The sequence below is a fragment of the Ceratotherium simum genome, chromosome 7, assembly GCF_057802395.1.
Source record: "Ceratotherium simum simum isolate JZ-2026a chromosome 7, ASM5780239v1, whole genome shotgun sequence".
Classification (NCBI taxonomy): Eukaryota; Metazoa; Chordata; class Mammalia; order Perissodactyla; family Rhinocerotidae; genus Ceratotherium; species Ceratotherium simum.
In genome coordinates this window covers 47,522,761-47,639,674 of record NC_141906.1, presented here as the reverse complement: position 1 = coordinate 47,639,674, position 116,914 = coordinate 47,522,761, and the positions used below count along the sequence as shown (strand labels likewise).

The window sequence follows — 116,914 nt, the reverse complement described above, 5'->3', positions numbered from 1 at the left end:
GTGGATGCTGAGAAATAGACAGGAGATGCTCTAATCAGGAACATTTGGAGCAGACAGGACCTTTAAACGTGAGGACTGCTTGGGACTGGACTGGGCTGCCTTCTCTTCTCTTTGTATGTGGACAGGTCCACACATGCAAGCCTCTTCTATATGTCCTCAACTCCCACATGTACCTCTCTACCCTGGCCTGTCCTCTGAGCACTCATCCAAGGGCTACAGAACTCTTCACTTGGATAGCTCACAGGACTTCAGACTCATAATGGCCAGGCCTGCAATCCTCATCTTCCTCTCAGCCTGTACTCCTCTTCCCCATCTTGCTAATGCACTACCATCCACCCATAGGCCTGTTGAGGAGGGGGAACCTCTCCCTCTTGAGAGGAGCCTCCCTTATGGCTGGACTGATAATAAAATTGACACAAGACTCGACTGACAGGAGGAAAAACAATACGTCCATTTGGGAGATCATAAAAATGATGCTCAGAGAGTGAAGGAGGCAAGCAGGTTATATGTATCTTTTTCTGCAAAGAGGAGTTGACAGGGCAAAGAAACTTAGGTTCAGGGTATGTAATTAGTCATAATTAGTGAGGAATTGAGGTCATAAACTAGTAAATCTAACATGATTTGTTTATATAGGCTTCTTGGCCCTGAATTCCCTAGCTCTGGTGATAAGGATGTCTCTACCCCCTCCTATGGGGAGGGTACCTTTCATATGGGAGATTTATTTCCTGCTTTCAGGAGCAACAGAGAGAGGAGGGTCAAAATTTTACCTTAAGTCAAAATGAGTAACCTTAATTCAAAATAATCAATATGCCATTGTGGGATGTTTTGGGGCTGCCTGCCCTGGGCCCCAGCGTGCCCAAGCCAGAAACATGGAATGTCCTATTTAACGCTCCATCTCTCAGCTGCCATAATCAATTTCTAAATTCTCTTGCTTCTCTTTCCTAAATATAGAAAATCTGACAGTGTTTCTCCACCTGGACTGCCAACACTGATTCATCGTCTGTGCTAACCACATACAGGGATGGACCCCACAGGCCCACAAGCCATTCTCCCCCATAGCTGCCAGAGGGAGCTTTTTTTTTTTTTGAGGAAGATCGGCCCTGAGCTAACATCTGCCAATCCTCCTCTTTTTTTTGCTGAGGAAGACTTGCCCTGGGCTAACATCCATGCCCATCTTCCTCCACTTTATATGGGACGCTGCCACAGCAGAGCTTGACAAGTGGTACGTTGGTGCGCACCCGGGATCTGAATTGGGGAACCCGGGGCCTCCGCAGCGGAGTGCGCGCACTTAACCGCTTGCGCCACCTTGCCGGCCCCTCAGAGGGAGCTTTTGAAAGCTGCAATCTGATCATGTCAGTCCTCTACTTCAAGTGTACATTGCTTTTAGGATAAAATTCAGATTTCTTAGCATGGCCACTGCCTGCCTCACCAGCTTCCCCTTCAGTTCTTCAAGTTAGCCAGGCCCCTTGCCTCCCCGAGGCCTTCCCTTGCGCAAAGCACTCCCACCATAGCCTCTTAGTCACCCTCCTGATCTCAGCTAGATGTCACTTCCTCAGGAAAGTCTTCTCTGATAGTACTAAACCAGAGTAGGTCCCTTTATTAAATATTCTTGTGATACTCACTACCAGTTACTAGCTGTGGGCCTTGGGAAAGTTACTTGACCCTCCTGTGCCTCAGTTTTCTCCTCTGTAAAGTGGTTATATCTCTTAGGATTGTGATAAGGATCAAATGAGTTAATATGTAAAGTGCCTAGCACTGATAAAGTGCCTGGCAACTGATAAGTACTGTGTAAATGTTATCTGGTATTGTTGTCCTCTATTTTTCCTTCTTAATGATAATCACAAATATAATTCAACCAGTATTTGTTTAACTGTTCATTTATTTAATGTTTGTCTCTCCCTTTATATGGTAAGCTTCATGAGGGCAGGTCCATATCCATGTATACCATTCCTATCTCCAACACTTAACACAAATGCCTGACACATAGTAGGTACTTTAATTAATATTTATTAAATGTCTGAAGGAATCTGAAAATGTTTCACCGTGAAAATTGTTTAAAAACAAGTAGCCCAACTTGCACTCATTTATCCATACATTCAAGGCATCTGTTACAGGCCAGTGGTGGACCAGTTCTGGGTTCAATGGATGGGGAAGCAAAGATGAAGTGGATGCATTCCACTTTCAAAGACCTCATGGCTTAGAAAGAGAAATAAGGTATGTGCACAATTAACTATAATACAAGTTAGAAGGGGTAAGTAATATTGTGAAAGGTGGGTGTGCCAAGGGAGGTGCATAGAAAGAGTGGGGCCTGGGAGGATGAGTCGGTTTGTGGCAGGCTGAGCTAGGACAGGACTTTCTAGGAATGAATGAAAGCATGGTGCTGTGCCCCTTCTCTCCATGTCAAAATCTACAACAGGCTCAAAGGTCCCCTCTTCTGGAAGCCTTCCAGGATCGCCCCCATTGTGATGAAATCACTCTGTCCCTTAGCATTTCCTTCTTCTGGTCTAGCGTTTAGCTCATTTGCCTGGTGTGATGGTTAACTGCATGTCTGCTTTCTCTTTTTTTTTTATTTTTTTTATTTTTTTTTTTTTATTTTTTGCCCCCAAAGCCCCAGTAGATAGTTGTATGTCATAGCTGCACACCCTTCTAGTTGCTGTATGTGGGACTCGGCCCCAGGATGGACAGAGAAGTGGTGCCTCGATGCGCACCCGGGATCCGAACCCGGGCCGCCAGCATCGCAGCGCGCGCACTTAACTACCAAGCCACAGGGCCGGCCCTGCTTTCTCATTAGATGTCAAGTTCCTCTGAGGATCTGGATGGAATTTCAGCAATTTCATAAATTGCCCTCAACCCTGGCAGAGTTTTCACGTTTAGCAGGAAGTCAGTCCACGTTTGTTGAATTTACAATACAGGCAAGAAAGAGAACTTGTCAGGAAATGGAAAGTAGAGACATCTGACACTGGTATGAGGAAGATGTAGGCGAGGGAGTCAAAGGTGAAAAGGTTGGGGCCAAAGAAGGTAATCTGGACTTTTTTTTCCAGAAGGCATTAGGGAGTTTTGGGGAGGAGTAATGGATTGTGCTTTAAAAAGATTAATCTTCCAGTCACATGTAGAGTGGATTGGAATGCAGAGGGAGGTGGAGAGGCCAGGTAAGAGGCTGTCGAAATTTTACACATGAGAGGTAATGAGAGCCCAAACTGGTCTGCTGTCTTTGAGGATAAAGATGAATGGAACAGAAGAGAGCGGTAGTTAAGGGAGCCATTCTTCCCGCTGCAAAAATCAGATCAAATAATCTGACATGCGTCAAGTTCTTTGGGAGGAAATAAGAAACCGAAAGCCTGGGTTCAACTCCTGGATTTGCCACTTACTTGCTGTGTGACCAAGGGTATGTGTCACTGGAAATGTCTAAGACTCAATTTCCTCATTTCCCTATAGGGATAATACTGCCTACCTCATTGGGTGTTCTGAGGATTACATGTGATAATATATGTAACAGTGCCTGCCACATCATGGGCACTTAGCATTTGATAGCTGTCATTACCAACCTCAGGAGTTTAAGGTGTCGTGCGAGAGTGTATGTAACATTGCTTTTGTAAAAAATAGACTTTAGTTTTTAGAACAGTTTTAGATTTATAGAAAAATTGAGCAGATAGTACAGAGAGTTCCCGTATACCCCCAGTCCTGCACCCAGTTTCAAAGCCCCTGGAAATGCCATCATGGTTCTTGATTTTGACAACAGCAGATTGGGATGTGGGGGCGGGGCCCACTGGATTGGAAGCCATTGGAATGCATGGGGTGAGGTGGTACAGGCAGCAAGTGTGGACAGAGCTTTAAGTTCTGCTCTCCCAGGGAACAGAGAAGCTGGGTTCAAGGGGGTTATGGAGTTAAGGACAACGGCTCTTTGTTTTCTGTTTTTAATGGTGGGTATTGCTGATGACTTCATGCAGGAGGGAAAACTGATAACTGAGGGAATGAAGTCCTTGAGAAAACAAGAAGGGATGAGGTCCAGAGCCAAGTGAGGGCCTGGCCCCGCTAGGAGCAGAGACCCTTCTTCCATTGTAACCAGAGGAAAAGATGGGTGTAAATGTGATTGATTTCCTCTAAGGAGTGAGGCTAAGAATGAGGAAGTGTGGTACACTTGAGGAAACAATGTTTGAGGAGAGTCATTACTTACAGAGATATACCGTTATTTTGTTTCATTTCCTCTAGCAAATATAACTAGAATAGTTGCTAAATATCTAAAAGATAATTCTCCTTTAACCAACTCCCTGCCCCAGGCCTAGTGATAGGTAATTTCTAGTGAAAAAAAAAAAAACATGCAAATAGCCATCTTAAAATTTGTGAAACTTTATTAAAAAGAGAAATGGTGTAATCAAACTACTTTGTGGTTTCATTTTCATTTAAAAAATAAACTAAGAGAAAAGGAATAAACTTACAACTAAATAATTTATTGTCTGAGTTATAAATAAGGCATTTATAATAATTATTAGTATGAAATTATACAGCCTACACATGTATGAAAACTGTAGAACACATACTACAAAATTACATTATCAGTGGTTAGCAGGCTGGAATTATCCTTCGCGTACCTTGTTTGATATGACATTCAAGCAAACTATGAACATAACTATTAGCATTCACATCCTGTTTTATGTAAGACTATAGCTTCTATCAAATTACCCGTTTCCCCTCACCAAGATGAAAATGAGAAGGTATGAAAGGTCCCTCCACCAGAGTATTTATTAGGTCCTACTCATTCACCTGGACATCCAAATGATCCACTGCTAAAGCGGATGTACTAATATCACTCATCTGGCATTGGCATTGCAGGGCATCTTGCTCTGAGCTAGGGCAATTTCTCAGTCTAGTAATAAACAATATTGCTTTTATCAATCTTACACCTAATGTTTAGGCACACGTAGAGAGAGTATGAATTGCCTCGTAATGGGGTTAGTTGTTCAATATTTTATTTTTGTATTTGAGCCTTGAAAACTGTAATCCATATCTTCAAAGCTGATTTAATGGTTTAAAAAGATTCCCACTGGGACTCTCTTTTTCTAGCCTTTTCTTTTTTTTCCTCTTCCTATAAAGGGCTATGTCTTTAAGAGGCACGGAATTGAGGATTTTGTGAGATCCCTTCTCCCAACCAGCCAGCTGCATTGATGAATTCTTCCTGGTGTTTCTCACATGATGAGACTGTTCTTATTTCATAGCAGATGGAGACTTGGAAAGACCCCCCTGACAATGAAAAATCAGACTCAAGATTCAAGCCTAGACTTGCCTCCTGCAAAGTGTCCCTGCAGCTTAGAAGCTCCTGCTAAACTCTCAGGGAGCCTCTGACTCACCGTGGGAGAATCTAGCCTGCTATTTCATAGATTCCAGCCCTCCACGTTCTGGAATACAAATACGAATTCTCTAGATGATTTAAGAAAATACAAACATTGCCATGGAAACATTGTAAAAACATAGAACGTGAAGTGATCTGTAAACATTCAAGTATCGCTACAGATTTGCATAAAAACAGCAGCAATTTTAAAAATTAAAAAATGCTTACACTTTGCCTTTTCTTGCAAACAGTGCACAGACTATTTATGTTAAAGGAGAAAAGGGCAGGAAAGCTGGCTAAAGCCTCCAGAAAATTCATTTGGTCAAATTCTATCAGCAGATACTGATTTAGGCATTTCCATGAACTCCTCAGAAAGCTATTTTCCCTGGAACAACTAAGGGAAGCATCTTACATAACAGTGCTGAAAAATCAGTGCCATTAGATGTCTGAGGCAGTATAAGCTCTTTCCTGAAGTTGTCCATCTAGAAACCGTATAGAGATGGTTAGTTAAGGAATCACTGTCTAATCTAAGAATTATGAAAGATGGAAAATAAAGACATCCTTCAGAGGGTCTCCCCACTTCAGCGAATTCATTCAGAGAACAGACTGAGCCTGTTTTCTCAGTCATGCCCATTCTCCTCTTTCTGTATCTTATACCTGAGGATTATTCACAGCCCATTTAAAAATAAATAAATAAAAGCAAATTGCTTTGATTGTGTTCTAGAGGATCGGAGCCTGATCCACGACATAGTATCAGCTTTCCTCCGTGACTGATGCCTTGACCACTTTCCCTGCTGAGGAAGACTAGCCCGTTCACAGAGCATCCGTGGGGAGCGCGCAGGACTGCACTTCCCGGTATGCCACCTGCTTCCTCGCAGAGCGCAGTCTGAGGGAGAGAATCAGCGTGGTGATCAGGAGGAGGAGTCCGATGATGAAAAGGATGACCAAGGCTGTTTTGGCTCCTCTAGGACCCAGATTCTTGCCAAAGAAATAAAGCTGCTCCTTGCCAGGTTCTTCTGTGAAAAGGAAAAGTGAGGTGTCAGGCCTCTGCCTTTCCCTGGGGAGTGAACACTGACCACTCACATGCAGGATTCGGGGAGGGCATCATTACCGTTGGAGGGCACCGTGGCCGGCTGTGACCCTCCTCCAGAAGGAGACTTCGTGGAGTAAGGAATCCTGTTGTCTGGACAAAGAAGACGTTGATTGTTTTATAAACAACAGAAGTTGAAGGGGATTCTTTTCATGACATGAGTTGTTTCAAGAGTTATGTCATCTCACCAATGAGGACTTCATCCCATCCATATCTGCAAGTCTGTCTTGGATTCCCACTATGCTGCTCTTCATACCAGTACACATGCTGTTCCTACGGCATCCACCTTTCAAGCTTTGGCTCACCCATTAAGATCCATCTGAAGCATTATGGCTTCTGTGGAATCTTGGCTCGTATCCCCAAACTACTAACCATTGCCTCCTACTGCTGCCACTGAACCCTGTACACTGCATTCTATTTTGACACGTATCATATTCTATCATAGTTACTATCTACATGTCTGTCTCTCTTACTTGACTCTGAGCTCCTGATGGGGGCTCTCTTGCCTCCTGTTTTGAAGGTCTACAGGAAGGCTGAGCTAGCACCTAGCATCACTGACAGACCATAGTACCTATGTTCTGAAGGACCGTATAAGTTGTCTCCATGCCAGCATGGATGTGGTCAGAGACATGGCAGTGTAACAGCCATGTCCCTGGGTGATCTGCAAACAGTTCAGTGGTTTGGAATGTCCCAGGAAAGAGATCATACACATCTTCTCGGTAAGATTTATCTATCTGCAGAAGAAAGGAAATAATAAAGATAAGAGCAGAAATCAATCAAATCAGAATAGAAACATAGTAGAGATAAATCATAGAAACCAAAAGCTGGTTCTTTGAACAGATCAATAAAATTGATAATCCTTATGGTAGCCAGCTGCCACAATGGCCCCTGATGACCCCCACCTCCTTGTATATGTTACCTTTGTAGTCCCCTCCTACATTCTATGAGGGTTGGTCTGTGAGACCAATAGCATATGGCAGAAGTGATGGTATTCTACTTCCAAGAATCTTAGACTCTCTTTCTTGCTCTCTCCTCTTGGATAACTGATGCTGGGGGAAGCCAGCTCCCATGCCATACCCACGTGTTGAGGAACTGAAGCCTCTAGTGAACAGCCCTGTGAGTGAGTTTGGAAGCAGATCCTCCAGCCCCAGTCAAACCTGATGACTGCAGCTCCAGCTGACATACTTATTGCAGGCCAATGAACGATGCTGAATCAGAACCAACTAGCTAAACTACTCCCAGACTCCTGACTCAGAAAAATTGTGAGATAATAAGTGTTTGTTGCTTTAGGCCACTAAGTTTTGGAGTAATCTGTTATGCAGCAATAGATAACTAATACAAACCTCTAGACAAACTGCTCCCAAAAAGAAAAAAGACACAAATTGTAAATATCAGGAATGAAAGAGGGGACATCATTAAGACCTTATAGACACTAAAAAGGGTAATAAAGGAATATTATGAATGACTATTTGTCAATGAATTCTACAACTTCATTGGACAAATTAGTTGAGATGAAAACTGCTGAAGGTCACTATTCAGGTTATCTATTAAAGGAACTGAAATTATATCTATTGAGGGAACTGAAATTGTGTTAAGACCTTCTACCAAATTAAACTCCAGGTCCAAATGGCTTCACTGGCAAATTCTACCAAATATTTAAAGAAGAAATAATACCAATTCTAAACAAACTCTTCCAGAAAATAGAAGAGAAAGGAACACCAACTAATTGTATGAGGCCAGCATTACCCTGATACCAAAACCAGACAAATACTTTACAAGAAAAGAAAGCCACAACCAGTATTCTTCATGAACATAGATGCAAAAACCCTTAACAAAACACTAGCAAATTGAATCCAACAATATATGAAAAGAATAATGCATCATGACAACTGTTGGTTGTTATGATGGTTCAACATTTTGGTCAAAGCTGGTTGTCAAAGCTGGTTCAACATTTGAAAATCAATCATTGTATTTGACCAGTGTACTAAAGAAAATTATCAATAGACTAAAGAAGAAAAATATGATCATCTCAATACATGTAGAAAAAGCATTTGATAGTATTTAACATCTGTTCATGGTTAAAAAAACCCTCAGCAAACTAAGAACAGAAGGAACTGCCTCAACGTGGTAATAGGTTCTACAAAAAACCTACAGCTAACTTTATATTCAATGGTGAATGACAATGCTTTCCCTCTCAGATTAATAATAAGGCAAGGATGGCCACTTTTACCACTTATATTCAACATTATACTAGAGGTCCTAGCCAGTGCAATAAGGCAAGAAAGAAAAGGTATACCCTTTGAATATAAAAAAATAAAACCATCTCTATTCACAAACGACATGATTGTTTATGTAGGAAACCATCCCCACAAAATCTACAAAAAAGCTACTAGAACTAGTTTAGCAAAGTTGTAGGATACAAGGTCAATTATACAAAAATCAATTATATTTCTATATATAGGCAATGAACAATTAGAAATTGAAATAAAAACAATATCATTTACACTATCATCAAAACCCATAATATACTTAGGTAATGATCTAACAAAATATATGCAAGATTTGTATGCTAAAAACTATGAAACACTATGAAAGAAATAAAAATCTGAAAAATAGATAGATATGCCATGATCATGGATTGGAATGCTCAGTATTGTTAAGATACCAATTCTACCCTAATCCAATGTACAGATTCAATGCAATTCCAATCACAATCCCAGCAGGAGATTTTTTAAATCGAAATCAATGAGCTGTTTCTAAAATGTATATGGGAAGGCAAAAATCTAGAATAGCTAAAACAATCACCACCTGATTTCAAGACTTACTATCACGCTAAAGTAATCAAGACAGTGTGGTATTCGAGAAAAGACAAACATATAGATCAATATAACAGAATAGAGAGCCAAGAAGTAGACCCACATGTATATTATCAACATGATTTTGACACAGTGAGAGAAAGGATAGTCTTTTCAAAGAATGCTGACAATTGGACATCTATATGCAAAAAGTAACCCTTGAACCATATAGGAAAATTAACTTAAAATGGATCAGAGGCCTAAATATAAAACCTAAAACTATAAAACTTCTAGAAGAAAATCTTTGTGACATTGAGTTAGGTAAAAAATTCTTAGATATGACACCAAAAGCATGATCCATAAAAAAAAAAGATAAGTTGGACTTCATCAAAATTAAGAATTTCTGCTCTTTGAAAAATAATGTTAAGGGAATGAAAAGATAAACCAGACCCTGGGAGCAAATATTTGCATACCACGTAGCTGGTAAAGGATTTATATCCAGAATATATAAAGTCCTCAAACTCAACAATAAGGAAATAAACAGCCCAATTAAAAAATAGGCATAAAATTTGGACACTTCACCAAAGATTTACATATGGTAAATAAACACATGAAAAGATGCTCAATATCATTAGCCGTTAGGAAAATGCAAATGAAAAATGAGATACCACTACACACTCAATAGGATGGCAAAGAAAAAATAAAATAAAAATGGAAGATACCAAGTGCCAATGTGCCTGTGGAACAAGTGGCACTCTCATACATTTCTGGTGGGAATGCAAAATGGTCTATGGAAAATAGCTTGGCAATTTCTTATAAAGTTAAACATACACTTACTACATGGCCTAGCAATCCAACTCTTAGGTATTTTCTCAAGGGAAATGAAAACTGATGTTCACACAAAAACATGTACACAAAGGTTTATAATGACCTCATTGTAATAACCAAAAACTAGAAACAACCGAAATGTCCCTCAACCAGGGAATGAATAAACAAACTGCAATGCATATATCCATACAATGGGATACTACTCAACAATCGAATGGAACAAACTCCTGATACACACAACAAGATGGATGCAATTGAAATGCCTGTACTAGATGACACAAACCAGATTCAAAATGCTACAGACTGTATGATTCCATTTATATGACATCTCAAAAAAGACAAAACTATAAAGACAGAAAACAAATCAGCGATTGTCATGGGTTAAGCATGGGGAAGTAGCTGACTCTAGAGGGTGCAACGGGGACATTTGAGGGGATGAGGGAGGTGTTCTATATTTTGATTAGTGTTGGTTACACCACTGTATGCGCTTATCAAAAAAGAACTGTATGAGGGAGTCAAGATGGCGGCGTAGGCAGACTCGGAACTCACCTCCTCCCGTGGACACAGCCAATTTACAACTACTCGTGGAAAAATTACCCCTGAGACAGAACTGAAAACTGGATAAGAGGAACTCCTGCAACAACGGACCATCCTAACTGGGGTAGAAGAGGCAGAGACTCCCTTCCGGAGAGGAAAAACGCCGCCTTCACAAGCCGCCAGTGTCACGGCCGCGGGCGGTGCACAGGTACGCACCCTCCCTGGAGGCGCGGGGCCCTGAGCCGGGGAGCGCCCCCCCTGTGGGCATTTTGTGGACCCAGCACAATCGACACCAGTGGCATAATATCTGACATTGCCTGCTACTAAAGCATTGGGTAGCACCCCCAGAAAACCCGGTTCACAAAGAAACTAAAACTGGCTCTTAAAGGGCCCGCGCACAAACTCACCCATTCCAGAAAGCATCCTAAAATCACCAGAAAGAAAGGTACACAGTGTTTCGGTGACAAGAGACTCACCTAATAGGCCCTGTGTGCATCTCGGTGAGGGGTGAGACCTCTCCAGGGACTGGGACATTGGCGGCGGCCATTGTTGTGGCCTGGTGTGAGCGTGCTGACACAGACACCATTGGAGTTCTCCCTGAGACCTGCTAGCCCAGGGTCTGCTCCACCCGCTAGAGCACCAATTTAATCCAGCTCAGCCAGGGCAGGCAGCCCACCCTAGAGACTGGCCCCACCCAACAACAAGCCCTCAGGCAACGTGTGGGCCTGCATAGATTGGTGACTGGATTCTCTGCAGCCTGGCAACTGAGCTGACTTGAGCCGGGCAGGGTGTGCACAAGGAGCGGGTGGAGAGTGTGGGGCGGTGGCGGAGTGTGTGGGGCTCCCGCCGTGGAGAGACTGGGTCCGCTTGGGGAGGTCGGGGCGCTCACACGGGGCAGGACTGTGTTGACTGTGTGTGTGGACCTGTGGGCAACAGGGCTTGTCAGCTGCAGAAGACTTGTGCTTCTCAAAGACCCACATAGGAGGTTTGCCCCACCTTCCAAAGCCTGAAACAATTGGGTGCTCCTGTGCCTGAGGCCAGCCCCACCCAGCTACAATCCTCAGAGAGCTGACAAGAGACCTAATAGGCTAGAGGTTTACAGCAATTGTAAGGCCCTGAGCCTAACAACCTGCCACACTGGGGGCCTACTCACTTAAAAGAAATACTGCAACACAAATGTGGTATTAGAACTTACAGCCAACTGTACTGGGGCTCCCCACACCTGATAAAGAGACTGAAGGGCCCACAACAACTACAAGCAGCTGAGCATTACAACAGCTGGCCAGGAGCATAACTCAGCCTCCCTGGGCGCCTATAGGGAGAGCTAATAGGCCACAATAGAAGGACACACGTAGCCCACATAGGGGCCCCCCTGGAACATTGAGAACTGAGGGAAGCACACTGGAAGCCTCCTAAGGCATCACTTACATAAGGTCACCTATCCAAGAGCAGGAGACGTAGCTGACCTACCTAATACGTAGACACAAGCACAGGGAAAGAGGCAAAAGAATACATTCCAAGTAAGGGAACAGGACAAAACCCCAGAAAAGGAACTAAGTGAAACAGAAATGAGCAACCTACCCGACAGAGAGTTCAAACTAAGAGTGTTAAGGATGCTCACTGATCTGGGGAGAAGAATAGATGAACTCAGTGAGAATGTCAACAAAGAAATGGAAGATATAAAAAAGAACCAATCAGAAATGAGGAATACAATACTGGAAATGAAAAATTCATTAGAGGGACTCAAAAGCAGAGTAGAGGATACAGAAGAACGGATCTGTGAGCTGGAAGAAAGACTAGAAGAAATTACCCAAGGTGAACAGGTAAAAGAGAAAAGAATTAAAAAGAGTGAGGACAGTCTAAGGGACCTCTGGGACAACATCAAGCGCACTAACATCCGTGTTATAGGTGTCCCGGAAGGAGAAGAGCGAGACAAGGGGGCAGAGAATCTATTTCAAGAAATAATAGATGAAAACTTCCCTAACCTAAGGAAGGAAAAAGACATCCAGGTACAGGAGGCACAGAGAGCCCCAAACAAGATAAACCCAAAGAGGCTCACACCAAGACACATCATAATCAAAATGTCCAGAATTAAAGATAAAGAGAGAATCCTAAAAGCCGCAAGAGAATGTCAAGTTACATACAAAGGAAACCCCATAAGGCTATCAGCTGACTTCTCAGCAGAAACCTTACAGGCTAGAAGAGAATGGCATGATATATTTAAAGTGCTAAAAGGAAAAAACTTACAGCCAAGAATACTCTACCCAGCAAGGTTATCGTTCAAAATGGAAGGAGAGATCAAAATTTTCCCAGATAAGCAAAAATTAAAGGAGTTTGTCACCAAGAAACCAGTGTTACAAGAAATGTTAAAGGGACTGATTTAAGGGGAAAAGACAAGACCACAAATAGGAAAAATTATCTATTTCCACGATTAGAACGTAATGGATACAAATGCACAAAAAAGAGGTTAGATATGATATAAAAAACATAAAAGGAGGGAGGAGGGGAGTTAAAGAGCACAGCTTTCAGACAGAGGTCAAACTAAAGTGACCATCAATTCTGTATAGAAGAAGTAAGGAACAGAGAAGGACTACTAAAACACTGAGGGGGAAAAAAAAAAGTTAAAAAATGGCAGTAAGTACATACTTATCAATAGCTACTTTAAACGTCAATGGACTAAATGCTCCAATTAAAAGGCATAGGGTGGCTGACTGGATAAAAAAACAAGACCCATATATATGCTGCATACAAGAGACACACTTCAGACCTAAAGACACTCACAAACTGAAAGTGAAGGGATGGAAAAAGATACTCCACGCAAATGGCAATGAAAAGAAAGCTGGGGTAGCAGTACTCATATCAGACAAAATAGACTTTAAAACAAAAACTGTAAAAAGAGACAAAGAAGGGCATTACATAATGATCAAGGGAACAATCCAACAAGAGGATATAACACTTGTAAATATCTACGCACCCAATGTAGGTGCACCTAAATATATAAAGCAATTATTAACAGACATAAAAACAGAAATAGACAGCAACACAATAATAGTAGGGGACTTTAACACTCCACTTACACCAATGGATAGATCATCCAAACAGAAGATCAATAAGGAAACATTGGCCTTAAATGACACACTAGAACAGATGGACCTAGTAGATATATACAGAGCATTCCATCCAAAAACCAAAGAATACACATTCTTTTCAAATGCACATGGAACACTCTCCAGGATTGATCACATATTAGGCCACAAAACAAGTCTACATAAATTTAAGAAGATTGAAATAATACCAAGCATCTTTTCTGACCACAACGGTATGAAACTAGAAATCAACTATAGGAAGAAAATCAGAAAAGCCACAAATACATGGAGATTAAACAAAATGCTACTGAACAATGACTGGGTTAATGAAGAAATCAAAGAAGAAATCAAAAAATACCTGGAGACAAATGAAAATGAAAATACGACATGCCAGAATTTATGGGATACAGCAAAAGCGGTTCTAAGAGGGAAGTTTATAGCAATACAGGCCTATCTCAACAAACAAGAAAAATCTCAAATAAACAATCTAACAATGCACCTAAAGGAACTGGAAAAAGAAGAACAAACAAAGCCCAAAATCAGTAGAAGAAGGGAAATAATAAAAATCAGAGCAGAAATAATGAAATGGAGACCAAAAAAACAATAGAAAAAATTAATAAAACCAAGAGCTGGTTCTTTGAAAAGATCAACAAAATAGACAAACCTTTAGCTAGACTCACCAAGAAAAAAAGAGAGAAGGCACAAATAAGTAAAATCAGAAATGAAAGAGGAGAGGTTACAACAGACACCTCAGAAATACAAAAGAGGGGCCGGCCCCGTGGCTTGGTGGTTAAGTGAGCGTGCTCCACTGCTGGCGACCCGGGTTCGGATCCCGGGCTCGCACCGACGTGCTGCTTCTCCGGCCATGCTGAGGCCGCGTCCCACATACAGCAACTAGAAGGATGTGCAGCTATGACACACAACTATCTACTGGGGCTTTGGGGGGAAAAAATAAATAAATAAAATCTTTAAAAAAAAAAAAAAGAAATACAAAAGATTATAAGAGAATACTATGAAAAACTATATGCCAACCAATTCGACAATCTGGAAGAAATGGATAAATTCTTAGAATCATACAACCTTCCAAAACTGGATCAAGAAGAAGTAGAGAATTTGAATAGACCAATCACCAGTAAGGAGATCGAAACAGTAATCAAAAACCTCCCCAAAAATAAAAGTCCAGGACCAGACGGCTTCCCTGGTGAATTCTACCAAACATTCAAAGAAGACTTAATACCTATCCTTCTCAAACTCTTCCAAAAAATTGAGGAGGGGGGGAAGCTCCCCAACTCATTCTACGAAGCTGACATTACCCTGATACCAAAACCAGGCAAGGACAACACAAAAAAAGAAAATTACAGGCCAATATCACTGATGAACATCGATGTGAAAATCCTCAACAAAATACTAGCAAATCGCATACAACAATACGTTAAAAAGATTATACACCATGATCAAGTGGGATTTATTCCAGGTATGCAGGGATGGTTTAACATTCGCAAATCAATCAACGTAATACACCACATTAATAAAATAAAGAACAAAAATCACATGATCATCTCAACAGATGCAGAGAAAGCATTTGACAAGATCCAGCATCCATTTATGATAAAAACTCTGAATAAAATGGGTATAGAAGGAAAGTACCTCAACATAATAAAGACCATATATGAGAAACCCACAGCTAATATCATCCTCAATGGTGAAAAACTGAAAGCTATCCCTCTAAGAACAGGAACCAGACAAGGATGCCCACTGTCACCACGCCTATTTAACATAGTATTGGAAGTCCTAGCCAGAGCAATCAGGCAAGAGAAAGAAATAAAAGGGATCCAAATTGGAAAGGAAGAAGTGAAACTGTCACTATTTGCAGATGACATGATTTTATATATAGAAAACCCTAAAGAATCCACCAGAAAACTTTTAGAAGTAATAAACGAATATGGTAAAGTTGCAGGATACAAAATCAACATACAAAAATCAGTTGCATTTCTGTACACTAACAACGAAGTAGCAGAAAGAGAAATTAAGAATACCATCCCATTTACAATTGCAACAAAAAGAATTAAATACCTAGGAATAAACTTAACCAAAGAGGTGAAAGATCTGCACACCGAAAACTATAAAACATTTCTGAAAGAAATTGAAGAAGACACAAAGAAATGGAAAGATATTCCGTGCTCTTGGATTGGAAGAATTAACATAGTTAAGATGTCCATACTTCCTAAAGCCATCTATAGATTCAATGCAATCCCTATCAAAGTTCCAACAACATTTTTCACAGAAATAAAACAAAGAATCCTAAAATTTATATGGAACAACAAAGACCCCGAATAGCTAAAGGAATCTGGAGAAAAAAGAACAAAGCTGGAGGTATCACACTCCCTGATTTCAAAATATACTACAAAGCTATAGTAATCAAAACAGCATGGTACTGGCACAAAAACAGACACACAGATCAAGGGAATAGAATCGAAAGCCCAGAAATAAACCCACACATCTATGGACAGCTAATCTTTGACAAAGGAGCCAAGAACATGCAATGGGGAAAAGAAAGTCTCTTCAACAAATGGTGTTGGGAAAACTGGATAGCCATATGCAAAAAAATGAAAGTAGATCCTTACCTTACACCATACACAAAAATTAACTCCAAATGGATTAAAGACTTGAATGTAAGACCTGAAACTGTGAAAGTTCTAGAAGAAAACATAGGCAGTACGCTCTTCGACATCGGTCTTAGCAACATCTTTTCAAACACCACATCTGACCGGGCAAGAGAAACAATAGAAAAAATAAACAAATGGGACTACATCAAACTAAAAAGCTTCTGCACAGCAAAGGAAACCATCAACAAAGCGAAAAAACAACCTAACAATTGGGAGAAGATATTTGCAAACCATACATCTGATAAGGGCTTAATCTCCAAAATATATAAAGAACTCATGCATCTCAACAACAAAAAAACTACCAACCCAATTAAAAAATGGGCAAAAGACCTGAACAGACATTTCTCCAAAGAAGATATACAGATGGCCAACAGACACATGAAAAGATGTTCAAAATCACTAATTATCAGGGAAATGCAAATCAAAACTACAATGAGATATCACCTCACGCCCATCAGAATGGCTATAATTAACAAGACAGGAAACAACATGTGTTGGAGAGGATGTGGAGAGAAGGGAACTCTCATACACTGCTGGTGGGAGTGCAAACTGGTGCAGCCACTATGGAAAACAGTATGGAGATTCCTCAAAAAATCAAGGATAGAACTTCCATATGATCCAGCTATTCCACTGTTGGGTATTTATCCAAAGAACTTGAAAACACCAATTTGTAAAGGTACATGCACCCCTGTGTTCATTGCAGCCTTATTCACAATAGCCAAGACTTGGAAGCAACCTAAGTGCCCATCAAGGGACGAATGGATAAAGAAGCTGTGGTATATATACACAATGGAATACTACTCAGCCATAAGAAACAATGAAATCCAGCCATTTGTGACAACATGGATGGACATTGAGGGTATAATGCAAAGTGAAATAAGTCAGAGGGAGAAGGTCAAATACCGTATGATTTCCTTCATTAAGTAGTAGATAATAACAACAATAAACAAATACATAGGGACAGAGATTGGATTGGTGGTTACCAGAGGGGAAGGGGGGAGGGAGGAGGGTGAAAGGGATAATTCGGTACATGTGTGTGGTGATGGGTTGTAATTAGTATTTTGGTGGTGAACATGATGTAGTCCATGCAGAAATAGAAGTACAATGATGTACACCTGAAATTTTTACAATGTTATAAACCAATGTTACTGCAATAAACAAAAAATTAAAAAAAAAAAAAAAAGAACTGTATGCTAAATAGGGTGAATTTTACTCAATATAAATGATACCTTATTTTTTGTTTATATATATGAAATAATTTTATATGTATATGAAATAATTTTTATAATTTTATATAAAATAATTTTTATAATTTTATAAATTTTAATATAATTTTTTAAACATAGGTTGAAAAAGCCAAGTTCTGAAAAGCAGCATAGCCATTTAATGCTATTTAATCTGTAGTCATATAATCATTGCAGGCTGATACTTGGTGTCTTAAACTATGTTGAATAAATATACAGAGGGGAAAAGATATTAGATGTTTTATTAAAGTTACTGTTTATTCCTGTATAACTAGACAAAGACCAATGCAGGTTTTCCCCACAGAGAAGAGGTGATTATTCTCTTCTATTCTACTTCCTTGCAGACTGCACTGAGCACTTGAGATAACAGACTATTTGGACTTTATGCCTGGAGATTCTGAATCAGCAGGTCTCGGGTGGGGCCTGGCAATCTGTTTCTTGAACAGCTCCCCAGGTGCCTGTCTATGCAGCCAGCACTACCCATAGGTACAGCTTGATGCTAGAAAGGCAGGAGGCCACACATGGTCCAGCCTAGTTCACTAGGGCAAAAGTCAAGATAAAGTTTTGGGCCCAAGCCGAAGCTTGAATATCTCCTTTACCGGATAGGGCTATTCTGTTGGCTAATCACATAGCAAGGAAAGGGAAAACGAAAGGGAAAGAAAAAAAAAGGAAGGGTGAAGAAAAAAGACAAAATCCTATGGGTGTTTGCATATACAATATTAACAGCATGATCCAGAGTGGTCGGAATTCAGCCCACGTAACTGAGGAGAAAACTCTCATCTGAAGCTCGGAGAGTTTTTCACAAGCACAATAAATATATGTACATATTAAGAAATATCTAACAGGAGAAGGGCATAATCACATGATTCTGTTCCATTCTGTGGGATGAACCACCACCCCTCACAAGGCTTATTGCCAAATAACTCTCTTATTTCACAGTGGAAATACATTGAATCTATTAGTTCAAAAGAGTCTTCCCCAAAGCATTTTCCTTATACTTACTTTGAAAAGAAAGCTCTCAGCATGATAATGGATGGTATGTATGTCCACTTCACTTCCTATTCCTAACAAATACCAGTTTGTCATTGTACCTTCATTCATGATGAGGCCATGAAGATTCCCAAAAATCCTTCCATTAATAGCTAAGAAGGTGAAAAGAAAATAGCTTTTGATTAGTGAGAAGACACTCATTACTTAATCTCGTTTTAGAAATGGTCCAAGAAGATCTTTAGGTCACCAATATTTTCATCGGCCGGATAAACATGTAAAAATCTCACTCACACTTACTAATGTCCCTACCATTCTAGACCCCAAATTCAGATTACTAAGAAATCCTTGTTTATTCGGCACATTTTCTTTATGAAGTGGATTACAGGCTCATTGGTAAAGTAGCCAGATTTATACCATTCTACAGATGAGTGGACTAAAGCACAAAGAATCAAGTTTATATAAATAAAAATGGAACGAATTAGAAGCTATTTCCTTAAGATTTCATTTTCTGAGAACTAGTTTGGGGCAAGTTCCTAAGCCTGGCTGAATCTCCAGAAGAAGGAAAGCTTCATGTGGGCTGAGCCCATGACTTCACAATGACCAAAGCAAGCTCAAGATGGGTTGACTTGATGGGGACTTTCACTCCTCTGCTTTCTACTAACTTTATATTCTGTGTATCGTGACACAACCAAATGAGTTACATTCCTTAAAAATGGAGAGCATACTAAGAAACTTTTGGGAGAAGGAAACAAGATTGATAAGGGTAAGAGTAGCTGAATCACAGATTAGGATACTATATTCTAATCAATGTTAGCAATTAACTAGCTTTGTGACCTTGGGCAAGGCCTATCTATCTTTTTGTATACTTTTGGTCAAAAGTAGATCTTGGTGAGAGAGTGTGGATGTGTCAGTTAGAACACACTACTCCCACTTGAAAAAAAAAACTACCTTAAATTGCATAGAATTAAATAACATAGACACATTAAAATAGAAATTTGGTGATGGTGTTTCATGTCCCAGAGACAGTTAAACCAGGCCCTTAAATTTGATCAAATAGAAGTTGTGGTGTATTCTTATAGAAATATACCAATAAGTGATGATTCATTTTTTAAGAATTATTTCACGGTCTTATAGTTTAGGGATCTCAGCATTCAGAGATAGAGGTTTCTAATCAGTTGATCTAAAGCCTCAATAACGTTGCTGGCAGCCAACCAATGGCTTGGCTGGTTCCCTCTGAGGGAAAGCTTCAAGGGATTTCCTCAGTCCAGGTGCCTCTGGAATGGGAAAAGGCTCAGAGAAGGAGGCTGGGGACCTCCTATAGTTAGAGGAGTGTCTATGAGCTTATCTTAACAAGAGTCTTCTTTCTAAAGCTCTGATATACCATGCATTTTGTTGCTCTCCTCAAAATCGTCAGTGCGCTTAAAATCTCGTGGATCTTTATTGAGATACTTCTTAATATTGTCATCCAGATACCAGGATTCATTCTCATTAAATATCAAAAACAAAAGAACAAATTCATAGTCAACGTCGCTTCTTCTTCCCTTTTCATTCAACACTCCTTCTCTGCACGTAATAAGAGGCCCCATCAAACCACTATATGTATCCTGAAAAAAAAAAACTGAATTAGAAGAGCCTTTAAATAATTAAATAATACAGATTAGGTGCTTGTAAGAAAGTCATTATAAAATGACTATTGACCACAACATAAGTAGTAAGAAGCCCTAAAGAATCAGGGTGATCTTTATGGGAATTTTGGAGTATGCCTAAAAATTTGCTACAGAGTGAGCTCCTTAAGGCTGAGACTGTGTCACTCATTCATCACTGAGTCTCCAGAGTATAGCCCAGTATCTACTGCATAGAAGGTGCTCAATAAATATTTGTTGAATAAATGAATGCTTATTTCTATTTTTCTATTTGTTTTTCAAGTGAGACTACATTTATAACTATACAGATGCTTATATTCTACTTTCTATGGGTAAAAGTGAACAGGGTGATTAATAAATGATATGGGACCATGGAAGACCTCCATGTCAAGTTGTTCAGCCCTGAACTTTCTTTGAGGGAACACTCCCACATTTCCAACTGCTTACTTAGATATTCCTCCTGGATGTGCTTCCTGCAACAATTCAATCTACTAAGCATTTCTAAAATGGATTTTATTATTTCCCTCAAACCATTTCCTTCTCCTGAAATTTCTATTTCTGTTAATAGGAATCTAATTTTCACTGTCATTTAGGTCAGAAAACTTTATTTCAGTGTTTAATTCCTCCTTCTTCCTCACTTTGTCCCATCTCATTTGCTGTCAAATGGTACATTTTTTTTTCCCTTCACAATGCCTCTCCATTCTGTGACTTCTTTTCCATTCCATCTGCCACACTTCTAGTGTAAGATCTTAACACCTCACCCTGGACTAGAAATTGGCTCCTTTCTCATCTCTGGCTCACCTTACCTCCAGCCCATCCTGTTGACCACCATCAGATTAATCTGCTCACTGCCATATCTAGAAGTCTTCAGTGATCTTCCAGTGAGAGTCCTACTGAATAAAATACAAATCTTCTACAGGTCCTTAAGCCCCTCAGGGACTCCCCCAATGGACTTTTCTAGCTTAAGCTCCCCCACTGCTTTCCTTTTGTACCCTGGAGGATACAACCCAATGGGATTCTCAACATTTCCTAAACACACTTTCTACTTTCCTATTTTCAGCTTTGCTCATCATGTCCTCTCTTTCAAGACTCTCTTTCAAATGCCTCCTATATAGCCCTGCACTCTTATAGAACTCACCAAATTCAAAGTTATATTATACTTATTGGTGTGCACATGTATTATTTTCCCCAAAGATTATAAGTTCCTCCAAGACAAGAATATTTGCGTCCCTCATAGTACTTGGTGGGGTCATATGTACATCACAAGTGCTCGATAAATATTTGTTGAGATGCACAAAGGAATAATCAAATAAATGTAGGTTTCCCATAATTCCAATATGTAAGTTAACTTTTTCAAGTGTCTTGTATGTCTCTCCTGAACTCTTGCACTGTCCAATACAACTCAAGGACATTAATGCAGCCATCTAATATTTAAGAGGAAGGTTAAGATAATCCTTCACTTTTTTTAAAATAATGGGCAATGCTTACATTTTGTGTCAGATATGATTTTAGTTTGGACTTTGATTTATGACAAAATTAAAGATTAGATGTTTTACATACACGTATCTGACCAAATTCAACATTGAATCTTTGCCTTTAATTTCCAAGTAAAGTTAACCTCTTTATCATTCAAATAGTTAGTAATTTCAGTTACTGTGTTTGAAGTATACTTTCTTTCCTGAGTCCTGGTAGCTGTGGTATTGCCTTTAAAAATGATAGATTTCTGGGGCCGGCCTGGTGGCATAGTGGTTAAGTTTGTGTGCTCTGCTTCAGTGGCCCAGGGTTCAGATCCTGGGTGCAGACCTATGAACCTCTCATCAAGCCATGCTGTGGTGGCATCCCACATACAAAATAGAGGAAGATTCGCACAGATGTTAGCTCAGGGCCAATCTTCCTTACCAAATAAATAAATAAATACAGTGATAGATTTCATGCATCAAAAAACCCTGATATAAATTATATTAAAATATATTTTTATTTTATAGTTGTGTATTTACATATCCTCTTTTGCTCCAAACTACCTTGCAGGCTCTCAATTTGGTAATTGAAACATTGGGATTTTGGTTTTTCCCCCATACTTTAGATCAAGGGTCAGCAAACTTTTTTTTGTAAAGTGCCAGATAGTAAATATTTTTTACTTTGCCCACCATATTGTTTCTGTCACAACTACTCAACTCCACCATAAACAAATGGGCATGCCATAGTCTGAGACCCCTGCTCTAAACGATTACACCCCTTCGCATATACCCACCAGAGTTGTGGGAACTTGAAAGCCATATTACTTTAAGCCTTTTGGTTGTTCTGGTCACCTTACCTTCACAAAGTTTACTGTTGAATAGTAAACCCACGGAATACAATTTGGGTCGGATGGCCCTGGACCGGACCTTTTAGGGACATTCCATCTGTAAGTTTTTATTTCTCCTGAAACAAATGAGAAGAAATAGAAAGAATTTACCAGTGTTACCTCTGTTCCAGATGATTTACCTGAAGAAATACAAACAGATCTTTATATATTTTGGTTAATGTTTATTGCTGGGGAGAATTACCCATTCATTAGAAATGTTCCCATTAAACTCACATTTTGATTTTCTGCAGTTTCAAAATGGCAGATTTTCCATGTCAGACGACAGCCTTCCCTCCAGTTTGCCCTTTCTATTATCATCTGATGTCTTTTCAGGAAATGAAGACATTTTATACCTCACTGTTTTTTCTCCTCAGATTTCATGTCTCCCTCCCAAGAGCTGTGCTTGTGCATACTCTAGTTACCATGGGTCTCAGCCTTGGCTTCTTATGAACCATCAGAGGCTTTTGTAAACTCTCACCGCTCAGGTCTTATCCCAAACCAACGAAATTAGAGAATCTGAGGTCTGGGACTAGGGCATCAGTATTTTTTTTAAAGCTTCTCAGGTGAGATCTAGTTAGAACCAGAGATGATCAGAAAGACCTAGCACTTCCTATTTATCCAACTTTGACAAGTTACATAACCTCACTGACTTTTAGTTTCCTTACTTATGAAGTGGGTTAGTCATCCCAGTTTTCAGACTTTTGTGAAGATTAAACGAAATAAAATACCTAGGCTAGTGCCTCACGTGGAAGGCAATCAATAAATGTTAATCTGTATGTATAATTATAGCAAATGTATGCACTCCCTGTGTGCAGGCACCATATCTAAGCATCCCTTGTGGCTGACCCAGACCCTTGCAGAGGAGTCATAAATAAACTCACATAAATTAGTAAGACAGTCACATCATAAAAGTCTCAAAAGCCAGATTTAAATCATTATCTCCTTTTGAACTATCTGTGTCCCTTCCCCACCTCACCAGGACAAACAACCTATGCTGAATGTGAATGACAAAGCAAAACAAAAGTAATGTTTCCATATAACTTTGCTCCATATTTGCTCATACTCCAGTGGGTTAGTGATACAACTTGAGGTCTAGTTTCCATAATGTTTCGTTATAGCCTCTATGCCTTGTTAATTGCAAGATAGACAGCTGATATTTAGCTTCCTAAGTGCAAGTGGCTACAGGGGTGGTGTTATTAAAGTGGGAACAAGCCACTGTTCACCTCAATGGGGAGCACAGCTCTAAACAAAAAGAAGATGCTCAGTAAATGTCTGCTGAGTGATTTAATAAAAAAAATAAAGGAGAAATTTGATATGGGATGCTTGCTTTTCTTATGACTCTAGTTCACTGTTGTCTCATGCATGCCCAGATTAATCTTTCATTTCCAACTTGCCTGGACATCCTGCACAAAGTTAGTTTCTTGCTCCTACCCCCAATCTCTGAGCTCTCCCAAACCTTTCAGCCTTGTCATAGACGCTTGTGGGGATTCTCTCCCTTTGAGTTCCAGTATGAAAAATTCTCCTTTGCCATTTTCTAATCATTGTTCTCCCTACTTCCATGGCGCTCATGTCAAGGACTCTTTGAAGGCCAGTCAGCATAGAGGAGCTGTGTCCCTTGCCAGTCCTTAGCATCAGCATGACAGTCTGTGAGCAGTCACCCCGGCTTGCCCACAGCCCTACCAAAGCCCCCACCAAGGCCTGATTGGCACCTTTCTTCCTCCTTCCAGAGTCACTTTCAACCATCAAAAATAAATAACTTTATTTAATGCCCTTTCTGACCCATTTTAAACTCTTTCCCTCTTCTTCAAAGCAACACAGATCCATTATAGAAAATCTAAAAAGTACAAAAATGTGAAGTAGTAGAAAAGAGTATCACCTAACTACTGCTCAAAATACCACCACGAAGATAGAACCATTATTAACATTTTGGCTTATTTCCCTTCTGGTCTTTCTTCTGTATTTTGCTTAACACGATACCACAAGTCTTTCTCATGACATTAAAACCTTCTTAAATATCATTTAATGGCTGCATAACAGTCCATTGTAAGGATATTCTAAAATTTACTTAACTATTTCCCTATAGATAGACATTTAGGAGTTCCTGAGAGGTTTCTTGAAGCAGCAAAACACAGGCTTCTGGGCTGGCCCCGTGGCTTAGCGGTTAAGTGTGCGTGCTCCGCTACTGGCGGCCCGGGGTTCGGATCCTGGGCGCGCACCAAAGCACCGCTTCTCCGACCATGCTGGGGCTGCGTCCCACATGCAGCAACTGGAGGGATGTGCAACTATAACATACAACTATCTACTGGGGCTTTGGGGGGAAAAAAAAAGGAGGAGGATTGGCAATAGATGTCAGCTCAGAGCCGGTCTTCCTCAACAAAAAGAGGAGGATTAGCACGGATGTTAGCGCAGGGCTGACCTTCCTCAGGAAAAACAAACAAACAAAAAAACACACAGGCTTCTGATACTGGGGATGGGGTGAGGTGGGGAGAGGCAGGAGAAGTTGGAATAGCGGCCAATGAAGATTTTCCTTCTCCCAACCCCATCCCCCATCCTTGTATAGGTACCTTGCTGACTTTTTCTAGTGATGCATTAGATTGTTTTCTTTTCTTTCTTTTATGCATCTTTAATTTTTTTTAAGTTTATATGACCTTTATTATAATATCTATAGTACTAAACATTATAATGTTATTATACATAAGAGGTAAAATGGAATATAACTCCTCTGTAATTATACCTATGGTTGCTATCAAGTTCATGATTGAAGGTCACAGTGGCTCTTAACATTTATTACAACTGCATTTCAACTGTTTATGTGAAGCCCCTTAAATTGTGAGATCTTCTCTCCTCTCAATGCATCTTTTAAAACCCAACTGGAGTTCTACCTCCTTTATAAAGTTTTCCCTAATTACCCCTTTCCCTAATTGCCCCTAAATAATCCATCAGTCTTCATAGATTTTTCTTCTCTAAAATTTTTATAAACACTCCCCGATATATTCCTGAAATTTCTCACCACTTAGAATTTCATCGTGTATAATCTGCAATGTAACCGAAATGATTCATCTTGGTTTTTTTTTCTTCCAAACTCATTTTAAGTATTTTAAGAGAAACGTGTGGTTAAGAGCTCAGGTTCTGAAGTCAAACAAACTGGGGTTCCACCATTACTAATGTATGACCTGGTCAAGTTCTTTACCCCTCTGTGCTTCAGTCACCTGTTAAACGGACGTAATAATACCATATTTCATCAATTATAGGATGCACATTTTTCACATTTTAACATAACTGAGTTCAGGATGCACCTTTCAATCAGTGGCATGTTAAGGTTTAATTGGCAGCATGTTTTTTTCTTTTATTAGTAACAGATAAAATAATGATGGATATTATAATCAATGGTATCAGATTCAATGAAATATATTTATGTCTACCTAGCTTGGTTATTGTAAGGATAAACGAGTTTTATGGTTTTTTAAAAAAATATAAAGCATAGCCGCTGGTACAAGATTAACATTCAATGTGTGTTAGCAATTATGATGTCTTACTACCCTTTTACATCCCTCATGGTGCCCTAGAAACTCCATAAATACTTGGTCATTGGACGAATGAGGATCTCGTGTTGGGAGTGACTAGGTGATGGCTGGAACACATTGACATTAGGATGCGCTCTCCAAGACCCTTCAGAGATCAGAAAAGATCAGAAAAGAGTTGAGTCTGGTGTCCTCATCAGGACAGTACATGTCTCTGGTGTCACTTACCTGGCTTTGTGATGGGCACGTGGAATTGCTTCCCACTATCCATGATCTCCACACCCTGGCCAAAGATGGAGAAGGGTTGCCTGGCTTTGTTCTTAAATATGATCAGGATGCTGTCGCCCACCTCAGCATGAATCATTGGGCCTAAAGGCAAAACACAGGCCTGTGTGCATTATCGTTGCTCTTTTCAACACTGATGTAATTTACGTGTAGGTAACGTTTGGCAAAATAAAACAAAGATTAGCATCTTCATTAAGGTACTTCCTTTAGAGGGCGATATTGTGTAGTATTAAATATCACCTAGTGTTTGGCAATCAGACCAATCTGGGTTCAAATCTTGCCTCCTTCACTAATTAGAGAAGCCTGAGTAAGTCAAGGCCTGCCTGAGTCTTGATTTCCTCATCTGTAAAATGAATTTAATAACACCTTTCTCATAGGGTTACAGTAAGGATTAAATAAGATAATCTATGTGCTTATTTCAGTGCATTGAGATAAGTGCTTACATTTTTACTACTGCTCTGACATGATCTCCAGGAAAAGCCATATCCACATGACGTGGTGACTTTCCATTGTAATCCCCCTATGTGTAACCTTTGGTAAGTCTGAAATTGCTCACTATCTGGTAAATGGATATAATAATAATAATGAGGATCCAATGAAATAATGTGTATAAAAGGGATTTGAGAGATAAGAACAAAATTAAAACGTTTACATATTGATTTATGATCAATAGAGTAATTTCACTAATGCGTGTCCAACGCTATTCCTCAATATCTGGATACCTTGATGAGACGTGCACACTTCAGCTCCTCCTAGAAGCAACCAGCCTGTGTGCCAGTGGAAATTAGTCCACACCCCGCTGCAGAGGGCTGTGCTGGCAAGACTGTGGGATGCCACTCGCCCATGCCAGATGCCTTTCACCTCTCAGTGCCCAGAACATGGCACAAACGCAGTTTGCCCTGCTCATGCCCCACATTGACAGAGCATCAAACACAAGGGGTCTTCAAGAGGCACCACTTTGAGGAGGATGGTGTTTCCATTCTCTGTTTGACTCCATTTTGGAAGCACCTTAGACCTGATCCCTATTTATTTGCATTCTTGGGCATTTATTGCATTCTCCATTCACAGAAAGATATAGTCATAGTAGGGGGTCTGACCACACCCATCCATTCTTCACTGATTCAAACCATGGTTTTCATTTCTTTTCTGAGAAAGACTGCTAAAGGCCTAAAAAAAATCTAAAATTTGTTGGACTATTGTTATCTTTGGAAGAAAATATTTAGTATGAATCAGGAAGTGTTTGAAAAATGCTCATTTTTTTTTAAAACAATAAAGCTAGAAATGAAATTTCTAGGCATGTTTTTAAACAGTAAATTTGGATATAGTTGCATATATTAAAATCATTATTTATATATTAACTACCACTTAAATTGCACATGCCTTGCTGTACTGGTGAGTAAGAGCAAATGCCTTCTGATTTATGGCCTGGAGGTCACAGGGAGCAGTCATGAATGGAGACGTACCTGCCCTTTGCAACTTTGGGAGCACAGGCCTCTCCTGAGCTACAGAAAATGAAAGGATGGGCCTCCTGCTCCCCTGGCTGAAGTGCTGCTAGGCTTGCCTCTGATGAAGTCACTCGTTTGTGTCATTTTACTGAATAGCCCAAACTGGGGCTCTTTGGGGGGCAATTCAGCCCCCTTGGCAGGACCAGCACCTTTTCCTTTTTTTTTTTTTTTTGGTGAGGAAGATTGGCTCTGAGCTAACGCCTGTTGCCAATCTTCCTATTTTTGCTTGAGGAAGAGTGGCCCTGAGACAACATCAGTGCTCATCTTCCTCTATTTTGCATGTGGGACGCCGCCACAGCATGGCTTGATGAGTGGTGTAGGTCCATGCCCGAGATCTGAACCTGCAAACCCTGGGCTGCCAAAGCATAGCGTGTGAACCCTAACCACTGTGCCAGTGGGCTGGTTGCTAACACCTTTTCTTCAGAACTCAGTTGACACACATAGCTCAAAAGAAGGAGTTTTCCCACTAGGGATGACTCATTTGGTGTGACAAACAAGCTTGCGTGCCAGTGTCAATAGATGGTGATGGTATAGGGGAAGGCGGGTGGGGCATTTAATAATTTATCAAGCTAGCAGTCGTGGTGCCTTATTTTAATATTAAGAAGCACTGTGTAAAGCCACAATATTTATATGTTACCTTCTGATTTAAAAATAGGAATGGATTTCAAAAAGTCATCTAGAATAGCCCTCTGCCTTAAGATCTCATCTTCACAATGGGGTCAGCTGTGGTGACTCCCAGGTGAAGAAAAGTAGGGCAGGGTAGCAGGAAGAGCTTATGTGATCACCAGAGCAGGCAGCGCAGGGCATCAGGCAGGTGGAGTCGGTTCTGAGAAGGCCGTGAGTTAGCACCTCCCAAGCTGAGAGCCGGCCTTTCTCCCTTAGCACCCGTCTCACATAAGGGATTCCTCTTTAGTCAGAATTATTTTTATGGGGTATTGTTATGGCCGTGTGCATGGATAATCGGAGACCTTGAAGAAGTTATGCAAACACTCTGCCTGCTGTTGTGAGGCATCAAATTGTTTCAAATTAAAATGTCCTGGCTCAGCAGAGGGGTGGGAAAGGAACTTCAGGGTTAGTCTACTCTGACAACGTGGATTCCTGTTTGCGCGTAACCTGGTGGTCTTATTATGACTATTCTCTAGATGAGCTGAGCACACAGCATGCTCCCTGACAAGGCGAGAGCAGGAAGATGTCACACTTGGATGAATGCAGTCAAGCATTCCTGCCTCCCTTCTCAAGCATAAGTCTAACAGGATGCGTGTGTGTGTATGTGAGCGTGCGTGAGTGCGCACATGTGTGTGCACGCTCGGGGCTGGCAGTGCACGGCTGAGATCTGTGCCATACCCAGCAGTCCTAAGTGCTCCTCTTGTGGTGGTCGGGCTTTGATCTCCACAAATTCTCCGTTGGTGTATTCCCTGTACACCACCTTCTTGTACTGAGAGCCAATCCAGTTTTCAGTGTGGTTCATATATATATCTCCATGTCTGCAAATCAGAAGCATCAGAAGTTAAAGTTGTCAGAGGGTAGAAAAACCTTGAGTGCTTCTAAGTAACTTGGGGGTCCTTTGGAGCACTGCTTCCCAAACTTGGCTGCAGTCAGGATCTCCCTGGGAGCTGGCCTTCTGCACCAGGCTCTCTGGGACTGGGGCCAGGAATCTGCATTCGAAAGTGCCTCCGGGGGTTCTGAGGTGGGCAGCCCAGCACGGCCCATGGTCTACTCTTGGGAGCCATTGCTCTAAAGCCCTGCTGGGTGCTGAATGGGGCCAGCCCTTGTCAGAGACTCTCAAGGTCCTCTTGAAGTTGCGCTTCTCTTCTTGGGACTAACAAACCTCATACACATGCCCACGCATGCACACGTGTGCACACCCACACTCTACCACCCTGCATTCCCCCAGATTTCATATGTGTCATTCTATACCTTGTTATGATTTTCCATTCTGAAAGATCTCAAGAAAGTCTGTGGGTTGTGTTATGCATATACCCATATACTAATGTGGATACAGTTAATTCTTGTTATTCGCAATAGTTATGTTCTAGAAAGTCACCACAAACACTGAATTAACAAATACTTAACCATTGTTCCTGAGGGAAATACAGGTTTCTAACCTCCGGCCACAATATTTTCATTAACAGATCAACATACAACCTTGTTTTATATGTGTTTCTATTTAAAGACGTCTTATTTAATATGTATTGCTGATTCATCAACAGTGAATTCATGGCCAACAGCATTATAACTCATGTCTGATGAAGGTTATCTAACACAGTTATTTCCTCCATAAGGTACATCACAGCCTTCTTGCACTTAGGACAATAGAGAGTGCTTCAGCACTGTGCTGGAGGGCCATTTTAAACAGCAAAATCACACAGAAAAGCACAAAAATGCAAAAACAACAACCAAAACTTGTGGCCCTAAATAAACCACAAAAAGGACCCTTATTGACAGTATGAGAGCTGAAACAGGAGGGCAGAATGAGGCCTTGATTGACCTCAGTTGGGAACATGCACATTGGGTAACAAAAATTTTCGCTGCTTTATGCATCTCTGTGAATAATCACAAAAGCACCATAAGAATTGATTTTGGGGTACCAAACAGATTTCAGCCAGTAGGCAAATTCACAAATATGGAATCTGTGAATAATGAGGATCAACTATGTATTTAATCTATCACCAAGATAGATCATCACAAAAGACAGAAAAAAAAATATCTATCAATTTTATCTCCAAAATACAGTGGGTCTCACATCCTTCCATTTCCCACTGTTAAATGACCACATTCTAATCTAAGCCATGTACATCACTTACCTGCATTAACTGGAATTGTCCCTAGTAATTTTCCCTGCCGTTCCCTCTTTTCTCTACACTGCAGGCAGAGTGACTCTAAACTATAACCTCGACCAAGTTCATCCTTGTGGAAAACCTTTTTTTTTTTTTTTGTGAGGAAGATCAGCCCTGTGTTAACATCTGCCAATCCTCCTCTTTTTTTTTGCTGAGGAAGACTGGCCCTATGCTAACATCTGTGCCCAACTTTCTCCACTTGAAATGGGGTACCGCCACAGCACGGCTTGACAAGCGGTGCATCGGCGCATGCGTGGGATCTGAACCGGTGAAGCCCGGGCCACCGCGTGCACTTAACCGCTTGTGCCACCAGGCCAGCCCCCGGAAAACCTTTTTATGTTTTCCCACTGCCAAACTCCTCAATTTGGCTCTCATGGCCCTTCACTGTCTGCCTCTGCCAACCTCCCAAGTGTTGTTTCCCATCACCTGCCCCACACGCTCCATGCTTGGGTCATTCTAAGCACTCACTCTCTTGAACACCATGTGCCCTCCCCATCTCCAGGCCATCCATGTGCCAAAAGCATGCTTCCTACCTCTTCAACTGGCCTACTCTTCGCATCCCAGCTCAAAGACTACTTCCTCCTGGAAGCTTTCCCTGACCACCTACCCTCTCCCCACCATGCCCCCCAGATGGGGCTGTGTGCTCCTGCTGTGAGCTCCTGCTGCACCTGCACTTTCCCTCTCACAGTGATTGCCTCATTCAGTATGATTACTCTAGCGTCTTCGCCATGGGGCATGAATTCCGTGTGGGAAAGGACCTTGACTGCCCTTCTTAGCACTGCTTCACCAGCACTTTGCATGATGCCTAGCACACAGTAGGTATTTAACAAATCTATATACACCTTCTACCCTATACTGTATACTTTCCAAGGGAAGAGAATTTTTCCTCTACTTTTATTTCCCAGGCGTCCTAGTAACATGTGCGGTCGTGACAAGCATAGACTCTAGAGCCATATTCTGCTGTTTTCCAGCTTTCCTCTTCTGCAAAATGAGGTGATAATAATGTGCTACCTCCTAGGGTTGGTGTGAGGATTGAGTTAAGATCTGTAAAGCACTGTGTGAGACACATATTAAGTACTATGTAATCACTTGCTCTATCATCATCTCACTAGGAAGTCGTGTGAGATGCTGAGCCAAAGCTGATGGAATGGGTCAAGTGTGTTGTGAGGGTCATATCAGATAGGGTTTGTAAAAGCGCTAGCAAAATCCCTGCTCAATAGTTGGCAGTTATTATTTCAAATCCTAGGTTAGTTTAAATACATGCATATCAGTCCCCATGCTCAGGAGTACTAGGATACAACTTTATCTCTCTAGAGCAACTTAATCTCTGTTTTCAAATTCCTTCCTACTGCACAAACCCTGGCATTATGCCGATGGTCCCATTTGTTGCCTTTCTGGCATCCTGAAGCCTTGCCAGTGTGTTCTTAGGAAGCCCCAGGGAAGGACGTCCAGGTCCCAAGGTAAGGCAGAGGGTCTGCGCTGACCAGGACAATAAATGTCTCAGGGACCAACAGATGGTTTCAAAACCAGATGTGTCCCATGCTATGGCCTTGGGTCAAAGGGCAGAGGCAGAGCAACTGGGGTACAGAAGGGGCATTTGTTTCTGGGCTCCTATCTACAGAGGTGCCACAGATGTGCTACTAGGAGAACTTGTCATTTCAATTCTGTACTGCGTTTTTATCCACAGATCTGTTGTACTTTGAATATGTGAACATGCTCTCATTTCACTTTGCTTTTATTTATTTATGGGCAATATCCAGAGTGGCGGGGGCAGGGTACAAACACACATGACACTCTCTCTCTCACTATGTCCCTTGGAGACATCCCAGAAGACTGAAGCTAGAGCTTCCTGCCAGCCCAGAGGGATGGGGGACTTAGAAATTCACTGAGTTTCAAGAAAATAATGAAGGCTATATTTCTTACATATTCATGGACTGAGATTATACACATGACAAAATTATTACACAATTATTTCTTTAGTTATGGCAGCCTTTTAATGAAATAATCATTTTAGAAAAGGCCAAATTGGTATATATTTCATTTTCTGCTGCACTAGCATCACTCTTTAGCTTGTATTGGCAGCACTGGTTTTGCAGGAGGGTGTGTCTGGTTTAACAAATGGGTTGGTGAATAATTGAATTAATTTTAAATTGTCCTGTCCTTGAGGCAAATCTTTTTAAAATGAAGTCATTTTATTTCTTTATTTATCCATAAGGTAGCACTGTTATACTCTCTTTTCCAAGAGTCTGAACCCTCGAAACAGAGGCTGACAAGTAAGAAGAGAAACAAAACATGTGAAGATTCAGAATAGTTGGATGTAGAGGAGTTTGCGTGTGGCACAGCCATAGAGAATGAGGTGAGGGCGGCAGGGGGTGTGTGATAATAAAGAACAAAGAGAAACAAGGACAAAAGTCAACATGCACGGTGGTGAGGACACGGATTTGCCCTACAAAAGGTCTATGTTCAACTCCAACTCTGCCAATGACTAGTTGGACGACTGAACTCCCTGTACCAAGTCTCCTCGTCTGTAACAGGGACAGTGATACCCAAGCAGAGGGCTGTTGTGAAGTGGGGGGTATTGACTGTGGGGGAGGAGGTCTGCAGGCCTGAGCCTCCATCCCTTTACTCTACCCCAGTGTGCTGTGGGCAGCTTAGGGCAAGTAAAGAACTATTGCTCTTAAGCCTGCATGTGGCTGAGCCTTGCTGATTCTTTGCTGCTTAGCACTGGCTGACAGCATCTTCCAGGGAGGGTCAATCTTGCCGATTTTCTGGGTACAAGGCCTAGTAGAGAGACCTGCTCTTCCAATCCCAACTCAGGGACCTCTGCCAAGGTAATGGCCTCCTACCCTTCCTTGGTTGTCCCCCACCATATCAGTGCTCCATCAATGGCCCATCCTCAGTTCCCCTTCCCTGCAGTACTCAGTCTACAGTAGCTCACCCTCTCACCCCGGATCTACACATCATCTCTGCCTCCCGCTGCCTCCTGTTGTCTTCCCGATCCCATGATCACTGTGGGATCTGCCTCTTTCCCTAAACTCTTTCCCTCTAGACACTCACTCAAAGATCCATCGTCAGTCCGAGAGCCACGCTTGGAACCAGCCACCACTAGTGGAGGTGTACAAGCCTGCGGCCAGCGTGCCCTCAAAACGACTTCAGCCTCCTTTCCTGGAAGGGAGACAGGCAGCTTCCCTAAGCTTTTGTGCTCCTAAGTAAAAGTTTCTGTCTGCCGGAACTGTGCAGACAAAACCAGGGCATTTTTAGGTTTCTGCATTTGGTAAACGTCCACAGAGCATGCTCAATCCCACCCAAGAGACTCGGCGGCTTCGCCTGCGGTACCTTTCCCCTCCTGCGTCCAAGTGCTGCTTTTCGAACTCCCAGTTTTTGTTAGGGGCATAATCCCATTCTACCTCTTCAGCGGCGATGTAAAAGGTTCTTATCATCCCATACGGCTGCTCAGAAGGGTCCTTGTTGCCACAGCTGTTGACCTCGTATATCTGATTCATGCCTCTCGTGAAGTGGTGCAAGGTGGAACAAAACACCCTGAAAATACCTGAAAGAGAAAGGGCTTGTCATGGTGGGTGGACCTCAGTTTTTTTGTTTTTGTTTTGCCGGCAAACTTACGTATTTTATTCCAAAATAAATAATCGGTAAGGTGGATTTTTTTAAATATCAATTTTATATAGTATTTTTAAATCACATCCTAAGGGGAACAAATTACTTTGACTATATTGGCTTATAGGAAAAAAATACTATCTGAAATGGAAAAATGAAACTTGCAAAGTTGCTGCCAAGAAGTACTTTCTCTGGGTCTTCCCTGTTGTACACACCTATTAGAAGACAGTCACTTCTGGAAAATGCACTGATAATTATGATTGTTTTAGCCCAGCCCAGAATTAATTACCTGTATGGTTAAGATCCTAGACAAAGTTCACAGTAGGCTACATTTCTGAAGTCATGTATTTTGCCGTAAAGAATTTCATAAACTAAAAGGCGCAATACACATGTAAGATGTTATCTTTATTATTGAAGCCAAATGTATTACTTCATTAAGCCCTTGAGCAAAGGAGGTTCTCGTTTCCAGTGGTAGGTCTACTTTACGCCAGATGAAAAGAAAAAAGAAAAAAAATCAACTAGATTTCCCTACCTAATACCAATAATCATGTCTGACTGAGAATCATGTAATTTCTTAAACTAAATTTTCTAGGTGCAATGGTATCAGGTAGATATATCTTAATTGAACTCACCATAAAATCATATAAAACAAAATTATTGGAAGATATTAACTCTCAGTGAAGTTACTGGATCCATAAATCTTCCCTTCCTCTAGTAGACTCTGTTCTTAGTGTGTGCCTCTCATTAACTATCATTAACTATCCACAATGCACAGAGATAGCTACACATGTCTACATATTGCCAAATTACCCATTCAGGATGAACAAAAACCATTGGTTCAGTGGGTACGCCAGCACCCAGAGGCACTGACGAGGACCCTCATGAGGAAGGGTCTCTGTGAAACCACAGAGAAGACACCTCTGAAAATAGACTTGGAAAGAGCTCCTTTTTGCATATGTTGTTTTCCAGGCAGTCCATTATTTATGTGATCATCATGTTCTTCAATAGTTGAGGAATTATCTTCTCTAAGACCAAAGAGGAGTTTAAGGCCTTGATTGTGGTATGGTTTCACAGTTGTATGCTTATCTCTAAACTCATCAACTTGTATATATTAGATATGTACAACTTTTTGTATTTCAATCACACCTCAATAATGTGGTTTAAAAATAAAAGAACAAAGAAAATGTTGTTGCAGCCTACAGTCTACTCTACCCAAGCTTTGGACACTCTTTTTGGCTTATAGACATGGGACGGGAATTGGTAAAATGACCAAGCTTTTAAGTAGTCACAGATTTATACTCACCATCAGACGTAAATAGGAAAACAATTTATGGAGCTCTTTAGAAGCCTGTAGGGCACATGAGTAATACTCAAAGCACCGGAATAAGTAGCCAAGTCTCTAAAATTATTCCATCCAGCTCTAGTTTGAGTGCTTGTTTCTATGGATTAAAACTATTTGGCTCTCTCCCTCCCCTCTCCTCTTTGGTCTTAAAGAGTGTATTTAAAAAAAAAAAAAATTGTGTCCAAGGCATCCCTTGGTTGGGTGTTTCATAACTGATCAATTATACTAATGCAGAGAGGTTGAATACTAGAAGTTTATAAGGCAAAGATCATGGAGCTCCTAGTCTCTGGCAGTTCTTGGGCAAAAGTTTTGAAGCCCAAACCTCAAATTTTTAACCAATGACACTGAGAAGCACCTAAACTGCAGTTCCAGTTTGATGTAAAGAAGTAAATATCCATTTATAAAGGAGACAGAGTCAGCAAGTACTCATCTGGGTAGCATATTGGTTTCTTTTTAAGACTAATGAAAAAGTTGGGTTGGAGGAACATGTTAAATGCCCATAGCATTTGCTTGCTATCCTTATTTTTCATGCAACAGCATATGCTGCCATGTGTAGCTCTATATCTTTTATAAAAATGCCCAGATTATCTAATTAGCTTGGAAATCTCTAAGAGAAAGGACAGGTACTGGTACTTCAATGGGCCCTCCATGGACTTCAGACCCAATGCAGCATGTCCTCTGGGAAAACCAAGGGTACCCACAGAATGGAAATAGAGAAGCCCCCAAATTCCTCATCAAGAGGCCACTATCAGTCTCTAGAGAAGGGAGACCAGGCCAAGGCCATAACCTGGAAGCATCTACCGGGCTGTCCATGCCTGGTAGATGCTTCAGAGCAGCAACAAGAATGATGTTTGTGCTTAAAGAGAACAAAAAATATCCTCTTTCTTGGGGCTCAATTGTTCATGGATATGAATCAAGAGCATTCTCCTAGGATTCATGTGGCAAGGTCATTTAAAGGACTCCCACTTCTGCTTTGTGGATGTTATTTTAAATGCCTCTCCTTTGTCCTTTACACTATGTGTTTGGAATAAAATAGTTAGGATTCCTTGATTCTAATCAAGACTGTCTCTCTTTATATACCCTCTGAAATGTCCAAATTCAACCAATTTCTTTTTGGAAAGGACCCTAAGAGTATATGCCTGAAGACAGGAATTTGGTCACCCCAGATGGCCCAGGCAAGTTTACCTGCGTGGTCTGGCTGCATGAATGCCGTTGTGGAGATGTGGGGAAACAGGGCCAAGGAGTCACGATGAGTCCCTCGTAGGTGGATGGTGTTCCCTTGAAAATAAACTCCATGCATGTCGGTGTCAGTGCCCATTCCAATCATATGCCAGGAAACTCTATCCTTTTTGCACATGTTTAGGCCAGGCTGGTTGCCATACATATAGCCGTTAATAGCTAAATGGAAGGAAAAAAGATACAGCCCACTATAATTATATAGATATACTGAAAACACATCATCTTAGTGAAAGATTATCAGTGTGTATGGGGGCAGGGTGTTCAACTGTTCAAGTTCAAACTATTTACAGAAGATCTGTATTATCAGAGAATAAATAGTACTGCGGAAAAGCTACAAGGTGAATCAATTTAAAATGGAGACTAAAACTAACAATGAATAATGAAAATATACTAAAATTGTGAAAATGTTATATTTAACAACATACACACAAGAACACTAATTCTAAGAATAATAAGGAATAAATCAGATTGTTTTCTGGCATAATTTTTTTCTGACAAAATGGATTGATGGTATAATATGATATTCTTTTTATGTTTCTGTCTTGTGGATTATAAAAAAAATAAAAATATTTTACAGATTTTACCAATTTCCCCAAAGTCTTCTCTAAAATTCTAGATATGAAAATCATTTTCTTTTGAGGTTCTTATCCTATCTCCCTTGTTAAGTGTCTCTTTCTCAGTTACTAATTCCTTTAATTTTGTCAGATCCTCATTTGCATTTGATTCTAGAAGTTATCAGACATCCCTTTACTGATTTCACGGATCCTGCATCATTTGAAAGATTTCCAATTGATTGACGGTATATTTGCATGTCTGGTCAGTGAAGAGGGATTTTTTGGATGGAGAGGGACCCTAAGTTTTTAAGAGGTTAGTCTTTGAGTAAGTAATTTTGCCTTTGATAACTTTCATTTCCCTACTCCAAGAGAATAACCGAAGGGACTTTGAATAATGATTACTTAGATATGAAGACCCTCAGTATTTCCTGAAACGCAAATCGTTTTTATCTTTTATATCAACCTCAATCCATTGATAGTGGCTGCCTGGAGCAGTGCCTTGAGAAGAGTTTAGAAATCATATTCCCACTCTGAGGGGGATGATGCCATGATTGTATAGCACTGTCTGAGGGGTGAGTGCACATAATTGTGTCTCAGGCTTGATAGATAAAGATTCTATCCCCACCCTCTCCACTCCCCATTAATGCTTGTAGTGGGAAAGACCAACTGTCATGCACATGAATGATCTTTTGTAATAATTCAAATAAATAAAATTCCTTTTTATTTCTGTCTGCAGAACCAGTGGTGCTTGATAATTTTATTCAGATATCTGCGGTTATTAGTAGAAAATCCAAGAAGACCTGGGGCTTCTGAGAAGAACATCACATTTTCTGAAAAAAAGTCTTTAATAATGCTTTTGCAAATTAATTATCTAAATCTTGTCCATTGAATGTTAAGAAGATATCATTGTAAATTTAGGTGCTAATAATTTAGTCCTTGGCTGGCTGGTAAAGAATTTTCTCTTGCCTTGGAACTCTAGTTTAAAGGCTCTCTTTCTGGAATATTCATCACTCATTCATTCATTCAACAAACACCTTTGAATATAGGTGGTTTACTAATGTAACAACTGATAGAAGAGAGACAGAGATGGAGAATTAAGCAAATCCTCCTAAATAAAGATCTAGGATAGGAATGGCCAGTATTTTACAAATTAACACTTTAGACAGTCATTCATATTACTTGATAAGAGATACTTTGCTGTATGATTATCTCCAATTATCACTTGAGTTATCGGACTTAATGATGTCATTGTGAACCCAACGGAGGGCATTTCGTCAGCGATTTTCTCCGTTTAAGATGTACTGTGATCTTTGCTAGTTTAAATTCTGTGTTGCTTCATCTAAGGCTGATAAAGTGTTTTAGAAGTATTAATTAAGTTTCACAACATCTATGGGAGATAGGGAGGTTTCACCATACCTTGTGAGGCTGGAGCCATCAAATAATTTACTCATGACCAAAACACAATATCCAAGAAGCCAAAATTAAGACAGTTAAGTATTTCAAGCATTTTCACTTTAAATACAATTACGCCTTTCCTTCACAGGAGGGAAAGTCTTTTCTCATACCATGCATTCGGTTGGACTTCACAAACTCTTTGTCCTCCTTGTTGACACTGAAGGGACGCCAGGTAAACCTCTGAATGTTTTCATCAAGATATCTGCTCAGATTCTCATCAAAGACTGTGAATAATAGGTAAAATTCCTTGTCTATTCCTTTCTACATAGAAAAAAGATATGAACATATAAGAAGTACAGCTCGGAGGAATTCTTAGCTATGCTTCACTTTCAAAGTAACACAACGTAAATTAGGATCAACATCAGCCATAGATTTGCTGGGTCATTTTGTGAAGCAGGATTCTGAGCATGATTCTGATAAATTCATTCCACACCCAAAAAATTGATGTTTCTCATTGTAGCCTTCTCCCTCCCCGTGCGACTTCTTGCTCAGGAGCTTTCCTCCTCTGTGGTACTCCCGTTGTCAGGCTGGTCATCACTATCTTATTCTCCTTACCATAGCTTCCATGTCCTGGCCCTGGCCTCTCTGACTTCATCTCCTTGTACTCACCCCTAGCTTACTCCAGCCACCCTGGCCTTTTGCTCTTCTGTGAAGGCGAACACATCAACTTCATTCCTGCCTCAGGGCCTTTTCCCACTGTGCTTCCCACTGCCTAGAAGGTTCTCCCAGGTCTTGCCTGGGTTACTCCCTTACTCCATTCAGTTCCCTATACAAATGTCACCTCCTCAGAGTGCCCTTCCCTGACCACCCTGTCTAAAAAAGTCACGCATCTTCCACCCTGCCTGCAAACTCACTTTACCCATCTTCATAGCACTTATCTCCACCTGAAATTGTATTTTATTTATGAACTTGTAATTTTGACTGTTTTCCCCCTGCAATGTAGGCTTTGTGAGGGTAAGGATGTTGGATATCTATATCCTCAGCTCCAGGAAAAATGCCTGGAAAAGCAGGCACCCAATACACATTTGTGAGTGAAATAATGAATTCACATAACCCATGAGACTTTGCAAAATTATGTTAACTTGAGCTGATATTGAGGGAACTATGGATTACTTCCCACTGTGTGTATTCCTAATCTGTCTATTTGAGCATGTCTGAAAACACAGCATCCAAAATTGCTGAAATGTACTTTTCTTTAAAGCTGAACCAGAGAAGTGACTGTATTTCACGCCCCTCAACATCTTCCTATCTCTAACCAGCTCCCCTCCGATCCACCCTTCATCCTGCTGCCTGCTCCAGAGGGATCCTCAACAATGCCATCTGATCACATCTCTCTCCTTCTTAAACTGGACAATACAATCTGAACTCACAATGAGACCTACCTGTTCGGCCTCATTTCTTGGCCCTTCCCTCCTGGTCCTTTGACTGAAGCGAGGCCAAGCTCCTTACAGCAATTTGAGCTTGCTGCGTTCTGCAGGTCTCTGTCCTTTGTATATATATCCCCCAATTTTGACCATCTGCCACCCTAATCCAACTTCAGGGGCCAGCTTAGCTGTCCTACCTCTGTGAAGCTCCCCTAACTCCTCATGGAAGACGTGGATGCTCCTTGCTTTATGTTCCTACTATACATCATAACCATTTACTGCTTTTATCACACGGTGTTTTAGAAGGCAATAGTTTAAGATCATAGGCTATGAAAAGAAAAAATGTAGGCTTAAAATTTTTCAAAATAAAATATAAAAAATTGCGGGGAAGTAAAAGGCCAAAATATATTTTTAAAAATTATGGGCTATGGGAGCAGGCAGACCTAGATTCTAATGCTGTTCTGCTTACCTGCTGTGAAAACCAGGGCAAGCGATTTATCCCCTCTAAGCCTTAATGCCCTCATTTTCAAAATGAGCATAATAGTAGTCCCCACCTCATGTTTTTTTGTGAAAGTTAAATTAGATAATATAGGTAAAGCACACACATCTGGCAAATACTAAGTAGACAACATTAACTGTCATTATTAGCTGTGATTGCAATTGTCCATAGTACAAGAACAAACCATGGAAAGGAGTTGAGTTGAAGAACCTCATCACCTGAGAGTCATTTGGAGGATAACTGGGTCTATGAGAGTGGGAAATTAGTCCAGAAAAAGGTTAGAAGGAAGGTGATAGGATCTTGCGTGACGGTTAATATTGTGTGTCAACTTGACTGGACCATAAGATACCTAGATATTTGGTCAAACATTATTTTGGGTGTTTCCATGAGGGTGTCTTGGGATGAGAGTAACATTTGAAACAGTAGACTGAGTAAAGCAGATTTCCATTCCTAATGTGGGTGGGCTTCATCCAATCAGTTGAAGGCCTCAATAGAACAAAAAGTCCAATCCTCCCACGAGTAAGAGGGAAGTCCTCCTGCCTGCCTTCAAACTTGAACATCAGCTTTTTCCTGCCCTCAGACTCAAACTGAAACATCGGCTCTTCCTGAGTTCCAGGCCTTTGGACTGGAACTACACCATTGGCTCCCCTGGGTCTCCTGTTTGCTGACTCACCTGCAGATCTTGGAACGTATCAGCCTCCATAATTGCATGAGCCAATTCCTTACACTAAATCTATTTCTATTTACATATACATCCTAATGGTTCTGTTTCTCTGGAGAACTCTGATTAATACACTCTGCTACTTGTGAGTGGGAACACATCTGAGTGATGGCTTGTGTCTGCAGCACAAAGCTATTTTGTGAAGAGCACCTATGTCAGTACATTCTAGGCTCCCATAGCAGCAGGGAAACCGGGAGGTCTGAACCATAAGCCATCACACAACTCTGAGTGCTTAAATGTGGATGAGGGAAACGAGTTTTGAAATGAGGTTGTCCTGGAATTTTCAGTGTCTGTTTGCAGGCCACACATTTAACGTTTGAGATGCGTGTAATGTGGCATTTTCTGTTAACCAAACTTCTTTTTTTTTTTTTTTTTTTTTTTTTAAGATTTTATTTATTCATTTTTTTTCCCCCCAAAGCCACAGTAGATAGTTGCATGTCACAGGTTCACATCCCTCCAGTTGCTGTACGTGGGACTCGGCCTCGCGTTGGACGGAGAAGTGGTGCCTCGGGGCGCGCCCGGGATCCGAACCCGGGCCGCCAGCATCAGAGCGCGCGCACTTAACCGCTAAGCCACGGAGCCGGCCTAACCAAACTTCTTAATACAACTTTGAAGAGGAGCGTTCACTCTGTATTTCATTTATGCAAACATAAATATTTGTTGAGTATCAACAAAGCACCAGGCATTGTTCTGGGAAATGAGGATAAGACAGACAAGTTCCTTGCTCCATAGCACTTACATTCTTGTAGGAGGAAACATACTATAAACATAAAAAGATAAATAAAGAAAATGTCCTAAGGTGGTAAATGATATTAAAATCAGGTGATGTGATAGACAGTGACTTTAGCTCAGTGAGCAGGGAAGGGTTCTCTAAGGAGATGACAAGAGTCAGCCATGCAAAGGCTAGAGGGAGCCTAGTAGAGAGGTGCTAGGCCAAGGGTACGCCTGGCCTGTTCGAGGAACAGGAAGGCTAGTGTGGGTGGAGCATAAGCAGGCACGAGGCAGTGTGGTGAGAGATATCAAAGAAGGAGTCAGAGGCTGGGGCATGTAGGCCCAGGCTAAGAAATGTAGATTTTTATTCTAAGTGTGACAGGAAACCACTCGAATTGTTAAACATGGAATTGACTTGATCTTACTTGCATTTTAGAAAAGTCACAGTTGCTGCCCTGTGATGAAATAGATCATAGAGAAAAGAAGAGACACGAAGAAGAGACGACGTGAGATCCTAGATTAGAGTCTGGACCAAGAAAAACATATTTTTCTTTTGTTGCAAAGGTCATCAATAAGACAGCAAAATTTTAAAACGTGGGCAGATTTGATAATAGTACAGTATCAAGGTTAATTTCCTGACTTGGATAATCATACCGTGTTTATGTCAGGAAGTGACCTTGTTTTTCAGAAACATACACTAAAGAGACATCATGTCTGCCACCTACTCTCAAACAGTTCAGCAAGAAAAATAACATAGAAAAATAAAAGTGAGAGAATAACAAAGCAAGTGAGGTATAATGTTTATATTTGGGGAATCTGGGTGAAAGATATATGGGAATTCTTGGTAGTTTCTTTGCAACTTTTCCATAAGCCTGAAATACTTTCAAAATAGAAAGTATAGGATAGATATAGATGGATGGGTGGGTAGATAGATGAATGGATGGATGAATAGACAGACAGACAGATAGATAGATAGATAGATATAGATAGATAGATAGATAATAGAGAATGGAAGTAGAAAGTTTGATTGTGGTTATTGTGGAAGGTCATGAGTGTTAGAAAAGAGCCTAATATCACCTGGTCATGTTTTATGACATCCATTCTCCACTGGGAGAATTTACAGCAATTTACTGGAAGGAGAGGCAAACACCTCTTTACATGTTCATCTCTACGTGCCTAGAAGAGGCGTAAGATTTTACCTATAGAGGGCCTGGCTTAGTATGTGTTTCATAAGCATTTCTTGCACTGAAAATAACTTTCTGTCTGGCCAAATGGACGTCTCTCTCAGCCAAATCCCAGGTATGGAGTGTTTCAGGTTATTTTTTTTTTTTCATGAATTTTGTATAGGTGGACTGACCATGAATGGTATTTGGCTCAGGCAACAACTCCCAGAGACTAGAAGATGCTTCTAGCAAACCTCAAAGTTACCATTAAATGGATACAACAGGGGCAAAGTCAGAACTACCTTACAGAAGTTTTCTGGCACTAAATTTCCCTGGATCAGGCATTTAGCTATTAGGAAGCAGGGTACTACACTGGAAAAAGAACAAAGTTGGACGCTCAAAGTTCCGTGTTCTACTGCTGACTTTCACTACTTCCCAGGTGTGTTTCCTGGGCTGTCACTCAATGTCTCTGAGCCTCAGTTTCTTCAGCTTTAAAATGGGGATATTCATCCTGCTTTGCCCTATTACAGTGTAAATATTCAGTTTTATTGCAAAAGCATTATTGAGGGCCATTCAAAGGGCTAGGGACTCACTGAGCCTCTAATAGACACTTCCAGGATTGGTCTTTGTGCAGGGAAGTGAAAATCTGAGGTGGACCAAGATACTGTGTCCTCTATCTAGAAATTCCTTTGAGCCCAGAAGTGGGTCTGTACGATGCAAAACATTATAAAATATGCCATTTAAATAAATAGTCTTGCTATTTCTGATTGGTGAAGTAATTCCAAATGGTTGAATAACTAGATTTTCCTCAGTGTGTTTAATATCCTGTAGACATGGCTTGAAATGTTATGCTTTGCCATACTCATCAGTACAACCATCTAGGCCTCTAGGGTGGGACTAGCAAGAAATTATCAACACGCTTTTGTTGCTTCAGCCATAGTGATTAACTTCCAGTTTACAGTGGTGAGTGACAGTGGTTCGCAATCCTGGCTGCACGTTGGAATCACCTGGAGATTATGATTTAATTCGTCTGGAACATCTGAATAAAAGATGTTTAAAAGGTCCCCAGGTGCTTCTAATGTGTGGCCAAGTTTGAGAAACCTGAATAATTAGGTTGAGAAAGTTGAAATAATTGCCTGAGCTCACAGGGCTGGTAAGTGAAGGGAACAGGTTTGTCCAGTCCCCAAGAAAAAAGGATCCCAATTTGCATTCCATGCAGATCTCTTAAGATTCCACAATCAAAGCAACACACAGGGAAAGAGAGCTGCTGAATCCTAGCCACAGCAAGCAGAAATCCTGGGTTTCTGGGTGAACATCTCTAACTTTGGGAAGTCCAATCTTAAATTCACAAAAAAATAAAATAAAATTCCTATTACGTAGAAGTCAATTTCAAGAGGAAGGAGGAAAAAATTGCTTTTTGTAACTGCCTCTTTATTACTATCTAATCTCTAGCCATATTACTGATTTCTCCCACATACAACCCTGAGAAGAACTTGGTGACATGTGATGGCCTACCTGTGTCCCGTCAGCATTGAGAGCACCCTTTTTACAAACTAGCAAAGGTCCTACGAGGCCAGAGCTGGTGTCTTTGATTGGCTCAACTGCTGAGAAGTAAAGATAGGTCAGACAGGGGGCATCACCAGCTGCTGGGCTCACGCTTTCTGGCACCGTCCACCTGTACGTGAAGGTTTCACCTGGCTTAACGCGTGCCCCTGGTTTCAGAAATCCTGAGGAGACAAATGAAACAATTACCCAAAGCAACAGCCAAGAACATTAAACTTGTCAGACTGGGTCTTCCAGCTGTGGGTGTCTCTCTCTGATGATTTATTTTGTAGAAGGATGGTTGTTTTTGCTTGTGTATCTTACCAGGGGAGGCCAGAAAATCTGCCACAGTTTCAGAGATAGAAGCTGATATCAAAGAATTGTCTTCTTGATAGCTTACATTTATTATCTTCATAGATACTCTTTCTTACTCAAATACTAAAAGAGTGATAATTATTAAATATTAAAAGAGTGATAATCGCCCATTTAGCAACTGAATATAAAGCCGTAAAATATCACTAAGTACCTTCTATGTGGAATATATTATACGTGGCCCTGCAGAGGATACCCCAAAAAGTTAAGCAAGAGCCCTAGTTCAAAGAGTTTGAAATTTAGAAGATTGAACTAGGAAATAACCCAAATAATTACAAGATAGAGGAGCTAAGTGAATGCCCAGGGTTACAACACTGACAAATGGCAGATTTTGGATTCAAACTGAGGGCTGATTCCAAAAACTGTGCATTCAATCCTCACGTTGTATTGCCGAATGAACACATTGAATCTCTCCAGCTAGACGGAGGCCAGAGACTCTCTGCATCTTGTCCAGAGCTTTGCAAAAAGGTGCCCAATAAGTTTGCAGAGTTAAACAATAGAAAATATAAACATTTGAGCTAGTATTGGCGTTCTTTCTGTACACACACAAAAAGTCATTGTGAGCATTTTGACCAAGGAAGAGGGTGCAGGTATAGGAGACATTGCTGTAACAGAGGAGGATGAGGATGGGTCTGGGGAGGCGGAATTCTCCCTCCATTCCTTCCTTCTCTGTCCCCTCACCATCAACGCAAAGCCTGCTCTGGACTGGGCCTGGTCTCACACTGGGGCGTGAAGAAGTATCCCAGGCAGCCATGATGTCTGTTGCAGTGACGGGAAGGCTTCCAAGGAGACCAGGAGTTTCCCAAGAGCAGTATCATGAATGGAAGGATAGTTCCTGCAGCCACTGGGCAGAAGCTGCCTTACTTATGGGCAGAGAGCCTGTGCTACCTACTCTGACGGGGAGAGGCTGTATATGATGATAAGCACATAACACTGGTTTTAAATAAATATTTGTTGAAAGATACAGAGCAAAGACCATGTGTAAGATTTAATTGTCAACAAAACATTGGAAATCAGATTTTCCCCTTAGCCTTCACCCATAGAATCTCATGCAACCTGCAACAGGAAAGCTCTCCATCTTAGAGAAGTGGGCACGACTGTGAAAGTAGCTCATTTTGAAATTTATTACATTACTGAGGGAAAAGGAAAGGAGTTAATGTTTCCTAAGAACCTACGGTGGGCCAGACCCACAGTCTGAATTCTCTCCATCTCTTCCCAAAGCCCTGTGAGGTGAGCCTCGTTATCCGCATTCATAGGTGAGAATAATAAGGTTCAGAAAGTTGAAATAACTGCCTGAGCTCACTGGGCTGATAAGTTAAGGGACCAGGTCTGTCCAGTTCTAAGTCCTTTGCTCATTCATCCTGTTTCCTCCCTAAGCCCAGGCTGAGACTTACCATCTACATTTGGGGCTGCATCAGAGGCCTTGTCATAGATCACACCATGGGGCAAAATACTGTAGACTTTGTCAGCTTTGTTGGCAAAGGTCACCAACAGGGTATCGCCCACCTCTGCTCTGATGACTGGGCCTGAAAAATACCGAGAGGAGGAGAGAGGAGATGATGAAAAGAGACGGAAAGAAGTGAATATGGGCAGGAGAAGAAGAGACATTCCATGTAGGTATATGCCTGGCTAAAATATCCGCCCCCCCCCAGCCCCCGTTCAAAACATGGTGGATGGTTTTACTCTACCAAGAATTCCAAGATGGGTTTCTGCCCCGGAGAGTCTCTTTCTTCGAGTAAAAGTTGCATCAACATATTCCACATACTGAGCCTTCCAATATTTTCCTCCTATTCTGTTGTCCCCTTGTGTGAAGTAGAGCTCAGAGTCACTATGGAAAGAATAGGAACCTGACTGAGAATACATCTCTGCATATGCACCTAATGCCTTAATTATGGAGCTTCATTTTATTGTCTTTAGCCCAAGTTCACCCACCCACCTCCCCAGAAAAGACGGCACAGGCTTCAACAAAGTTCCCAGGAACAGTCAACCAGCCTTAAAAGTTTTCAGAAGCTGGGGGGCCGGCCCTGTGGCTTAGCAGTTAAGTGCCCACGCTCTGCTACTGGAGGCCCGGGTTCGGATCCCGGGCATGCACTGATGCACCACTTGTCTGGCCATGCTGAGGCGGCGTCCCACATACAGCAACTAGAAGGATGTGCAACTATGACATACAACTATCCATGGGGGCTTTGGGGAGAAAAAGGGAAAAAAAAAAAAGGAGGAGGATTGGCAATAGATGTTAGGTCAGGGCCGGTCTTCCTCAGCAAAAAAAAAAAAAGAGAGAGAGAGAGGAAGATTGGCATGGATGTTAGCTCAGGGCTGATCTTCCTCACAAAAAGAAAAAAAAGTTTTCAGAAGCTAGATGATGCTCAAGTTCATTTCTCTCTTAGCCATTGTACTTTCTTCCCCAGAAGTCCAGCAACTGATGAAGGCACAGGTAAACTCCTTATTTACCAGTACTGGAGTCCCAGAAGGGTGTCCTACAAAGTAACAAAGAGCTAACTGGTTTCTTTGCAGAATGAGCACCCCTTTATCTCTTGCTGATGTGAGTATGAACAGTGTCTGCATATAGTAAGCTCTTTGAGATCTGGCATGATTAAGGAATACAGTGTCTAGTTAATCAAATATTTTAATTAACGGAGAGTTATCATATAAACTATATACATGAAATACCAAATTTCAAAGTTGTGAAATACAATAATATAAATTCTGACTAGGACTATCTCTATCCTATTTTACATCTGTCTATGGTACCATAGACAGTCACACAGGCTTTTATCTTCTTTTTCTGCCTCATCCCCTTATCTTGTTTATTGTGACTTTGTATCCTTTTATTACATCCTTCCTTTTCTGTACCTTTTTTTCATCTTTTCCTTTCTTCCCACTGCCACAACCCCAGCTCATGCCCTTATCACCTTGTGCGTGTACCATTATATGAACCTCCTGACCGCACAGTCTGCATCCTCTGTCTCACACTGGCTCACTCAGCTTTTTCTCGGTATACAAACTGCTACAACATTAATCTCCAAAATGATAATTTTCATTGTCATTTACCTGCTGCAACATTTTCAGTTGCTTCTAATTGCCAATCAAATAAAGTTCAAAAGGATTATAAGCCCTTTGCAATTGATATCCAGTTCACTTTATCCCAATTCTCTCCCTACGGCTCCCTGCAAATACCCATTCACCTGGGCAAATCCCCACTCCAATCATTCTGATCTAACCACTCTCCTCTACAAGGTAGGTGCTTTGCATCCACCCCTGCATCTCAAATTTCCCTCTTGACTATTCACTTATATAAATTCTATCATTCTTCAAGACCCTGTTTAAGTCCTACTTCGTCTGTGAAGTGTTCCAGGCTATCTTAGCTCTCTCTGAACGCCCAGAGAACTCACTGCCTGGATGGTTCGTCTTAGTCTTATTTGTAACTTGCAAAGTTACTTCTCTTCTCCTGTGAACACTGCTTTTTTCTCCACCTGAGGGTGGGAACATTGTCTTAGACCTCTTTGCATCCCTCATGTCACTTAGAACGTTGTGCTTTCATATATTACATTAAATACTGATTGAATATAGCTTAATATTTCATATTTTATAAGGTGCCTCAGAATTCTGGAAGGCTCCTAAGACGTAATTTTCAATGTTAATTCTCATTATTCTGTTTATGGAGAAATACTAGTCAATAGAGAATATTGATAGCAAAGAGTTTTTCAGAGTTTTAAGGTTCACACAAATTCTTTAGGAAAGGCTCAAATACATCAGTTTGGTAGAAGAATAAATGAACGAATGGGTGAATGGATGAAATTTACAATGAAAGAAACAAAGGGTATCATATTGATCACAAAGAGAATTTTTAAAACATTCCCTCAGGGGCTGGCCCTGTGGCATAGCGGTTAAGTCCACGTGCTCCGCTTTGGAGGCCCGGGGTTCGTAGGTTCGAATCCCAGGCACAGACTGATGCCCCACTCATCAAGCCATGGTGTGGCGGCATCTCACATACAAAAATAAAGGAAGATGGGCACAGATGCTAGCTCAGAGCCAATCTTCCTCAGCAAAAGGAGGAAGATTGGCAACAAATTTTAGCTTAGGGCCAATCTCCCTCACCAAAAAAAAACCAAACCAAACCAAAACAAAATATTCCCTTAAACATAAAAAGGATCATAAAGTAATAGCAATACTTCTTGGTATCACATTATACATTTGTTAATGCTTTCACAGACATCATTGCATATGATTGTACAATAACAAGTCACAGGAGTCCACATCCACTTAATGAATTGTTAGATTCTATTTGAAAAATACTACGTGCTATGGGAGCCCAGACAGAAAATGATTAACTATGACTTAGCAGTCAGGGGAAAGTTCATGTAAGAGGTGACATTAGAGTTAAATTTTGGAGGAAAAATGTCATTTTACTGGACAGGGAGGAAAAGGACATTCTGGATAGAGGGGGCATAACTTATATCAGGCTGTCCTTGAACCAAAAAAGGTAACCTTCCTTGGCCAGTTCATTTCCATTGAGAGTCCTGTCTTATTCCCTCTTCAAAACCATCTGCTCCATATGTACAAAAGCCTAATTCTCTTCTCTGTTAGCTTAGTATTTCTCATGGCGGTTTGCACATAGTAAGTGCTCAAGAAATGTTTGATGAAAGAATGAATGAATGAACGAATGAATCTAGTGCTTTGATTTAGCCAACAAACCATGGAGTGATGAATACTCTGCCAATTCTCAGCAACATATCAGGGGCTCAGAACTCCTTAAGGGGTATCATTATGCCCTCTATGCAGTTTGTGCTCATGAGAGCAGTGTCTGGAATACAAACGAAATCACAGGGAAAAGCCCAACAGATGCCTCTCTTACGAGAGGCCTAGAAACACCAGCAAAGAGAGCTTACCTGCCAGAGGCGTTTAGGGGAAGACCATTGAATTTGTTATAGCCTTGAGGACCATAATCCCAAAGAATTTTTTCAGCTGCTATAAAGTAGCGCCTCTGTTGACCCTTCATCTTGGGGTGAGAAACACCACTTTTGCAGTTACCAACATTGTATTGCCCCAGCATACCAGCTGCAGAACAGAGGAAAACCACAAGCCAAGGTATAAATGCTCACAAAAGAAATCAAACAGGAAAAGACTGAGAGATTTGACTTCACGAACATTTAAAACTTTTGTACAGAAAATAAAACCATAAACGAAGTTAAAAGTAAAGGTTAAATGGTGGGGAGGTGGATATTTTAACACATATGACAAAAGATTAATATGTAAATAACTTGACAAATAAACAGGAAAAAAGTAAATCTCCCAATAGAAAATAGACAAGAGACATAAATAAGTTATTCACAAAAGAAGTACTATCGGCCCATAAGCAAATAAAAAAAAAGTCCAACCTTAATAGTAATTAAGTGACACTTGTTAATTTATCAGATTGGTAAAGATTAGAAAGACCAATAATTCTCAGTGTTGGCAGATGAATGGGGAAAAGGGAATGCTCATACACTGCAAGTGAAGAGTAACAATTTCTAAAAGGGAATCTGGCAATATATGTCCATAGCTTAAAAAAAAGAGATCAAACTGTTTGACCCAGGAATTCCAAATCCAGGAGTTTTCCTAAGAAAATATCAGACAAAAGTATAAACGTATCTATAAATTGAGACTTATAATAGCAAAAAAAAATAGGGAAAATATAAGTGTTAAGCAATAGAGTGCTGGTTAAGTAAACTGTAATCTCCTTATAAAGGACACTGGAAGGATTAACAATGATGTAATAGATCTATATTCACTGACGTGGAAGTATATTTCTGATATATTAAGAAGTAGGAAAAGTAAGCTACAAGGCAGTATTGACAGACTAATTTCATTTTATAAATAACATATGCATTTATATATAAAGGTCTAGAAAATAGGGAGGATATCATCAAAATGTGACATCATTATTTTTAGACGGGATTACTGATTTAAAAATTGAATTATATGTATTTTCTAATTTTTTACAATAATTTTTTCTTAGGGTATGGAGAATTTAGGAAATACTGTGTTTCAGTAATGTATAAATACCAGTCTATGTCCACAACTACTGGCCAAGCTTAGCAATTTTACTAGTCTGAAATGGCTGCTAATGCCTTGATTTTTTTAGGTTTAATTTTTTTATTGAGGTAACATTGGTTTATAATATTATATAAATTTCAGGTGTACATCATTATATTTCGATTTCTGTGTAGATTACATCATGTTCACCACCCAAAGACTAATTACAATCCGTCACCATACACATGTGCTCAGTCACCCCTTTTGCCCTTCTCCCTCCCCACTACCCTCTGGTAACCACCAATCCAACCTCTATGTGTTGGTTTGTTGTTGTTTTTATCTTCTATTTATAAGTGAGATCATATGGTATTTGACTTTCTCCCTCTGACTTTTTCACTTAGTGGAATGCCCTCAAGGTCCATCCATGTTGTCACAAATGGCCAGATTTCATCCTTTTTTATGGTTCAGTAGTATTCCATTGTGTATATATACCACATCTTCTTTATCCATTCATCCCTTGAAGGGCACCTAGGTGGTTTTCAAGTCTTGGCTATTGTGAATAATGCTGCAATGAACATAAGGGTGCATGTATCTCTACATTCGTGTTTTCATGTTCTTTGGATAAATACCAAGTAGTGGAATAGCTGGATCATATGGTAGTTCTAGTCTTAATTACTTGAGGAATCTCCATACTGTTTTCCATAGTGGCTGCACCAGTTTGCACTCCCAGCAGCAGTTTAGGAGGGTTCCCTTTTCTCTACATCCTCTCCAACACTTGTTATTTCCTGTCTTGTTAATTATAGCCATTCTCACGGGCATGAGGTGGTATCTCATTGTAGATTTGACTTGCATTTCCCTAATAATTGGTGATGTTGAACATCTTTTCATGTGCCTGTTGGCCATCTGTATATCTTCTTTGGAAAAATATCTGTTCATATCTTTTGCCCATTTTATAACTGGATTTTTTGGGTTTTCTTGTTGAGATGTATGAGTTCTTTATATATTTTGGACATTAACCTCTTATCAGATATATGGCTTGCAAATATCTTCTCCCAATTTTTAGGTTGTCTTTTCATTTTGTTGATGGTTTCCTTTGCTATGCAGAAGCTTTTAGTTTGATGTAGTCCCATTTGTTTATTTTTTCTATTGTTTCTCTTGCCTGGTCAGACATGGTACTTGAAAATATGCTGCTAAGACCAATGTCAAAGAGCATACTGCCTATGTTTTCTTCTAGAAGTTTCATGGTTTCAGGTCTTACATTCAAGTCTTTAATCCATTTTGAGTTAATTTTTGAGTATGGTCTAATGTAATGGTCTACTTTCATTCTTTTGCATGTGGCTGTCCAGTTTTCCCAACACAATTTATTGAAGAGACTTTCCTTTCTCCATTGTATGTTCTTGGCTCCCTTGTCGAAAATTAGCTGTCCATAGATGTGTGCGTTTATTTCCAGGCTCTCTATTCTGTTCCATTGATCTATGTGTCTGGTTTTGTGCCAGTACCATGCTGTTTTGGTTACTATAGCTTTGTAGCATATTTTGAAATCAGGGAGTGTGATACCTCCAGCTTTGTTCTTTTTTCTCAGGATTCTGTCAGCTAGTTGGGGTCTTTTGCTGTTCCATATAAATTTTAGGATTCTTTATTCTATTTCTGTGAAAAATGTCATTGGAACTTTGATAGGGATTGCATTGAATCTGTAGATTGCTTTAGGAAGTATGGACATTTTAACTATGTGAATTCTTCCAACCTAAAAGCATGGAATATCTTTCCATTTCTCTGTGTCTTTGTCAATTTCTTTCAACAATGTTTTATAGTTTTTAGTACACAAGTCTTTCACCTCTTTAGTTAAATTTATTCCTAGGTATTTTATTTTTTTTTTTGGTTGTAATTGTAAATGGGATTGTATTCTTAATTTCTCTTTCTGCTACTTCATTGTTAGTGTATAGAAACACCACTGATTTATGTATGTTGATTTTGTATCCTGCAACTTTACTATATTCTTTTATTATTTCTAAAAGTTTTCTGGTGGATTCTTTAGGGTTTTCTATATACAAAATCATGTCATCTGCAAATAGTGACAGTTTCACTTCTTCCCTTCCAATTTGGATCCCTTTTATTTTTATTTTTTCTTTCTTTATTGCTCTGGCTATAATTTCCAATGCTATGCTAAATAAGAGTGGCAAAAGTGGGCATCCTTGTCTGGTTCCTGGTTTTAGAGGGATAGCTTTCAGTTTTTCTCCATTGAGCATGATATTGGCTGTGGGTTTGTCATACATAGCCTTTATTATGTTGAGGTACTTTCCTTCTATACCCATTTTATTCAAAGTTTTTATCATAAATGGATGCTATATCTCGTCAAATGCTTTCTTTGTAATGCCTAGATTTTAAAACTAGTTTCTTCCCAGATTTAACAGCATGAGACCCTTTAAGAATAGGGATTCTGTGTTTAGAACATACCCTCTTAGGAAATTTCAAATATACAACACAGTATTGTTGAATGTAGTCATCATGATGTATATGAGATCTCCAGAACTCAGTCATCCTGCAAAACTGAAACTTGGTACTCTTTGAGATCTTAAGTGTTCTCACCAAACACACACAAAAAAGTAACTATGTGAGGTGATAGATATGTTAATTAGCGTGAGCATGGTGATCAGTTCACAATGTATAATATACCAAAACATCAAGTTGTATATCTTAAATATACACAGTTCCTATTTGTCAATTATACCTCAATAAAGCCAGGGGAAAAAAGAATAGGAACCTTGTCTTGTTCATCTTTGTCTTCCCAGAACAGTGACTGTACATATTAATTGACCAACTCAATATTTGTTGAATTGAATTTAATAAGAATAACCCAGCTGCCTAATGCTAAGATTAGCTGCTTAAGGTGGATGGGAACAAGAATGTGTTATGAAGGCAGTCCCTGAAGAGGTGAATTACTGTACCTGTTAGTGACTGTGTATAGTTAGTCAGTATCCAAATTTAATCACACATTATTTCTTCTGTGTCTTTCCCATTGACACATTTTCTTTTTCTATTCGTTTTTTACCATCTTAGGGCAGAAGATTTGTATGTCATAACTGTAATGTTGCCAATGCTTCTTAACCAGCATCCAGTGGCCAGAATCTCTCCATCGAATCCTTTCTGCACACGGACATCATGTTTATCTCCGTAAATGACTGCATATGATTATCTTACTAGTGTTCCTAGGGATCTAGAAGGACTCACTATTGCCTCCCAGACATGGTCCCACCTCCTTAGCCTTGGCATTCAAAACTGCTCCCACTGGAGCTCAATCTGCTTCTCCAGGCTTCTCTCTCCTCACTACTCTGGCATAAGCCTATAGTCCAGCCAAGTAAAGACCTATTCTGTGTGGTCCCAAGGAATCAGGACCAAGTCATTCAACAGGCATTTAAGTCAATAAATGTTTATGGTGCACTTATCATTGGATTTTGTCTCAATATAAGGAAGAACATTATAATAGAGCAGCCCAGAGATGAAACGGGCTGCTACAATTACTTCAAAGAGATGTTCAGAAAGAAACTCAAGAATTAAACGGGGGATTGGTCCAGATTATCTATAAATTTTTTCCACTGCTAAACATTTAATATTCTATTTAAAGTTGCTCATATAGAACATGTGTTTTTCCCAGTTCGTGTTGCCTCCTCTACCTAGCAAGCCTTTCTTCCCTTCTACATCTATTCAATTCCTACCCATATTTCAAGGCTGAGATTAGGGGCCAATGCTTCAGGAAGCCTCCCTGCTCCAGAGAAATGAATGTAGCTCCCAAAGAACATTTATCTCATTCTGCCTCAAATTTTATTTATTTTGTAAATATCTAACTATGTCTAGCTACTACATTATAGGCTCCTTGAAGGTCTTATCATTTCCTTCAATCACCTCCTGCCTTGTTCATAAGAGGTAATCAATAAACACCTGTTGATAAGATGCTGAATAAATGAGCATTGTACATTTTTCTGTATATTTAATAGTTAATTAAATATAATACATACAAAAATCTATCTAACAGCAGACACTAAATGAGCACCATTGACTGTGTGGTGTAATTGTACCATTCTAAGCATCTCCACACTGGTCTTTGTCCTTTCTTACCTTGTAGGTGATCACTGACTTGGCAAGTTATCATCCACTTCCCAGGATTCTCAACTATCATTTCTGTTGTCAGAAAGGTGGCTGGGAACAGGTTGACAACATCAGTCCGATGCCCTCTGCTGATGAACGTGTTACCATAAAAATAGATGGAATGGATGTCTATCTCATTCCCCATCCCAAATAGGTGCCAGGAGACCGATTCACCAACGCACATTTCAGGCTCAGGGAAGTTTCCAAAGAGGTATCCATTCAGGGCTGAAAAACAGAAGCACCCTAGTGTTAGAGACTCCCTTGCAGAGGTGGTAGAACCAGAAATGTGGTAATACATTGTCAGCACAGCTGGCAAATCAGCGCAGATCATTGGTTGTAATGATTTTGTAGAGAAAAGCATGGCTCCTTTCATAAAATATAGTCCTAGAAAGGAATAAAAGGCATTAGTCTTTTCAAGAGAAAAGCACACAATAAAAGTGAAGATCAGCACACAGGAAAGCAGACTTGGAGCTGCTATGTGAACACAATAATGAGATCAGGAGTAAACAGAGCCTGCTCACACTTCCAGGATGGCTCAGCCACCTCCTATGGGGGTCCTTCATTTGCATATCTGCCTTCCCCACTGAACTCTGTTCCTTGCAACTAATAAAAGCATGCAGCTAGCAGGAAAGGAAAAAAACTGATTAGAAGGGACTTATGAGATGTGTTACTTTAAAGTTTTGTTACTTTAAAAGCAGGGAGAAAAAACAGTTTTTACTAGGTCTTGCTGGGGGAGAATCTTGTTGATTGAGCTTAAACCATAAGTTCGAGACCCTGTACCTTTAAATCCTCTAAATGGCAGTTGCGACTTCACCAAGTGCAGAAAAAACTTGATTTGGGGTTTTAAAAAGTCATAACGTCACTTCTTAAATTCAAACTCAGTTAAAAAGCAATTGTCACTAAGATAATAATGATTAGGCAGCACAATTAATTCAAATAACTTTAGAAATTTAAATAAATTTATCAATAAATCTTGTATTCATTGAGCATCTTCGATAGTCTAGATTGGTTTTTTTTAAGTTAATTTTTTTCTATTCTTGGTTAGGTCTTCTTTGCCAGTCTGAAGAAGGATTCATAGTTTGCAAACATCTGCTTCTGCATACAGACTGATTTTTATTTTAAAATGCAGTCTATAGTTGCTTATGTGTTTCATTTCATTTTGCTGGATATTTTTCACTCCAAAAGAGGAGAAGAGTTATGTGGGCAGCTGAGTCTTCAACCATCACAATTAGTAGTTTTCAGCAAGATTTGAGATCACCACTTCCATTATATCAAGAACAGGGATAAAAGGTATCTGGTCACAGCAATGATTTGAATTTAGGTCTTCATTTATTCCATCCTTCATTCTTCCCCTGTCTCCTACCCTCCCTCCCTTCTCTCCTCTACACATCCTTCCCTCCTAAAATATCTTCCAAGCACCCAATACACCCAAGGTTGCTGAAATGTCAGTAGAAGGAAAAGAGGGCATGTGAGACAATGGAAATAGTCAGTATACCGACAATCACGCCTCGAGGCACTTGGCAATCAAACACGACCAAATTAAAATTTATTTGCTATGGTGTAGGAGGAGGTCACTGAGAGGCCACGACCACCAGTTGACCCACAAACTGGACCAGGCGGTGGACTGTTTGTTTATACTGAAGATTTTCTTTATGTCCACTAAAACTCTCTAGGAAAGAGTGGAAGGAGACTATTTAATAATCCCCACATTCTAAAACTCTGCATTAAGCCACTGCTGTGTGAAACAGGATGGGTAAGTATTCTTTCTCAACTGACAGGATAACTATAGAAATTCACTACTTTCAACAAATACAGGGTCGGGTGCATAATAAATGTTGTTGACTTAAAGAATGTCTGGGAAACATAACAGATTCACCAGTGTGTATTTAAACCCCGTGTATAGCACAGTCTTAAAATTTAGCAGCCACTCAAAAAATGGTTGCTGGATAAAGCAAGAGGTTGCAAACCACAGAACTGTTATATGATGATGATTTCATTCTCTTTTCTCCTATCACTCTAAACCTCTCATCCTCTGGACTCTCCTCCTGATTCTTTCCCTATTATAACATTAATCCTTCCGCTTTCTGTAACACAGCTTTGTCCATATGTCATACATAACCAATTAAGGTTTAGCTTATCTATTGCCTTGTCTGTTCTCAGACTGTTTTAGGTTTTGACATATATTGGGTTTCATATCACTTTCCGATTATTCTCATCACTAAGTTATAAATCTTGGAAAACTAAGTTTGACATTTCTGTGTTTTTTGCATCCTTTGTAGTACCAGATACGGAAAAGGCAATCGGGATATATTTGACCACATGGGAGACACTCACCGTGCATTTTGTTACTCCTCCGGAAAACAGCATCTTTTTTGTCAACTGAATCAGGGTCAGTGCAGAAATGTCTGATATTTTCATCTAGGTACCAGCTTTGATTCTCATCCACCAGAGTAAACATTATAATGAACTCTCGGTCCACATCAGTCCTTGTCCCCGAATATTTATGCAGGATACCTATCAGGCACATTCAAAAGAGTAGAGAAAAAAGGTCAAGGTGGACTAAATCAAGATTAGCTTTGCTTCTTGCCAACAGTGCGAGACAAGTTTGAAGTTTGTCAAAGACCTATACGTACAAGAGTAACCCATAACGTAAAAGCAGTGGCTTTAATGGAAATAACAGAACCATAGAAGAGAAAAATCATAAAACAAATCTTCACAACGGCAGACTTAGAAACCTGGCTATCCCTAAAGGAAGTCAGTTTTATTGACAGAGCACAGATACACTAAATCAATTAATTGAGAATAAAATAGCAAAGTGATTATGTGGGTGAAATAATGAAACAAAAGCATCTCTGGTCATTTGACTACATTTTACACTATCCTATGTGTGGTGTGAACAGCTCTTACTATGGAATATTCCATTATAAAAATATATAAGTTTCATAACGCTATGATGGTTCTTGGGCAGAAGTCTGAATTATTGCACCTGCTATGGTATCAGATAGATATTCTATGTTAGAAGAATTTTCCTAATCTTAAAGAAAGTTTGGGAAAAAAGGCACATTCTGTGTGGAACAAGGGAGGTAGGCAAGACAAGACCTAAAGTTTAGCTACACTTCTCAACACACTTGGGAACAGGCTCCTTGGGGTGTTCGGGAAGGGGTGAGGAGCCTCCTTACCTTCTTTGCACACCAGCAGTGGGCCAATTAGCCCGGAGCAGATGTCCTTAGGGGCATCGATGTGCGAATGGTACACCCAGGTCAGGCAGTTGGCATCTGCGGGAGCAGGTGCATATTCTTCTCTCACTGGCCACACGTAGGTGTAGTTTTTGCCAGGAGGAACCATGTCATCATTCTTGTTCTTCCCAGATGTTCCATCTGGGTACAGAGCTCCTTCCAAGAAAAGAGAAAACACAGTTAAAACACAGAGATCACATGCTGTAGTGGAGAGACAGAGCTTTGGAATCAAACACACATGCAATAAAATTTGTTTACAAGGGGACTTGAGGCAAGTTACTTAAATTCTCAGTGCCTCAGTTTTCTACCAGTAAAGCTGGAATGTTGAGATCTACCCCACAGGGATGTGAGAACTAGATGAGGCAATGTATGTGAAGTGCCCTGCATAGAACCAGATGTTTAATAAGTGTCCATAAGGACCCCTTCTGATGGGCTTCCTGTACCAGTCAGGAAGATTTCAATTCACTTCACTTCACATCAACTCAAGAAGGAAAGGAGAAGCAGCAGAAGAAATAATGAACTTTGGGCACTTATTACAGATTCAGCATCTGTGTGAGGTCTCATGAGAAATAGGAAGGAATAGTAGACATTCTTCCTGCCTTCAGGGATCTTACAGTTCTGTTCGGCAAACCAGAATATGTATTATGAACACATGGCACAACTGGAGAATAAAACAGGGTGAAGTGTTGAATGTAATTTTGGGTCTATTCAAGGTGGGAGTCTACTACAGAGAGGCTAGAGGCAAATGGGCAAAGCATTCCCTTTTTATGTCTCATAAACTAAGATTGCACAAGACTTTTCAGTTAAGGAAAGCCCACTGCTAAAAATAGTTCAAACACCACCTGGGCAGAAGGCAGGAGACCAATCTGTGCAAGTTATAACTATCAGAAGCTTCAAAACAGAGGTGGGATTTGGGAAACTTGAAGGACAGGGAGGAGTTGGATGGTACTGAGAAGAAGCTGGAGGGTGAGGGGTAGAGAGAGGGATGGATGTGGACACACTCCAAGTTCATTCTCCATGCTTTCATTTGTTTACTAATTCATTCAACCAACCTGTATTGGGTATCGACCACATGCCAGCAAATGTGCTAGGCATTAGGAATACAAATCCAAATAAGACAGCAAGAGCCAGTATAGCCAAGGCAAGCCAAAGAAAGATATAACTTAAAAATCTAACATTATCTTTTTAACAAATTCTACCTTGAAAACATAGTTTGATTTTTGGAAAAGGATGCCAGGAAAAAACAACAGCTAAGCCAGCTAAGCCCCTATATTGTGCCAAGCATAGTGGGTACTTTGTGTATATTATCTCACTCTTCAAAGCAACCCCATATGGTAGGTATTAATATTCGCTTTTAGATTAAATCAAGGTAACACTAGATTTCAATCTAATTGTATCTGACTTCTCACTACACTATGATACCTTCCCACAAATTATTGGGAATACAGTATATGGACTATTTTTACATATTTATTCATTTTATTTTTATATAGCTTCTTCTTATGTATATGTTTATATAAAACATTCTTTTACATACTAACTTTTAATAACTTTTATTCTGACAAGAAGATGAATCATTTTGCAGATTAAACCCATGTGCTGTATAATCTTCAAAGATAAAGTCAGAGAGCAAAACCTATACAAAGAAAGCAGATTAATTTAATTAATTACGTCCTTTCAGTATTAAGTGTAGCTCTGAATTTCCTGAGCTACACCTGAATTATACCTAGGTCATACTGGTATATATAGGTTTAATATATATTAGGTTGTTATAATTAGGTTATGTTGTTTCTTTGTCTAATAAAAGGAAACTTATCAGTTCCTTAAGAGAGAGGAACTTTTTGCTGGTACTAAATTTTAAGAAAATATTTTCAAGAAAGTCATTATATACAAATTATTGAGTAATACAATGAATTATGTTTTTGATGTTTTCAAGAATGATTTCCAAAAGATGCAAAAATATTCTTTTTAAAGATAATTTCTATCGTTGTCTCTTAATGAAAGGTGAGAATATAACACTGAAAAGTATTTGACAAAACCATTTTTACTCAAAGTTAAACTAATGTAGTTTACTACCTTCTAACTTGATAACTGATCTAACCTGATAGGGGAATAGGAAAAACCCGTAGTGCTACCCACCATTCATTAAATCCAAATGACATTTTAAAAATTTCTGTGTTACCTAACCTCTTGGTGGCATTTGATATTATTGTCATTTTCCTCCCTCTTAAACAAATCTCCTCCCTTGGCTCCTCTGACATCACACCGTCCTCTCTGGCAACTCTTTTTCAGTCTAGTTTTCCAGTTCATTCTCCTTTATCTGCCATTCAATGTCAGAATCCTCAAGGTATAATGCTGGCTCCCTTCCTTCCATGCCCAGAGCGCTCTTCCTGGTTGATAGTACCCATCCCTGCAGTGCCCCAGTCAGTTACATGCCAGTGACTCCCACTTTTATCTCCAGCCTGGACCTGGCCTCTGAACTCTGCACTGATATCTTACTGTCTACTGGACATCTCCACTTGTAAATCTCAAAGACATCTCAAAAGCAATCTTTCCCAAAGAACATTAGCTCTCCTCTCCCAAACCTGGTCCTCAGCCACTGCCTCCTCTCTCAATGAAAGGCATCACCAGTATTCAATGCCACAAGCCAGAAGCTAAGGAAGCAATATCATCTTCTTCCTCTTCCTCCCTCCCCATTTCCAAAGCACCACAGGTCCTGTCCTTGCTTCTTCTCAAATTTATCCATTTATGTCCATCTCTACCATCATGACTCTAGTCCAAACAACATCATCCCTCACCTGGACTTCTGCAGTAACCTCCTAGCTGGCTTCACTGCATCTCTTGCCTCTTGAATCCATTTTCCAAGTCAAAACAAGAATGATATTTTCAAATGTCAAATCTGATTATATTGCTCCCTACTTAAAATGATTCCATGGTTCCCCATCACTCTTGGGATGAAAGTCAAATGTGTTGAACATGGATTGCAAGGCCCAGCATGGTCTGGCTCAAGCAATCTTGAACTGCCTGGACCAGGTCGGTTTTCTAAAACGCATGCACACAGACAGAAGGGCAATAGAGCCAGTGGTTAAGTTCACAGCCACTGAAGTGAGACTGCCTGGAATCAAATCCTATCTCCATCACATGTTAGCTATGTGACTTGGGCAATTTTCTTCACTTCCTGAGTGTTAGCTTCTGATGTATAAGATGATGATAATTATAATCCCTTCCCCATAGAGTTGTTGAGGCTTATATGACATAATATCTATACAACATGTATCATGGTGCCTGGTATATAGTAAGCATTCAATAAATGTTAGTTATTTTTTATTCGTAGCCCTCGCGTAAGTTTTTAATTGTATATGTGTGTGTGTAATTGCTTGATTAATGTCTGTCTCTCATGTTAGACTGTAAGTTCTATGAAAACCAGGTTTATTTTTGCTTGTAATTGTATATGCAAGATCTACCCCAGTCTTGGTATGGTGGGAACTCAATACATATCTATTAAATAAAATAATAGGGGTTGGCCCAGTGGCACAAGCGGTTAAGTGCGCGTGCTCCACTGCAGTGGCCCAGGGTTTGCTGGTTCGGATCCCGGGCGCGCACTGATGCACCACTTGTCAAGCCATGCTGTGGTGGCATCCCATATAAAGCAGAGGAAGATGGGCACGGATGTTAGCCCAGGGTCAGTCTTCCTCAGCAAAAAGAGGAGGATTGGCAGATGTTAGCTCAGGGCTGATCTTCCTCCAATAAATAAATAAATAAATAAATAAATAAATAAATAAAATAATAAATGAGTGGCATTACCATACATCATCTTTATCTAATGCCCTATAAATAAAATGCATGGCTTGGAAGCTTCTGGATTTCTATATAAAGAGGCTGAGGGTCAGGAGTTGTGGGAGAGTTGATGGGTAGTGGACTTGTCTTGAAGCTTCAGCTGAGATCACTCATTTTGCTTTGATTATATGACACAAATAAATACAAATAGCAATTTTTTCCAGAGATTCTTGTATTCACAATTTACTTAATCTGGTTTCTTTTTGCTTATTATTGTTGGAAGTTGTTGACAGCTATTATTGAAAGGAAGGGCTAGAGTCCCCAAACAAATCTTTGGTGCCCCACTCAAGATGAGAAATATCATTTGGGCTCCAAAATAAACTCTGACTGTAAAGTAGAAAGTGATTTGGGGGTGGGTGCTCTGGAAATAGAATAAAGGCATCCAGCAATGCTTATGTTGAAAAACTGCTGAACATCAGTTATTCACATACTCCTGGCTGACCTTGATGCTGTATGCATGCAAAGAAGAGGGGCAAAGGGCCCAGCAAAAAATAAACACCGAGGCAGACAAAAAAACGCCTAAACCTTGAACGTATTTCCTATCCACCCACAAATGCAATGGCAGAGAACAGAAGACTTACTGATGCTTAAGCATAACCTCTGTTGAATCATTTGCTGACCTCTAAGCTAAGCAAATATAGAGATGACCCTTAGCAGCCAGGCTTAAAAATAAAAACAAGAAAAAACAAAGAGCAGAAACTTTACTGGCCATGCCTATAGGGAAGACAGATTTCACAGATGTAGCCCAGGAAAGTTACTGAACAAAAAGCAAATGAACAAACAAAACCAAACTTGGATGAGAGAGGAATCCAAATCCAGAATTACTACAATATGTTCTCAATAATGTCCAGTTTTCAACAACAACACCAGAAAAGTGAGACATGCAAAGAAACAGGAACGTGTGATCCATACTCAGGAAAAAAAGCAGTTGATAGAAACTATCTCTAAGTGTCTCTAGATGTAGAATTTATCAGAAAAAGACTTCAAAGCAGCTAGTATAAATATGTTCAAACAACTAAAAGAAACTATGTTTAAATAATTAAAGGAAAGTAGAACAAAATGATTCAACAAAAAGAGAATCTCAATAAGGAAATAGAAATTATAAAAAAAGAACCAAGTTGGAAGTTTGGGCATTGAAAAATACAATAAATGAAATAAAACATTCACTAGAGGGGCTTGACAACAGATTCAAGATGGCAAAAGAAATAATTAGTGAACTTAAAGGTAGAGCAATAGAATTATCCTATCTGAAAAAGGGAGAAAAATATTGAAGAAAATAAATAGAACCTCCGAGACCTGTGGGACAACATCAAGTGTATTAATATACGTATAGTAGTAGTCTGCCGGAGGAGAGGAGAAAGAAAAAGGGGAAGAAAAAAATTTGAAGAAATGATGGCTGAAAAGTTTCCAAATTTGGTGAAATATGTTAATCCACACATCAAAGAAGCATAATGAACCACAAATAGGATAAATACAAAGAATCCACATATAAACACGTTATTGTCAAACTGTTGAAAGAAACAGGCAAAGAGGTAATATTGAAAACAGAAACAGAAAAATGACTCATCAGATACAGGGATGCATCAACATGATTAATCGTTGACTTCTCGTGTGAATGTTGGAGATGAGAAGACAGTGGGATGACATACTCAAAGTGCTGAGGAAAAAATGCCAACCAAGAATACTATATCCAGCAAAACTACCCCTCAAAAAAAGAAGGTAAAATAAAGATGTTCTAGATAAACAATGAGTGAATTTGTTGTTAGCAGATCTGTCTTACAGGGAATACTAAAAGGAGTCCTTCAGACTAAAAGGAAATGACACCAGAGAGTAACTTGAACCCATAGGAAGAAATGAAAAGCACCAGAAATGGGAAATCTGTGAGTTAACATAAAAGACTCTATTAATAAATTTTTCCTTTCTTCTCTTAATTTTTTTAAAAGTCATAAGATAATATAAAGTAATAAGTATAATATCATATTGTTGGGTTCATTTAGAGAGAGATGTAATATATATGACAACAATAGATCGAAAGAGGGGAAAGAGGATGGAACTCTATTGGAGCAAAGCTTCTATATTTTACCAGAATTAAGTTGGTAAAAATGTGAAGTATATTGTGACAAGTTAAAATGCATATTACAATCCCTAGGCCAACTAATAAGAAAATAACTAAAAATGTATATAGTTTAAAAAATCAACAGAAGAATATAAATAGTACACTGAAAAATATTTGTTTAACAGCAAAGAAGGCAGTAAAGGAGGACCAGAGGAACAAGAAAGACAGACGGCATACAGAAAATAATTAGCAAAATGACAAATGTAAATCAAACCAATTGATAAGTACATTAAATGTTAATGCCGTAAATGCCCCAATCAATATGCAGAGATTGTCAAACTGAACGAAAAAAACTGACATCCAACCATATGCAGTCTATACCTTAGATTCAAAGACACAATAGGTTGAAAGCAAAAGAATGCCAATAGTAACAATATGAAAGCTAAAGTAGCTCTCAATAACAGACAACATAGATTTTAAGACAAGAAATACTATTAGAGACAAAGATAAATATTTTATGATGATAAAAGAGTCAATGTATCAGGAAGATATAACAATTATAAGTGTATTTATATCTAACAAAAGAGTCTCAAAACACATAAGGCAAAAACTGACATAATTGAAAGGACAAATACACAACTCAACAATAATTATTGGAGATTTCAATACTCTTAATAACTGATAGAATAACTAGACAGAACGTCGGCAAGATTATAGAAGACTTCAACAACACTATCAACCAACTTGGCCTAACTGACATCTCTAGAACATTCCACTCAATGACTGCAGAATATGCCTTCTTTACAAGAGCATGTGGAACATTCTTCAGGATAGACAATAGGCTACACATAAAATAAATCTCAATACATTTAAAAGGACTGATAGAATGCAAAGTACATTCTCTGGTCACAATGGAATTAAATTTGATATCATCAACAGAAAGAAATCTTGCAAATCCTACAAATCTTTGGGAATAAAATAATACACCTCTAGATAACCCATAAGTCAAAGAAGAAATCACAAGATAAATTGTAAAATATTTTGAATTGAATGAAAAATAGAGACAAAACATACCCAAAATTTATGGTATACAGCTAAAGCAGTACTTAAAAGGAAATTTGAGGTTTAAACATTTACGTCAAAAGAGAAGTCTCAAATCAATAACATAAGCTTCCACTTTAAGAAACTAGAAAACAAAGAGGAAACTATATCTAAAGCAAGAAGAAAAAAGGAAATAGTAAAGATTGGAGTGGAAATCAATGAAGGAGAAAACAGAAAAACAATATAAAAATAGATGAAACCAGAATTTGGTTCTTTGAAAAAGATCAACTAAATTGAGAAAACTTTATCTAGACTGATTGAGAGAGAGAGTGCACAAATGACCAAAACCGTGAATAAAAGATGGGACATCACTCTGACCATACAGATATTAAAAGGATCGTAAGAGAATATTATAAGCAATTTTATGCCAAAATATTAGACAACTTAGATGAAATGGACAAATTCCCAGAAAGACACAAATTACCAAAACTGACTCAAGAATAAATTTAAAAAGTTGGAATAGACCTATAATATGTAAAGAAATAGAATTAGCAGTTAAAAATCTTCCCTCAAAGAAAAACCCAGGCTCAGATGGTTTCACTTATAAATTCTATCAAATACTGGAAGAATAAGTGTTGCCAATCCTTTACAAAATCTTTCAGAAAATAGAGGGAACAGTTCTGAATTCATCCTATGAGACAAAAATTACTTTGATACAGATAAAGACATCACAAGAAAAAAGACAGATAAAGACATCACAAGAAAAGAAAACTACAGACTGATATTCCTCATGAATGTAGACACAAAAATTCTTAACAAAATATTAGCAAACTGACTCCAGCAACATAAAGAGAGTTATACACCTTGACCAAATGGAATTTATGCTATGATTGCAAGATTGGTTTAACATTCAAAAATAAATTAATGTAATATAACATATTAATAGAATAAAGGAAAAAAAACCACACCATCATCTCAATAGGTGCAGAAAAGCAATTAAGAAAATCCAGTACTTATAAATTAGAAACTCTCAACAAACTAGGAATAGGTGGGAACTTACTCATAAAGGATATCTAAGAAAATACCCACAGCTAACATCATCTTTAATGGGAGGGAGACCGAATGCTTTCTTCTTAAGATTGGGAACAGGCAAGAATATCTACTCTCACCACTATTAATAAATTTATCCTGGAGGTTCTAGCCAGTGTAATAAGGCAAAAGAAAAAAATGAACAGTATACCGATTCGTAAGGAAGAAGTAAAACTGTCTTTATTCACAGTGATATGATTCTGTATGTAGAAAACTCCAAGGAACTCTCTAAACATCTAGTAATAAACAAGTTTAACCAGATAGTAGGACACAAAGTAAATATACAAAAATCAATTATATTTCTATGCACTGGCAATAAACAAGAAAAAAATACAATTAAGAAAATAAAAAGAAAAAAATATATAATTAAGAAAACTATTCCGTTTATAGCAGTATCAGGAAGAATAAAATACTTCAGAATATATTTAACAAAAGAAATGCAAATCTTGTACACTAAAAACCAAAACATTGTTGAGAGAAATCAAAGATTTAAATTCCATGTTCATGAATTAGAAGACTCAATATTGTTAAGATGACAATTTATCTTTAAAATGCAAATGGCAATTTTCCCCCAACTCATCAATAAACTCTATGGCAATCCTCATCAAAATCCCAGCTGGCTTTTTTTTTTGGTAAAAATTAACAAGCTGATCTAAAATTTATATGGAAACACAAATGACCCAGAATAGCTAAAAAGTCTTGAGAAGAACATAGTTGGAGGATTTATACTATCCAATTTCAAAACTTACCATAAATCCATAATAATCAAGACAGTATGGCTTTGGTGCAAGGATAAGCACATAGATCAATGGAACGGAATTGCGAGCCCTGAAATAAACCCTACATCTATAGTCATTGATTTTCAACGACAGCCTATGATTCATTCATCTTTTATTCCCAGGACCCAGAGTCAGTCTCTGGCATCTAGTGGGTGTTCAATGGAAGGTTTATGAATGAAGAAGTGATATATATATTGACAGAAGAAGTGAATTGAGGGCTCAAAAGCACACAAAGTAAGGACCTGGCCTTTGCTCCGAACTTTACCAAGAGCTCCTCTGGCAGATCTAGGAAGATTAAGAATCAAGGCCTTGTGGTGGCTTGCTGATATTTGTGCACAGGAAGGGGAGGTGCTGCTTAACTGCCTGCACAGGCGCAGGAGCAGTGTGGAGCAGTAGGGAGAGCCCTAGAATGGGAGAGAGGAGGCCTGTGTCTAGCACAGCTCAGCTCCCAGCCAGCTGTAAGGATTTGGTGTGGGCACTTTTCCTCTCTGGGCCGTGATTTCTTACTTATAAAATGATGATGTGGGGCTAGATCTGGGAGGCATTTGAAAAGCGTTTATAGAGCACTTGCCACATGCCAAGCTCTGTGCCAGGCACTGGGGAATAGCACCTAGCAGAACCCAGCATGGTCTCTGCTCCCGGGAGACCTACACTCTAACATAGAGATACACACAAATGAGGATGCAAAGAGAAAAGGTCATTTTACTGTACAAGTTTTGAGGGTTTTTTTAACTGAATTTTTAAAAAAATTATTTTATTGAGGTCATATTGGCTTATAATGGGTAAATTTCAGGTGTACATTATTATATATTAGTTTCTGTATAGACTGCATTGTGTTCACCACCAATAGTCTAGTTTTCACCTGTCACCATAAATATGTGCCTCTTAAACACTTTTGCCCTACCCCCACCCCCTTCCCCTCTGGTAACCACTGATCTGTTCTTATCTGTGTTTATCTGACACGTACCAGTGAAATAATATGGTGTTTGTCTTTCTCTGTCTGACTTATGTCGCTTAGCATAATACCCTCAAGGTCCACCCACGTTGTTGTAAACAGCAGGATTTTGTCTTCTTTTATGGCTCAGTAGTATTTCACACCTTCTTTACCTTTTCATCTGTTGATGGACTCTTGGGTTGCTTCCAAGTCTTGGCTATTGTGAATAATGCTACAATGAACATACAGGTGCATAAATCTCTTTGAATTGTTGATTCCGTGTTCTTTGGATAGATACCCAATAGTGGGATAGCTAGATCATATGGTATTTCTATTTTTAATTTTTTGAGGAATCTCCGTACTGTTTTCCATAGTGGCTGCACCAGTTTGCATTCCCACTGCAAGCAGAATATGAGGGTTCCCTTTTCTCCACATCCTTTCCAACATTTGTTATTTCTTGTCTTCTTAATTATAGCCATTCTGACGGGTGTAAGGTGATAGCTCATTGTAGTTTTCATTTACATTTCCCTAATAATGAGTGATGTTGAAAATCTTTTCAGGTGCCTGTTGGCCACCTGTATATCTTCTTTGGAAAAATATCTGTTCATATCCTCTGTCTATTTTTTGATCAGGTTGTTTGTTTTTTTATTGTTGAGTTGCATGAGTTCTTTATACGTTTTGGAAATTAACCCCATGGCAGATACATGATTTGCAAATATGTTCTCCCAGTTGGTGGGTTGTCTTTTCATTTTGTTCATGGTTTCCATTGCCTTGCAGAGGCTTTGTAGTCTGATGTAGTCCCATTTGTTTTTTTTTTCTTTTTTCTTTTGTTTCCCTTGCCTGAGTAGACTTGGTATTTGAAAAGAAACTGCTAAGACCGATGTCAAAGAGTGTACTGCCTATATTTTCTTCTAGGAGTTTTGTGGTTTTGGGTCTTGCGTGCAAGTCTTTAATCTACTTTCAGTTAATTTTTGTGTATGGCGTAAGACAATGGTCTACTTTCATTCTTTTGCACATGGCTGTCCAGTTTTTCCAACATCTTTTATTGAGGAGACTTTTCTTTCTCCATTTTATGTTCTTGGCTCCTTTGTCGAAGATTAGCTGTCCATAGATGTGTAGTTTTATTTCTTGGATTTCAATTCTGTTCCACTGATCTATGAGTCTGTTTTTGTGCCAGTACCATGCTGTTTTGATTACTATACCTTTGTAGTGTATTTTGAAGTTAGGGATTGTGATACTTCCAGCTTTGTTCTTTTTTCTCAGGATTTCTTTGGTATTCAGGTCTTTTGCTGTTCCATATAAATTTTAGGATTCTTTGTTCTACTTCTGTGAAGAATGTCGTTGGAATTCTGATTGGGATTACATTGAATCTGTAGATTGCTTTAGGTAATATGGACATTTTAACTTCATTTATTATTCTAATCCATGAGCATGGAATATCTTTCCATTTCTTTATGTTTTATTCAATTTCTTTCAATAATGTCTTATAGTTTTCAGTGTATAGGTCTTTCACTTCCTTGATTAAATTTATTCCTAGGTATTTTATTCTTTTTTTTGCAATTGTAAATGGGATTGTATTCTTGACTTCTCTTTCTGCTAGTTGGTTATTAGTGTATACAAATGCAACTGATTTTTGTACATTGATTTTGTACCCTGCAACTTTGCTGTAGTTGTTGATTATTTCTAATAGTTTTTCTGCTGGATTGTTTAGGGTTTTCTACATATAGAATCATGTCATCTGCAAACAGTGAGAGTTTTGCTTCTTCCTTTCCAATTTGAATACCTTTTATTTCTTTATCTGGCCCAGTTGCTCTGGCTAAAACCTCCAGTACTATGTTGAATAAGAGTGGTAAGAGTGGACACCTTTGTCTTGTTCCTGTTCTTAGAGGGGTGGCTTTCAATTTTTCCCTGTTGAGTATGATGTTGGCTGTGGGTTGTCACATATGGCCTTTATTATGTTGAGGTACTTTTCTTCTATATCCATTTTATCTATTTTTATTTTTTTAAACTCCAGGTTTCTTCTTTTTTTTCTTTTTTTTCTTTTGAGGAAGATTGGCCTTGCACTAAGATCTGTTGCCAATCTTCCTCTTTTTCTTCTTCTTTTTTTCCTCCCAAAAGCCTCAGTACATAGTTGTATATCATAGTTGTACAGTTGTAGCTCTTCTATGTGGGATGCCACCTCAGCATGGCTTGATGAGCGATGAGTAGGTCCACTCGCAGGATCCGAACTGGTGAACCCTGGGCCGCCAAAGCAGAACACGTGAACTTAACCACTACACCACCAGGCCAGCCCCTATATCCATTTTATTGAGAGTTTTTTATCATAAATGGATGTTGGATATTGTAAAATGCTTTCTCTGCATCTATTGAGATGATCATGTGATTTTTATTCCTCATTTTGTTAATGTGGTATATCACTTTGAATGCTTTGTGGATGATCAACCGTCCACGCATCCGTGGAATAAAGCCCACTTGATCATGGTGTATGATTCTTTTAACGTATTGTTGTATTTGATTTGCTAATATTTCGTTGAGGATTTTTGAATGTATGTTCATCAGCAACATTGGTCTGTAATTTTGCTTTTTTGTGTCGTCCTTGTCTGGTTTTGGTGTCAGAGTAATGTTAGTCTCATAAAATGAGTTAGGAAGCGTCCCATCCTCTTCAGATTTTCAGAATAATTTGAGAAGGATAGGAATTAAATCTTCTTTGAAAGTTTGGTAGAATTCTCCAGAGAAGCCATTTGGTCCTGGATTTTTGTTTTGTTGGGAGATTTTTTATTACTGTTTTAATTGCTTTACTTGTGATTAGTCTTCAGACTCTCTGTTTCTTCTTGATTCAGTTTTGGGAGGTTGTGTAAGTCTGAGAATTTATTCATTTCTTCTAGGTTATCAAGTTTGTTGGCATATAGCTTTTCACGGTATTCTCTTATAATCCTTTGTATTTCTATGGTATCCATTGTAATTGCTCCTCTTTCATTTCTGATTTTATTTATTTGAGTCTTCTCTCTTGTTTTCTTAGTGAGTGTGGCTAAGGGTTTGTCAATTTTGTTTATCTTCTCACAGAACCAGCTCTTAGTTTCATTGCCTTTCTATTTTTTTTTTTTTTAGTCTCTATTTTGTTTATTTCTGCTCTGATTTTTATTATTTCCTTCCTTCTACTAACTTTGGGCTTTGTTTGTTCTTCTTTTTCTAGTTCTTTTAGGTATAGTGTGGGCTTGTTTATTTGAGGTTTTTCTTGTTTATTGAGGTAAAGTTGTATTGCTATCAATTTCCCTCTTAGTACTGCTTTTGCTGCATCCTATTGGTTTTGGTATGTTGTGTTTTCAATTTCATTTGTCTCCGGGTACTTTTTGATTTCTCCTTTGATTTCTTCATTGATCCAATAGTTGTTCAGTAGCATGTTGTTTAGTCTTCACATATTTGTGACTTTCCCAGCTTTCTTCTTGTAGTTGATTTCTAGTTTCATAGTATATGGTCAGAAAAGATGCTTGATATAATTTCAATCTTCTCAAATTTATCAAAGCTTGCCTTTTTTCTCAACATGTGGTCTGTCTTTGAGAATGTTCCATGTGCACTTGAGAAGAATGTGTATTTTTTTGTTTTGGGATGGCATGTTCCATAGATATCTATTAAGTCTACCTGGCCTAGTGTTTCATTGAAGGCCACTGTTTCCCTGTTAACTTTCTATCTGGATGATCTATCCATTGATGTAAGCGGGGTTTTAAGGTTCTCTACTGTTATTGTGTTGCTGTCAATTTCTCCCTTTAGGTCTGTTAATAGTTGCTTTATATACTTTGGTGCTCTTATGTTAGGTGCATATATATTAATAAGTGTTATGTCTTCTTGATGGACTATCCCTTTTATCATTATATAATGCCCATCTTTGTCTCTCATTATCTTTTTTATCCTGAAGTCTGCTTTTTCTGATATAAATATGGCTACACCTGCTTTCTTTTGCTTGCCATTTGCTTGGAGTATCATCTTCCATCCCTTCACTCTGAGCCTATGTTTGTCTTTAGAGCTGAGATGTGTTTCCTGGAGGCAGCATATTGTTGAGTCTTGTTTTTTAATTCATCCAGCCATTCTGTGTCTTTTGATTGGTAAGTTCAATCCATTTACATTTAGAGTGATCATTGAAAAGCTTAATACTACCATTTTACCTCTTGTTTTCTAGTTGCTCTATATTTCCATTGTTTCTTTTTACTTGTATTTCTGTCTGCCATTTCCATTTGGTGATTTTCTCAATTTTCTTTTTATTATGATTTGTGACTGTGTTCTGATTTTTCATTTTGTGGTTACCATGAGGTTTGTATAGACGATCTCATAGATGAGATAGTCCTTTTTCTGATAGCCTCTTAGTTCCATTAGCTTATGCAGGTTCCATCCCTTTCCTCTTCCCCTTCTATGTTTTTTTTTTGTCACAAATTATTCTTATTTGTGTTGTGAGTTTCTGACCAAATTGAAGTGTTTATAGTTACTTTTGATGCTTTCTTTCCTTTTATCCTTGATGTTATAATTAAGTGTTTGCTAACCTATTCTGATAGAGAACTGAAATTTTATGATTTTGTCTATCTCTTTTCTCAAAGCTTTGTAAATCTTTGCCTTTTTGTTTCAGGTAGAAGGGCCACCTTCAATATTTCTTGAAGGGTAGGTCTAGTGGCAATGAACTCCCTCAGCTTTTGTTTGTCTGGGAAAGCTTTATTTCTCTGTCATATCTGAAGGACAATTTCACTGAATAGAGTATTCTTGGCTGAGAGGTTTTATCTTTCAGTATTTTGAATATATCATTCCACTCTCTCCTAGCCTGTAAGATTTCTGCTGAGAAATCTACTGAAAGCCTTACGGGGGTTTCTTTGTGGATTATTTTCTTTTCTCTTGCTGCCCTTAATATTTTTTCTTTGTCATTGACTTTTGAGAGTTTTAGTATTATATACCTTGAAGAAAGTCTTTTTGCATTGAGGTAATTAGGAGTTCTATTAGCTTTATGTACTTGCACCTCCCATTCCTTCCCCAGGTTTGGGAAGTTCTCTGTTATTATTTCTTTGAATAAGTTCTTTGCTCCTTTGTCCCTCTCTTCTCCCTCTGGGATACCTATAATCCTTATGTTACCTTTCCTAATTGAGTCAAATATTTCTCAAAGAACGTCTTCGTTTTTTAAAAATCTTAGTTCTCTCCTCCACCTGAATCATTTCTATGTTTCTATCTTTGAAATCACTAATTTTGTCCTCCATACAGTCTACTCTATTTTTAATGCTGTCTACATTACTTTTTATTTCACTAATTGTGTTCTTCATAGCAAGAATTTCTGTTTGGTTTTTTTTTTTTAGACCTTCAATCTCTTTGGTGAAGTATTCCTTCTGTCCATTAATTTTATTCCTGAGCTCATTGAACTGTCTTTCTGAGCTTTGTTGTAACTCGTTGAGTTTCTTTATGACAGCTATTTCAAATTCTCTGGCAGTTAGACTGTCAACTTCTCTGATGTTAGATTTCGTTTCTAGACAGTTGTCATTTTCCTTCTGTTGTGCAGTGTTATTGTAGTTATTCATGGTGTTTGATGAATTGATCCTCTGTCAGTGCATTTGTGGTAGTAATCACCTTCTCTTTTTTGGGTATGGCTTTGGTTACTTTGGTTCTGGTCACCTGGATCTCATGTTCCTCCACTGGCCCTCCACAGGCTTGGATACGGTTGCCCCATGCACCCCCTGTGTTTCTGTTCCCCAGTTGTCTGGGGGTGCTAGTTGCATCACTGCAAAAGGTGCTGAGTTCATGGGTGTCGCTGTTGCTGGTGGGGGCCTGGGGACCCAAGGACTTGTATGATGGAGTTGCTGGTGGAGTTGGTCTCAGGGGTGCCACCACTGGAGGCTGGATGCTCCCTTCCTGTCTACTAGCAGTTGTATGAATTGGGCTGCTGCCTCTGCCAATGCTCCACTAACTGTCACAGGGCAGGGCTGCCACCACTGCCCCTTGGGTGTGTGTACGGGCATGCATGTACATGTGGGGTCATTGCTGGATGCTGCCGCTGCCCTGGGGATGTTGACACACGTGCAGGGCCACTGCCGGCCACTGCCACTGCCTCCTGGGTGTTCATGCATGCATGGGGCTGCCACTGCACCACCGGCATTTGGGTGTGCGGGGCCAGGCCACCCTTGCCTCCACTCACAGTCACACAGGCCACTACGTGAGGATCCATACCCTGGATCGCTGCCATTGGGGATGGGGGAGGGAGCTGCTCCTCTAGTTCCACTGCTTCCTGGAGATCTAGTCCACCCACCTTCAGATGTATAGCTGCCTGGATCTCTTAGGCATCCTGTTGTGCTGTGTAGGGAATCCTCTGTTGGTCAATGGATGTTAGGTTATAATTTAGAGGGGAGAGACAAAGAGAATCTCTCACTCCACCATGATGCTGACATCACTCCCCATACAAGAAGTTCTAATAAGTGCTGTGAAGAAACCAATAGACTCCTGAGGTGGGAGAGACCTACTTAAGACAGGGTATAGAGAAGGCTTCTTGGGTGTTCTTAACTTCAGGACCCAGGGATGACTTCAAGGACTCTGAGAACTCCCTAAAATCGAGTTCAAAATTTTGCGCACACACATATTTTTCTGATGCAAGTGCTCACGGCAAGGGATCTTTGATAGAACTCTCCAAAGCATCTGTGACACACTCATGTTCAGCATTATTCTCAGTAGTGAAAAGGTGGGAGCAACCCACATGTTCATCAACAGATGAATGGATAAACAAAATGTGGGTTATACATACAATGGAATATGATTCAGCCTTAAAAAGGAACGAAATTCTGGTACATGCTACAACATGGGTGAACCTGGAAAACACTATGCTAAATGAAACAAGCCAGACACAAAAGGAAAAATATTGTATGATTCCACTTATATGAGGTATCTAGAATAGGAAAACTTGTAGAGACAGAAAGCAGAATAGAGTCTACCAAAGACTAGGAGGAGGAGGGAATAGGTAATCATTGTTTACTAGGTACAAAGTTTCTGTTTGGGATGATGACAAAGTTCTGGAAATGGATAGTGGTGGTGGTTGCACAACATTATGAATGTACTTAATGCCACTGAATTGTACACTTAAAAATGGTTAAATGGTAAATTTTATGTTATGTATATTTTACCATACCTTTTTAAAAAAGGATCCGTGGCCCTATAAAGCTTTAGAATCACTGGCCTATATGATCTTTCAGGATACCATCAACTCTACTAAGGTATGCTTTTTAGAAATATATGAAGCCGTGAAGACAAAAATTAAAGATTTATAGACACCCTATTTTCTCCATATTTAAAAAGACAGACACAGCTATTATGACACATCTTTAGTTTCTACCTGCAGCATAAATAACAGTTTTACAAAACTATATTAAAGAAACTGCATCAATAATTATCCCTTAGCAGCACTTCAGTTGGAGGAAAAGGGCCAAGAACAGAGGGCCATCTCAAGCTCATGTTCATCATCAGAGGTCTCTCCTCTGGCTGCTTAGACAGACCCAGCTGTGGCCACCACCAAGCGAGTTTGGCTGCATTGGGGTATTCAAGGCAGAATGTGCTCATCCTTGATGATAAAGTGAGCTACTCAGGATTGATGGTACTGCACCTGACACATCCCCTAGAGCCAGTGGTGTAGCAGGTGTCACACCATTGGACCCATTCCACCTGGTCATGAGCCAGAATGCAACAGGGGATGTGAAAAATACTTCTGTCCCAAAAGTCTAAGAATGTTGTTTAAAATTTTTTAAAAAGCAATAGGGAGGGCTCGAGAAATGGCACTGTTGAAGCTCCTGAAGTACACATGAGAAGACAGGGCTGCTTCAGAAAGGAAGCACCAAAGACGGTAGCCTTAAGCAGGGCAGTTGAGATCAACACTGAGACACTCTGCCCACAGCCAAGGCTGTTACTGGTGCTAGGACACTGGAACCTATTGGTGCTTGCTGCTCTTTATCCAGTGTGCTACCCAGTCGTGACTGATGGACAAGGAAAGAAGTTAGTGTACTTCTGGGGCCATGGTGGGGCGTGTGCCAGGGGAGCCCAGCACCCAGCTTTGTATCAACATAAACAAGAGTGAGAAAGCGGGAAGAAGGAAATAAAGGAAAGAAAACAGAAGAAGAGAAAGAGAAGGGGGAACAGATGGAGATGGGAGAGAAAGAGACAGGGAGAAGACAGTGAACATGCATAATCATTGTGCTTTTAGAATCCTTTCACTGTAACTGACAGTGCCTTACTTAGGAAATAGAGACAAGACACCAATAATACAGGATTGATATTTACCTTCTGAATCTTTGTTGTAGAAGACGCCATGTGGATGCAAAGAGTAAGGTCGGGAAGCAAAGTTCTTTAAATGGATGACAATCACATCACCTACTTCAGCCCTCAAGATGGGGCCCAGGAATCCCAGCCAGGGAGGTTTAGGGATCTCCGTGGAATAGGTCTCATCTGTGTAGTGTCTGTAAACAGCCTTTTTGTAAAGACTGCCTATCCTGTTGGGCCCTCTTTCGAGAAATAATGTTGCAAGTCTAAAAGTAAGAAGAAAAATATTTTATAATTGAAATTTAAAGAGAAAGCCAAAAAGCTTACCTTAACATTTCATAAAGTACTTTCATGTATGATTTCTCATTTGGGGTTCACCATAACCCTGTAACCTCTGTAGAGCTGGTAAGATTATCCTTAACTTACTGATGAGGAAACTGAGGCTAAGAGAGTTAAGTGACAAGCCAAAAGACACCAATAGTATTCACAACCAAACTAAAAGAAAGCGAAAATACTCTAAAGTCATACTGCCCGTTTGCACCTTTTCATTCAACACACTCCTCTTCACTTTTTCATTTAACAAGCATTAAATATGCACTTGCTACATTCCCATTACTTTGCTAGGCGCCGTGGAGGGATACAAAAGAGTTTATGTTCTGGGGCCGGCCCGGTGGCCCAAGCGGTTAAGTGCGTGCGCTCTGCTGCTGTGGCCTGGGGTTTGCAGGTTCGGATCCCGGGTGTTCACTGATGCACTGCTTGTCAAGCCATGCTGTGGCAGCATCCTATATAAAGTAGAGGAAGATGGGCATGGATGTTAGCTCAGGGCCAATCTTCCTCAGGAAAAAAAAAAACAGGAGGATTGGCATTGGATGTTAGCTCAGGGTTGATCTTCCTCACAAAAAAAAAAAAAAAGAGTTTATGTTCTAATAATGGAAAGATTGAGGAACTGCATAGAGCAGTATATGATTAGGTAAGTGCCAATTGAGTGATTCATGCAATGGATATAGGCTCAATTTTTCTAGGAATACATTAGTTCAGAGAAGAAAAAGATTGCTGTGGGTTGAAGAGGTCAGAAAACACCTCATGAAAAACGCAGGAATTAAGGAGAAGTAGGATTGGATAACAACATGGAAAAATGAGGACACTAAGCAGGGACAGAGTATGAGCAACGAGGAAGAAGTACACACAGTAGGAGGGGAAAGCAGGTTATAGGGTGGGCACAGGTCTGGAAGGTGAGGAGTGAGAATTTAGATGCATGTAAAATCTGGGGAAAGACTGATAATGAACTTTAATTCCAGGCTGAAGAATTTAGAATTTATCTTAGAAGCACTGAGGACTCATTGAGGTTTTTCATAAAGTGGGTGACATGATAATTGGTGTTTAAGGACCATGCTTATGGCACTGGTGTGCAAGTTTTAGAGGAGTCAGGCAAAGCAGAGAGCAAAGATGAGGGGCAGGGAGGCTGTCAGGAGACCAGCAGGGGGTGGTGCAATAGAAAGAAAGGGATGGATGTGAAAAAACAGGATTCTAAGACTTGATGTGACCAGGTGCCTTCCTGGGGCCCCAGGGTGAAGGGGAGACTCACTTCTGTGGTCTGGGAGTCTGAGACAATAGCAGCACTGGTGGCACCACTTGGGAGGTGGCCATACCTTCTTCTCCTGAGGAGGTGGAACCCCCTTCCCCACTCTCGGTCTGTATGCTTAGTGTGGGGCTCCAACCCTAGCTCCAACCCCAGAAGTATTGGCTTCTGCTTGAGCAAAAGCTCCACCGCTCCTGGGTGCAGCCATCCCAATGTAGCTGTGTCCTCTCTGAAGGTGAAAAGCAAGACCCACTCCAGCACACACTGCTGTACATGTGCATGCATGCATTCTCTCTCAGTTATTCAACAAACTTCAATTCTGTCAAGCCCCGTTCTCAGTCCTAAGGATACAGAGAAAAAAGACAAAGCCTTGAAGGGGCTCTCAATCTAGAAAGGAGAGTTATGAGAACACAGATTTGTTCTGGGGCATCTAATCTGCTGTGGAAGACAGATCGGGGGAAGTAATGCCTAAATATGGTCTCAAAGAGCAAAGAGGAGTTACCCAAGAAAAGAAGATGGAAAGGGCTGGTGTAGTAAACATTTTGGAGTTTTGCCAACTCAGCACCCACACTCCATTGTTTGGCCTAAGAGCACCCTTTCCCTATTCTCATTCTATATGCTTTGGGTGGGGCTCAACCTCCAGCTCTAACGGTGGAGCAAGTGACTCAGCCTAACCTATCAGTACACCAAGTCCCTTCGTACATTGCTGGCAGGGAAGGCTTGTGATCCAGGCACGGCCAAATGCTGTAATTCGTCCCCCAACCAAGTCACCCTGGACCACAGTGATCGGTTCAGGAACAGCCACAGGGTGGTTGGTTGGTTTAATCTGAGGGACTCGAGGGACTTGTGAAGGGTCTCTTTCTTGCGCACTTGGAACCAGGCACGTGAGTCTAGAGCTTCTGGCAACTATATGGCCAACCCAAGGAGAGAGTCTGCCTGGTAGTTGTTGTATGTTCCTCTAATCTCTTAAATTTTACTATTTACTTTTTCCCTCTAATCAACTCCTACTTGCTTTCATCATTATATTCCTTTTCCATTTATTGCACTTTATATTCTCTTTTATTCACGTCTAAGAATTCAATAATTCATCCAAAAAGAGTGTTAAGCACCTACCATGTGTTATTCAGCACTTCTTTTTTCTATTCTTCTGTGCCCCCTCTCCCCACCCCTTTTCTGGTCTCTTTCCCAATAGTCCCAACAGAAACCTATCCCAGCCTTTCCTAAAGGGTGCAATCCAATATCTTTAACGGAGTAATCAGGCAGCCCACTCTGGGTCAGAATGAGCAATTCTTGCAGTTCTGTTCATCCCAGGTCCACAATGAGTGTCAGAGTAATTCTAAGAGGACTAGACCAGTTGGATGTAGAAGACAAGAAGATCTTCTCTATGACATGGCAGCCCAAAGGGTTGTCAGGCAACTCCAGTCTCCCAGCTTCCTCCAGAGTGCCCTGCACCAGTTCTCCTGCCTCACCCCTCCCAGTATAGGGCACATTGACCTATTTTGCTTCCTCTCTCTCTTCTCTAATCAGAACCCTAAGCAGATGCCCTGATTCAGGAGCCTTATCCTACCCCAAACCCCAGCCTCAGATGTCAACAAGCAGAGCTACAAACCCATAGACCCTTGGGGTTCAGTGTATAGCTGGACTTGAACCACATTCCCATTCTGCCCAGAGGCAGACCCAAGGACAGTGCTCTTCTAAGGTAGATGTAGTTCCTGGACCAGAAGATATAAAGTTTATACCCATGTGTGAATGTGTCCCTATGATGGGACAAGCCCTTTACGACATACATGACCACTTTGGATGGGGATCAAAGGGAAGACCCTCCCTACCCTGCAATAGGCTCTGTCTCCCCCATCAGCACACGTGACTCCTTTGAGAACTCTCCTAGTGAATCCTACATGCATCTCCTCTGTTTCAGTCCTGGGGTGAGCTTGAAAACAATTCTACTGACTTCCAACAAGTCCAGATTGAGGACCTGAAGCATGCAAGGTGCAGGGGTAGGTGCTGTTTTGGATAAAAATATGAATAAAACACAATCCCAGAATAAGTAAGTCTATGATCAAAAAGAAGGGACAAAGACATTGATGCCCACACAAAAGAGACTGATACGAATTGTAAGAAGAGAACAACATGATCTGGGAGCTTAGGAGAGAGGGAGAGACAACGGGCACTCCAAGTGGAAGGGACAGCTTGAGCAAAAGCTTCAGGGTGGGGAAATTAGAGGTCGGTTCAGGGAATTGTAATCAGCTTTCTATGGCCAGAAAACTTGATGGGAGTGAAATTGTAGTGAAATGTGAATTCTGGGTTAAGGCATTTGAATAGTTACATCTGCAACTGAGAGTCGCTGAAGATTCTTGGGCTGGGAAATTTGACGAGATCTGTGTTTCGGGAAGACAGTTTTGGCAGGTCCCACACCTGACGTCTCTCCATCGTATCTGCCCATATGATTTTGCCCGTCTTGAGCACATATCTGCCCATATGATTTTGCCCATTTTGAGCACAGTGGACCAAGCCCCTTCTCAAGCTTCCACCCTGAATACCTAGTCATGACACCTGTACGGCTGACCAGGGTTCTGTTTAACTTCATGACTGACTTGGGGTATTTTCTTCCTTGAAATCTGACCATGACTTAGCTGAGCCTCCCTCTGCCAGTAGCCCAGATGTGGCATCTGCTTGCCCAGTCTGGTCTGGATCTTTCTTTGGCCAACTTGGGAGTTTCACTGTCTTTCTTTAATTCAACATCTTTTCCCAATGCTCCCCGCCTCCTTCCTCTTTCTGGGTCCTACCCAAGCAGAGAATTCCTTTGTTGATGGAGCCACACTGGGTCTGATAGTCTCCACATTAACTAATGGATTTGCGTTAGCTTCATTAAGGTTGGTATTTCATTAAGCACTATAGATCAAAAAGCTAAGGAAGAGATACTTTCAGGTATTCTTGTTCATTTCCTCAAAGAGATTATCAAATGTTCATTTATCTGTGACTCAAATACAAGCTTCTAAGCAATTCCTACTAGAAAGCTCCCCAAAAGTCTCTAGTATGAATGGTAGTTTTGCCCACCCTGCAGACTTTTCAGGATGATGGAGCCAGAGATCAATGTGTCGAGTAGCCAGGCATGCATTCTGCCATGGAGCAGAAGGTAGAAGATAGGAGATGGAGGAGAGGGTGCCTGGGTCAAACTAGGGAGAGGAATCCAAAGCCTCAAGTCAAAGCAGGAACAATCTTTTGTGCAAATGGCCCCGCTTCACTCTCCAGCCTCATTCCCTCTCTCTTTGCCCAACTCCCACGCCCTCATGCTTCTGCCAGGTCTGATGCTCACACTTCTCAGAACACAGTGTCCTTCCAGCATTCTAAGAATTCCACACATTCTTTTTCTTACGCCTGGGTGGTCTTCCTCATTCTCAACCCCCCAAACATCCTTCAAGTTCAGTTCAGACTCTTTCGCTTTTCTCCATCTGTACACACACAGTGCTCTGTTCATGCACTAATAACATACTTGCCAAAATGTGTTACAGGGAGATACGTACATCTCTGGTTTGTGAGCTCGTTGAAGACAAAAATCCTTCAAATATCTTTTTTATTATAACGCTTAGCAATTGCCTGGAAGAGTTGGTACTTAACAGCTCGGAATTAAAAAAACCTTGAATTCGCCCCTAGACTGGCAATTTAAAAGTGGGATAGTTTTGCAAACTGCATTGGCAGAAAGGTGTATGGTATTATATTTGACTTTGAATATCCTCTAGGCCCAGGATGGCAAATAGGTTGTAACTCATGCACCAAATCTGATTGGTTGGTAGTGACTGCTTAGAAAAGAAGTCCAGGTTGAGTTGAATCAAAGCAGAAAAATGCCATGATCTCCTCAAGATGTCTACCATGGACGTGGGGCTGGGGGCATACTCGGTACATAGCTGCTCTCCTTGCTCTGCACAGACAGCCAGGTAACACGATTCTCCAGGGTCTTTGAGTGTGGCCTTCTCCACAACTGGAAGACATAATAATATCACTACTGGCAGAATATACACCAAGTTGTTTTCCCACAGCAGCAATGGTTAGGGAATGATCTACTCATGTTCATCTGCCAGGTCCCCTTTGTAACCAAAATACAGAAGGCATTATATCTAATGATGCCTGGGTCCAGGTTTTGTTCACAAATCCAGTGAACGTCTTTTCAGAAATACAACATGTGACCTTAGGAGCTTTGGTTTCCTAGACCTACCTTCCAAAGACTATTTTCTTTCTCCCAAGGACCTGCTGACAGATAGGGTTTACAGCCACCTTGCCTTTTTGTAATTTATAAACTGAAACTTATAGCACAACAAAATTACAAAGAAAAGCATTTAGGGGGCCGGCCCCGTGGCGTAGCGGTTAAGTGTGCGTGCGTCCCGCTGCTGGCGGCCCGGGTTCGGATGCGTCAGGCGCGCACCTGAGCACCGCTTGTCAGGCCATGCTGTGGCTGCATCCCATATAAAGTGGAGGAAGATGGGCATGGATGTTAGCCCAGGGCCAGTCTTCCTCAGCAAAAAAAGAGGAGGGTAGGCATGGATGTTAGCTCAGGGCTGATCTTCCTCACAAAAAAAAAAAAAGAAAGAAAAAAAGAAAAGCATTTAAACAGAACATAGCATGATTTTAAAGTCGAGTTAGAAAGTGGTTTCTTCACAACCTTGTTACTTCATTGCTCTAACCGGTTGAGGCACCCAGCCTTCGCTAGACAACCTAATATGATCATAGGCCATGGTCAAATCCATCGGTAATGATGCCCCTGTTAATGAGACTGGCCTCAGCCTTGGAGGCAGGAGAACTCCCCGGGGGTGCTTAGCTGAGCCAGATTAAGAGGTGGAGCAGGTGGGCCTCAGCTCTAAAGTGCACTGAGACATCGCTGGGGAGCTGACGGCATCACTGGGGGGATAAAATTCACTGGAAATAACATTGAAGGCGGGGAAAATGACAACTTCCAGAACTTCTCTGGAGTGAGTATTGTATATAGGTGGAAAGAATCAGCTACTTGAGATGGGGTTTGGGAGGTGGAAGGAGGAGACCCCAGGGGATGTGCTCCAGTAATAACACGTGGTCACTGAAATCCCTTCCAAGGAGGATTGGTCCAGTGAACCGTAGGGTGGGCTCCTTCTTGCAACCAAGGACAGGGTGAGAACTGCTACCACAGGGCCCCTGTCTCCTCTCCTCAGCACTCAGCCTCTCCTCCACATAAGACTTGAACAAGGATTTTTGCAAATATCAGTTGAAGGAGCCTCATATTATTTATCTGCCCAGAGCACCAGATTCCTGCCTGCCCAGGCACCCACATGTGTCAACCCTGCCCTGCCCTAGGTGTAGAGTCAGTAAGGGGGGTCGGGGGGGCCAAGTCCTGGGACAAAGGTGGAAGCCATGGGTTCAGGCCCCCTATGGAGGATCCAGGGATGGGCCTGACCAGAGAAAGGCCAGCACCCAGGAATCACAGGGCCAGGCCCCAGAGGCAGCAAGGCTCTCCCTGTCAGCTGCCAAGTTCAGCTCCCAATCCAGAGAATTAGCCCAACAAGACAGAATCCTGACAAAAGGTTTGGAGAATTACAACAATGATTTTGGTAGCAAAAGCTTGGAAAGACCAAACTGTTCTTCAACTGATGACAGGTAAATAAATTATGGCACATTCATAGCACATGGCCATACAAAAGAATAAGGTGGTTCTACAGGTGGCAATATGGCATGGTCACCAAGATACCAAATGCACAAAGCAAATTGCAGAGCAGCATGGAAAGCATGACGCCGTTTGTGTGTTTTTAAACAATGTACATATACGTTTATGCAAAGAAAGCATCTGGAAAGTGGTCAGGGAACCCTGAGGCCACACGCAGGAGCGAGAAGGGACAAGAAGTTTACTTTCACTCACCCTCTTCCGTGCTGTGAGAGTGTTTTACTCTATACCTTAAATTCACTTTCATAATAAAAACAAGCTCACAGTTTATTTAAAAAAGAGGATCCAGGCTGTTTGGCTAATGGGGTCAAATTTCTCTTCTTGTGTGCCTTCTATTCTGAAAACAAAGCTGCCACCATGAAGTGTGTTTTTAGGGTGAGTTCTCTTCCACAGGAGGATTGGCATCATGAGCAGGGAGTGCAGCACCTGTGCTCTTTTGGGGGAAAGAGAATCCCTGCTCAGCCTCTGGTTTGACAAGTCCATTCTGCCAGGCATCAAGACTGGCACACTCGGGTCTGTGTACCCTTGGTCTTCTGCCTCTGTGTATCCACCGAGCCTGTGTGTATCTGCCCAGGAGCAAGAGTTCACCCTCTTCTGCTCTGTGAGGCAGAAGCCTACATTTCGGTGTGCAAGGGAAGGGATAAAAAGTCTGGATGCCTGACACTGGGGCTTTATGATAGAGGTTCCTATGTTTCCCAGCCACACTTACAGCTTGGATGGTCATGAGACATAGTTCTAGCCAACAAGATGTAAACATATGTCATTCAATGGTACTTCTCTGGACTCAATTGGCAGAGATCCTATTTGTCCTTTGCTCTTCCCCTTATTCATGCTTGAAATGAAGACATGATGACTGGAGCTTCAGCAGCCATCTTGAGAGAATGAGGAAGAAGGTCATGACTTTACCTACGGATGGTCAAGTGGAAATCCAAAAGGAACCTGGGACCCTGAAGATTGCCAACCTCTGGATCTCTTTTGTGTAAGCCAAAAAATATATTTAAGCCAGTGTTTTTCAGGTTTCTGTTAACTAGCAGCTGACTACAAGTCCTAATTGAACAGGCTGTTCAGCAGGAGGAAGAGGAGAAGGAGCAGGGGAAGAACTGAGTCATCTTCAGGCTGACTAATTAGCCTTAGAGGAGGCAGAGTTGCCTGGCTTTATAGCCTACACTTGGTCACCCAGTAAGGCAATGACAGAGCAAGGATTAGATTCAGAATCTCTAGTATCCTCTCTAGGCTCAGCCTGCTGGGTAAAAAGCTATAATGATCTTATTCATAGGGCCTTGTCATTCCAACAAGTTCTGTAAGGAAAGATGGACATTTGACCCTCCTCACCTCTCTACTCTGGGTTCCCAGCATGCGCACGCACACATACACACACACACACACACACACAGACACACACGCAAATGTATGCTGAGCAAGAGTTCTTTACCGCAAGTTGTCTGGCAGAGCCACCCAACCAAGAAGCGAGCATATCAGAGGGAGAGGTGTTCACTGAATTCCTAAAGCACTTATTGCAAATCCTGCACATTTTAGCACTGAGTTATATATTGACTTGTTCTGCACATCCCTGGACATGTGTCAGTCTTATCACCTAAACAGCCAATAGTCACCCCGAGAGGGGATTAGGTTTTCTAAAGCAGTGGTTCCCAAATGTCCACCCAAGTACCAACTGTCTCAGAATTATCCGGGACATTTGCCAAAACTTTAGGTCCCCAGGCCTCATTTCAGGGCAATTGAATCAGACTTTCTGATGTCAGGGCCGTGGTGTCTATGTTTTTCCTGAACTCACCAAACGATTGTTATGGCAGAGCTTTCCAGTGCTTGCCCATTCTGATTTGTCATTCCTCCCAGCAGAACGGGAGAGTAAAGAGCTTCTACAGTTAGGTGGAGCCATAGGATTTTGGCAAATGGGCTATAAGTGGACGTGACATGTGTTGCTTCTGGGCCAGGGCATTTACTTGCCCATTGCGAGACCCTCTCACTTCCTCTGCTGCAGGGGGAGCCTCAAGTGAAGATAATGAGGTTCAAGATCCAAGCAGCCTGGCTTCCTAGTTTCCTCGAGGAGGACAGTTGTCCTGGAGTCATATGGCCCTCTGTGAACGCGAGTGGGTGAGAAATACACCTCTGTGGTGCTAGTCCCCAGAGATTTGGGGGTTGTTTGTTACTACAGCACAACCTGACCTATGCTGACTAATACAATTCTGATGTGCATGCAAGTTTGGGAATCACATTTCTATAGTACTTAGCACAAAAAAACATAGAAACTATTTGAAACCATAGGGAGTATTGAAAGTGGAAAGGTAGGGAGGGCTGGAAGCAAGAAAAAGTAGTCTTTTTAGTGTCTAGGCAGCAAACCACCCCTAACAACACAACGTGCATTTGTAACAGTAGGACAGAAACTCCAGCTCCTATGACTCCTAGAAGATGCTAATTTTTCCCAAGAAACAAAGCAAGGGGGTGACTTCAAGGGAGCCAGCCACAGAAAGCACCTTCGATTTAGTAGAGGACACTCATTGGAATGCCTGCCTTCGGGGTTGTATATTGTTTAGTGTGGCTGCAGGACGGCCCCACTGTGAGGGACTGAGCCATCACTGCCCCTCAGGTTCATCCCCAACCTACATTCTAACATTTTCACTCAAGCTAAGGAGGTGTCTATTTCCTGCTGTGAAGGAATCCAGTTGGGCTGGGAAGTTTCACATTAGCAACTGCTTTAAAGACCAAACGGGGGATGTAATTTCACATTGCCAAGACCAGGGGCAGTACTGCGAAGGGAGACTCCTTCCAAGAGCAGGCAAGATGAACCTGCCTGTGGGGTCATCTAACCAGTGCAGAGGTGGATTTCCAGGTTAGATTCTGAGGAGTTCGTAGCTCACAGGGGGTGTGCATCTCACCAGCACCACCATCCCCCACAACCTGCATCTTTTAGAGGGATATTTTTCCCATCCATTTGACCATTGGGCAATTGTTGAACTTCTACTGTATATGAGACATTAAACTCGAAACTGGGGCCAAGATGTGTGAATCTCAGTCCCATACGTCTTGAGTATGGGATTTACTCAAAAAGATTTACCATCTGGTTGGGAAGACAAAACATACACATCAGAGAATAAATAGTAATACCCAGTTTTCCATATTAAGTGGCGACTGCACCATATAGAGCCTGAATGTCTAAGAGGGTGTGAGGGGGGAAATGGGGTGAAGATGAGCTATGAAGTAACATCAGCAGAGGGTGTGGTCAGAGTAAAAGTGTGCGATCATTATAGTCACAATAAGCACAAGCAATGTTGTTGTTGTCTGAGCTTGAGACGGAACGTTGTTCCCCGAGGAGAAAACAGGACTGGGTTGTGACAAGGGCCACTTGGAAAAAGAAGGATGGAAATGGTGATCATGCCTTGCAATTCGAGTAAAGCCACGCCCTGCCTAATTAGATTAACAATTTTAAAGCCATCCCAGCCAAGCAATGTGGTCCTCGACACATCCTCTCATCCCGGTTCCCCTGGCACCACCTAAGTATTGAGTTCCTCCTTTTCACACTTCGGTTCCACAGAAGCCACTCAGAACACACACAAGGCGTGTTAAAAACAAATTCACATGGTAAGGGGAAAAGAGAATGAGCTTGAATCCCAACTCCCCCACTTGAGGTTGTGAGATCTGGGGGAAGTGACTTAACTGCTCTGAAGGCTAGTTTCTTCCTCTGTAAACCAGTGGACTGACAGAGCTATTGTGAAGAGTAAAGGAGACGAGATGTGGAGCCCCCCTGCAGAGCGTCTGTGGGAGCAAGAGCTCAACCAGTGGTACTCGTGATTGTTTCTGGCAAAGCTCTAATTAGAAAAGAGGAAAATATGACCCTTTGAGGGTTTCTTTCCCACGGAGCTCCTGCTCTCCAGAGAACCATCGAGACAGAGAGCTACTGTGATGACTAACACTTCCTGAGTGCCAACCCAGTGCCAGACACCACATCCGAGCATTTTCAAATCTCCTGTCATTTGAGCCTCCTGATACCCCGGTGGTGGGCTGATAGTGGCTTCCAAACGTAAGTCCACATCCCCTTATTTTGAAGAAGGGTCTTTGCAGATGTGATTAAGCTAAGGATTTTGAGATGAGGAGATGATCTTGGATTATCCAAGTGGATCCTAAAAGCCACCAAAAGTGTTCTTATAAGAGGGAGATTAGACACACACAGAGGAGAAGGTGATATGAAAATGAAGGCAGAGATTGGAGTGATTCTGCCACAAGCCAAGGATTGCCAGCAGCCACCAGAAGCTGGAGTAGGCGATGGATGGATTCTCTCTTAGAGCCTCCAGAGGGAGTGCAGCCCTGCCCACACCTTCACTTCAGACTTCTGACCCCCAGAACTGGAAGAGAATAAATTTTGGTTGTTTTAAGCCATCCAATTTTTGGTAATTTGTTACAGCATCCACAAGAAACTAATATACTCCCAGAAGGAAGTACTATCATTATCCCCATTTTACTAATGAGAAAACTGAGGCAAACAAAGATTCAATTACTTGCTTAATAAGTGGAGCAAGAATTCTAAGCTTCTCAGTTGATGCCAGAGCCCCACATTCGCCAGCAAGCCAGGCTGCCTTGGCATCTCTGTTAGACCACTGCTGGGTGACGTTTGGCTAGGGAAACCCACCCTGGGCCTCCTGGTACCCCTGAGCAGGGCAGGAGATTTCTCAGCCCTCTGCATGGCATGGAAAGCTTTTATGACAATGTCTGGAACATAGTAACGACTCACAGACAGTCAGCTATTATACTGTCTGTGAGTTCCCTCAAACCCCACTAACCAGCCTTAGAGCCCCACTATGTGGAGGGGGGAAAGGGAAGGGAGAACTAAAAGGATGTTTGTGAAGGGTGGGAAACAGGGAGCACTGAGGAGAAGGTGGCAGGGACTGCCAGCTGCCTTGCAATATTCATGCTCCCCATCTTTTTATTAACAGAATCAATATTCTGTTTTTTCAGGCCGAAAAGCATATCACTAAAAGACTATATTTCCAAGCCCCCTTTGTGGCTTTGAGTATCCAGTGAGATGTAAGTAGGATTGGTTGGGTGGGGTTTCCATGAGAGCCCTTTAAAGGGCTGATATAGCAGGAATTGTGCCCTTTCTAACTTTTCCCTTCCTCTCTTCCTTCCTGGAACATAGACATGAGACCTAGAGTTCCAGCAGCCATCATGTGACCATGAACTTCCTTGAAGAGTGAAGTCACATGCTAAGGATATTGGATCAGAAATAGAGAAGGCCCCCGAAATCCTATCATACCAGCTGTCCCACCAGCCTTGGACTGCCCACCTCTAGATTTCTTTTACAAGAGAATACAAAACGTTAATTCATTTAAGCCACTTTATTCTTATAATAAAGAATCTACTGGCAGCAAAAAGCAATCATTAACTCACATAGGGAATAATAGTAACCCCAAAAGATTCACATGGTATTGGGCCCAACTCATGATTTTTCCCTGCTGATAAGATAGAAGCTGAGATTTGAAAGTTACCATCCGTTTAAGACAAAGCCCTAATGAGGTGATATCTTTCCTTTTATTTCAAAGCTTACAAAAGCCCTTCTCTTCCCCCACCTGCTTCCCTTCAGTTGGCTCACATAGACTTATAGGTCTGTCCCTCATGCCCGTCCTAGGGTCTGCTCCTAGGGGGTGCTCAGAACCCGTTGCCATCAACTGGGCTGACCCAGTGATGTAATTAGGTAAACTTCCTTAACAGACCCTACAAACTTGGAGATTGAGTAATGGTCAGCCTGACTCATGTTCAGTTGCGGTTCTACCTGTGAGTTAGCACCCACGACAACCTCTGCATTTCACCGGGAAGAAAAAACCTGCATGTGTGTTGGTTGTGTAATGAGGTCTTTGGTGAGAATTGTGGCTTTAAATAAGGTGACCCCACTCTGGTTCCATTAAAGTCTAAGCTTTACCACAGAAGCACAGTCACACCTTAATTAAATGCTTTATGAGCCCAAGCAGGACTGACATGAAGGAATCGAATGCTGACACCATCTCCAGGCAAATCAAAGGAGTCCCGTGTCCCCATTAAGCCCAATGGGGAAGAGGAGGAATTTTTCATCAGGAGAAAATATTTCTAAATAGAATATAACTCCTAAATTCCATATTTTCTAGGAAATATTAATGCTTATAGTCTCAATTAATAGGTTGGAACCCTATGATCAACCAAAGGTACCAAGTCGGGAAGTTAAATTGCACCGTCTCACTGCTATAGTGTCTTAGTGAAAGGATTTCAATTTATTTCCTATCTCATCCTTGTGAATCAGGATTTATTAGGCTCTTGGCACTGCCTATTTTGGTTTCCAAGCTTTTCTACCTAGCTGAAACTTTGGCACTCACCTTCCCATTGCTCTAATTTTTGCCCCTTCCCCTTATTCAAAGATAAAGCAACCAGAACAATGAACTTGACAAAGTGATTAGTTTTTGTTTAATCATTCCAGATGCCTGGCCTTGTGCTCAATCCTCCATGGGCTATTGTCACTGACAAAGCTCTGTGTAGGGAAGGAAGATTATTAAATATGTGCCAGGCCTTCCTCTCTACCATCACGGCACTTATCCTCCAGCTGCAGAGGTGACTGTGTCCATCAAACAACCAGAGAGCAACACAGGGAGAAGAAAATGATGTGTCTGGGGCCAAATAAAGACACCACGCTCCGTGAGCGGTCAGGAAGGAAACAGATCAGAATAAACCAGGGTTGTGTTAACAAGCTTGGTGCGTGATGTGAAGACTTAGAGATAGTTCTTAAAGAATGGGGGAAAATGGGTGGGTAAATAAAAACATAGAATACTTCAAAAATTGTCACATATCCCTACTCTCCAACTCTGATTCCTAGACTGAACATTTGCAAATCACCTCTCTCCTTTCATTCACCATTGCAAACATCTTTCTAGAACTGGCAAGTCAGGTAAGATGTTTTTCATTCGATTTCAAAAATCATTTCTGCTGCCTTGGAATTACACTTCTCAAATGGCTTTAGGGATTATATTTCAACTCTCTGGTTATACAAATTAAGGAAATGGATGTTTCGAGAGATTGTATGACATATTAAAGTTTATACAGCAAATTGGGGGCAGAGCAAGGACTAGAAATCAAGTCTCCTAATTCCTATTTCAGGCTCTCTCCACTCATGGTGGAATACTAGGGATGTGGCTCTCTTGGATCTCTAAATGTCAGGCATTTGTGTGGGTCTGAATATCCTAAACAGCACACTGTCCCCAGAAACACAGTCTACTCATCCTGCAGGAGGCCGAGTGAGAGGCATGTTCACATCATCCAAAATGACTCCTTGCCCCTGGGGAAATGAAACAATGCAGAATACACATACTGAACTCCATCTATGTCCCACAGTCGCGGCATCTTCACACGGATGCCTGTGGCACCTGTGACACCTGTGAATCATGGCACCTGAGACACGTGTCCTGTGGTCTTCAGGCAAGAGTCAGGAGACTACCACAACTATGCCTTCTTAGGGACTTGCCCTGAGCCCCCTGCCACCCTAGGAGCACCTCCTGACATGGTTGCTGATAAAAGGCAACATGCATTGCATACTCACCCTGGCTCCCCTTTTAAGAGTCAGGAGTCAGCCCTGCATAAACGCTGTCCTTTTTGGAGACCTTGGCCTTCCAGGTATAACATCTAGTTTGCCAGCTTCTCCTAAGAGGCAGGAGTCCTCTCACACGGAAACCACGGCATTTGCTAAACCACCTCACTCCAATCTGACACCAAACAAACTGTGTTAGTCATGCCTATTTTCTTTCCCTGTTTTATTTTTCCCTTTTTTCTCCAACATAACTATTTTCATACATCTTATTGTACTTTCTTCAAAGCAACATCTTCTGGCTGAAATGATCAACAGAGAGCCCCTAATTTCTTCCTGCACTCAGCTGTGTGGAAATAGCATTCTCGTATTGGCATATTCAAAGTACTTTGAGTTTTTGAATGAACCCAGGTAACCAGTTTGGTCACTGACAACAATGATCATTTTCAGTGTCTCTCTGGGAAGAAGGGCAAGTGAGACTAAACCTACCTTTGGTAAGAATTGGGTCTTTCTAGAAATTCTTATTACTGGAATTCCTGGCTTCCCTCAAAGCTGAGTTTAATTCAGTGGCAAAGTATCACCATTGCTGAGAAACAGGTTGTGTGGTGGAAAATATGGGCTCTGGAGCCAAAGCAATGTGAGTTTGGTGCTGCCTTGGCTCTGTCAAGCACTTAACCTCAGACCCTCAGTTCCCGGCTTGTAAAGTGGAAATAACAACATCTGCAAGCAAGAATGAATGAAAAGTTGTCAGTGGAATTCCTGGTCAGAACAAATGCTCACAAACAGCGTACTGATATAGGCATTTTAGGAGAAAGAGAATTCTGTGCTTTTTACTTAACTGTGTGGAAAGGCAGACCAATATCACATTGAGCTTAAAGATCATACTCACTACACTAAATGGACACAACTTGAAGAGTCTCCCCTCCAATAGCTGCTCACAACAACCATTTTCTATTGAGCCTTTTTGAGGACAGCAGAGCTCTATTGTTAGGGAAGGCTACTGGGAGTTAGTGTAGCCTTTCAATCCCATATCTGTTTGTCATAGTAAAGACTACCACCACCGATGGTCAGCAGACAGGGGATTGGAAGACATCAAGAGCTTTCTTTGGAAATAGCCCCTTGGACAATAAATTTCCTGGTACAAAGCCTAAAGAAAAGTCTTTCTTGGCAGTCTGGCTGGCATGAGCATTATCTTTCTTTAATAAACAAAACATAACTATGCCATCTTTGTGTTGTTAAGAAACCTGGAAGCTGTGTGTCCAAGCCAACTGGATCTTGGTCTTTCCGCAGGGCAGGGGGACCTGGCCCTTAGAGACTTGTTGGCAGACCCCATGAATCTTAGCAATTAACCTCATCTTTAGAAAACAGAACTTGGATGTTGAATGCAATGGCCTCTACCTATCAGAGAAGAAACCAGTGTCCAAATATCCAACAATGGTTGCCAGAATACCTCAAAAGATGTTCTAAGAACCACAAAGTTGAAAATATGCATGACAGCTTCTGGAGCCAGGAGGTGCCTTCAGAGGGAGCTCCAGGGAACAAATAAGATACACAAGACGCCGGATCCTGAGGAGGAGAGGGGGAACAAGGGCTATTTTCTGCAAAAATAAAAAATCAGGGACATAGAACACTCTGGCACCACCTCATCCAGCTATGCCACGGCCTCTGGGGCTAGGATATTGCCCTCAGATTGAATAAATCGGAGCTGGAACAAACCTCTCACCAGTAAAAGAGCCATTTCCAAGTGGACTCAAGGAAACTCTTAAAATATAAGCCAAATCTTTTGTAACTGTCCCTTCTTTTAAATATTGAAAAACAAAAATAAAACATAACTACCTATAGCATTCTTATCTCCAATTATGATGTTTCATTCCAAAAATAAAAACTAAAAAAACACTGTGTGTTTTAACAGTGAAGAGTTCTTGAAAATTCTCAAAATTTCATCCCAAGGGTTGCCTTTTTTTTTTAAACAGAATCCAGAACCCCCTGGAAGTTCCTAGTGGTGCCTAGTGAAAATTGTCCATGCGTAGAGTAAGCCATTAGTCAAAACACCTAGTTGTGATGTGTCTCTTCACAGACAAGGCTAGATGAATAGATGGTGAATAGATGGAACTAAGACTGTCTCTTCCAAATTACACACCCACCCATGCTACAGCTCTCCAAGCAAACACAAAACCCCTCCTGTTGATTTAGATCAACTCAACTCTATTGTAACCACCGAAGGAATACAACCTTCCCCAAGCAGAGTCAAAAGGAAGCCAAACCTGAGAGTTTATGGGGACCCCAAGTTCACTCACTTGTCTTCTGTGAAACTCTTCCCGGTAATAACGTTCTTTCCTTGGGGTACATAGTTCCAGTATTCTTCCACAATCCCAATGTGGTATGTTCTGGTAACTGTGCCAACCAGCCCAGACAGACCCAGGAATGTGAGGAGAAGGATGCAGTTAGCCTGCTGCTTCCGAGACATTTGTGGATGTAACTCAGGCAAGCAAACTGTGCTGGAGGCAACCCTGCCTGTCCCTCCCCCTAACTCAGAGCTAGTTATAAATAAGGATTGGCCAAGGCCCAGCTCCTCCTCCTTACGTAGCTTGGGGTTGGGACAGAGGCTGACAACTTGTGTAAGCAAAGCAAGCTCAATGGAGGAGTTGCTATGACAACAAAACTTTTGCCAGCCATCCAAGAAACGTGTAACTAGCTTATTTATTTACTGCCCAGGCTAAACAGGCCTGTTTCTGTAGGTTTTGGTGCTCTGCTCTGACATTAGTCCTTCATCTTTGCCAGGAATGGCAGTGCAACAAGTTGGGCTGATGAGTTTCTCTGTTTCCTCCTCTTTTTTTCTCGACACCTATACAGGAACATATCAAAATCCGGAAACTGGGCTGGCCTGAGTGGAGCATCAGGAAATATCCCAAGCACTAAAGTAGGCTTCATCTCTGTTGGAGGTGCAGAGGGAGTGATGTAATTGCCCTCCGCCATCTCCAACTTGTTTTATGAGGCTACATGAAACAATCAACTCACATCATAAAGTTCATAACAACATTGTAAAACTTCACTAATTCTCCATCTGCTCATGCACCATCTCCGCCAAATTCTCTCAAATCCCACCAAGAAAAATGAGGAGCCTAATCACCCAGTTCAGCCAAAATTTTAGAGGCCATCACCTCCAGTGAGCTGCCTTTCTCAGGATGAATAAAAATGATAAGAGAGGCGTACCCTTCAGGCACATGAAAACAAAAATCAGTAACAGGTCTTAGGAAAAAATTCAATAGCAGGTCTTTGGGTCAAATAAGGTGAAGGGAGTGTCTGTTCATCTGTGTGCTCCAATCTGTGACCTAGAATCTCGGTGTTAAAAGACCTCATCCAGCCCTGGGAGAGAGCCAATCTGATTCCCATGCAAATTAGCTCTTCAGGCAGTAGCTGTGGAATGAGGAGACAGCCTCCTGGCTGGGTTTTGAGGAAGGACAGACCTGTGTTTGAATCCAGTCCCACCACTTACTAACTTGGTGGCATTAAAGAATCACTTGACTCTCTAAGCTCTCTAAAACAAGGATGGAAAGATTGTTAAGAAGATTTAAAGGGTGACATAGGAGCAAATCTAGATGACCTTAGGTTTGATGATGTTTTTTTGTTTTTGCTGAGGAAGATTTGCCCTGAGCTAACATCTGTGCCAATCTTCCTCTATTTTGTATGTGGGTTGCCGCCACAGCATGGCTGCCAACGAGTGGTGTAGGTCCACGCCCAGGAACTGAACCCAGGATGCTGAAGCAGAGTGCACTGAACTTAACCACTAGACCATGGGGCTGGCCCCTGATGATGATTTTTTAGAAACAACAGCAAAGACACGAACCGTAAAAGAAATAATTGATAAGCTGGCCTTTAAAAAAATTAAAAATTTCTGCTCTGTGAAAGACACTGTCAAGAGAATGAGAAGAGAAGCCACAGACTGGAAGAAAGTATTTGCAAAAAACACATCTGATAAAGGACTGCTATTCAAAATATACAAAGAACTCTTAAAACTCAACAATAAGAAAAAAATCCACCTGATTGAAAAATAGGCAAAAGACCTCAACAGACACCTCATCAAAGAAGATATATAGACAGCTGGAAAATAAGCATATTAAAAGATGCTCCACATCATATGTCATCAAGAAAATGCAAATTAAAACAATGAGATACTCTTACACACCTATTAGAATGGCCAAAATCCAGAACACTGGTAAGACCAAATGCTGGTGAGGGTGTGGAGCAACAGGAACTCTCATTCATTGATGGTAGGAATGCAAAATGGTACAGCCACCCATTCTACACCTTGGAAGACAGTTTGACAGTTTCTTACAAAACTAAACATACAGTACACATTAGATATCTTACAATTTTGTCAATTATACCTGAATAAAACTGAAAAAAAAAAAAGCTAAACAGACTCTCACTCTACGATACAGCAATCATTCTCTTTGTATTTACCCAAAGAACTTGAAAACACATCCACACAAAAACCTGTACACAGATGTTTATGGCAGCTTTATGCATAATTGCCAAAACTTCGAAAGAACCAAGATGTTTTTCAGTGGGTTAATGAGTATATAAACTGTGGTACATACAGAAATGGAATATTATGCAGCACTAAAAGGAAATGAGCTGTCAAGAAATGAAAAGACATGGAGGAAACTTAAATGCATATTACGAAGTTAAAGAAGCCAATCTGAAAATCTACATATTGGATGACTCCAACTAGACGACATGCTGGAAAAGACAAAACTGCGGAGATAGTAAAAAGATCAGGAGATATCAGGGGTGAGCAGGGAGGGAGGGATGAATTGGCAGAGCACAGAGGGTTTTTAGGGCAGTGAAACTACTCTGTATGATACCATAATGCTGGATTCATGCCCTTATACATTTATCCAAACCCATAGAATGTACAACACCAAGAGGGACACCTAAATGGAAACTATGGACTTAGGGTGACAATGATGTGTCAATGAAGTTTTGTTGATTGCAACAAATGTACCACTGTGGTGAGGGATGTTGATAATAGGGCTAAGCATGTATAGGGGCAGGAGGTCTATGGCAAAACTCTGTACCTTCTGCTCAATACCTAAAACTGCTCTAAAAAATATAAAATCTATTTTTCAAAAGGAAGATTTAAAAAGATGATGTCTGCCAAGTGCCTACCATAGCTCCCAGCAGAGTAGGTGTGCAGGAAATGTGAAAGTCCCTCTTCCCCATCCACACCCTCTCAGAGAGACTCTGCCTCTGCTTATGTAATGACAGACTTGCATTTCCACTAACATTTGTCTTCTTCTTTCTCCGAGTCCCAGAGTCCCATCCACCACACCTTCTACCAGCCTCAAGAGTTCTTTTTCTTTAAATTGTAGATACTCTATAGAAGTGCTGTAGTATGAGTTTTGAATTAACGTCCCTCTTAGCTAATAGAATACATGCTGAGTATCCTGTTTCATAGCTAGGATCTTAACGTCTTTGATTTATTGACTTGTTTTTACGTCAAGATGCTTGTAGAGTAATTGCCACAGCACATTTCCCTTTAACTCAGATCTACTCTTCAATGTGGGTTTGGAAGCTTGGTGTGTATTTGTCACTTTAACAGCACTATAGAGGAAGGACTCACAGGGTGAACCTGAGCATGGCCTCAAAAGAAGTAGGGCTGTGGGACTTCTTGGAATTTGGAAATGTCCCGGAACAAATAGCTTTTTGTTTATACCCCAGAGAAGCAGGCTATTTGGGGCCAAATAGGCTTGATGGGGTATCAAAAACTTCATTATGAAGTATTCCACCATTTATGAAGTATAAATGACACAGATCAAAAACACGAAAGAGTTAACTTTCCTACCTAGGGTACTGAATGCATATAATGAAAACCCTGAGGAAGGCATCACCTAACTTCTGATTCGAAACTAGGCCCACAGGAGGCTAGAGGAGACCAGGAGAACCAGGTGGCTGTAGCAGATGCGACAGATGAGTTCAATCCATTCAAAGCCAAGAAAGTGGTCATGAGGGGCAAAAGGATCAGGTAAAGAGTCGAAAACCAATGGAATAGTGTTCTGGAAACCTCTCTGAAATTCTTCCTTACTCTAGGACGGTAAAGATGCTCAACAAGCATCTGAATTACATAAGAGCTAAAGAAAAGAAAAGAAACTGGTATAGGTGAATGCATTGTTCGTATATCATTCATTTCTGAAGACCCACACTTAAATACAGGATGTGACTGACAAAGCCTAGAATTTGATTGGGAAATCTGTGAGTAATAACGTTAACAAATACTTTCAACTTTGTTGGACACTACTCAGACATAAATAAAGCAGAGAAACCCAACACTTATAGAGCACCTACTATGTGAGATGGACAGCCAAGATAGTCACTCCATTATTTCTTCAATACGCTCACAAAGTTCGAGACATGGTAAATTTGATGTCATGCCTCAATAGAAGAGAAAGATAATCTTGGATCAAACCATGTTTCTCTGAAACGTAATACAAGATGTTCAAACAATAAAACTTTTAGTGGGAGAAGCCAATTCAGAGAAATAGGATTCTAGCTAGCCTTCACTGGATTGTCATTTTAAATAAATAAAATGTGAATGATAAAATTGGCTGTCCCATTCTTTAGACTTTTTGCATGTTTTAAGAAATAAATCAAATATTCCTTAAGAGATTCTCCATATCCTAAACTCTGATCGAAAACTCCCATTAGTCCAACCCTCTTACTGGCCTGCTAGAGTAGACCCTCAGTTCCCTCGCTATTTTTCACCTGGAGATCTGCAGCTCCCTAACCACTCTCACTGGGGCCAGAGTGACCTTCCTGAATGCAGATAGGCCCAGGTCTCTTCACTGCTTGAGATTTTTCAGTAGCTCCCCATGGCCTTCAGGCTAAGGGCTGACGGCCTTGACTTGACTTTCAAGGCTGGTCCTGATCTGACTCTTGGGGACTGGGGACCTCTCCTAAACATTTAGTCCATGCTCGGAGCATCATCATCACCATGGCAACCAGTGCGTCCTTCATCTGTGCTCCTGTCATCACTGTGTGCACGCCTTTGCCACAGCACTTAACCACACAGCACTGTAATCACCTGTTTATTCGTCTGCTCTCCCACACAACCCCTCAACACAGGCTTCTTATGGGCAGGGACCGGGCTGTGTTCATCCCTGGGTCCCCAGTGTCTGATGTTAAATGGGGAACCAACGCATGTGTAAATGAATGAATGAAAGAATATTAGATGTTTACTGATGTGTACCAAGTGCATGTTACGTAGGGTTTCTACACTAAGCCCTTTACACACACTATCTCATTTATTATAACAACCCTATCAACTGTGCACCATTTTTATCCCTGCTTTACAGATGAGAAAACCGTAAGTTTAGAGAGGTTAAGTAATTTTCTCAGTGCCCCAAAACTGGTAAGTGGTAGAGTTCTGTGAGACTCCAAAGCCAGCATTCCGAGCCGGCCCACCCAGACCGAGGAGGAGCGGGCGGCACCAAAGATCATGGTTGCCTGCTTCATACTACTGAGTGGGACCTGCTCTCTGTAAAGACCTGCTTTCTGTATCTTGTTCATTTCTGTATTCCCAGTGGTTAGCACAGAACCAGTGGTTAGTAGCAGGCACTGAGGAAAAATATGAGCAGGACTATTCAAGGATGTGTCCATTGGAGGAGGATCCCAAAATGCCCCACCAGCCCAGCCCATGTAGTCCTCACAGCCCAGCCAAAGCCCTGATCATTTCAGAACCTTGAAATGGTTATATTGCTTCATTTCTCCATTTAATGTCCCTACCCTCCACCCACTCCGTCCCTCACTCCCACTAAATTCCTTCTCATCCTCCCAAATCCCCCCAGGCTCTTCCTCTCTGAAGCTTTCCTTGCTTCCTGCCACACCCATCACACCTTCCCTCCCATGCCACAGCAGAAATCACTCCCTCCTCTGGACTTTGCACACATGCTTATCCCTGTTTATATTCTTGTTTGCTTACATGTTAGTCTCCCTTACTAGACTCTAAACTCCTTGAGAACAGTGTCTGACCAGCCTCAATACTTCCCTCTCACTACACCTGAAGTCCCAAGGCTTTATTAAAAGAACCTGCAGCTCGGGGGCTGCTCCAGCCTCCACTTGCCACCCCCAGGTCCCCCATCTCCAGACTCTCACTCTCTGAGAGTCTCACCCCTGCCTGTCCTTTTTGGACCTTCCACTGGGCTGGGTTGGGATTTTGGCCTCCCCTCTCCCTTCCCTTCCTCCCTCCCAAATCCTGTCTTTCGCTTGGGACTCAGCTCCAAGCTCTGAGGTCTGCGAGTCAGTCCTGCCTTACCCTCACTCCCAGGTCTGGTGCTCAAGCCACTTCCTGTCTGGATTGGGAGACTTGAATGGCATCTTGTTCATCTCTGTATTCCCAGTGGTTAGCACAGAACCAGTGGTTAGTGGCAGACACTGAGGATAAAACAATATTAACAACTGTAGCATTTACAACACATCAGGCAGTGTACTTACCGTTTTACATACATTATCTCTTACTCCTTGCAACCATAATATCTGTGGTAGATATTTTTGTCGTTGTTTTGCAGATGGAGAAACTAAGGTTTGGGAAGGTAAATAACTTGCCCAAGGTCACACAGCTAGAAAATAGCAAAGCCAGGATTCAAATCTAGGTCTTTCTGATTCGGAAACCTACACTCCAGACCACCACACTCAATAGGTGTTAGTGGAACTGGGCTAAACTGAGAACCAAGGCGAGGTCAGGAGACCCTTTCAAGGAAGGAAACATTAACCATATACAAGCATTTTCTTCAAACATGACCTAAGAATTTAAAACGAATAGAATGTAGCATACACTTAGTCAAACACTCCACCAAACGAAAGTCCAGTGATGAAATAATTCATTCAACCACTTGAAAATATTTACTGAGCATCTACCTTGTTAACTTCTAGTCAGCTAAGAATTAGACACGCATGGTCCCTGCCTTCAAAGAGTTTATATTCTTGTGAGGGAAATAGACTGTAAACAATAAACAGGTTATAAAATATTAATTAAAAATATTAACTAAATATCATGATGAGTTGGGTGAAGTTCCAGCTAAATCCACCGTGAATCCTGTGGGGAGAATGTCAGGACAGCACCCAGGAGGTAGCTGAGGAGTTTGGGGAGGTGGCCCAGCAGCTTGTTCTGAAGCAGGCTCATGTTTTATGAGGTGAAATAGACCATATTGAAGTCCCATCCCTAGAAGCCCCATCTACTGCATCATCAAAAATCCCAAGCTCGGGCCTGAGAGACACTTTAGTTGAGTTCTGTGAGGAAAGTTCATGGGCCGTGTCCCTGCCCAGTGGGAACTTCCACTTGCAAGCATTCACTTGTTCCTCCATCGGGGACGTGCCTGGTGAAGCCTCATATCCCACACACCTGAGGCAAACTCTGGTGCCAGAGACTCAAGAGAGCCAGCTTTCAATCACAGATGTAGTAAAAAGAGGAGCAGAAGAAATGGGCTTCCCTTCATTCTCTCCTCAAACTCCTTTGTCTTCCCCTCCTTCTGCACAAACCAACACAGCCAGGGGGAGGTGATTCAAGCCCCTAATGCCTCTTTGATGTGTGGATCTTAATGGGTTCAGGCAGGGTAGGGGAGAGGTCAATACAAACAATCAGAGTGTTAGCACCATTCTGGCAGCCATTCTTACACAGTCTCACAAAAGAAACATCATGCCCACTAATAGGAGCAATCTGCCCACCAGGCCACCCTCCTGGAACTGGAACTGGCTACAAGGCCCTGGGAAACCACTAAACACAAGTCCTAGAGCCCCTACAGGCATCTGGTCAACCCCATGCACAAGCTAGAGGGTTGGAGAGTGCCCCAAAAGGGAGAGAAATGGGACCAGAGACCAAAGTCCATGTACATTCCTGTCTGGGCTCAAGTTGCACTGTACAGATGGCACTGCTAGGTCCAGATAGTCCCAGACATCAGAGGGGAATCATCTTCAAGGAAATCACTCCAAAACAAAGGACTTCCTAAGGGCCCAGGCCAGAGCAGGGGCCCCATTGCCCAGGTCTAAGGACAGTACAGGGTTCAGCTCTCCTCCCAGCTCCTGTGTGTGTGTGTGTGTGTGTGTGTGTGTGTGTGTGTGTGTGTGTTTGGAGGGGAGGGTAAATATCTGGCCATTGTGGTCTGGACATAGGGTTTTCCCATAGCATCTCCTTGGTGATACTTCTAGATCATTTAGGGTGGAACTCCCGTCTCTCATTCAGAGAGAAAAACCAGAACAAAGAGCCAAAAAGTCCCCAGAGACCTACCCCTGTCTCTTATCATGACTAAAGGGTCAGGCATTCATTCACTCCTCCACAGGACAGAGATTACCCTTCATGATCTCTGTCACATCCTAACTACGCCCTGCTGCTCTCCCTACTCAAATATCACAACCAGCTGTGTTGTAACTTGGGCACATGGCATGTGATCATAAGTTCTCCTAAACCCAGTCGCTAAAAGCTCTTAAGACTCCCCATGTGTTCACAGTTTATAAACAAAGAAGGCAATGGTCTGACAGCTCTCTGGGTGGTCAGTAAAAGTCAGATTCCATTGCAACAGAACTCTCAGGATTCTTTCGTGGAACCTAGAATTCTTTGCGTATATCTAATGCTCTCTTAAAATAGGTAGGTCCTCCCTGAGGCTTGAAGCTTATTTTGTAATGATCTTGGTTGTAATAGCCTTGATGTCTACTAGAAGAGAAAGCTCCATTTCCCTTCATCATTAGTGACCAGAGAAGAAATCTTAAAAGACTTAGAGAAAGTCCCCTTGTCTGAGGCCCCAGGGTTTCAGAGTGAGGTCTCTGTGAAGGGATTTGGCAAATCAGGATGCTATATAGGACTGGTTGGTTGAAGATCAATCCAGACTCTAGATCCTCCTCTTCTTAGGATATGGAAGAGCCCTTCTCCCTTCTCCCCTCTTCTATGGTTCTTCCAGTAATGGCTCAATAGGGATGTCCTTAGTACACCTCCAGTGACCTGGGCCTGTGGAATGCAGAGGAGCAGGGCAGGGCACTAAGGAAGGGGTTTATCAACTTCCCAACCTCTTTTCTGGGAAGGTACCAGGCTGCTCATCTCAGCACTTGTGAAAAATCCCACCTGAGGAACAGAGCTTTTCAGAAAGTCCTGTTGTGTGGTATCAAAGATACTGGTTAACTGTAGCAAATTTCTGGGTGTGAGTGGCTGCAAGGAAGTATATTCCTGTTAAAAAGGAGGTCCCTGGCTCCAGGTGGGGCCTGCCTTAGCTGAGACTTCCCTGGGACACAGATTCACGGCAGAAATGCTTCTGACGATCAAAGCACCTGGTGATTCTGTAGAGAAGGCCTTTAAAGGTAGTGCTTCAGCTCCCAGATTCAGGCATGTAGGCACATGTGGTGTGGATTCTGGTGCCTGGCCAAGGCTCCCTGCTCTGGCCTGATCACTGATGCCCAAATTCCACAATCAGAGCCTCCTGATTTGGGCCTATGACAAATCCTGTAAAAATGCAAATATCTCAGGGTGTTGGTCTCACTAGTTGAGGTTGCCGTCAATGAATGAGTTTATTAGATCCTTTCCCATGAATAGGTGTAGACTGGGAGGAGAAAGAGAGGGAGCATGAAGCATCTGGTCTTCCAGGAAGAGGTCCAGTAAGCCTCTTCTTCAAGTCAGAAGGAACCCAAGTGACCATCTGGTTCAGAAGTCCCAGCCCACAGGCCAAATCCAGCCTGAGTTGTTGGTCTAAAACAGTGTCTAATACAAAATCAAATTATTTCCTTTAAGTAGGATATGAGCCCCCTAGTTCATCACAGACCCCACCATTCCTCATTGTCTCGCATCTGTTCACTGCATCTATTCAGGACACCTGGTCCAAAGGTGATCTCTGAATTCCAGTCAAATTTTCCACTCAATGCAAATTCACCCTTCAACACCATCATGCATTCTTTGTTGACTCATTTATTTGTATATTCATTCAAAAAATAGGCACTAAGCACCTACTACAGGCAGGATTATAAATTCATAGAGTTTTAGAGCAAGAAGTGTCATTGGAGATGTTCAGTCTTATCACTTCATTTCACAGGTAATGCAACGGAGGTCCAGAGAGCTGCACGACTTGGGTAACCCCACAGAGCTGCACCAAGGCTGAGCTGCATTTAGTGAGAAGCTGGGCAGCCAGACGTGGCTGCCTTGCCTGAGACTGCCCAGCCCCTCCCTGAAATCCAATTACACTGTGAGGACAACACTCTCCTCACGTGCTAGTTCAATGACTCTCAAAGTGTATTCCCTGAGGTCCCTGAGATCCTTTCAAGGATTCTGTGAGGTCAAAACTATTTTCATAGGGGCCAGCCCCGTGGCTTGGTGGTTAAGTGCGCGCGCTCCGCTACCGGTGACCCAGGTTCAGATCCCGGGTGCGCACCAACTCACCACTTGTCTGGCCATGCTGAGGCAGTGTCCCACATGCAACAACTGGAAGGATGTGCAACTATGACATACAACTATCTACTGGGGCTTTGGGGAGAAAAAAGGAAAAAAAGGAGGAGGATTGGCAATAGATGTTGGCTCAGGGCCAGTCTTCCTCAGCAAAAAGAGGAGGATTGGCATGGATGTTAGCTCAGGGCTGATCTTCCTCACAAAAAAAAAAAAAAACTATTTTCATAATGACACAAAGCTATTATTTGCTTTTGACACTCTCATTCTCTCACAAATGAAGTTTTCCAGAGGTACATGACGTGTGATATCACAATAGATTGAAGGCAGAAGCAGATGTGAGATATGTCACTGAACAAGTTTGCATAACTTTATAATGATGCCACTGTGCTCACTAAATACGTATTTGGAAAACACATTTTTATTTAAAAATGTGTTATTTATATTAACATGTAATGGGTTTTATGTTGACATTTATTATTCTTTTAAAATGAGTTAACAGTTTTTAAATTTCTTAGTTTTAATTTCTAATGTGGTAAATATCAGTAGATATAACCCATATAAACTATAGCTTTTGGGGGTATTCAATAATTTTTAAGAGTATAGAGAATTACTGAGTTCAAAATTACTGCTGATCTATGCCGGTAAACTGAGCAAAGGTACATTACATAACTTGAATTTTCCCAACAAGCATATAGTCACATGTAAGTCGTATAATTTTTTTTTTAAAGAGAAGAAAAGTGAATGCGGCTCTATTTTTGCTTCTCAGAAATGGAAAGAGGCGCCTTGCAGTGTGGTAGGCCTGGTGACGCCTTCAATTATGTCACAGCTCAATATGACTGGAGCTATTCCACCACCAAAGACCGGGAGGAGGAACCCTGGCCCTGGGTATCAGAGGGGCTGACGCTGGGGCTGATGTGACCTAGATTTACATCTCAATTCCAAACCTGCTCCTCCTGCTCCATCTTAGCAACAGGGACCACCATCACTCAGGGTCCAGGCCTGGATTCCTCTTTCACTCTCTCCTCTCACTTTCTGCCACACTCACCAGTGCTATCTCCTCAAACAGCTCTAGTTCTTTTCCTCTGCATTGCAACTGTCACAGTGAGACAGTCATTATCTTGTGGTTGGAGATGGCCCTCTTGTCTTCCCTGGTCTGAGGGCTCCTCTTGTTTCCTGCATGGTGGTTCCCCTCTGCCCCCAGAGTGACCTTTCTATTATATGAATCTAATCATGATCCACTCTGCTCGACCTCCTTCATGACTTAAAAAGCCCTTTGTAATCTGGACCCTGAGGACCAACCAGTCTCACTGCCTCACATTCGTCTTGAGAACTTTATCCTCCACCATGGAGAACTCACCATGCACAATGGAGCCTCAGGGCCTTTCCACACAGGATTTGGAGTCCCCCAACCTGGAATGCACTTCCTTCCTGCTTGTCTGCCTGACAACTCCATACCTCAAGCCTCAATTCAAGAACTCCCTTCTTCTGGAGAAATCCCCAGCTCCTGGAAAGAAGGGGTACAGAGTTTAGTACACAAAAAGCATTTGCTAAAATAAATGAATAAATTCTTTATTTGCAAAAATCATCCTGCAGTGTCTGTTCAATTTCCCTGCCTTATTAAACATAGCATGATGAACTGAACTGATAATTGCCACCTGCAGGGTCAGTGGTCTTTGCTCTGGGCACCAGGCCACGTTGTACATTCTGTAGAGAGAGTGAGCTGGAATAAATGTTCGTTGACCTCAGGACTTGACCTAGAGCTTGTTTTTCTCTTAATATATCTTTAGCATCAACTGTTTTCTTCTCTTTTGCTTATTTCTCCTTAAAATAGGATCACAGGATGAGATCGAGATAATGTGGTTCTAATAAATTGTTTTCTGGTTAATTGGTTCTGTCACTTTAAGGTTAATAATACGATACTTACAAAGCTTTTATCTAGTATAAATAATGCGTGGATATTATTCTCATCATTTTCTCATTAAAAACAGTACTTCTTTGTAACATTAATTCTGGTAGCATCTTTCATATAGTGTCAACACGAAATGGGATAGGTTATCATGGACACTCTCGCCTGATTAAAATAACCTGTGATCCCTATTTCTTATTAATAGAGGAAACTTTATAGAAAGACGATAACCTGTTGAAATAACCCATGTCAAGCACTAAAAGAGGATCTGTCACATGACAGTGAACAATAAATGCTACTTCTTCTCCCTTCTACCATTGAAGTCAAATTCAACTAAGTCCAGAGTTCTCAGCATGGCACGTAAAGCCCTGCTGATTTGACCCCTGCCCACATCTGAAAACAGCTACTCTCCTCGTGAAACTTTGTGTTCCAGCAATATACACCACCATGGGTCCCTGGGTACACAAGGCCACACTGCCTCTCATCTCTGCCTTTACTCATTCAATTCCTCTTCCGGGAATGCCCTTGCCCCATCTCACTGCTTCCTGTCCTGCTGGACTCAGAGCAGGTGTCGCCTTCTTAGGAAACTTTCTGGTCTTCCCCAGCTTGGGTTAGCTGCTTTGCCTTGAAGCCTCCACCGGAACCTTAGGCTGACCTCTATTAGAGCCATATGACCTTGGGTTCAGGACCTGACCTCTCTCATCTCGGTTTCCTTATCTATAAAATAGAAAAATAATAGTTTCAATCTCTCAGGGATATCGGGATAATTACTTGAGATTTATGTAACATGCTTAGAATAGTGTTTGGGACATATTAATTACCCCCTACATGCTAGCTATTATATTTATTTTGGTAGCACTTATCACATTGAAAAACTCCGTGTGCTTATCTGGGTATCTATGACTTTGTCTTTTTTCTCTGTCTCCAAGAACCTAGCAGACCTCCTGTAGTGCTCTATAAACTGAACTGCCTCTTGATATCACTTAAAATTCTATTATCTATCAATGTACATACAGAGCTTTACACCACAGTAGTCAGCAGAGTATGATATTCCACATTCTGATCTTTCACTTTATATCATCCATAACTTTTGATATTTTAAGTAGCTATATACATGTTTGTTCATTTCCCTTTATATTTTTGTAACTGATTTTTCTTATAAACATCTTGGGCATTAAAACAGAAATGCTTCCTTGTGGCAACAAGAAATTATTTGGTCAAAACATATAAACACTTTTATAACCCTTGAGAGAGATCACCACACTGATCTCCAAAGAGACCAGGCTAATAAACTCTTTCTCATGAACCTATTTCTCCCCCAGGCTTGTCATCATTAGATTTTATCACTGGTTTTGTTACTTTAATGGGGATATAATAGTACCTCCGAGTTGTTCTTATTTGCCTGTTTTTAATTACTAGCAAGGATGGACGTTTTATCACATAAGATGCTGTATTTTTTCTATCAGCAACAAAACATCTATTCATTTTTTACTACACTCAAAGTGGAATTCAAATGGTAACATTATATATTTCTGTTGTCTTTATACTTCTTCAGATATAAAATTTTCCCCATTTATTCCTTTCCTTTTTAATGCGTATTTTACAGCATTTTCTGCTACCACAGATTTTTGTACATGAATGGTGCCCCAGGAGTTGGACAACACAGTGATATCTACATTCAAGCTGCCCCATGACAGTCTTCAATCGTATTTGATTAGGCTAATTTGTTTGCTTCAAGCTCCTTTTTGACAGGTGGTTTTCAAATAATTCATTCTTTGACTTATTGAGAATCTATTCCGGTGTACAGCTCTGAGTTCATTTTCTTCCCTATTGAGATCCAGTTTCTGCTAACACTGATTGAATAGTGATTCTTGTCCCTATTCTAATACTGCCTCTAGCACCTTATGAAGTTCTATACAGTTTTGAATTTCTGAAATTTCTATTCTATCACATTGACAAAAGTTTCAAATCCCAAGCCATGTGGATTTAAGCACTGTTACCTTGTAACACAATTTACAATCTATTCAAGTGAGAGGAACGTTGTTACAGATCTAAAATGGCCTTGCTGTTCTTGCCCCCATTTCTTCCTCCGGGATGGACAAGCGAGAACAGTGAGAGCCGGAGTGGTCAGGGAACACTAACTTTCTTTCCCACCCTCAGAATTTGGATGGCTGTGGTGTATAGAGCAGACATCAGAAACTGGCGGCCCCACCTTGTTTTGTTTGGCCTACTAGGCTGCTTTTATTTTGGTTTGTTGTGACTTTGAATGTTTTCAGGTAAAGCACACTTGCAACAGGTCTCTACAATCCCCTCTAATCCCTGTCGCCTTACACTGCCCTACTTATCTCAGTTTTGTTACCTGCCTGATACCTGGAGTTATTTGAGCTTGCAACCCCTGGCATAAAGTGTGTCTCAGTTTTTTAGTTGTAAGATGGAAATAATAATGTATCTCGGGCCGGCTCTGTGGCTTAGCGGTTAAGTGCGCGCGCTCTGATGCTGGCGACCCGGGTTCGGATCCCGGGAGCGCCCCGAGGCACCACTTCTCCGTCCAATGTGAGGCCGAGTCCCACGTACAGCAACTAGAAGGATGTGAATCTATGACATACAACTATCTACTGGGGCTTTGGGGGGAAAAAACTGAATAAATAAAATCTTTAAAAAAAAAAAAAAAAAAAAAATAATGTATCTCATCAGCTTGTGTTAGGAGAGGTTCGGGGATTAGATCAGAGACGTAAAAGAAACTTTCCACTCCAAACAAATGGACTGAAGATATATTTTATTATATAGAGGATAGTAAAGGTGAGAGTCTGCAAACAGATTCGAATAGGTCAAATATTAAGAGGGAAAAAACATCAGATCAATCGGAAAGGGAAACACCAGATGGACTGAAGGGAAATGACACAAACCAACTGGAAAGAGAAACACCAGGTTGACCGAAAAGAGAACACATCAGATCAATTACTTCACAATAAATCAATTACTCACAACATCCACGCCCCACTGCCGGGGGAGTCCTGTCAATCGACGCGGCTGTGCAGGGATCACATGTCCTGGGCAAGGTGTCCCTTCCACAGGTGGAACTCTCACTAGGGCTCAGTTTCCAGCAGTTTTTATACCATCAGTAATTTTCAGAGTAAACAATTACAGGGTTTGCAGAGCAAACATTTAGTGTTTCCACGCATAAATGGTTATCAGTGGCATACGTGCACTGAGCCCCCGGCTAACGTCCCAGCCCAGTAATTGTGTACGTGCGCTGTTCTCTCTGGTTATCGTCCTAGCCCGGCACAGATGGCCAGTCCATCCCATGCAACGCCACTCCAAGAGCCTTGAAATATTACAACTTGCAACTCTCTCCGTGGGAGAAAGGCCAGTTCCCGGGAAAAGGCCGGTTCCCACCACACAGAAAGCAGCTTTATATTTCTTTGTGTGCTGGTAGCTATAGGTCAATGGAGCAGCCAAACATGGCTGTACTCATGTCAAGACAGCTTGTTGAAAGGATTACGTGAGACGACATGGAAACATTGCCCACCGGGAGAAGTCCTCTACTTCGGTAAATTTATTTTGACTCTGCCCACCTGCAGGGGCAATGATAACCTTGTGGTTCTCTGAGGTCAGGGGAGAGGGATCCTGGTGATCTTTGTATCTCCACCTCATTGCACAGTGTCTAGCACGTGGCAGGGGTTCCCTGAATATTGGCTGAAATCTGTTGAATACGAGTATATGCGTGCCAAGTGGCCAGGATCCAGGCTGTGCATATAAGGACCCCAAGCCAACTTTAAAGGGGCCCACACTCCAGCTTGCTATTCTCCAAACACCTGGCCACATTCCTGTGACAAGTCCCTTATTGTTGGTTTCTTAGTTGCACTGGTCTCTTGTTGAATTGCTAGCCATGCCAATGCCCATGCTAAATTGGTTTCTGTTTTAACTTGGTCTTAATTTACAATACACTAAGTAGCAGCTGCTCAGCCTATATTCACCTGTATTTAGTCTTCGTGGCCTCCAGTGGCTGCCTCTCCTATTCAGATAGACAGAAGAACTCATTGTCAGACAAGGATCTTAGTTGTAAAAATGCTCTGCTCTCTACGTTACACATAAAACCAGGTCACTGGAATTGCCTAGAGCTGTTAAGCTCTATCCATCTATATTCATTTTGAGGGATGCCTGAGAAGCCAAGATTTTACTGCATAACCTGAGACAATGCTGCTAAAATGTTTCAGGCCAAATAAATAATACTTATTTAGAAAAGTTTGCATTTTACTTAATGGAGAAAGAGTTTTTAAGATTTGCATTATAATATACTAAATTGAACTAACTCATTATTACTAGTTCTAGTCAATGAAGTATTATAAAATTGGTCAATAGATAATAGACAAGAATAAGAAATAAAAGGTATAAGAGGTGAAAGAAATAATCACTTTCTAAATTAAATGAGTGTTGCTCATCAAATTAAATTTTTAAATAAAATTATGTGCGGTGCAGAACGTTGTACAGAAGATCTCTAGAACTTATTCATCTTATATAACATTATACCTATTGAACAGCAACTCCCCGTTTCTCCCTTCCCCCAGCCCTGACAACCCACCATTCTACTCCCTGTTTCTAGGAGTCTGACTATTTTAGATACCTCATATCAGTGGAATCATGCAGTATTTGTCCTTCTGTGACTGGCTTATTTCACTTAGCATAATGTCCTCCAGGTTCATCCATGTTAGGGAGTCTTTTTGTTGTGACCATGCATATATTTCAAGATTCTCAGGTGAATATTACTATATACTGAAAGTTATTTCCTATGATGAAAATTATGTCAGCAAATTTTCTATAATTTGGTGTTTATGGAAATAAAATTCATGGCAATAAATAAAATTATAATGTTATTAAAATTCTGTTAAGAAGCAATTTCTTTTTTGTCAGATTAAATAACATCAAAGACTTCTATTAAGAAATACCTTATTGGCAAAATACCATTTGTTTCTGGACAACTCCTATTTTATGCTTTTCCACTAGCTGAGGAGAGATGGAATGGAGAGCGTGTTTGGAGAGGGAAGTAGGGGGAAGGAAGACCACAAGGATGTAAACGAAAAGAGAGGGCTGAAAGGAGAATCTTAGGAAGTAGAGGTGAATAAAAAAGGAAGTCACTATGAGTTAAAATGACAGTGGGACATTGTTTTATTTCTACTAAATTAGAAAGAATTAATGAAAATATATGTTAGAAAAAGGTGTTAAATCTAGAAAACAATACATTTCTGGTGACATTATCAATTGGTCCAATCCTTTTGAAAGAAAGCATGAAAATACGTAGCAGAGCTATTTTTTAAATATCATACCCTTTGAGACAGTAACCTTTGTTTTTTATATCATAAGGAAATAATACATGTTATTAGTGGGAAATGACAGAATCCACTTTGGCTACTTTAGGCAGAAAGGGAATTTATTAAAGGACATTAGGAAACTTACACAATCTCTGGGGTACAAGACAGAGAAGAGGCTTGAGAACCGTATATCCAGGGATAATGGCCAACCACACTGTGGGGGCACCAGGGGCTACTCTAGAAGCACCACCACTTGGACTGGTGAGACCCTGGAGTCTCCAGATGACATATGTCCTGGACATCCAACACTCTGCTGTTGCCTACAAAGAGCCAGAAGCCTCAGCCCCCAAGCTCACCAGTGGGTGGATGCTACACTGCCCACTCACAATGTTCTCTTCCAAATTGGCATCCCTCGCAGATGTAGTTGTGGCAGGGCTCAGGTCTCTCAAGCAGCAAGGATACTGGGAGAATGAGTTCTAGTGTCCACACTGGGGAGGTGTTACTCAATATGTGCAAAAATCTTCAAATCCTGGGGGCAGGTGAGTATGGTCAGAAGATGTTGGGCAGCCATATACAAGAAAAAGGTCTAAGACAGTCCAAAAGGAGATAGCAATGTGTTTGATCACAATTATGATCAATGCAGCAAAACTTATCATAACCAAATATTAGAAACAATAATTAAGTAAAGGAATGATTTTTATAATACAATAGCTTGATAGAATGTTATTTAATCATAAAAGGTCAGACACATACAAATTCATAGAGACAGAAAGTAGAATAGCGGTTACCAGGGGCTGGGGAGGGGATTATGTGGAGCTAGTGTTTCATAGTGTTACAGAGTTTCAGTTTGGATCACGAAAAAGTTCTGGAAATGGATAATGATGATTGTTGCACAGCAATGTGAGTGTACTTAACGCCACTGAATTGTACACTTAAAAATGTTAAAATGTTGGGGCTGGCCCGGTGGCATAGCCATTAAGTGCGTGCTCTCCGCTTTGGCAGCCCAAGGTTCGCGGGTTTGGATCCCGAGCATGGACTGACGCAGGGGTTGTGGAGCCGTGCTATGGTCGTGTCCCATATAAAGTAGAGGAAGATGGGCACGGATGTTAGCCCAGAGCCAACCTACATGCACAAATGAGGAGGATTGGCATCGGACGTTAGCTCAGGGCTAATCTTCCTCACACACACACAAAAAAAACAGTTAAAATGTAGAAATAAAACATGTTTTATGTTGTGTATATTTTATCACAACAAAAAGTTTTTTAAAAAGAGTTGTAAACATAAAGAGTAAAGAATGACATAAAAACATTTCTGATATAAAAAACCTAATGTAAAATTGTATTTATACTATCATTAAAAGAATGTAAAATTTACACAAATGAAAAGGAGTCAAAGGATCAAGGATAATTAAAAGTATAATATTTTAGGACTGTGGGATGATGTGAATATTTTCTTTCTTTTATTTGTAATTTTAATAATGTTGGTACAGTATTTCCAATGTCATTTAACATAAAGAATTAGGTTGTGATTTCCTACCCTCTCCATTTTTCAAATGCTGAACTGAATAAAGGACGGTATCTAGACAAGCTAAAAAGTACACAGAAACACCTCCTTTTGCCACAAGGGCTCAAGGAACAAATCAGCCTGAAAATACTTGAAGGGAACAGAAAAAAAAAATTCTCACCTGGGTGCAGCCCTTGTTGAGCCCTCCTTAACAAAATGGCTGTCCAATAACTCTTGTTCAAATGCGTACTTTTTACTTGCCAGAGTGGGCTAAAAGTGCATCTTTTCAAATCACTTCCCATATCAGCAGCAGTATTGGTTAATACATTGTCCCGTGAATGCCTTGAGAGGTCATGGTATTTATGACCCTAGATCCTTCCATGGATCACTTGTGCAGAGTAGGGTGTGAGGTAGCCATAGTACATTACAGTTCAAGGAAGGAAATGAACGTTATTTTACCACTTAGTACTTACTACATGTCAGGTTCTGGACCAGGCATTTAGGTGAGTTTTTTGGCTTAACTTTCAAAACAAGGCTGTGAGATAGTATCATTCTTCCTGTTTTAAAGGTGAGAGACTTGAGGTTCAAAGGATTAAGGAACTTGCTAGTGGCTTCCAATTCTGGCAATATAAAGAAAAAATTAAGGTACCTGAAAGTCCTCCACTCTCATACCCTGGAAATGTTGGATATGTTTATGACCAGAAAGATAAAATTTTAAATGCCTCAATGAACTCACAAGAAAAAGAAGTATACAGATGTCAGAGAAAGAGAGAGGCGAAAAGTAGACTAGTGAGAATAGTGAGTACTGAGAATTGGACCCTGTGGCTTCCCCAGGATGATGATAGATCTCAGGAACTTAGGGGCGTGGGTGTTGCCACCTGTGAGAACTGGAGATGCGTTCTTGGTCCTGCAAAGACTAGAAAGTGGAACTGAGACACACACGCAGCCAGGAACATCCACAACCAAAGTGTTCATTAAAAAGGTGAACTAGAAAAAAAAAAATCCATTCATCAGCACTGAATGACATCAAAAAAGGTCACTGTTTTTGCCTGGATTCTAAGTGAGGAAAAAAATTAAAATAAAATAAAGTCTTGGTTGAGAATTTGGAAACCTGGAGCTTTGTTTCACGGGGCTTGGGGTTCGATTTTCTCTCAGTTATTTCTCTTTGGTTATTCTCATGGTCCCAGAATCCCCAGGCCAAGGAATTCTCATAATAATTGATCCCAAGCCAGTGATACCCTATTTAACTCTGACAGAATTAAATGGCAAACCTCTCCAGAGGGAGGATCTCACAATCCAGGCCACGAAGATTTCTGACAAGAAAAACAAGTCTCAGCAGTGATGAGCTCACAATCAAAATTTAAAAGTGCATAAGCCAAAATTTCACCACGTGCATGGGTCAGCAGACACAGTAAATAGCAAGATTAGAGCCCTAAAAACTTGTGATAAAAGAATGGAAATCTAAAAGATATGACATACGTATATTTAAATTAATTAATGAAGAAATAAAACCCTAAGAAAATGGTATCACTATGAAAAACAATGGGTAGATTTTTAAAATAAAATTTCCAGAAATAAAAAAGTACAGTCACTGAAATTGCAAATAGTGGATGAGTCAAACAGCTTATTAGACACCTGAAGAGAGAACAAATAACTGGATGATAGATCTTAAAAGATTAATCAGGAGGGGCCGCTGCTTGGGCACCAGGAAGGTGGTCTTTACACTGCTGTTGAGGTTCCAGGGGGCCAGTAGGGCCTGGCATGCAGCCCCAAGCCTGTATGAAAACCCTTGGACAATTCCAGATATGTTGTCAACGAGGAGAATTGGCTTGGCCCCAGTTTTGGGCTATTTATTTAATATTGCACTAAGAGTTTTTGCTTTAGCTGGGCTCACTGGTTTATTGGATGGATTTACCGCTTGATATTAGGACAATCAAAGATCAGCTTTGGGTGCCGGCCCGGTGGCGTAGTGGTTAATTTTGCATGCTCCACTTCAGTGGCCCAGGGTTCGCAGGTTCGGATCCCAGGCACGGACCTATGCACTGCTTATCAAGCCATGCTGTGGCAGGCATCCCACATATAAAATAGAGGGAGACAGGTACAGCTGTTAGATCAGAGCCAATCTTCTTCACAAAAAAAAAAAAAGAAGAAGAAGAAGAAATCAGCCTCGGGAAGTGTTCCTCGTCCACTTGATAAAATACCTATCTGTACCATATCTATTAGCTTGACCTATGCAGATCTTATTCCAGTTTCACTTACTTATATGATAATTTCAAAAGATGTAATGTTGATTGCTAATATTTTTATGTCAGATATTGAACTCTGCCAACACTGAGAGCACTTGCTAAGTATTTCAATCCTTGCTGTGCCATTGCTAAATTAAAACCAACATTCATCAGCAAGGTAAGCACAGCGGTCCAGTTAATCCTGGTGGCAGTTTCTTTGATAGCTCTGGTTTTCAATTATGCTGACAGTATTTATCTTCAGATAGTACCTCTTGCAGCACAGCTGCATCAGCTTACAGTTACAATCATTATGCTCAGAATGCTAGTCAGGTGAAAAAAATGTAGATGAAAGTCATCCATCATCATTAGGAAGGAAGCAATATGCATCACTGGCATCAGGGCCAGATAGAAATCTATAGGAGTTTCCCATTTTGGTGTTCAGCTTGAAAAGGGACCTGTCAGAACAAACCATGTCATTAAAACTGAAGGACTGTGCATTGAAAATAAGCTTTATCATGGGCATATGCAGAAATTCCGATGCATTTTTAAATACAAATAACACAGAAATTTTTTATTTTAAGGTTTTTGATACATTTATAAAATAACAATTATTCCAATTATTGTCAATCATTTTTAATACATTTTTCTAAAAAAAAATAGTTTAGAGTATGGAAACTGAAATTGCCGCCTCTATTTAATAAGAATTTAGATGACTTGCAAAGTGGTAGGGAATTTTGTGCATTTAAATGTATATCCTATACAACTTGGCTAAACAGTTTTATGTTTGATATTTAGATTTGTGGACATTAATAGTTCATGTGGTTAATAATTGATTACTTAGGATAATGACAGAATAAGGGAAACATTTATAGAAATAGAGAAAAGTTGTGAAGAGATTTAAAATGCAGAAAAATTTGAAAATAATAAATAAGATCAAACATGAGAAAGAAGGTGTTGAAGTTGGTGTTCAGTCAAGTCTTCCAACTCTCAGGTGCCTAATAGTTTATGTATCAGGATAACAAATAACACAAGTAGTTAGAATACGAGAGCATGTCCATTATTCTTTGCTGTTTAAGAGGCAGTGATTCACATCAGGCCTTCACACTGTGCTTCTTACAAAGCAGTGTTTGTACTATATTGTAATTTGTATTTATGTGATATATAAATAATATGAAACTGTATATTTTTCAAAGGTTTTTAAACTTTGGAGAACCTTTTTTTGTTAAGATATTAAAAGAATAAGAGAGTTGGAAATAAAAATAATTAACAAAATGCAGCACAAAGAGATAATGAGATGAACAATATGAAAGCTTCAGGATATAAGAACAAGGTCTAATACACATCTACTATATATCTAGCAGAAGTTCCAGAAGGAAAGAAATAAAAATATTTGAATCATAAAGGTTGAAATTTCCCAGACCAAAGAAAGATATAAATCCACAGACAAAGAGCATGACATATCCCAACAGAATTTTAAAAATCCATCTCTTGGCATATTGTATTGCAACCACAAACCATCACAGACATAAAAGAAGATTTTACAGTAGCCAGAGAGAACAGACAGATCACCACAAAGGAATGGTAATTAGATTGACAGTATTCTTCCCAATAGCAACAAGAGATGCTAGAAGAACAATAGCTTCAAAAGCCTGAGAGAAAATAACTACCAACCTAGAATACTAGCCCCAGCTAAACTATATAGAAAGATTAAGTTAAAACATTTTCAGACAAATAAGAACTGCCAAAGTACGTACTTCAGCAGTAAAGAAATTGAATCCAGATGGAAGGTATGAGAGGTAAAAAGCAAAATAAAGGGAAAAAGGGATAAATCTGAAACACACATTGATTGAATGAAATAGTAATAATAATAGAAGTAATTTGGGGATACCTTTTTTAATATATGGCACCAAACACTGGTAACCAGTAACATAGATGGAAGGAGCAATCAGGTACAGCTACTCAGTGTCCTTATATTGTTGCAGAGAAAAGAAGAGACATTGGGTAACTGTGGAATTTATGTTCAGTATGCATATTAAAATTTTAAGGGTGAACTACTAAAAAAATAGAAAT

General features: G+C 40.7%; 1 protein-coding gene and 1 pseudogene across 1 annotated transcript; one reads left to right on the top strand and one right to left on the bottom strand.

The window, feature by feature from the left end:
* Positions 1-4,337: 4,337 nt before the first annotated feature.
* Positions 4,338-93,950, bottom strand: HEPHL1 (hephaestin like 1). Its single transcript, XM_004427440.3, has 20 exons — positions 93,781-93,950; positions 76,685-76,929; positions 58,609-58,821; positions 57,764-57,943; positions 55,400-55,654; positions 50,161-50,329; positions 46,960-47,099; positions 46,666-46,797; positions 44,873-45,084; positions 39,010-39,160; positions 36,837-37,049; positions 34,034-34,247; positions 29,205-29,344; positions 26,299-26,439; positions 22,520-22,626; positions 19,944-20,166; positions 18,575-18,714; positions 6,988-7,150; positions 6,438-6,509; positions 4,338-6,342 (listed from the first exon to the last, which is right to left on the bottom strand). The coding sequence occupies exons 1-20, from the start codon at positions 93,948-93,950 to the stop codon at positions 6,140-6,142; spliced, it is 3,483 nt and encodes a 1,160-aa protein (XP_004427497.1). The 3' UTR covers positions 4,338-6,139.
* Positions 93,951-114,424: 20,474 nt separating this feature from the next.
* LOC101393208 (cardiolipin synthase (CMP-forming) pseudogene) lies at positions 114,425-115,189 on the top strand (annotated as a pseudogene).
* The last annotated feature ends 1,725 nt before the right edge of the window (positions 115,190-116,914 follow it).

Excerpts from the sequence above, each read along its gene's own strand:
- HEPHL1 (XM_004427440.3), bottom strand. The coding sequence starts at position 93,950 with ATGTCTCGGAAGCAGCAGGCTAACTGCATCCTTCTCCTCACATTCCTG. Across the intron at positions 37,050-39,009 it reads GAAGTCCAACCGAATGCATG|CTATTAACGGCTATATGTAT; the intron begins GTATGAGAAAAG and ends CCTTCCATTTAG. Across the intron at positions 7,151-18,574 it reads CTGAGAGCTTTCTTTTCAAA|ATAGATAAATCTTACCGAGA; the intron begins GTAAGTATAAGG and ends TTTCTTCTGCAG.